Below are 141,663 nucleotides of genomic sequence, written 5' to 3'. Positions count from 1 at the left end.
GTGATGTCTCTTAATTCCTTGGCTCAAAACTGACAACTCTCTTTTCCCGGTCTACATTACGTTGTTTAAGGAAAGCCATATGGCCAAATCCAAAGGAGTAGGGAAGAATGCTTTACCTACTATGAGCCTTGCAAAGATGGGGAGGGAATGGAAGAACTGAGCAAATGATGTCATCTATCACACTTAAAAAGTTGATAAGAGCCAGGTGCAGTGGTGTTCACCTGTAATCCCAGTGGCTTGGGAGGCTGAGGCAGGAGGATCATGAGTTCAAAGCTATCTTCAGCAAGTTAGCGAGGTCCTAAGCAACTCAGCAAGAACCTGTCTCTAAATAAAATATAAAAAAGGGCTGGGGATGTGGCTTAGTGGTTAAGTGCTCCTGGATTCAATTCCCAGTACAAAAAAAAAAACAAAAAACCCCAAAACAAAAAAAAACCTATAAGAGTAAAATATTAGATATTAAAAAACAAATAATGCTGATTATTCTTCATGCCTCTCATAAATAAAAGATTTTTGCCTATAGTATAGTTGTAAATATTGAAATTATTTATTTATTTTGTAGGATCAAATGCAATATCATGTGAATTTAATATTTATCTCAGTGTTTTTATAGCAGGTTTGCAAAATTACTCGTGATACAGAAATTTAAAAGAGATTTAGTTTCTTTATTTTGTCTATGCTGATTTAGTCTTGTGTGGGAAAAAAATAAAATAAAACCAAACAAATTCTACTTAATTTGGTTTAAAATGTATTCTGATCCAGTTATTTAATCTTTAGGGAATTCTCAAGTTCTGAAACTTGTCACATTTCACCCTCATGGCTTCTTGCCTGAAATTACAGGGCAGGTGGATAGTTTACTATATTCTTTGGGTGTAGGGTTAGGTGAAGGCTGCCTATGGCCTTGTCCTTATCACCAAGTGTACATGGATTGGGTTGGTTGAACCAGGTTTTGCCTACAGATTTCAGCGGCTGTTAAAGTTATCTGTTTTGTTCCTGGTTCGATCAATACCTACCCTCAGTTCTTTCTGCTGTAGACACTTCCAGGTCTCTCTCCTGACCAGCCCCTGGTTAGGCTGTCCATCCTGTATATTTCTGGTATAACAAGGTCCAGAGGAAGTGTCTGGCTCCCAGCTCTGCATCCAGCTTACATGGATGATAAGGTAGGCTTTGGAATGCAAATTGTTCTCTCTATCTTTCAGGAACCTCAGTGCCATTCTCCTAATTATGTTAGAACATCTCTTTCTGAGGTGAAAAGCATAGCTCTCCCAGCATAGCTGTCCCAGAATCCCAAACAGGTATTCCCTTGGAATGTGAATTTCTTATCCTCCACATTTTCCTTCTTCTGTTTTCTTCTCACCATCCCATGAAACTTAAGAGGAGGTTTCCTTTTACTTTTCCTCTTGTTTTCACCTCAGAGTAGGAAGTTTCATCCCATAGTGTTATAGGAAAAAGAAGAAAAACTCAAAGATTTGGTTTTCTTGTTCTTGCTCCTAACATGTTAAGTGGGAGCCCAAGAGATGTAAACTATTTTGACAGGTGTCTCATTGCAAAGTCTTAGTTCACACGTCAGAAGTTGAATCTTATTTATTTCATTCCCAATTACCACCCTGCTCCCAACATGCCCAGATGGGATGCTTTGAGGAGAAGCATGTGGATTTTTCAAAATACTGCTGCTATCTAACCAAAGAGGTAAAAGACTTCTAAAATAAAAACCATAGACAATTGAAGAAATTAAAGAAGACACAAGAAGCTGGAAAGACCTCCTGTGCTCATGGATAGGAAGAATTAATTTTGTTGCAATGGCCATACTACCAAAACCAACATACAGATTCAATGCCATCCCCATAAAAATACTGATGACATTCATGTAACTAGGAAAAAAGCCCTAAAATTCATTTAGAAAATTAAAAGACCCAGAGTAGCCAAAGCAATTCTAAGACAAAAAAGTAATGCTGGAGGCATCACAACACCTGACTTCAAATTATATCATAGAACTATTGTAACAAAAACTGCATGGTAGCAGCATAAAAACAAAAACTTAGACAAATGGCACATAATAGAAGACATGGGAAAAAACCCTACTCATCTGCAACCATCTGATCCTTAACAAAGTGGCCAAAAACATACATTGGAGAAAAAATAATCTTTTAATCAATGGTGCTGGGGAAACTGGTTATTCATTTCTGGAAGAATGAAATTAGACCCTTATTTATCTCTCACTCTGAACAAAAGTCAACTAAAATGGATCAAAGACTCAGGAATTAGACCAGAAACTATGCAACTGCTAGAAGAAAACATAGGGTCAACACTCCAGCATATAGGCACAAGCAATGACTTTCTCAACAAGATCCCTAAAGCTCAGGAAATAATGCCAAGAGTTAATAAATGAGATGGCATCAAATTAAAAAGCTTCTGCACAGCAAAGGAAACAATAATGTAAAGAGAGAAAAATAAATTAAAAAGAGAGAACCTACAGAATGGGAGAAAGTTTTTGATAGCTATTCTTCTGACAGAGGATTAATATTTAAAATATATAAAGAACTCAAAAAATTTAACACCAAAACCCCCAAATAACCCTATTAATAAATGGGTAAATGAATTAAACAGACACTTCTCAAAATAAGAAATACAAATGGCCGACAAATACATGAAAAAAAATGTTCAACATCATTAGCAATTAGGAAAATGCAAATCAAAACTACACTGAGATTTCATCTCACACTAGTCAGAATGGCAGACATTAAGAATACAAATAATAATAAATGCTGGAGAGGATGTGGAGAAAAAGAAACACTTTTACACTGTTGATGGGATTGTAAATTAGTACAACCACTATGGAAATCAGTATGGAGGCTCCTCAAAACACTAGGCATGAAACTATCATATGACCCAGCTATACCACTCCTTAGTATTTATTCTGACAAATTAAAGTCATCACACTATAGAGATAGCAGCACTATTCACAATAGTGAATATTCACACTATTCACAGCACTATTCACAATAGGCAAATAAGGAACCAGCCTAGATATCCATCAACCCATGGATGAATAAAGAAAATGTGATCTGTACACACAATGGAGTTTGATTCAGCCATAAAGTAAAATGGAATTATGCCATTTTCAGGAAAATGGATGGAACTTGAGAGTGTTTTTAGTTAAATAAAATAAACCACACTCAGAAGGTCAAAGGTCATATGTGGAAGCTAGAGAGGAAAAAGAAAATAAAAGTTGGTGGGGGGGGATCACATGAAATGCAAAGGAAGATCAATGGAAGAGAGGAAAGGAGCTAGGAAGTGGGAGGAAGGGAGGGAGGGGAGAAGTGCTGAGGAAGGATATGTCCAAATTATATTGTTATATTGTGTGCATGTACTAATATGTAACAAGTCCCACCATATGTACAACTATAATGCACCAATAAAAAATATGGAGGAAAATAAAACCCAAAAGACTGCTGCTGTCACATTGACACTTTCAACTGGTTAAGGCTCAAGCTGAACAGTATTTTGAAAAATTATGTTTTCACTTTTGGGTCAATAACTTTTAGGCAACATGGTGGAGAGCAATCTAGGACATGTGTGACCTGAGGTTGATATGCACTTGAAAACAGTTATTAAATGTAAGTTTGTACATATTTTGGGGATTGAGGGGCAGTCCAGGAGTGATGAAAATTATCCAAGAATAGGAAAGATAAATAAAATGTGCCATCTCCAAATTACCTTTTGTTACTTCCTTATAGGTCCTAAGAGTCCTTGTCATGTTTATTACTAATCTTTGATCAAGAGAAGTCTTGTTTGCATTGCCATCCTCCTGCATTGACCTTTCTCTGGGCCCAGATCCTAGGATATACAACTTTAGGATAAGATGCTGCTCTGTGAACTTCAGCATCTCAGAAAGAAACCCACCTCTTCTCTTGGTTGGCAGCTGTCTGGGAAGATTAGGACATTTATTACGTGTGTTACTCTAACAGGAATCATAACTCACAACATTAATGTTATTCTTGCTATTCAGGGCTCTCAAGAAATGGAAACCACCTCCTACATGCCATTTATTTTATACGATCCTATCCAGCAGAGAGTTTTGTAGAATTTCCTGCAGGAGATTTCAAACAAATTTCCAACTCTTTCAGAATTTGCCAAAGTCTAGGAGGCAAACTGACTTCAACAATTAAAAGCAAAGGCTGTACCTACTGTTTTGGTTCTCTGACTGTGCTGGAACATGGGGCTGTCAGAGATACCTTGAGAACAAGACACCTCGATAGCATCATGTTATCAAAGTGACAATCTGAGAGTTACCATTGCCTTGGTGGAAGATAGTGTCTCTCTCCTCTGTCTCCCTGAAACTTTACAATCCTTTTAAAACTCAGAATCATACTGATGTAAACTTTACAGGAAAATTCAGATTCTTAGATTGATTATCCAGGCAAGAGGAGAGCTGCATATATTTAATAACCATTCTAGACAAAGGGAGAGACAAAGTTCTAAGGACCCTATGGTATTTCTCACTTCTTTCTACAGTCTTAGCTCAGTTAGCATAAACACGAGGCCCCTGAGACTGAGGGTCTGTGTTCAGACTTCTGCAGTGCAGTCAGCTTGGATACTGCATGGCCTTTGAGCATCCTAACCTCATTGAGCTGCTCCTCGTCACAAGGAGGAAATAAGTGACTCTCATTCAGCTGTCTCACAGCTCAGGTCTAACTGGTCTCTTAGACAGATCCTTTCTGCTCTTATCAACCTAGAAGATCCTAATTGTATCATGGCCTCAGGGACTAAGCATTTTCAGTTTTTGCTGCAAATCTTGTCAGATTCGACTACCATTTATAGCTCATCAAATGAAATATTTTGTTATACCTGGACAGAGCGGTCCCTATGAAGCTTCAATCCCAGGCACCAAATTTGGGTGAATTCAAAGATATCTAGAGACCAGGAAGGGGATCAAGAATGTTAAAAACGTTTAATATATAAAATAGTGATCTTCTTCAATTAGATGGGAAGCAAATACAGCTCCTAAAACGGCCATTTAAGAATCTCTGGGAGAAGATTCATTTAAAACATTTACTTTATATTGTAATATACTTTGGGAATGGGATTTTCACATAAGTTTTTCTGTTATCTCAGAGTTTTGGCAGAGGCTTTAAAGGGCAAAAATAATACAATAGATGGCAATAATTCTCATGTCCTAAAGAAAAGGCTAAGCCACCTTGGGCTGGCCCATTGTATTGGCCTGTGACCCACTCTCAGGTTATCTCAGAGAATGGGAACACTCATGTTAAAGAGACATGAAAGAGGTACAGTTTGCTTCCTACAAGAAGGGAGGATGCAGAGGCAAGAGACTTCATCTATTTAACTTCATTAACTTTATTTAGCCAGATAAATAGGCCTTAATAGACCCATTTGGAGAACTTAACATATGTACCGGGGTGGAAGGAACACCAAGTTTGACATCTGATTCACACCTGGAAAGTCTGAAGTTGAGAGGCTGTGCCTGCTGATGCTTCCTGGTACCTAGGTGTAAACCCCTTCCCCCTACTCCCTTTCTTTCAGTAGTGTCTCCTACATGTGTTAGGGATTTTGCATTTGTTGTTGTGGAATCTGAAAAAGATTCAATATTTGACATGAGGGATAATGAAGTGCAGATTTGGGGTAGCTTAAGAAGACACAGGTAACTAGAGTGGAGGGGACCTTGTGTTCACAATTCACTGATGTCTTGGAGAAGCCCTCAAACTTCCCTTGGCCAGGAAAGTTGAAGATTTGTGGGGATGGAAATGCCTCCAGTCATAATGAAGCTGTATGTAAGGTGAAGAATTTGAACAAGATTATTTCTAAATTGGCAGGGGAGGAGGAAATACAGGAGGGAGGAGAGAAAGAGAAAAGAGACCAAGTGAGGAGACATAAAAGGAAGGAAATCCATTTATCAAGTCTAGGTTGACTGTGTCTTTGTTACCTGGTCAATCTCAATTTAAACAATAACTTATATTGTCAGTGAATCAAACTCGTACTTTGTGCCTGAGTCTGCATAATCAAATGAGAAATCAAGTAAGAGATTTTTTTATGTTTATATTTGATTCTTGCAACACATGCTACCAGATAAGTATTGCATTCCTCATTTGAAAAATTTCAAAAACAAAGCTCAGAAATAGTAAATAATTTGCACAAGATTCCCTGCTGCTAAGTGGCAGAACAAACATTCAAGTCCCAAAAGCTCCTCTTCTTTTCCTTCTTCTTCTTCCTTTTTTTTGGGGGGGGGAGGGGTGTGGTGCTGGTGGTTGAACCCAGGTTCAACCACATGCCAGACAAGTGTTCTGCCACTGAGCTACCCTCTGAGCCCCTTTTCCTTTTTCATCCTAGTGAATGAGTAAAGTTTTTATAAATAACAACACGATGTTAATGTGACCAGTTATGATTCATTCCCAGGTACAGAATCTATTTTCCCTAAGCTACTGTTGCCTGCTACTTGAACAAACTTGGCCTTCTAATAACACTGATGAGGGAAGAATTGCCATGGCAGGCACAGTGTCTGCTGCACAAGTCTGTGTCAAAGGTCCAAGTAGAGGCCTGCCTGAGCTGGCTGCAAAACTGACTCACTGCTTTGATGGAGAAGATCCTCCTTCATCACCAAGGCCCCCGTCATTCCCGCCCCAAGCCTTAGTGGAAAGAGTTGAGTTTAAAAGTTTTTGACTTTTCACTTGTGAAAAATAACTACCATTCTTTGGTATACAGTGTTGTGAAATAAACTATATTATTACTCCAAATTCATATGACTTTGCTTCAAATGTTTTTGAAGGCAGAATAAGTCCTCTTTCACAGAGCTGGAAATGTGTCTTTGAAAATAGCACACAAATATATAACCCAAACTGGCAAATACTCTCATCATCATGTTTTATATTCCTGATGTAGTAGTGACAGAGTAATATAATAATTGTAATAATGATGATACTGGCCATAATGAGAGCTATCATTTGGTGAGTGCTGCCAGCCAATGGGTGAGACTATTTACATGCACATGTTTTTAATGCTTGTAACAATGACATGACATAGAATTGAATATGTCCATTTCACAGAAGAGGGAACTGAAAAAGAGGTTGTGGACTGGCCCGATTTTACACAGCTGGGAGCTGGGCTTTGCCTCTTTTGCCTTACTCAGGAGGGAGGAGCTGAATGACTGTGGTGTCCTGCTTCCAGGAGGGTTATGACCTCCTCTCCCACTAGTCAGAAGGGGGCAAGAAGGGGGAGGGGAGATGTTTTCTAATGGCTGAAAGTTATCACCACGGGAAAGTCATTCAAAATTCATTTCTACGAGTAGAAATTTTGAGTTACAATTTTATACAAGTAGTATTGTATTATCAAGGCTGTCTGGGGTCACTCCCCAACTTTATCACTTGCTGGTGACAGGATCTCAGGAAAATTATTTCAGCTGACCCTACCTCAGTGTCCTCATGTGTAAAATAGGGATAATAATAGTAACTACTTGACAGAGCAACTGTGACAATTAAGTTAGTTAATGGATATAAAGCATCTGTAACAGTGGCTGACAATTCATGGGTCATTGAGAGGATGTGGAAATAATGTGGGCTTCAAGTCATAAGGGTTTCAGTTGGAGTCCTGACTCTGCTCTTTACCAGCTGTGAGATCTGGGCCAAAATGCTAGAGTCTCTGTGCCTAATATATAGCTTATATTAATGAATGGGTTTTCAATATGGCCTGTTTTAATATTACATCTGGAACACTGTCTTCATCTCTAATCATTTCCTCCTATTGATAGGTCTGATTGGTATCTAGTGACTTAATCAAATTAAAGGCTGGGGATGATTCAGTGGTAGAGCACTTGTCTAGTGTGTGTGAGGGCCTAGGTTTGACTGCCAACAACACACACACACACACACACACACACAAAACAATCAAGTTGTTGCTGCTTTGAGTCTAACAACTCAGTCTCCTATAGTCGAAAGATAACTAGACCTCATACAGTATCTCAAATTAATATATGGCCAAAAGAGTGTTATAAGTAAAACATAATACAAAAAGAAGGGGGAAATACTAGGAAAGGTGATAGCAATACTTCAGTAGATATTTCATTCTATGACTTCCTTTGGTGCTGGAATTTGGACATCTGAGTAGGAGGCAAAGATGTGACTATTCACTTTTTTGCTGCTCCTTATGATCCCGTGAAGCAGAGGTGCAGGTGCTGTGGTACACTTGGGCAATCTTCTGAGTGTCCTCAGTTTTTCTTCTACCAAGATGTTTCTTCCTCCCTATCTTCAATATGAATATCAGCATAATTTCTTTTTTGAGAGAGGGTCTGGCTCTGTTGCCCAGGCTGGTCTCAAACTCCTAGGCTCAAGAGATTCTCCTGCCTCAGCCTTCTGAGTAGCTGGAATCACAGGTACCTGCTATTGCACCCTATCTATGGTTCTTTGGGCCCTTCTTTTGGCTGAACACTGCAGAAGAGGAAAAACCTGACAAATGAATTTATCCAAAAGTGTCTTTGATGTATTTAATGACAATTTACAATGAAGTATCAAAACAATCACAACTTACAGAGTAAGGTACAAATATACATCTCTAATAAGACTTTAGGCAGGTAGAGATTTTAGGCTAGGAGACTCTCCAAAGCTCCTCACAGCTCTTGCTATCTGCTTTCTTGGTCAAGAAGGTCCCACAAGTTCTGGTGGATTAGGCTTTAGTGGGCAGTATGTACCTACTTATGCCCTGGGCAAGTGAAGTGCAAGGTAGGAAGGCAGTAAGGGTATGAAGATTCACTTTCTTTGGTTTTATGTCTTCATTTGGGGCAGGATGTTTTCCATAGAAACAACTTAAGCACATGTAGTAACATCTAATTGGATCACTATCTTTTCTCCTAAGTCATGGCTAAAATCTTATCTTACATTTTTTTTCCTGATAGTTAATGTTAAGCCTGCTGGGTCATGCTCAGTAGCAAAAGCAGAAAATTTTTATTTTGTGACATTTTTATTTCATCAGGCCCAAACTCCCAAAAAACTCAGGTCAAAAGTTAATTGTTGCCCTGAAATTGCACAAGCCATTACCTAAACGTCCACTTTTTTTTGAGCTTTTTATGGGGGCATTCTAAAAATATTTCAGCATTGGTAGGCAGCAGGAGGTTCAGAGGAAGCCTTGTAAAGATCATGATTTGTTAGACCGCCATTCTGCTTTCTGGGATGAAATGGTAATCAATTTTAAAGCGTATGACTTTTTTTTTAACAATTGAGTTGAAAAAAACTAAAAGCAATTTTCAGTTTTTCACAAGGATCCAGGGAGTAAAACTCTGTACCACACTATTAAACATTTCTTGGCAGCTTCCTGGATATGCCTGACAGCTCTTGGCAGAAGCTGTAATAGAATCGTTCTTCTTCCCTCTGTCACCCTAGCAATTCACAGTTGATTTCTAGTACTTTCTGGGAAAGGCAATTTTCAGTCCTAAGGGATATCCAAATGAAAAGCAGTGTTTAATTTCATCAAACAAAGGATTAAGTAAAAAGTATTTTTCTCCTTTGGGCTCCTACAAGCCCTCTGTCAGAGAGACTTGATCACATGAGCACTTTAGGAAGTAAACTTCTATCATAGATGATGTACCATTTAAAATTGTAACATTTGAAGGTAACCTGTTCAATGCATTCCTTAAGGGCTGACATGCATTTTTTTAAAAGAAATATAACAAATAGATCTAAAAACATATTTATTAGAATAGAAGTGTTTTTTCCCTCTTAATAGTTTTCTTTTTGGTTGGTGGGGGCAGACTTTGGTTTACAGAAAAGTTGAGCAGAAAGTACAGAGAGTTTCTATGAACTTCCACTTCTCCAGATTCCTCCTTCCCTCTTCCCTACAGTTTCCCCTACTATTAGCATCTTTTATTAGTGGTACATTTGTTACAGTTGAGCCAATATTGATACATTATCATTAAAGTCCATAGTTTACTTTAGTGTTCACTCTTTGTGTTACATATAACATTTGATAAGACACATACCCATCATTTTAATATTGGACAGAACAGGTTCACTGCCCCAAAAATCCCTATCCATCTCTCTCCTTGAACCCTTTCTTCTGTCTTCATAGCTTTGCCTTTTCCAGAATATCATATAGCTGGAATCAATGTGTATGCTTTTCAGACTAGCTTTTTTTTTCATTTAGCAATATGCATTTAAGGTTCATCTATGTCTTCTTGTGACTTGATAGTTTATTGCTTTTTGTTGCTGAATACTATTTCATCGTGCAGGTATTCCACAGTTTGTATTTTAATTCAACTATTAGAGGTTGCTTTGGAGTATTATTGAGTTTTTGAATAAAGCAGATATAAACCTTTTATGCAGGTTTTTGTGTGGACACAAGTTTTCAGCTCATTTGAGTACATACCAAGGAACATGACTGCTTGATCATATGGTAAGATGTGTTTGATTTTCTAAGAAACTGTCAAGTTGTATTCTGAAGTAGCTGTAGCATTTTGCATCCCTGCCAGTAATGAATGAGAGTTCCTATGCTCAACACCCTTATTAGCGTTTGGTGTCATCTGGGGTTTTGGACTTTAGCCACTCTGATAGGTGTACTGAGGTTTCTCATTGTCTAAATTTGCTCACATACCTTTTAAAGTGTCTTAAAACAAACTTCTATCTTCTGGATCTGGGGTCCTTGATCTTGAGTTGAGAAACAGAATTCAGGACTTTCATGAAATTGTATGTAAGATTATGTGCAATTTTCTGGGAGACGGGACTTATTTTTTAATATTTATTTTTTAGTTGTAGTTGGACACAATACCTTTATTTTATTATTTTTACTTTTTTATTATTTTTACTTTTATGTGGTGCTGAGGATTGAACCCAGGGCCTTACACATGCTAGGTGAGCGATCTACCACTGAGCCACAACCCCAGCCCCCGACTTATTTTTATTATTAGAAATTTTAAAGAGTTTATCAACCACAAAAATGAAGAGTTCTGTTTAACATCATTTTATTATTATTTTAAATTTTAAATTACTCCTAACAGAATTGATCCAATTTAGAGCTCGTACTTTTAAAAAAGTTAAATTATAGTCAATGACATTTATGGTCATTCGACATACTTTTGGAACATTTTTAAATGGAGATACACAGCTCAAGAACACAGGATTTCTGTTTTCAAGAAATGTAGAACAGTGTACCTCCTGTTAACAGTAACATAAAGAGAAAACAAAGGCTGCCTGCATTCTGAAATTTCCTCTGGGTGTTCAGTCCTGGTTGGGCCAGTAGATGTCATCATAGTGTAGGCTAGCTAACCTGATCCACTAACCTAAGGCATGGAATTCAGCAATCTCTCTTTGTCTCTCATACAGATTAGAAGGACACCATGCAAATATCTTTTCTTGCACAGATTCAGAGTTGCCAGAAGCATAAAGTTGTAGTTACTTTAAAAGTTAAAGGAGATTTTGAAGCCTAATTAAAATATTTCTGAAAAGAATATGCATAGTCAACAGTATTATAATTCAATACATAGTATAGCTGGCAATTTGAGACTTCAAAGTTTTCAACATGATATTGAAGTAATTGAAGCCTCCACATTGAAACAGACTCCATCTACACATTAATTATATTTAATAAAATCTGGATTTTCTTCTGTAAAACCCAAAGACAAATTGAATACCTCAAGTAAAAGAGTTAAGTTTTAGCCTTTATAACATCTATGCTGCTTCAGAGAGCATTCTTTAACAAAAAGAATTTTTTTTTTTTCAGCACTAGAGAACTCAGGGCCACTTTATCACTAAGCTACCCCCCTCTCCTCCTCTTTTTTTTTTTTTTTCAAACGAGTTCTCTGAAGTTGCCTGGGCTGGCCTTGATTTTGGGATCTTCCTTCCTCAGCCTCCCAATCAGTTGGGTTTACAGATATGTGCCACTGTGCCCAGCAATAAGAAAAACTTGGTACAAGGAAAAGATGAACTAAAAATTAAGAGCTTCAATTTAATTTTTAAAGTGCTCATTTGTTAATTAAATAAATTATGCTAACACACCAAATTTCCTAAGTTTGTACTAACATTGGGAATACAAAGATAAATATGTTATATGTCCTGTTCATAAGGAGATCATATATCTAGTGAGTGTGCATTTTTTAAAAACAAAAATTAGAATAGCGATTATATAAACAGACTCACTTGGATTTTATATGTGTCTTTAACTAGTCCAAAGCCACTAAAAAACTAAGAAAATACAGCAATATACATAATGCGAGGCTTAGGATTTCTTCTTTAATAATAAGGAGCTGGTATCCTATATCCAGTCATTCCATCATTGGGGAAATCTAGTTTATGGCTTAACATCTATGTCCTAGAGAGTCTCTATCAATGCAAATTTCTCTTAATATAGCAAGTCATTGTGAAGTGGTCTTTTGTTTTTAAATATTCATCAAGTAAGTGGGTGAAAATTTAAAAGCTATCTGATTTGTGCAGGGAAGGTTGGCATGGGAAAATTCAGCATTATCTTAATATTAACACTAGCCAAAACCATAATAAGAAAAGAAAATTATAGACCAACATCCTCACAAATAAATCTCCTGAAATTCCAAGCAAAATACTAGCAAATCAGATTCAGGATTATCTAAAAAAATAATAAAGCATCATGACCAAGTGGGATTCATTCCAGGAAGGCAAAGTTGCTCAATAGTTGTACCTAAATATATATAATTCACCATATGAGTAGACCAAAGAAGGAAAATGATATGATCATTTCAATAGATGCAAAAAGCTAACAAAATTTAATCTTCATTTACAATAAAAACTCTTAAGTAGACAAAACAAAGAAGGAAATGTCCTCAACTTAATAAAGGATATCTATGAAAAACCTATAGCTAACATGTAGCTAATACCATACTTAAAAGTTGTCTTTGTTAGTTTAGGTTGCTATAACCGAACACCATAGACTTTGTGGCACACACAACAGACATTTGTTTCTCAGGATTTTAGAGTAAGGGAGATCCAAGATCAAGTTGCTGGCAGATGTGATGTTTGGCAAAGGCCCTCTTTCTGGTTTGCAGATGGCTAAGGTCAGGACAAGGAAAGTTATCCATGTTCCTCAATGCTGTAATCTTCCTGGAAGTCATAGTGCAATAAAAAAAAGGCAAAAAAAATTTAAAAGGAAGAAACAAAAGTATTTCTACTTCCAGGTAATATGGCTTTCTGCATAGAAAATACCAAAGAATGTAAAAAAAAAAAAAAAAGATACTGGAACTAATAAGTGAGCAAGCAATAATATACATAAAAATTGTATTTCTATTAGCAAGGAATAATTGAAAATTGAAATAAAAATGTCACTTTACAATAGCACTAAAAGCATTAACTTCTCAGTATAACAGAATATGTGTAAGTTTTATATGCTGAAAATTAGAAAACTTTGGCAATGGAATCAAAATCTCTAAAGAAATATGTTCATTGATTTGAATATTCAGAATTATTATGGTGGCAATTATTTCCAAATTGATTATAGATTCAGTGCAATTCCTAATGAAAATCCTAGCAGACTTTATCTTAGAAACCAGCAGCTGTATCCTAAATTTACAACTATATCCTAAATTTACATAGAAAAGAAGAATCAAAACTGTTCTCCGAAGGAATTGCTAAAACAAATGAATGGTGAAAAGTTTGAAGACTTACACTGCTACCTATTTTAAAAACTTACAAGTACAGTAATCAAGATATTGTAATAAGATATAAATCAACAGAATAAACTAGAGCAGAATTTGTGAAACTATGGTTTGCAGGACTAATCTGACCTGTTGTCTGTTTTTGTAAATAAAGTTTTGTTGAAATGTAGCCATGCTCATCTGTTGTCCTATAATGGCAAAATAGGATATTTGTGAAAGAGACAGGATGGCCTTGAAGCCTAAGGTCTATCTTATTTGTTTCTTTATGGGAGAAGTTGACCAACCCTCAAAACAGGAGCCGGACATAGAACAACACTTATATAGCCAATTGGTTTTTGACAAACATACTGAGATAATTCAATGGAGAAAAAGTGGACTTAAACAAACGCTGCTAGAACAATTGGATATATGTGTGCAAAAATTAGAACCTTGATTCATTTCCCCATATTGTATTAAAAACTTAACTCAGAATGTATCACAGTCCTAAATGTAAAACTATAAAACTGGTAGAAGAAAACAGCTGAAAATCTTTGCAACTTTGGGTTAGACAAAAATTTATTAGCACACACAAAAAAGTACCAACCTTCAGAAAAGAAAAAGTTGACATATCAGACTTAACCAAAATTAAAATAGTCTATTTTTCAAAAGACTATGAGAAAAGCAGTATGGGGATTCTTCAGAAAACTGGGAATGGAATCACCATTTGACCCAGCTATCCCACTCCTTGGTTTATACTCAAAAGACTTAAAATCAGCATACTATAGTAACACAGTTACATCAATGTTTATGGTAGCTCAATTCACAATAGCTAGACTATGGAACCAACCTAGGTGAATGGATAAAGAAAATGTGGTATATAAACTCAATGGGATATTACTCAGCTTTAAAGAAGAGTGAAATTATGGTGTTTTCCAGTTAATGGTTGGAGTTGGAAAATATCATGCTAAGTGAAATAAGCCAATCCCACAAAACCAAAGGCCGAATGCTTTCTCTAATATGTGGATGCTAATTCACAATAAGGTGGGGGAGAGGGCACTAGGGAAGAATAGCATTACCTTAGATTAGGTTGAGGGAAGACCCAAAAAAACAGGGAAGTCCATTTAAAAATTCATAAAATATTTTATGGACAAGAGATAGGGATGGAGCAAAAACAACGAAAGTCATTTGTCACTAGGGAAATGCAAATTAAAGACACAATGAGAGGTTACTGCACATCTATTAGTGCTGGTGAGGATGCTGTGCCACTGGAACCTTTAAACCTTTTGGGGTGGTAGGTAACAGTGCAGCCACTTTCTTTTCTTTTCTATTTTCCCTTTCTTCATTTTTTTCCCCTTGTACTTGAAATTGAACTTGGTGCCTCACACATGGTAGGAGAGTGCTCTACCACTGAGCTACATAAAACTCCATCCCTTTTTTTTCTTTTTCTTTTAAATTTGTTTTAGTTAGTTATATGTGACAGTAGAATGCATTTTGACACATCATATATACATGGCCCCCAGCTCTTTTTATTTTTATTTTGAGTCAAAATAACGCTATTTTACTAAGTTGCCCAGGCTGGGCTGGAAATTGAAATTCTCCTGCCTCAGCTGCTTGAGTAGCTGGTATTGAAGGCGTGTTCATTGTGCCCCCTGGCTGGTGCAGCTACTTTAAAAATGGTGCGACAGCTTCTGATAAAGTTAAAAATACATGTATTATATGACTCAACTCATCTTCAAGGATTTTACCCCAAAGAAATGAAAATATATATCCACACAACACCCTGCACGTAAGTGTTTGTAACAGCTTTATTCATAACCACCAAAATAATGCAAACAACTCAAACTTTCATCAACTTGTGAAGGTATAAATAAAGCATTGCACATCCATGCTGTGGTATATTACATACAATGAAATCCTACATAGTACAATGCTATTCAGGAACAAAAAGGACAAATCTAAATGCATATGCTAATGGAAACAAACTGTCTATAAGGCCACATATGCTATATGCTTTAATTTATATGACATTCTGAAAAAGTTAAAACCATAGGGAGCACCATAGGCTTGGGGATAACCTCAAAGGGGCTTGTGGGAACTTCAGGGGGATGGTAGAAATATTCTACATCTTAATTTTGGTGGTGGTTATGTGTTCATTTTTATGTGGTGCTGCAGGTTGAACCTAGGGCCTCATGAGTGCAAGGCAAGTGCTCTACCACTGAACTACAACCCTAGCCCCAACTCTGTAAATTTTATCTCAATGAACCTGACTGTTAAAAATGGCCTAATGAGAGAAAGATCTGAGTAAAAGTTTAAAAGCTGGCTGACATACTGGAAGAAACCCAGAATTCAATCTAGAAATTTAATTTTAGAAGAAATCCACAAGCTTGTATCAACATTTTTATGCTTAAAAAAATTAGATCTGTGAGGTCTCAGAGTCAGGCCTGAAGGAGATAAGGATATTATCTGTTTAGAAGCTAATTGGAAGATGAGCCACGAATGAAATGGAATAGAAGGACATTTTAAGCAAAAGAAACTATTTAAGGTAAAAATAAACAAGTCAAGATTTTTGTTTTCCAGGAAAGCTCATAGGCTAGTATGGTAGTGTGCATGTGTGCGTGTGTGTGTTTTCTTGCGCATGTGTGTACATATACACATATTACTAAATGTTATTGGATTTTTTTTTTGGTGTTTCTGTGGCACTGGGGATTGAACTTATGGGAATTCTACCACGGAGATGCCTCCCCAGACTTTTTATTTATTTTTTTATTTTGAGTCAGGGTCTTGTCGAGTTGCTGAAGTTGACCTTGAACTTGCTATTCTCCTGACTCAGCCTCCCTAGTTGCTGGGATTACAGGCACAGGCTACCATGTCCAGCAATACTATAAGGTTTTAAAAAAGAGGCATATGCATGTGCATGCAAGTTGCACAGAGAACAGAGGATGAAGTTGAAGAGGAGATGTAGTTAGATAAGAGGATGAGGAAAAATCATAAGGTCTTCTTATGCCATGCTAAGGAATTTGGACTTCTTCTGTAGATGGTTGGAAGTAACTGGAATATTTTATTCAGAATAATTATATAATATGATATGTGTGTTAAAATGATTATTTTGCCAGCATGCTGGAGTATTTTTTAAAATAAGAAAATACTAGAAAGGGAACCAGTATAGTGATTACTGCTGAAATTGAGGTGTGGGTTGTTGAACACCTGTCCTAAGGCAATGACTGTGTAAGTATAGATTAATGGATATTTACAAAAGAGATTTGAGAGATGAAACTGATGGACTTGATAATCAATTGAAAGTATGTACGGAGAGACCTGGTAAGGGAAGTATGGGGATTGACCATATCTACCAGAGTTCTGGTTTGGATGATTGGATGGAAAAGTCATTAACCGAGTTATTATAGGAGATTCTAAACACAGATGTCTAATAAGCATTCATTTTCACACAAGAGACTTAAAAACAGCACAAATTTAAATTAGAGAAAAATGTCAATTAAAAAAAAAAAACAAAAAACCTTTGGATCCTATTCTCTCCCCCAGGCAAGGACGTATTTCTTTGCTATTTTCATTCAAATACTAAAAGGAATGAAATCTGAGACCTTGCAGACCATGTCCAATTTATGCCTGAACTGTGTCACTAGAGATACAATGGTTACCTTAGAAATGAGTTAAGTAGAAAGTTGTTTCCTTTGTGTTTTGAATAATTGTCTTGTTGCCTGGGCAGAAAAATTCTAACCTCAGGCTCTCAGTGAAAAGGTACCACCTCTTCTTCTTTGTTAGTTTACTTCATTCTGCTTTGAGATTTCCATTGAAATCTTAAGACATGTTGTTCCAAGTCTGTTTCAAACACCTACATGGTTAATGACTTCTACCTCTGTAACAATAGCTGCTGAATGTCTACTACGCTAGCTGTAGAGCTGATTTCTTTTAATTTTGAACTTTCTTATAAAGTATAAATTAGTCTCATTTCTTTGAAGATAAAGAAGTAAAAGTTCTATAAGCTTAAGAATCTTAGGCAAGATTTTAACTAGGGAGTGAAATGAAACAGATATTGGTACTCGGGTCTATCTGATTCCAAAGACTTCAAAATTTCCATATATCTTCATGATTAGAGCCACACACACACAAACACACACCCCAAAAAACCCAAACAAACAAAAAACAACCAATCAACTAAACAAACAAACAAAAAAAAACCCAACAAAAACCAAAAGTTTTTAATGAAAAATTTGAAACATAGTAGAACAGGGAATAGTAAGTAATAGATAATATATGTGCATTATATTATAATAAGCCTCCAAGTAGTTTTCTGATTCTCTAATTATTAACTAAGTCTTGTGTCATCTTTGCCCACCTATTTCTTCACTCCACTCTGCCCCCCCTAACATGGAATTATTTGTAATAAATTCCAGACATCGTGTCATTTCATTTGTAAATATTTTTGAAGGTAGTTTTTATACAATTTAAAATAATTTTAGTGACTTGAAAAATGCATATCAATTTAATACCAAGTGAAATAAAGTATATAAGAAACAAGAATTGTACTTGTAATATTTACAGCATAATTATACATAGGTTTGTGAGCTGAACATAAATAAAGCAAAATGTTCTCATTGTTGATCACAGCTGATTTTTTCCCCATAATTATCATTTTTCCAAAATGCAGATATTATCTTTTTAATGATGAATGTTCCAAAATCAAAATTATAGATATCCCAAGGAAAGTTATAGATATTATCCCAAGGAATGTATATATTGGGTTCAATTTGGAAGAAAAATCTATACATCAAAACCTTAACTTGTCAAACTACAAAGCTGACTCTAATTATATAAACTGTGATTTTTGGGTAGATTTTTAAACCTGTTAAATATGATTCCATTTGGAAAACATTTGAAAAAAGTGTGCCCTATAGAATATTTGAAATTTTAGGTATTTCAATCATTCAGTCAAATAATATTGCAAAGAATATTTAAGATACTTGAAAAAGTAGTCTTCTGAAATTTGCACACTTTTTTTTTGTCCTTGGAGCCTGCAATTCTTTGACTCCCTATGCATGCAGCAACAAAAACCATTGAATAAGCAGGTAGTTTGTAGGCATTATTAAAAACTAAAATTAGCTGTAGTAATGTGCTGTCTGACCAGGACTCTCAGATATCAGTGGAAAGAAATCATGGGGTACACTGTCAATTACTTGCAAGATCTGCCATTGCTGCCAAGTTTCTCTTCTTTAAATCAGAAAAAAGATTAAATGCACTGGATTTTCAAATAATTCTCCTAGAAAATGTAGTTACTATCTAGGAGTGAATAATTAGCAAACTGTGCTTTTAGACCCAACCCTAGGATGAGAAATTTCATGGTAGAGGTGATTATTTTGGCAAAGGTGAAGTTTTCTTGATATATGCCCATTGTCTCTTATCTCTTCAAATTCCAGGATGCTTTCATTTGTTCTAGAAAGGTGGTCAGGGATAGCTTATAGATAGAAAGACCCAGAAAATCCAGGTTTCTATAGTTTTCTTGCATCACATCCCTATATAAATTCCACAGAGCAGGATCCAGGCATTCACATTCTTCTTGAGAGAACTGCATGGCCACATCCCTGAATGTCAGCAATTACATTTTCTGGCTTTCAGGGTGCACTGCAGTGTTCCTACAGATCTTTCAACACTTGCTAACTGGGCCTTTGAGCTTATGAGAAGGACCCTAGAGACAGATTTCAAGAATGCAGTCTCCAGAGATAAAGCCTGTATCAGATTGTCTTATATGCACTTTTAAAGGATAAATATTCTAAACAAAAAAACAAGAAGCTAACTAATCACGATACTACCATTACACCAGTAGAAAAAGAGAATAAGCTACACATGGCTTATTGCAGGCCTGTAATCCCAGCAACTCAGGAGTCTGAGGCAGGAGGGTTACAAGTTGAAGGCCAGCCTGGGAAATTTAGCAAGACCCTTAGTAACTTTGTGAAACTCTGTTCCAAAATATAAAGATAAATAAATAAAAATAACTGGGGGTATAGCTCAGTGGTAAAGTACCTCTGGGTTCAATCCCTAGTACTGGGGGAAGAAAAAGTAGGAATAAATTTTCTAATATTATCAAATATACAGTCAGCATTAATCTTTTCTTGATTGTCTTATACATTCTTTTTTGCAATTGGTTATTTGAATGAGGATGATTGGGCTAATTTTTACTTAAGGCTCATTGTTTAAATTTGTTTAAGCTTCACTTCATTATGATCTATCATCCTATCCACAAGCACAAGTCCTAGGAATTACTCAAGGACAAATTGCAAATAAACTAATGATCAGTAAGTGATCTGTGGATTTATACCTCCAAGATAGATCTGGGTAGAGATTCATTTACTGGCAAATGCCATAGATCTGGGTAGACTGCCAGAAGTCATCTGTAGGACATCACCCTTCACTTGGGTGCCTTAACCAATGCTAAATGTCACCATGCTTGACCACCTGTGACAAATCAGACTATCTTGGCTTCCTCTGCTAACTGCTTCAATAAGCCAAAGAATAAAATGAGCAAAAAATTTGAATGTGGACCTATACAGTTAAAATGTCACATGATAGGAAATATAAAAACTTTATATATATATAAATATAAAAACTTTATATATATATGTATAAAGTTTTTATTTGTTCTTTTTAGTAATACATGACTGTAGAATATATTTTGACCTATTATACATACATGTGGCTGAACATGACGTGGAGTTACACAGATTGTGATTCATATATGAACATAGGAAAGTTACATCTGATTCATTCTACTTTCTTTCCTATTCCCATACTCCCTCCCTTCCCTTAATTCTCCTTTGTTTAATACAATGAACTTCTACCCTTCCCTCCCCACCCCCTTATTGTGTGTTAGTATCCACCTATCAGAGAGAACATTCAGATTTTAGTTTGGGGGGACTGGCTTATTTCACTTAGCATGATAGTTTCCAGTTCCATTCATTTACTGGCAAATGCCATAATTTCATTCTTCACTATGGTTGAGTAATATTCCACTGTGTACACACACTACATTTTCTTTATCTATTTATGTGTTGGAAGGCACCTAGGTTGTTTCCATAGTTTAGCTATTGTGAATTGTGCTGCTATAAACATTGATGTGGCCGCATCACTATATTATGCTGATTTTAAGTCCTTTAGATATATACTGAAGAGTGGGATATCTGGGTCAAATGGTGGTTCCATTCCCAGTTTTCTGAGGGATCTCTATACTGCTTTCCAGGGGGGTTGCACCAATCTGCAGTCCCACCAGCAATGTATGAGTGTACTTTTTTCCCTACATCCTCACCAACATTTATTGTTACTTGTATTCTTGATAATTGCCATTCTCACTGGAGTGTGACATGAAATCTCAGTGTAGTTTTAATTTGCATTTCTGTAATTGCTAGAGATGTTGAAAATTTTTTCATATATTTGTTGACCAATCATATTTCTTCTTCTGTGAAATGTCTATTTAGTTTTTCTGCCCATTATTGATTGGGTTATTTGTTTTTATGGTGTTAAATTTTTTGAGTTCTTTATATATCCTGGAGATTAATCTCTATTTGAGGTATGGGTAGCAAGTATTTTCTCCCATTCTGTAGGTTTGTGAAATATTTTATTGAGTATATTTTATTGTGCAGGGTTTCTAGTTGTGAGTTCTTTTTAACTTTTGTTTATCATGGGAGTTTTTATTTCTTCATCAATCCAGAAACTTAATTTTTCTGGGTATAGTATTCTTGGCTGGCATCCATTTTCTTTGGGAGCTTGATATATATCATTCCAAGACCTCCTAGCTTTGAGGGTCTAGGCTGAGAAATCAGCTGAGATCCAGATTAGTTCCCTCTAAATGTTATCTTTCATTTTTCTCTGGAAGTCTTTAAAATTCTATCCTTGTTCTGTATGTTAGGCATTTTCATAATGATGTGCCATGGGTGGGTCTTTGTAAATCTTGGGTCCTGTAAGCCTCTTGTATTTGATTTTCCATTTCATTCTCTAGGCTTTAGAAATTTTCTGATATTATTTCACAGAAAACTTGGGCATTCCTTCCTTTTGTATCTCCAAGCTTTCATCTATCCCAATAAATCTTAATTGGTTTTTTCAGGTTATCCCATTTTTTGGAAGTTCTGTTGATTTTCTCTTAACATCTTTTCTGTATGGTAAACTCTGTTTTCAAGATTACATATTTAGTCTTCTGCCTGAAACTCTGTCCTCCAAGTGGTCTAATCTGTTAGTGATGTTTTCATTAGTTTTTAGTTTGGTTTATTGACTCTTTAATTTTGAGGATTTTTGCATGACTTTTTCCCCCAGAATCTTTATTTCTTTATCGAAGTGATCTTTAACTTCCTGTATTTTCTGTATTTTCTCTCTGATCTCACTCCTTAAATCGTTCTTTATCTCATAGATCAGTTTAACTATGTACGTTCTAAACTTCTTCTCTGATATTTCTTCCACTGAGGTGTTGATAGATCCTATTCTTGAAGTATCTTGGTTTGTTTGGGGTAATTTTTTCCAAACCTTGCTTTTTCATATTGTTTGTGTATCTACCCATTGAACACTATGGATCTGAAGCAGTAGAGATTATACCCTGTGAACTTATAGTGTCCCTGAATGTTTCCAGTACCTTACCATTTGGGGGTAGACAAATATTTACAACAACCAATGCAAACACTATCCAGCACTAGAACAAATAGTTCCTGCTATGATGTCTACATTGTTGTCACAATAAACAGAAATGTTACGATCAGTTATTGCCTACAATAAAAACCATAAGTTTGCAAAAGGATTTATAATTTCAAACGGTGGACAGGAAGAGAACAGAGGTGATGTAGGATACAATGATTGTGAAGGAGGAGGAGAGAGGATAGAAGTAAAAAATTAAAGGAAGAGTGAAAGAGAGAACAATAGAGATTGGCTGTTAGTGGAAGAAAAGAGAAAAAAATCAAGGAAAACAGATAAGTGAGAGAAAAATATATAAAAGTAAAAATATTAAAAATAAAAAATAAAATAAAAATAAAGAAAACAAAACTGCAATATACTAACAAAACATCTAGTTCTCAAAAAACTGATCAATGAAAAACACTGGCTTCAAAAATGTTAGAAATGAGAAAATAACAATAATGAATATGTACAAATATCCATGAACCATTAAGGTCACAATTAAACAAACAAAAATTTTTAAAAAAAGGAAAGAAAAAAAAGATCTTAATGAAAAGTTAAAGAATTGTTTCTGTTGGAGTTCAAAAGATTCTCATCTTTCCTTCTCAGCAGTTTAAGAGGGGTTGTCTGGAGTATGATGCTGGCTCCACGCTCAGGGTGGGGTTCCTAGAGTGGGAGAGGTAATTCCATAGGTGGAACTCCTGCAGGCAGGGTTTAGGCTTAATTGGGCTCCAGGCCCTTTGGTAAATGTCATTTGGTCTGGAAATTTTAAATCAGTGCACCTCTAGGGCCCAACAGTTGCTGGTCCATGCTGGAAGACTGCAACCTGGGATATCCCCCTGGGTTCCACTTGTGTAGTAAAGGAGCCAATTCTTAGTCCACTTTGTCACCTTGCTGAGAAGCTGCCCAGCCGCCCTCTTGGTTTCATGCCATAGCCAAGAAAATGACCTTCTCTTTTTTGCCATCTTGAAAACCTATCAGAACTGTATGTGTTTAGTTAATACCTAGATATCAGAATCCATTATCAAGATTTTGAAGTAGGTATGATTGTCTCTAAGGTCCTTCCTCTCCTTTTCCTTCTTTCCCAGCTCCCTGATTGCGAGAGACTGGGGTCCATATTTTTGTGTCTTTCTAGAGACCCTTACTAAAGTACTGATTTCAGCCTGGTCTGATCTCAAATTTATCTGTTCTCCCAAATAGCTCACTTTTTTTAAAAAAATCTCATTCTCCAAACAAAACTCTTTCCCCTTGGGTTAGGCTAACAGTGGAAAGCTAGTGGGCTGTGGAGTCAGAAAGGTATGGGGCAAAGCCCCATTTCCACCACTATGTGACCTGGGTGGAGTTGGCTAACTTCTCTGAGCATCGGTTTATGTCATTGTAAAATAACAAAATTAATCACTGGATTGCCTAAAAGCATGCGGGCATTTCTGCACCCTGCACTTTTCAGATGGCATCTTCCTCCAAGTTCTCTTTTGTATGATGAATCACAATGATCAGTGTATGTCTTTGTGATTCAGTACCAAGCCTGAAGAGGACTCGAGTGGAGACTCAAGGTGGCAACAGAGAGGAACCGCTGCCAACTAGCCTTTCTTTGTTTTGTTTTAAAAAAAAACCAAGATTCGTATGCCACCTGCCCACAACTCCATCCCTAGATGATCAAAGCAAAATGGCTGAGTTTTTCCACATACCACTTTCAGGACAATGATTGCCTTCTCATAGTGGGTATTCCTTCTCAGATCCTTTGGGATGTTCCCTGAGACCCAGTTTGGAGGCAGAGGGACAGTGGGTACGAGGAAGAAGCGTCTACCATTGATTTCGCTTCATTCTTAGACCCATTAGAAAAGGCTCTGCATACCGCTATCCCTACCAGGGGTTAAAGGAGAGCAATCTTCCCAATGTCCAGTCACTGGTGTTTCATAGTGCGTCATGGTCAAGGGGAGATAGATCCAGGATTTTCTGGGTGGGATTGATTGTTTCATGACTTCAGTAGATTATTCTGGAGGCCTTCATGTCACCTGTGTAATGAGCGTTCCCTTAGCAGTCACTCTGGGAGACAATGAAGTTCCCTAGTGTTTAAAAGGCAGATTTTTAAAATGAGGCTGTGGGAAGCCCCTGGGTTCCAATGGTGATGGAGGAGGAACAGCAACATAGGACAGGCATGAGCCCTCCCCTCTCCTGTCCAACGCTGACAGTTCTCTTTTGTTCAGTGTCCTTGGTTAAAATCAGAAGGAAATTTCATTTGGAAAGAGAACAAAGAGCCTTGCTATTAAATATCTGCGCACATATGCACGTGCGCTCATACGCGCACACACACACCAACAAATAACTGTCTTGGTTTTTCTGCTCAAGGGTAAGTTAAAGAGAGATCTGGGTGTCAGGCTGTACAGAATGTGCCTATACCACAGAATTAGATGGAAAAGTATATTGCTAGAAGTATTTAATACCTTCCCAGTGAAGTTAAAAATACATGTGTTCAGTGAGTGCAGTGGTGCATGCCTATAATCCCCAAGGCCCAGGAGGCTCAGACAGGAGGATAACAAGTTTGAGGCCAGGCTTCACAAATTAGTGAGACTCTGTCTTAAAATAAAAATAAAAAGCCTGGGGATATATCTCAGTGGTAGAATGCCCCTAAGTTCCCAGTACCATAAATTCCACTCCCCACAAAAACCAAAAACAATCATGTTTAAGTGTCATTGGTAGAATCTTTGGGATGAATGATTCTCAACCCTGCCTGTACCTTATAGTCACCTGGGGAACTTTAAAAAATACTGGTGCTCCTGGCCTTCACCCCACACAAGGATCGTTGGTATTAAACCAGTTCTTGTTCTAGTAACCAAAAACATGTATTTATACAGTAGAGTTAGAATAATTACACATTATGCACATAAACATATATAAAGTAAGTATATGTAAACTTACAGGAAAATTTGGCACAATTATAGGTTTGAATGATTAGGAATGACTACCAGTAGTGATATTTTGGGATATTTTCTCAATTTTATATTCTCCTTTCTTATGAAGACAAAATAAATGGCTGTTGGACTTCTTGGCATTGTGTTAAAGAGATCATAAAATTTTGTTTTATAATTTTGGGTTTTATGTATCAATCAGAGGGAAGTGGTATACATTCATCTTCATTATCTATTACTGCCTCTTGATTACAATAAAAGGGCATTTTAGAGGGTTATTTCTAGTTAAATTATTTGATGTCAAGCATTTACTTCAAAATCTGACTATAATGGGTATTGGTCATGGTCTTGGAAAACATCTAGTCATCAATGACCACTTTGCTCAAATAATGTTGCAAAAAAGCATAAGCATTAAGTAACTTCAGAAGCCATTTGTGGTAAATTTACTACAAAGTAAATTTACTTCAAGTGTCTGTTATTCACAACCAGTGGAGCATTAAAATTTAAAGCAAACATAAGGCGCTTCTTACTTTTCAAGCATTTGAAATGAATGTTTCCTAATTTACGACTTCTCGCCGTTAAAAATAATATGATGATAATGCTATAACATAAATGTCTTAAACAATCCTCCAAAACCATAGAAGCAAACCATGAAATATGTACAACTCATACCCTTCTGAGTTCACAGGGCAAAATTCTTTCCTCCTTGATGTGATTGCTCAAAGTGAATGTTCTTTCTTGGGAAACATGGTCTTCATTGTTATGAGGTAAATAGCTTTCTCTAAACCCTATGGGTGCTGCCCACGCCTCCAGAAGGGCCTGTGAAAGGAAAGAGCAGACTTCATACCCCATAGAGATTATGTTATTTTGAGATTAACACAGGTTAAGAGGGGATACTTCCAAAATTTGAAAATATTATTTGGTATTCGAATGTACGCCTTGCATATCCCACTTGAAGAACAGTAAGAGAAGAGATGGTTGAGAGAGTGGACAGACAAGGGGAGATGGAGGGGAGGTGTGGGGGCTTTTCTTGTCTGTACAGGGCCCTCTGTCTGGGTTTTTATGTCTAGAAAAGTTTTAGGCAATAAGTCACAGGCAGAATTTTTCCATTTCTGGTGGTACTTAGTAAGGTCACTTATGAATGGAAATATTTATTTTGGGAAATAAAAAAATAAATGTTCCAAAATAATCCCCCTTCATTCAGCAGAAAACATTTCCCACAGGGCAACAGCCAAGGGAGGAAATGAATACTTACTGAATACCTACTATAGCCCAGGCACTGAGCTAAGTATTTTTATATGTATTATTTCATCTAGTCTGTCTGTCTGTCTATCTATCTATGTATCTAGCCTCTTTTAATTCTTACAAATACTATGTAAAATGTTATTTTTTAATTGAAAATTAAAGTTGCAGAGAAGCTAAATAACTTTTATCCAATCATTTATCAGGGGAGTGGTGAAACCAAGATTAAAATCATAGCTAAAATTCAAAGTCTACATTTTTTTCATTATACCACACTGCCTCTGTGTTAAAAGGTATAATGAGCTAGTCCTAAAAGATAGCAAATGAATGACAGAATCACAGAGAGTTTGGTAGGGGTTGGGGGAGGGTGGGAAAGTGCAGCATAGTGGCTAAGCAAATCAATTTGTGGTGTCAGACAGACCTGAATCCCAGATTATTCCCTCAGTAGACCACTGAGTTTGGGCAAGTTACATACTTCAAGGGACTATTTCAAGTATTAAATGAGCGAGTGATAGGTGAAATCCTTGGTGATCCATGTACATAGTAAGTGCTTAATAAATGCTGGCTACAATCATTTTTGTCCTTAGGAATTTAAAGACCAACACTCTTACATGGGATCCGGAGAGTCTAAGTGAACTTCTCAAGGACACGGGGTTAATCAGTGATAGAACTGAAATTGGAACTCAGCTCTCACTGTATATTCTCACTATCTTTCCAAGACATTGTACTATACGAGAGAGTTTGAGGTTTTCATCTTCATGGTACCATGTTTTGCAACCCCCAATGAAATGGAAAATTGGAAACTGTTCTTGAAAATTCCAAGATTTGGACACTGAAAGAAGGGCATAACTTGTCCTTCTTTCTTTCTAACAGAATCTAATTTGTTCCACATATCCACCCTTTCCCCATCTCTAGGGGTGAATTCTAATTAGTTTAAAACAGTGCTCCTGAAACTTTAGAATACATGGAGGATTTGTTAAAACTCAGATTGCTGGACCCCACCCCCAGCATTTCCAATTCAGTAGATCTGAAGTGGGGCCCAAGAACTTGCATTCCCAGCAGCTTTTTGGCAGCTTAAACTGATGGTCTATGGGCCACATTTTGAGAATCCTGGTTTTAAGACCACCAATGTCATTCCCCTGTTCTAGGGATGGGCCTGTGTGGTCAGTTGGTTCAATTAGATTAAAGGCAAGGATTCACTGTAGTTGGTTGGAGGATTTACTCTGTCCTAGAGCAGATGAATAATAAATGATGTTGCTCTACAATTTGCTGGTGGCAGTCTTATCCCCATGAAGAGTGAAACCAGCCTCAGTAGCCAGTGCTATAGATGGCAGAATAGAGAGATGGACAGTGCCCAAGCCTTTGATGGCATCACTGAGTCATGGAATCAGCCAAGCCTGAGGCTGATCTTCCTCTGTACTTCCCAGCATGCCACATTGTGCAAATGTCCTTGTTGTTTGGCTAATTCAAATCAGAGCTTCTGTTATGTTGGTCATATTTAACTACTTAAAGTCAAATCAATTCCTAAGACTCAGTCAAATGAAAATACATGTATTCAAAACAATCATTTTAATTTAGTGCTAGCTTTTCCTCTTGTTAATAACGGGAGACTTTATCTTTCATTAATGAGATACATAAATACATAAATACACATTTATTTCTGAGCTTTAAATCACATAAAGTGCTAAAAAAAAAAACATGACCCTATTCTTAATGCTTTCTTGCTATACTGTGGGCAGGAAAAAGAATTCTCTTTCAAAAGATTCAGTGTGATTAGTTAGTAGATGTTGGTGAGAAACATACTCCAGTACATTACTAAATTAGGAAACACTTGAAATTCTCAGACAAGATACGTTCCTTCTAAGGAAGTTGGTCCACATAATCTTAACGAGTGCCAGTTAGTTAGAGCTTCTGTTCTGTTTTATGAGTCCAGGTAGGGGCAGAAGTGAAAATAAATTACTTTGACTCTTTCATGCTTTTATATTGTTCCCATAAATAACTGCGACTCTGATAAGGATATTAAAGAGAAAGAGGCAAACTCTCAAATAGCATATTAGATCTGCCTCCTAGCACCACAGAATTGGAAGATATATATTATTTACTCAGTTCATTTCTTACTTGTAGAAACACGCTATTCATTGTTTATGACCACAAGCAGACAATATTTTGCTTGTGATTTGGATACAGTTTCATGTAGGCTTCTCTGTGTGAAAGGTCATCTTATTGTGAGATATGTTTGATTCTCTTTTAGAAAAATGTGTGTTACCTTAGGACAGAGTCTAAGTCTTAAGTCATTTGGAAGGAGACCAATAATAACATGTTTTTAAGTTTTTCTGTGTCCCCCAAACCAAAGACTAGGCTGACTAGCAATAATCACATTGTTCCCACTTCACTCTGTTCCAGACCCTCCACTAAGTGCTTCAGAGTGGTTTTCATTTCATTCCATCAGTAATTCATTCAATGAACATTTGAGGAACACCTAACGCTTGTCAGTGTGGTACAGCAGAACATTTTCTGCTAAGGTGTTCATCAGGATGAAAAAGAACAGCAGTCTGGGATTCCAAGGCAAGATCCACTTTGCTCAGGAAACAGAAGATGGGGACAAGAGAAATCATGTTTTTCCCTGAGTTTCTGTTGCCACTCTGGTATGTGTTTCTCAAATTGTGTTCCTTGAAATTGCAACCAGATAGTGACAATAGGTGATCTTTGAAAAGCTTTTGTGCCGAATATTTTGAGGGGGGACATGGGAATTCAACCATTAAAAAGGCTTTATGACTATAGGAGCTTTTACTATGCTTTGGGGGCTAAGAGGAGTCACATTTGGCTGATCTGTGCTATTTTTTCTTTTTAAAAAATTTTTGTTTTTCAGTCCTACTTCTAGTTCGAAGCTCTCTACTGCTCTGAAAGCTCCAGGTTTCGTGTCTCCACAAGTGCAAACTCCCCATTTGTCCCAATCTTCTGCAACTTCAACATTTCTAGTTCTTGTGTATTTTTTCAATGCTTCTAGTTCTCAATGGCCTCATAGACATTTTTAGTCAAATTTAGGGTATCTGTGACAGACATTCAGTTTCTCAAATCCCTCAGTTGCTGGATGAGGTGGTGACCTCCATCTGAAACGACTGGGCGGGCCGGCTGGGGGATGGGGAGCCAGAGGGCATAAAGAGGAAGGTTGTAACCAAGAATGGAGAATGTAAATTTCAGTAAGGAAATGAAAACTTGGCACAGCCCTTCTGAAAAACTGCCAACACCCGACTGAAACCCAAATGTATTCAAATTAAAGTCATGGATCATGTCTATCTCGGGATGCAAAATGAAAGGGAAAACTTGGAAACTGCCTGCTGAATCTGGCTCCATTTCGGAGTCAGTCCAATAACTCTGATAGGAAGAGGTGTGCAGAGGGAGGAAAGGGGCCATTTGTGTTAGTCAGATAACGGAAGCAGTTCTCTTTCTGGATTTCTTTTGTGTGAAGTTTGTTGCATGGCAAGAAGTCCAATTGGAAAACAAAAGTCGAAGTGATTAAAAAAGAAGAAAGCTCTTTGATTCTCTCTCTGTCTCTCTCTCTCTCTGTGTCTTTCTCTCTCTTCTCCAAGTAAATAAAATCCACAAGATCGCATCTCTTTTTGGAAACCAGGAAAAGAGTGAAAGCCTCAGCATGTACATGTATGAAGTCATGGGCCATAATTCATAATTTCCTTTTCAAAGAGAAAGTTTTTATATCCAAGTCCTGATAGGAAATCAAGTTCCCTATTCAAAATAGTTCCACTGCAGAGTTTTTGTAAAAAAAAATAATTTTGTATCTGATTAATGTATAATAATTGTACATATTTATGGGGTACAATGTAATCCATTGATACATGTACACAACGTATAGTGATCAAACCAGGGTAATTAGAATAATTCCTTATTTTAAATCTCATTTCTTTGTGGTAAAAACATTCAAAATCCTCTTCTACCTATATTGAAATACACCATATATTGTTGACAATAGTCACCCTACTGTCTAATAGAAAACCAGAACTCATTACTCTTATGCAATCATACTGTCATACTCATCAATCAATCTGTTCCCATTCTCCTCTCCTCTCTCCTCTCCAGCCTCTGATAACCAATTTAACTACTCTCAATTTCTATGGGATCAACTTTTTTAGATTCCATATGTAAGTGGATGAATCATGCAGTATTTGTTTTTCTGTGTTGGGTTTATTTCACATAATACCCTCCAGTTTCATTCGTATGGTTGCAAATAACAAGATTACATCCTTTTAAAAGGCTGTATAGTATTCCATTGTGTGTGTGTGTACACACACATTTTATTTATTCACTCACCTGTTGATAAACACTTAGGTTGATTTCATATTTAGACTATTTACAGAGATGAAGGCATGGTTAGGGGAGTCAGCAACAATGCTGAGGTACTCAAGGATAAGCAGCAGTGGGAGACTGTTATTGCTGGTAGGCAGAGATGGCAAGGGGAGAAAAGGGAAAAGGTCGCAGTTTGCTCCATAGAAGTTGGACTTGCAGATGCAGGACACCAAAGCAAAAAGAAGCAGAGGAGAAATACCTTGCTGTATTAGCTTATTTGCACCACGGTAACAGAATATCACAGAGTGGGTAATTTACAATGAACAGATGTATTGGCTCACCGTTGGTGGAGGCTGAGAAGTTCAATATCAAAGTGGCAACAGATTTGGTGACTTAGATTTCAAGATGATGTCTTGAATGGTGTGTCAAAAGCATTGGCAAAAGGCCCAAGGGCAGAGAGAGAAGGCAAGAAAGACCTCATGACTTGAGTATGATCAAATGAATTTTGGAGGGGAGAAACATTGAAACCCTAACTCCTGCTCTCTCACCCTCTCCTCCAACCCTTAGTTCTCCTGCAGATGTCTCCATTGGCCAGATACAGGCAGATGCAGACAGAAGGGAACTAGGAGATGCAGAGCAAGGAGAACCTTTTAGGGACAGAAGAAGGCAGGATCTGAGGAGGAAATGGAGCATCTCCAGACCTCCTTTGCCATACTTCCAACCTCAGGGAAAAACTTTGAGCAAAGCTACTGTGTGTCAATTAAGGAAATATTTAACTTTCAGATCAGAGTTCAAGCCCCTCATTTCACAGGTGAGAAAACTGAGAACACGAGTGACTTGTCCAAGGTCACCCATCTTTCATGAGAAATGTGAGCTTTCAGCTTTTAGTTCATTCCACTCCCCGCTTGGTGTCTTTTACAACCTTTCTGGTCCTAGTAATTATTTAACTTTTGATTCCAAATTCAGTTACCGAGATCTCCTCTGTCTCCCAGGGAAGGAAAAAGAGATGAAGAGCTCTCTCCAGGGAGATGTACACCCCTGGCACGGGCCTAGCCATCTGAATAAGGAGGGCGTTCTCAGTTCTTACAAACAAAATGAGGTATAAATTGCACAGAAATTAAAATGTGCCCACTATGGCTTGGAGATGATCTAATTGTTTCCTTCGCCCACCCCAGAGATTCTGTTGTAGAGACTTGGTCCTCATGGTGGTGCTCCTGGGAGATGGTAGGACTTATTTTTTTGGTTCCAGGGATTGAACCCAAAGGCACTTAACCACTGAGACATACCCTCAGCCCTGTTTTTTTAAAGAATTCTTAAATTTTGATTCAGGATCTCTCTAAGTTGCTTAGGGTCTCACTAAGTCGCTGATGCTGGCTTTGAACTGAGATTCTCCTGTCTCACAAGTTGCAGGGATTACAGGTGTGAGCCACCACACCCACTGAGATAGTAGAACTTTTAAGAAATGGGTCCTAGTGAGAAGTCCTCAGGTCACTGGATAGTGTGGCAGTTCTTGCATTACCACTTGGCAGTTCTTGTGAGAGAGTAGGTAGAAAAGGAGCAAGCCTTGTGTTGCTCTATTCTCTGTCCCTCTTTCTTGTTCCTGCACCTACTCCCACCATTGATATCTATGCCATGAGATGATGCAGCCAAGTCAACCCTAACTTTAAAACTTGCATATACCATTTGGACTTTGACCCTCCAAAACTGTGAGCTAAATAAACCTCTTCTTCATAAGCAGCCTGCTCCAGGTATTTCATTCTCGTGACACAAAGCTGACTAATACAATGCCTATATTATAGCCCAGCTGTGTCTGTTTGGGCCAGCTGGATGGATCTGAAGAACTGGCTCACCAGGTGAGGTCAACCTGATCTGTCCAAGTGCACCCCAGGTGTGCTGTGTGGCAATCTGAGTGGGGGATGAAGAGGCCAAAATGCTATTTCTCTTAAGTTCAGTGGTGGCTTTGGCTGCCCAAGGAACTCAGGGTTCTTTAGGTGGCAAGGCTGGCTTTAGGGAAAATTTGTAGGTGACCTCATGCTTCCATGTCCTTCCACAATTCCCCCTTCCCTTCCAGCTAGTTCCTGGCTCGCCCTGGAGCTTCTCTCTTTGCTCCTTGAATGTAGCCCCCTATTTTAGGCTCTTCTTGGTCTCTCTACTCATTAGAGGCCTATCTGTCCTTTAGGGTTTCCCTTTCAGTGAGATTTCAGCTAACTAAAGTGTGCCTGTTTATGGTTGTTATTTGATTTGTAATTCCCAAGTTGTCTCCCAATGTTCTTATTCCAGGCCACTCTCTACACATTTATAGTATCTCAGTATAATCAGTAGACCCTGCATGGGTTATTCATACACTTCAGTCATCCTGCAAAAGAAGCAGCAAGGGCAGGTCCAGCCAGTGCCACCTCTTGGCTGGGATTCATAGGAGGGTAATTCAGAGACCCTTTATCTAAAATAGAAAGAGCCTCTCATCAACATTGGGCAAAATTCTGTCGGTAGGTAGAATTTGAAGGGAAGGTAACCTGTCTTTGGCCTTCAAAGTACATCATGTTACCAGAGGTTCACCCACGTTTTAAGACAGCCTATTTTCTCTGAGTCATTCAGGGAAAGATTTTCCTGGGAAAGTTTTATTTCACAATACCATCTAATACCAGTTCACCTTTTTCTTGCTTATGAGGACTGGCATTATCTGGATCAGTATTAATTATCATCCTATTTATATGACTGATAGGTTAAATTATTTAGTTTTAGAAACTGTCATCAACTCTTTTCAGGCTGTAAAGTTTGAAAATCCATCCTCAGTGTTCACTCTCCACATTCAATCTTATTCCTACCCCTTTGTTCCTACCTGTGCTGGAACATTCTTCACCCAGAAGTTCTCCTTTCACAATGTCAATGATAACATATCTTAGAGATAAACCAGCAGGCCTGGCCAGAGACTACCCAGTCCAGAAAAATTCTCTCAGTACCATCTTTAGGCCCAATCCATGGAGGCATTGAATATGTAGAGGCATCGAACACAAGTAGACTCTGACTCACAGGCAGGAACTTAATAAATGACTGTTAATTCCAAATCTAAATGTGGCTGAGCAGTGATTTGTAATGAAGCAGACATGTGGAGATGCTTTAAAATGGCAGAGCACGAAAAGGTTTGCATTAGTCAACAGGGAAATGCAAATTAAAACCACAATGAGATAGAGCTACACACCCACCAGAATAGCTAGAAGTTAAAACATTGATAATTCAAATATTGGCAAAGATTTGGAGCAACTGGAATTCTATATTCCACTAGTGGGTGTATAAGAGACACAATTACTTTGGAAAATGATTTGACATGTGCTGATCCTAACCAGGCAATTTACTTTGGAAAATGATTTGACACTAAAGGAGAACATGTGCTGATCCTAACCAGGCAATTTCACTCCCGGACAAATATAACAGGAGTACATATTTATGTGCCCAAAGAGACAGGTACCAGAATTCTCCCAGAGGCATTCTTTGTTAAAGCCCCCTCATGATTGAAACAACCCAACTGTCCATCAGCTATGAAATCATCAAATAAATCACAGTGTATTCATACCATGCAACAATGAAAATGAACAAATCAAATTTACAAGAAACATAGACTCTGCAAACATAATATTAGAAGAAAAAAGCCAGACAGGAAAAGTACCTATTCTATTTGATTACACTTAATGAAAATTAATAGGCATAAATATACTAAAGCATTGGAAGTCAGAACAGGTTATCTTTGGGGAGAAGAGTAGGAGTGGTGGTTGGGAGTAGGCTTCTAGATTGAGCCATTATTGTTTTTCTTGACCTGGTCATAGTGTGTGCCTTGTGACAATACATTGAGCTAATCATATTTTTTGTGTTCTTTATTTTTCTATATATTTATTGTACAATAGTCCCCTACTTAGCCAAGGTTTTGCTTTCTACCATTTCAGTTACCTATGGTCAACAGCTGTTTGAAAATATTAAATGGAAGTTTCCATAAATAAATAGCTCATAAGTGTAAATTTTTTCTGAGTAGCATGATAAAAACCTCATGCTGTCTTGCTTCTTCCTGCCCAGGATATGACTCATCCCTTTGTCCAGTGTCTCCACACCATATATACTACCTGCCTATGAGTAACTTCGCAGCCATCTCAGTTGTCAGACCATTGTAGTATTGCAGTGCTTGTGCTCAAACAATCCTTATTTTATTTAATAGGGCCCCAAGGTACAAGTAGAATGTTGCTAGCAATTTTATTACAGCATGTTATAATTGTTCAGTTTTATTGTTAGTTATCATTGTTAATCTATGTCTAATTTATAAATTAAACTTTCTCACAAGTATGTAGGTGTAGGGAAAAACAGCATGTATAAAGTTGGCCATTATACTCAGTTTCAGGCACCTCTGCAAGTCTTGGAATAAATCCTTTGCCATGAATGGGGAAGTATACTTCACGTACTTTGATTTTATAAGGTTACAATTGAAGAACTGATAGGACTGGCCCAGGTCTATACAGCTCACCTCTCCTTGATCTTTATTTTGTCTAATTTCCTTCAACAACTATCTTGACTCTTCTCAGCCCCAGTTAGTGTTGTCTGCCCATGGTCTCCAGAGCTTGAGTCCTCCCTATGTACTGAGATATCTACGTTCCTTTCTCTACTCTTCCCATTTACTTTCCTGAAACCCCACTCCTTCTTAAGGACTTACCACTTAATCTTTGCTTAGTTTTTGATGGCTGTGTGACTTCTCCTCCTCAGCTTTGAAAAAAATCCTCAAGAGAGACGTTAAGGGTTAGTACCGTGTCTAGCCCATAGGTAGAGGTTTTGTGGATGGTATTCTTTAAATGACACAGAGCAGTTGCCCTGAACATGTCTGTGCTAAGGTCAACACAGGAGATGAAAGGATGTGTGATTTGGCTTGTCAGCATTATGACAGACTGTCTCGATGATGAGCTGGGCCACTTCCCAGTGGTGGTGGAATTGATGGAAGCCAGGCTTGTTCTTACTGAGTGGTGGTGTGCTCACTCACTGGCACTTTTTTTTTATTGGCATAAATACCAGGGTGTGGTGATGATGACTAAGTAGATGAGACCAAAATGGAAAAAATGCAAGTATTATTCATTTGCTGGACTTCCTTAGCCCTTAGAGATCAGAGACAGTGGGCTGCAGAACTGTTTGAGGGTGTGCCTCTTCTTGCCATTCCTTTCATCCCTCTTCATGCCTCGAGGTCTCAGGCTCATCCACCCCTTCATTCAGTGCTTGAGCTTGTTGAATTGACTTGGCAGTCCAGTGCCAAGGGCAAGGGAACAAAGGAAGTGTGTGGCCGGGTGCTGCTTCTGCTCTTGGGCACAGAGGTCAACACAAGAGATAGGATTTTGGAAACATTCAAAGTGACACACAATGAGATATTAAACTGAACACAACTTTAAATGCATTGCTCTAATGAATACAGAAAGTTGTCAGAAAGGGGAAATGCCATGTTTTCCAACACTTGGCCTTGGGACTTGGGGATAGGCATGCAAACCTGAAAAAAATTCATAAACTAAACTGAGACAGAGGAAGAATGCTACCAGCATTTCATGTGTTCCTTTAACTCGTGTTTCTGAAGTTCCTTTATGGCCTAAGCATTTTACTATTGCAGAGGACCCAAAGATGACAAACCACAGTCAATTTCCTCTGGGGGAGTCACTGTTTATCATATTTACCAACATATTTCCTCTGTGTTATTTTTTGTTCTCTGGGTCCTCATTTGGCAGAGAAAATCTATATAAAAGTTCATACTTCTATACTCTCTGGTGAGGTCTTCTGCTTGTCAGCAACAAGAGGAGCTTTTCTCTAGGATTTATGAGTACATTTAATTTTTTAAAATAAAATAATGCATTGGTTTAAAGTGAAAGGAATAATGTTTAATTAAGATTCACTTAGGCAGAATTAACAATAAGCAATGTACAGTCTTTTCATCTTAAAAATAATGTGTATTGCTTTTTATTTGGTTATAAAACTAACATTTATTGTAGTACATTTGGTAAATTAAAAACATGCATGAAAAAGAACGTAAAATTCTTATGTGATTTCTCGATGCTTATCTATTGCTGACATGTCCTCCTGACATAAACATTTATGAAATTGTGACTATGGCATGCACGTAGTTCTGTATCCATCTTTTTCATCTAATGTGATAAAAGAAATGTCTTTTTCCTGTATCATAAAATATTCTTCAAAAATATGATTTATAAGATGTGTGATATTTCTCTCTCAATAAAAATTCTTCTAGCAGGCATTGGCTAATAAAATGTCTTAGAAGATATATGTGGATATTTTTCATTTCCAATCACTTGAGGTAGCAGTTAGTCATTGGATTCTCCACCCCTATCTGTATAGCTCGCTTATAAAAATGAGCCAGGCTGGCTCAGCTATTAAAAGACAAGAAGAAGACAACTTTTTTCCTCCTTAAAATACCTACTATGAAGTTTTAATTTATGAGTCTTTTTTAAGATATGAAGAATATTTTCTTCTTTCCAGAAATGCTATTCCTAGAAGAACCCATTACCAACCTTGAAGAGTAAAGTTCTCTTTGCAAAATGAAATTGGTCCAGCTTCTTTCACTTTATCCAACTAAGGAAATGGAGGGAAAAAAATGCAGTTTCTCTTCTTATATCCTCACAATAGGAATCACTTCTATGATCCCCAAAAGTGTGAGAATTTTTCCCCATCAGCAAGCAATCAAGAAATCCTGCAGCAGGCACCAGCTGGGTTTCTTCTAATTCAATATAGTTCTGTCACTATCTGGAAATAGCGTGGATCCCACAGGTTGAGCACTCAGACACTAGTCACAAGTCAGAGCCTCCAGAATTTCTGAAAGTCTGGCTACCAATTGGGGCTTCCATGACCCCTATCTTTTGTCTTTGTTTATTTCCTGAAATGGCCCACCCAACTCCTCAGGGAAATGCTATTTAGGTTTGCTGGCTTGCCAAGAATATTTTAAAGGATACAAATAAACAGCCAGATGAACAGATATATAGGGTGAAGTCCAGAAGGGTCTCCAGTGCAGGAGCTCTGTCCCCATTCAGTGGGGTAGCACCACCTTCCGGCACCTGGATGAATTCCTAATCACCTGTGAGCCTCTATGTGTTCAGCTCTCCAGATCTCTGAAACCTGTCCCTTTGAGTTTTTATGGGGACTTCATTGCATAAGTATGATTGAAGCACGGACAATCATTAGATATGTGATTAATCAAAAGGGCATGATCCAATGCTAACAGACTGAATGGGGAAGCCCGGGGAAGCCCGGCAAAGCCTGTCTGTTCAGATTCTTTTCAGCTTCTCTGTGCAGCATTCCTTCTGCCTCGGTGTAAGGAAGGACCCCTTCTGAAATGGTGGTCTTATAATCTACCATCAGACGAGGTAGGTCAAAGAACTTCTTTATAGGTAGCTCCAAGACTAAAAGGCAGGGGACGATTAGAGTATGTTTCTAATTTCTTTGGCCTCCCTCAGGGAGAAAGAGGAGCAGGTGAAAGGAGGCCCGGAGAAGGTCGAAGGGCCTACATCCGAGGCCTAGAGTGTCCAACATTACAGCAAAAGATCATCTTTCAACTTTATCCCTCTGAAGCTGTTCTAAGGCTGCCTCGGGAACCAAAGACTAGTGACCAGATAAATACTTTAACCTACTTGTTCTAGTCACTTAGAAAATAACAAAGGCTATGGGAGTTATGAGTCAGGAATTTGGATGAAAACCAAAATATGTATCATAGCATCACAGTCCACAATTCTGGAAATCCATTTAGTGTTTTATGCAGGGTAAAAGTTATGACAATTCACTTAGAATACCATATTCTCTTAGGATACCTTTAGGTGAGGGAGATGGGAATCTTATGGGATTCTGGGAACAGTAGCAACTAGACCTCACAGATGTGGAAACTGGGGCACTCCAGTGTGGCTTCAGGAAATGGATTATCTCGTTGTTCCCTTAACAACAGGACTTCCCTACCCTACTTTGTGATTGTCACCTGTTCTATGCTATCTCTACTTATATTGGACCTTTGTTGTCAATCACTTTGCTCTTCACTGTGTATGTCTCTTCTCTACCTAATGGTTTCAGTTTACTCATTACTCATCCCACTTATGGCTTCTCAAATCTGCTTTCTAATGCCTTTTTAGCTTCACTATGTGATTGATTTTCTCTTCCCATTTCCAGTTCACATTCTTAAATGACATTGGGTGTAAGTAGTCACTGCCATCACTGTTTGGTTAGAGTTTTTGTATCAGGTTGCTTAAAGCTTGACTGCCCCCAGGTTACATGGTTCTATGAAGGGGGTTGTATGGTACAGATCAGGGTTCATGCTGCTTGTCACCTCAATTGGGGGCTCTGGCCAGGGTAGTTTCCTTAGAAAGGACCTCTGACACAGCAAGTCCTTCAGTGACCCTTGGGATGCACATGCTCTCTCCCTCCCTCTCTCTCTCATTTTCTTATAACATAATATAAAAACATTAAAGTAAAATATTAACACTTTTTTTTACATCTTTTTCAAGACAAAAATCTCTTGTTTTATTTAAAAGTCATGTTACTTGTTAGGGTCTGTAAACAAGTCAGGATGGCGCCTGGCATTTTGCCAGAGGGAGTGGTTTATGAAGTAACGCCAGCGAGCCATTAAGTGTGGAGATTCCTTATTGGTTGACTGCTGTATCTAGTTTATGTTAATTAAGATAAGCTGTGTATAATGTATATATACCCCTCCTGTCCTACAATAAACGGCTCCCACTCCTGCTGTATCAATCTACACAAGTTGTTCGTCACCCCCCCCCCCCCTCGGTTATTTTGCTGCAGCTGGACTGCGGCAGTTACTTAGCTGACTTTATCAGAAATGTATTTGAGCTATTTTTTTTCCTTAAAGTCCCTGAAATTTAATATTGTAAGGACAATGTTTAGGCTTTATAATATTCACAGGCCTTTTCAAAAACTTATTTTAAAGAAGGTAAATGTATTTTAATAGCTAATGTAGAATTGTGCTTCCAGATATCAGAGACTAGCAAAGATGGATAGGAAGGGTCTAGAATATGCTGCCTATAATAAAGTAGGTTAAAAGCATTTCCCTTTTAAAACAGAATGTTCTCTTAGGCGTTTTCCTGGTGTTTTGCTACTAAAATATAAATGGTTATGTGTAACAGTTAACTGCAGACTGTTATTGTTGGAAATTATTTTTATATGCACAAACTCTGGTGGAGAGTGACACTTGTACTTTGGTTTTACTTTGACTTAGAGGAAGTCTTAGATTGACTTTTATATTACCTTACCACTGTAAAACGGGAAGTGAAGTTAGGCAATAACTGCTTCCTGTCTTTTGGCAGGAAGAAAACAAATTATATAAAAATATGCATAAGCAGATTTCAGTTTCTTTTCTTTTTTTATTTTAGTTGTACACAACACAATACCTTTATTTTATTTATGTGGTGCTCAGGATCGAACCCAGTGCCTCACACATGCAAGGAAAGCACTCTATCGCTGAGCCACAACCTAGCCCCTGCAGGTTTCAGTTTCTGTCTACTCAATCCAACCTATGTACAATCCTGATTCAGCATAATTAAAATATTACAATGCCACCCCCCTGATCTCAACCCTGGGTGATTTTCTAACCACTTGGGAAGCTTTAAGAAAAGTTTCTGTATTCAAACTCCATTCCCAAATTTTCTGATTTACTTGGAATGGGGGTGTGGTTTGGGCATTAATATTTTTAGAAGTATCTTAAGTGATTCTAATGAGCAGACAAGAAGCCACGCGGCACAAAGAGAATATTTTCCTTCTGAACATTCATTCTGTCTTCAAGGTTCTCTATTATCTACTTACAGTCAAGCTTGCCAGGCTCTCTCTGGCCCCAATTTCCTCTGACACCCTCTGAACCTTTTGCTTTCCCTCTTCCTTTTATTAATTTCTTAGTCATTCTATAAATTTCCTCCTCTCACATTTTTTTTTCTGATTCAAATTCCTCTCATTTTTGAAGACCCAGCTCAGGTTATCAATACCTCCTTTATGAAACCTTCCCTGACCACCCTTGATGGGATGGGTGTGACTGGAAGACTTGATCTGCCCCTAGAAAATCACTTGAACCCCTGTCTTGTGTCATTTCTTCTGTTGCATTAAATGATGAATCTTTGCTTAACTTTTCACCCGTTTTTTTTATCCAGCCATCTACACTGTAAGCATCTAGCATTCATTTGCATCCTTGACAAATCAAATGCCTTGCAGAGCAAAGGAAGTCAATATTTTCTCCTACCTTCTATTCCCAATTCTGCAGGTGTGGTTCAGGTCTTCAGCTGCTGCAATTCTGCCCTGTTCCTAACCAGCTTTCCTGCCACCAGACTCCTTGACTCTTGAAATCCAGCTAACACATCAGTGGTCCACATGGCCAATGGCCAGTAAAAGCTGATTGAATGAGAGAGAGAGAGAGAGAGAGAGAGAATGTGCACACGCACATTTATGTGCACTTCTTTCCTTACTCTTATTTTTCTCCTCATTTTATGATCTAGTTGATCCTTTGGCTTTCCTTCTCTATCTGGTACCTTACTCCTTATTCCCCAGGACTTCTTGGATTTCACTGGAAGTATTTTCTAAGAAGTTAGGGCATAATATACTCTCTGAAATATCCTGTCCATATTGCTTTAGGTAAATACTCCCACCTATCAGGTTCTGGCTCAGGAGATCTAAATGTTCATTATAAGCCTCCAACAGTACCCTGGTCTGATCTATTAAGATTCCTTTCAAAGGGAACAGATACTCTATATACTGTTATTTAGTCTCACCCTTTAAAAGAAATCTGATTATGTTGGTTACATGATTAAAAACTTCTGTTGGTTCTTTATTGCCTTTAGAATAAAATCTAAACTTGAGCTGTCCAACAGGGAGTTACTAAAAGTAAAATTAAAACTTGAGTTCCTTGGTCATGCATTATTTGAAGTGCCCCATAGCCATATGTGTCTAGTGTCTACCATTTTAGACAACAAAAATAGAGGACATTTTTGACATTGCAGAAAGCACATTTGGATAGAGCTGTTCTAAATACCTTATACCAGCCCATGAGGCTTTTCACAGTTTCATCTCAATCTTTTGCTTTAGCCCAATTTTTGACTATTTCTCATCTTTTAGCCTCATCTATTTCCTCAACGTTCCCCAACTACTTTGTGCCTTTCCACAGTTCTGCGACTTTGAACATGGTGTTCCCTTTTTCTAAAATGACTGCTATGTTTCTTTTCTGGCAAACTCCTGTTTATCTTTTAAGCTCCAACTCAAACATCATCTTCCTTTTGAAGATTTCTGATTTTCTAAAACCCAATCGTTTCTTGTCCTGAATTCTTTTTGCTCATGAACCTGGCTCTGGTGTCCTTATGATTATATTCTGTGTTATTTTCTTATAAATCTGGCTATGCCCTTGGAGAGGGGATTCTTACTATTTTAGCAATCTGCTCTAATGATTACCTGAAAATGCTTGCTTGATACCCTTTTGATACCCAGACATATTTTAATTAATTTATTTTAATTTTATATATATATATATATATATATATATATATATATATATATATATATATATATATATGACAGCAGAGTGAATTTTGGTTCATTGTACACAACTACACACAACTTTTCATTTCTCTGGTTGTACACGATGTAGCTTCACACCATATGTGCAGTCATACATGTACCTAGGGTAATGAATGATGCCCATCTCATTTCCCCATCTTTCCTGCCCCCATACACCCTTCCCTCCCCTCCCTCTTGTTATTTATGTGTTTGGCATGTTTGAAAAGATCACTGAGTGCTTTTGAAGAAATCCTTCCCATTTCTAGTGTAAAGCTAGAATGACTTCCTGTCTTCCAGGTTGGAGGTCTGTTTTTCCTTCTAATTAATCTAGATTGGACTAGAGAGGGATGTGGCAAGGTAAAAAATGGTGGAACTATATGCAGGAATTGGTTCAGATGTGGTCAGGTTTCCAGTCCTTATACACCATATTTAGTGCAGTGTCTTGGGGGAAGCTAGGGGAGGTAAGATAGAGAAAATAAAAACAGTCCATGGAAACAATTTAGGGAAATATACTGGAATTTTCTTCAGGCTGAGGCCAAACACAATGATATAAGAAGTGGGGGAGAGTTTTAAATTAGCATTTTGCAAAAAACGAACCTTTTTTCCCCTAAGGGGATCCGATAAGATTTTGATAAATTCTTGTGTGTTGAATTACTGGAAAGTAAATCCTCTTGACTATTAAATTAAAATATCAATTTGTTTTTCTTATCTGATTACAGTTCACATCAACTGGTGAGGCTTATTTTCTGTGAGAAGACCATAAACCCCAAGGGCTCAGAGTTTAAGAGACCTTCACTGATCGCTATCTCCTAGCGGCCACCGCAAACCCTACAGTCAATCATCTCCCCCAAGTGCCCCGGTCACGCCCATTGCTCAGACCACGCCCACTCAAGCCGCCCTCCCTCCCACCTGATGGCCCCGCCCCAAGCCCAGCAGCGGAAGACTCCCATTGGTGGAGAAGTTGTTCTGGTCCCACCCTGGAGGACGGCGATAGGTTGAACTGGTGTGGGGAGGTGGTGGTTGGCTGCTTGGGGACGGGTCCCTAGTAGTGCCTGTCAGAGTGGCTGGCGGCAGTGGCGGCTCTCGGGGCTGGGTTGTCAGTCAGTGAGAGGAGGGGGAAGATGGCTCTCCCGGACCCGTTCTGCTAGGAGGAAGGGGGGCAGGTGGTGCTGCTACTCTGGAGAAAGCAGAGCAGCCGCCGCCGTTGTCGCTGCGAGCCGCACAAGTCGAGGTTCTGTAGCTGGAGCTCTGGAAGCTGCTCTGGTGAGTCTGGCCGAGCGACCCACGCCGGGGCCCCAGGGCGGCCGGCGACCGATAACTTTTTTGTCAGGGAGGAGCCGGGGCGAGGCGGCGGCGGGGAGGGCACAGGGCTTTGTCCCCAGGGCCGCGGTTTCGTTGGGGGTAACGGCTTCGCGCGAGGCTCGGTGGGTGAGCGCGAGGCGACGCTGGGCGCTGGGGGCGTCCGGGAAGGATGGGTGGGCTGCGGCCGGCCGCTGCTTGCCCCGAAGTTGGGTGCAGCCCGCCCGAAGCCTGGCAGACTGCAGCTTTGTGCGCGCGAACTCGAGTATCTTTCCTTCCTAGCAGGGAGCGGTCCAGCCTCCGGGCGTGACTCGGGTGCCGCAGCCCCCCGGCCCCCTCTGCAGAGTCGGCCTAAAGTGGGAGCCCCCTTGCCTCTTTTTCACAGCAGGAGATGCTCCCGCCTTTCCTATCCCTCCCACGCTGTCTCTGCACTCTGGGGAGGCCACCGCTATTCGGCCAGTCTGGTTGCCAAAATGGTCACTGTAGACCCCGCTCCTGTTTGAAAGCAGCGTTCTCCTCTCGATCTTTGGTCCCATGCAAGGCAGAAAGGTTCAGAAAGCAACCACATTTCCTTCCTTGGTTATTTATGTACGAAAATCTCTTCAGCCCTTGCCCTCTTCATTCCATGAGTTATTTCTCTTCCGAGTTATTTCTCTTCGAGAATCGTCGGGTTTTAGCTGAAAATTGTTGCATTAAAAGACCCCAAGTTTTGCACGCTACAGCAAACTAGATAGCCACCCTTCAGCGTGCACGTGTGTGCTTTGTACCTTCAGAATTTAGACATTCCTGAAAGATTTTAATTTGCCCTCTTGGTTTGGTGCTGCACAGAATCGGTTCTCTGATAAATACGCTATCACACGCCTAGCAGCGGCTCCACTCTTCAGGTAGGGGGAGTGTGTTGCACTGGCAGCTACTACTTATCTCAGAGACTGCACTACTACAGGCAGAAGGGCCAAGGGGTCCTTTTGCAAATTATTTGTCCTTTGGATTACACAGTAGCTTTTAGAGCAGGTATGCTAACTCTTTGGTTCATGGAATACTTTACAGTTTGAGGTTTTAAAAATTTTGTCTACTTTAAGGCATAAGGATTTGTGTAACCTTGAGTCAATGTGGTAGTTCTGGGAGGTTTGTTTTCCATAAGAACATTCTACATCCAAAGTCATCATTTATAAGTATTTCCCCCCCCTCCCTATAGGTCAATACATTTTAAGGTTTAAAAATGAATATTAGTACTCCTGAATTTCAGGCAAGAATGAAAAATATATCCTTAGGATCTGCTTGATCAAGAGTGATTTCAGTCAGATATTCAAATCATAAACGGACAAGGGGGAAAACCATCACATAGTTAGAAAACACATTTAGACTTGGCTCATTTTATCCTTATTTGATTTATTAAAATTATTACCATAGAGGGACTAGAAGATCCCTGAACAGTACCTTGGTGTGGATACATGATGAGAGATGGGCTAGGCCTGTGTGATGTCCCTGATGTGCTTTGTTGTTGTTGTTGTTGTTGTATTTCTGTTTTATAAAATCTGCTCTTGGTTGTGGTTTTTAGAGGTGTGGTTTTGACAATAAATTGAAATACATTTCAGTCAACTCTGTTTTTCAACATTCTATTTCCTAATATTTATTTTATAGTGAATCCTAAAAAAAATCTTTAAAATTTTTTAGTATTCAAGACATTTTGTATAATTAAATTATGTCAAAATAAATTTACTTTGCATTACTCCAAGCTGAATAGTTACTAGGAGTACAGAGATGAATGTCATAGTTCTTGTCCTCATGGAATTTACTGTCTAATGTATAAGATATTAGTAATATTACAGTAGAGCAACATTTATAATACCATGTAATAACTATGAATAGAGGTTGCCTGGTGTAGTAAGGGAGCTTGTGTAGAAGATGGCCAACTCACTTTGGTTGTAGGTGAAGTTGGAAACATGCAGCTCAGTTTTGATCATGAGAGGTGAGTAACTAGCTTTCAAAGAAGTATAATGAGTGAGAAGGCAAGGAGGTATGAAAAACCTTGGCAGTTAGATAAGTCATTGATGGTGACAGGTCAATGTCAATTAACATTGTTGACAAAGTCAATAACATTGATATTGACATGGCTTGATGAAGGGGTAGTAAGCAAATGGCAGAAGATAAGGTAGTGAGGGTGGTAGAGGGTCAGGCCAGGGCATTCTACTCTTAGCTAAAGAGACTGGCTTGAAAGTGATGAATGAGAAATTCTTTATTAGATTTGTATTTTATACCCTCACTCTGGCTTAGTGAGGTAGAATCTAATAGGAAGAAAAGGGGAGGAATAAAGACTATGAGGATTTGAACTGGTTTCATTGATAGGAAATGAGGAGCACATACATTGAAGAAAGATGATAGATTCTATTTTTTTTTTTTTTTTTTTTTACTTTGAGGAAGCAGTGAGTGGATCAGGCAGATAAAGATGTAGAGAGATGTTTAGGTCTATGGATGTGGAATTTATAAAGGGAATCAGGATTGGAGAGAAGATTTGGGGTTGAATTGAAGCTGTATTGATTTGGTTTTGTAGAAATGACTCAGGGAAAGCCTTCAGCATGATAAAAATAGCAGCCAGAGCACATACTCTGATAGATAGCAGAAACAAGTAGAATAGTCTGAAAGAAATAGAGGAGTGGTAGTTAGAAAAATAGGAGGAGCAGCAGGAGAGATGCTCAGGGTAGAGATATTTTCAAATGGAGTAGGAACAAGTCAATAATTTTAAATGCTGTGAAGTGGTGTATAAGAAGAGGACCCAGTGACCAGTGACTTTGTCAGGAGTTCAGAAGTAACTTCTGCAAGTACATGTTAGCTGAGAGGTGGTTGGTTCAGAAACCAAGCTTCAGAAGGTTGAAAAAGAATGGATAGTGACAAAGTGGATGTGTTTGAGGCTTTTCAGGAAGAATAAAGTGAAGAAAGGAGAAAATAATAGCTGTAGAGCAGTGGTTTTTGAAATTGACTACACATTTGTCATCTTCCTCCCCACCCTCCAGTTCTGGGGATTGAACTCAGGGGTGCTATACTACTGAGCTATATCCCTAGCCCTCTTTTATGTTATCTTGAGATAGGGTCTTGTTGAGTTGTCCAGGCTGGCCTCACACTTTTGCAATCCTCCTGACTCAGACTCTCAAATTGTGGGATTATAGGCATGTATAGCCATGCCTGGCAATATCCTGGGATTTTGAGAATTTTGATTGCCAGAAGGAGTCTTATACCTTCCACTGAGATCAAGATAGGACCCAGACATTGGTATTTATTTAAACAAGAGCTTTTTGAAGTAAATTGGTATATAATAAACTACACATATTTAAGCTATGCAATTTAATGCTTGACACATTTACAACTGTAAAACTATAATCACTATCACAATAATGAACATATCCATCACCTTCCTAAGTTTGCTCATATGCCTTCATAATCTTTCCCTCTCATCCAAGGAAGCCAGTGATCCACTTCCTGTCAGATTACTTGCATTTTTTTAAAAAAAGTTCCCTAGATAATTTCAATCTGCAGACATGGTTGAAAACTACTGCCTAAGAACAGAGGTTGAAGGAAGGTTATATTTATTTGTTTACACACATAAGAAAAGTCAAAGTAGAGACTAGAAGGTAAGAGATGCAGGCAAGTTGAGATGATTATTGGAACTAAGTCCTTGAGGAAATAGAAATGGAAGGAATTCAGAGCCTTGGCCAGTAAGAAATTCTGGAAAAAACATCTCTAACAACAACAACAACAAAAAAATTGTGTTAAAGATAGTATATTCCTTTATTACCAGCATTGTTGTTGTATAGTGTCAATATTGGGTCTATGTAGTATTTCTCAGGTACTCAAAAATATTTGAGAGCATCTTAATATTGTCAAAATGGATACACTTAGAAAAGCCCCTTGCATGAAGCCTGAGACCCCTGGCACTACTGTGGAATGCTTTGTCTTTTTTTTTTTTTTTTTTTTTTGGAGGAGAGCAGATGGAATCAACAGTTTGTCAATTGCTTATTACTGAGAATCAAGTACTGCCAGAGTCTTTTTGGCCTTCTCTTAGGCTGCATATCTGCCCAGAGGAAAGGGAACATTTCACACTTGACAATTTCCTGTTTAAAGCATCTTTACTCAAAAGAAATCCTGTGTGCTTGCCCTTTGGATATTGCCTTATAAATCATTGGAGAGAAAATTATTCCTCTGTCTCCAAAATGAGACAGAGAAGAGTTGAGATTAGTTGTCAAAGACCCTCGTTCTTCACCTGAGGAAGATAATACATAAGTTTCCCCACCACTTTCATTTTCTTTTTACAATTTCAGGATTTGGATATCGAGGTCCAGAGCTTGTTCCTCACTCTTGAATCTTATCTTTTGCAGGGGAATGAGAATAGTATGGCTAATATCTGAATATTATTTGGCATTGTATTTGATTATAAGTAAAGTTGGAGTGAAGTATTTTGTCTGATTGTCTTCTAGAACTCTGAAAATTTCTTTCATAGTGATTAAAATGTAGCTTAAAACAATGGAAGAATCAATGTTAGCATGATTTTAGATATAATTGTCCCTATGGTCACAAGAATATCATAAATGTTCTATATTTTCCTAATTACTAATGTCATTGTAGGACAAGGACAATGATAAATGATAATATTATTATGCATTCATGAATTTTCTAAATGATAAGTAAATATTTATTTAATATTTTCCAAATGATAAGTAATGTTTATCATTTACCTGCCATCATCCAGAGATACTTATTATTAATATCCTTATAGGTCTTTTGGAATGGGTATTTACATTAAAAAAAAAAAAAAACCACAATCTGCTATCTGTACAATCAGAAAAATGAGAATTTATACCCCAATTGATTCAAATGTATAAATTGCCAAGATCATTGTAATGTCATGTGTAGCTAATAAAAAATAAATAAATAAATAAATAAAAATGTTTTTTATGTGCTGCTTTTTCACCAGCTTATGTTCCCTTAACAGGTTGTGAATGCTTACTCACGTCAATAAAATATTATTTTTTACAACATAACATTAATTTAAAATGTGTGTATAATATTCCAGCATATGGATTTACCATAGTTTGTCTAATTACCATATTAATTTTTGCAAATTTATGCTCTTTCCAATAATTCTGAATGAAGAGATAGTAGTTAGCTAACCATTACCCATGTAATGGGTTTTGTAATAACTCATTTATTCCATTTATAAATGATTATCATTTGGTCTTCTTGTCAACAATAAATTCTTTTGTTGCATTGATCAGAACTTCTAGAATACCATTAAATTATAGTAATAAATAGTGAGCATTGTTGGCTCATTTCTCATTTAAATGAGAATTACTTTAGGGTTTCACAGTTGTGAATTCAAAATTTTTATTTATGGCACGTTGAGAAAATACTCTTCTGTCCCCCTCCCTTCCCGTTTCTGGAACCGAGATAGATGTTAAATTTGATCAAACTCTCTCACACTACATTGAGATGATAATGTGGTTTTGTTCTTTTACCTATTGGTTAATGAGTTGTATTAGAAAATTTTCAATATATTTCACCAAATTAGGATAAAGGTCACTTGATAATATCTTGTCTTTTAAAAGTAATGCTATATTTGATTTGCTGTATGAGAGTGATATAGTAAATATCCTTCATATTTTACTTTTAACATTTTGGTTTTTGAATATGCTAGGTTTGGCGGGGAGAGAAAGCTATCCATCTTTTCTGTATCCTCTGGCAATTAATCAATTAATCTCTTCCTTGGAAGGATTGAAGTAGTTTACCTGTAAAATTATCTAGGTCTTTAATATACTTTATTGAATTCTAATATGTGGTTAAGTACTATAGAATATTTTGCATAATTAATTTCATTTAATTATTTAATTTTATGAAGTAAGAATTATTATTCTTATTGTACAGATTAAGTCTTGTTCAAATCAACACCTTGTTAGTGGTAGAGTACAGACAATTTAAACTCAATTTCTATATGATGCCATTCTATTTGAAAATCAATTTCTTTAATTTTTTTCTATGACACTTCTCTCACTTCTTATACTTGATAAGTAAATTTAATTATTTATTTGAGCATTTTAAAGTTTTTCTTTTGCACAATTTGTTTCAAATTTTGGTAACCCCATTATAATTATTACTAGTCAGTTCTGTGATGAATTCACATCTGCTATTTTAATAAATATAGCCTAATAAAGTTAAAGTAAATGACCCTGGAGTGGAGTGGGGTGAGATGGAGAAACTTAAAATTGATATTTGCATAATATACTTAATTCACATTTCAACTTGAAGGTCTTCAAGATTAATTTGCATTCCTGAATCCTGTTTGTATGTTGTAAAGAATGTTATGTTAAATGTATCATATAGAAGAGATAGAGGAGTTTTGGAAACATAGTATTTTTTTTTAATTGTAGTTCAAACATTTATTGTTTTTGATTCTTGTAACAGGGTAGCATTTAGTAACTGGTAAGTAATATTTGTTTGGTGTGCATTTTTGAACAAAAAGCCTTTTGGTTAGCTGATGAACATAAGTTTCTTTCTCCTATATGTGCATAAGGATTCATTCAGTCATTGTACTTGACTTAATGAAAATATTATATGTGATTTCTAAAACTGTACTATGCAAATTATTTTAGTTTTCGGCTATGGAAAGATATACATTTACTTTTGTATAGAGTGATATATAGGCTTGGAAATTTAAGAGAATAATGTAAGCCTTAAAAGTGCTTAAATTGGGCAACATTTACAAACTCTATTTTTTTCTAATTGAACTCTTTTGTCTTTTCACTTTTAAAATATACATTGTTTAATTAATTCATTTAGGGTCCTGGGTCTAATCAATACATAAACAGTACTCCCATCTCCTTCCATTGGAGATATAAAAAGTTGTCCTTTTGGCCTCTTGGAACTTTCTGGACATATCTATTCCTGTTTGATCTGAATTTCAAAGTTTCTGCTGATTTTTTTAGTCAATGGATATTATTGTGGCAGAGACACAACACAGTGCCTAACGCAGTGCATACTTGAGTAGTTGAGAAGAGGAAGGGACCATTTTGTGAAATTAGGAAACTTCAAGTGGGTCCTGGTAAGGAAATGGAGAGGATGGTAAAGTAGTTTAGAAATGGGGGACAGAGAATGGCTATAGTAGTTTAGAAATGAGAGACCATATGCTTTCTGTTTATTGAATGTTGTAAGAGGAATATAAGGTATGATGTTGTAAGAGGATATAAAGTATAAGGAATATAAGGTAAGGCATCATCAACTAGAATGTGCAAATCAAACAGACTGTTAAAGAAGTGTTCAAAATTTGGGAAATGGTTACATGGGTGATGGAACAAGAAGATTGAAGTAAGTGAAGTCAAGAAGCAGAGTTTCAGCAGGGAAGACACTTGTTACAAAGTTAAAGAGAAAGAATGAGCATTGAGAAAGAGCTGATAGATTTGTTTATAAGGTCATGGAGAATATATGATGAAAATCCAGTTTATGTTATAAAGTACATTAAGGAATAGGTTGATGGTGAGCCATTGGAGATAAAGGGTTAATCAGTGAAGAATAAAGGTACTGGAATCTGATGAAACCCCCCTCTTGGACCCCTCTTTTTGGAACTGTAATCTCCTGAAATAAATTCTCAGTTGTCCAAATGATAAATACTCTGTTAGTGATAATTTGAGCTATCTTTTGTTAAATATCTACTATATGCTGGTGCTTTATTTGTATTATTTTTAATCCCTAAAACATTTTCATTTGGTATAAGTTACCCTCCACCTTTCATAGTTGAGGAAGAAGAGACTCAGAAAGTTAAGTAACTTGCTGAGGTGTCATTTTTTTTTGTCTCTGAAGTTGGCATTAATTTTGTTATGCCATGTGCTTTCTGTTTATTGAATGTTGTAAGAGGAATATAAGGTATGACGCCTCTTCTTACAGGAAAGAATGGGAAAAATTTCAAGTATGCTTGCGATAATTTGTGTTAACTGTATTTTTTAATTTAAATTGTTTTATAAAAGGAATCCTATTAATAACCTTTTGTATATACTAATATCTAATTTTTAATAATTGCTGTTATTTTTAGATAAAATGTTCTTTAATACTTTTTTTACTTATAATAATGATAATAAGGTTGAAAGGAAAGAAAGGATAGGTCAAGAAAGAATATATAAATAAGAATGAAACTTGTTTTCACCATGAGAGATATAAATATATTGTAGAATTTCTCATAAAAAAGGTCAGCCTCTTCATGACAGTCTTATTGAGTTGGTCACAAGATAGTAATCAGAGGATATATTCTTCATATCACCAGATTATAAAGCTCCAGAGAGTTTATTGTAATATAAGGTGAAGTATTGAATTTTGATTCCATCAATCTGGAATGAATTACTAGTAGAAGGGTCCAAGCAAATGTTTGGGGTTTTTTTTTTTTTTTTTTTTTTTTTTTTGGAATAAACCCTTTCTTCAGAAGCAATGCATAATGGAAAAAGAAATGCTTAAAATACTTTAGGGATCTAAACATTCTTATAGCACTTTTACATACTTTGGGAGGAACCAAGATAGAATTTTTTTTTTGCCATACCAATTTTAGTTTCATATTCAGCTATAAAGCAATGTATAGTGTACATTTGTTATATTAGTATAAGACTTGATATTATTGAAAAATAATTTTATTATTCAGTCTTTGCTAAAACAAATCAGCTTCTATCCCAGGTAATACAAACAAGGGTGATTATACTGAACTATTTATTTCTGCTTTGCTTACTGTGATCTTTTTAAACCAAGAAAAACAACTACATGAATAAGATCCACTAAGTTTCTGGTTGGGAAGAATCAAATAGAATTTTGCATAGTCAAGATTTGTTGCTTTTATTCTGATGCCCTCTCAGGAGACTTTACTACCATCAACCACATTTTCTTGCATTTTCTCCTTGCACCTCCCTCTTTGCCCCCCATTTTCTATTGAACATCTGGGTCTCAACTGGCAGACTTCTTTAATGGTTGAGAGTCTCATTCCAGCTTATTAAAGGCAATGACTCATGCTAAAACATCAACCCACAAGTTAATTGGAATTTGGTTCTCTTGACATTTCTCTCTTCCTTTGTCCCCAACATTGCAGTAGGGAAAACTGCTACTTAGAACGCAAAAAGCTTTAAGGAATTAAAGTAGAGCTGTGCTTTGGAAAGTGTATTTCTGTATACTTTTATGTTTGAGGAAGAGAGAGTAAAGAGGGGATTTACCCTCTTTAAAAGCAAAATGATAGCAAAATAATTGAAACATAATATTTGTTTTGTGTTTTCTTTTATGTTCCTCCTCATTTTCCTCAGAGCATTTATTTTTATTATTTTACTTTATTGCTTATACCTTGATTTATCTTGATTTATTTCAAAAAAGATTCAGGGGTGCTTCCTTCTCCTGTGTTTTAGGTTTACTTGTCCCCTTTAATAGACCATGAATCCCTTAAGTCAGCTACTATGTCATATTCATTTTGTAAACCTAGCATCAAGGGCAGAGTAGACATGTTAGTAGCTTATGAATAAGTGGTTGATATTTAAGCATGTTTAGTACAAGTAAAAAAGAGCCAGATTCATGGCTGGGTCCTAGGTGATCGTATCATTGGTGCTTGTATGGGTTGTGTCCCCTTCAAAATAAATGTGTTGGGAGTCCTAACCCCTAGTACCTCATACCATAACTCTGTTTGGAAGTAGGGTCTTTACAGAGGTAATGAAGTTAAAATGAGGGCTTTAGGGTGGTCCCTAATCCAAAATGACTGGTGTCCTTAAAAGAACAGGACATTTAGGAAAGACAGAGGAAGACAGGGTGAAGTCATGGGGGGAAAGATAGCCAAGCATAAGCCAAGGAGAAAGGCCTGAAACAGATCCTTTTCTCATAGCTCTTAGAAGGAATCTACCTTGCTGACATCTCCTGGCCTCCAGAACTATGAGAACATCAATTTCTGTGCTTCATCCACTCTGTCTGTGGTACTTTCTTATTGCAGCCCTAGCAAACTAATGTAGATGGCTTGTATGCTTGGATGTAGCAAAACCTCAAATACCCTTAATTTGCCTATTCCCAAATAACAGATTGCTAAACTTAATGCCAAAACCTCAAGACTTTTTACTATTTCCCCTGGGAGAGAGAGAAATTTGGATAGTTTAATGGAGACAGTAATAATTACTTTCCTCCTTTCAAATTTCTCCCAATACAGTGGCAAGCAGCTGGTTAATATTTAGTTTTATTGGATTTATTTGGTTTGGCAAGGCCAAAGTATTTATGGGAATTTAAGTTTTTTTTTTTAAGTATAGCAAAATTTATTAGAAGAGAAAGAAGATAGGGAAAAATGCTCACAAGGAAGAGAATGGGTTGTTTTCTTAAGTGTTCAAGAACCTCTGCTAATAGACTTGGTTGCTTTTTCAAAGTAGAAAATGGAAGAAGATTGAGTAAAATATTTTAAATATGATGTTAATTTATGCTTATTGCTTATGCATAATATTAGTAACATTGTTCTGTCTGCAGTATAGTGAAACAGGGGTAAAGGAGTACCTTTGGGGCTCATACACATTACTTTGGTAATTGCCACACCCTGTAATCATCAGCCAGTCATACTGAGTTGCTATGGACATTTTCAAAATTTTTTCATTACATGCTAAGTATGTATGCAATTTTTACCCTTTATTTCTCCTTGACATTTAAAAATTGAGTCATATATCAAATAGTGCTGTATTTAGTCATTTCTTTTATAGTGTTTTGAGATACTTTGCTGAAAGAGATAGTTTTGAATATATGCGAAAAATAAAACAGTTGTTCTTTCATTATTTGGAGGTAGTTTACTAGAGTTCTGAAAGTAGGGTAAACTTAATTAACTAGATAGTGGGATAAAAGTCTAGTCCGGGGGTGGGTGGGGATATGTTTGTCATAAAGCAAAGAAAAATAGACAAGAGAGCTCCAATTTATAAAGATGTGAGAATTTTTGTCTAATTTTGGCATTTAAACTTCAGTCAAACTTGTATGTGTTTGGAGCATCCTTGCTACTGGTAAGTGGGCACTATGGTAAATAACAGTGATATACTTTTCTTCCTTTCTCTCTTCTCTTGCTCTCTACTTTCTTTCTTGGGATTGAATTTAGGGCCTCATATATGCTGAGCACATGCTACCACTGAGCAATACCCCATTCCCATACTAGTATAATTTTTTAAAAATCCCATTTCTTTTCCTTCATTCCAACTGAGGAAAATACTAAAACCAAGAATTTCCTCAAAATGAGAGGCAAACAAGTGACAGTACTGGATCTAACTGTGAAGATTTTAATTCAGTACCCTATTATGTTCTTTCTATAGACTCTGTAGTTTGCAGTCTAACTGCCATCAGTATGCCCAGTATGCCATTTATGTATTTCTTTTGGTACCAGGGATTGAACCCAAGTCCACTAAACCACTGAACCATATCTCTAGCCCTTTTTGTTTGTTAGTTTTTTTAATTTGGAGACAGGGTGTCTCTAAGTTGCTTAGGGCCTCACTAAGTTGTTGAGGCTGACTTTGAACTTGTAATCCTCCCGCTCAGCCTCTTGAGCTGCTAGGATTATATTCACGTGCCACAGTGCTTTGCTATACATATTTTTGCTATATATATTTCATTCGTGTGTGTGTTTGTGTGCATGTATATATTCAATCAAAACAAAATAATCATATTAGTTTAAATTCCAAAGCAATTGTGAGAATCTAAATGTCTTATATTAAGACACGATATTAAAGAAATTTGCAAAAATGTGAAATAATGCTACTCATCTCAATAATTTTTGTTGTTTAGGAAATCATTATTTTTAAATAACAATGTTATTTGTGTTGACACATAATACATTTATCATTGTTATTTTTAAATGAATTTATATTTAAAACTTTGCCTTTAAAAATTCCAAATATGATAAAACTTAGTAAGTATAACTATCATAACCAAAAGCTCTTCAAAATTCTCAATAATTTTATTTTTACTTTTTTAATTTGTTCTTATTAGTTATATATGACAGTAGAAAGCATTTTGACACATATACATAAATGGAGTATAATTTCTCATTCTTCTGGTTGTATATGATGTATACACTGGTCGTGTAGTCATATATGTACCTAAGGTATTAATGTCCAATTCATTCTACTATTCTTCCTACCCATCTTCATTTTCCTTTGCCTAATTCAAAGTACTTCCATTCTTCTCTAACCATCCCCTCCCCTTATTGTGAATTAGCATTTGCCTATCAGAGAAAACATTCAGCCTTTGATTTTTGGGGGGGATTTGCTTATTTCACTTAGCATGATATTCTCCAGTTCCATCCATTTACTGGCAAATGCCATAATTTCATTCTTCTTTAAGGCTGAGTAATATTCCATTGTGTATATATACCACATTTTCTTTATCCATTTGTTGGGAGCTACTTGTTGGAGTTACGTATGGACTGTTGTGCATTGTAGCCTAATGAATAGGGAATTCTGGTGTCAGGGAACTTCTAGTAGACATTTCCTCTGTGGAAGACTGCCCAGACACATTGTGAACCCTATTCAAGCTTTGCCACATCCCACACAGCACTGGAGATGGGATTGACCTGCTAAGATGCCAATCAACCTGCTGACTGCAAGATGTCAGGAAGTAAGACTCCATCCCTGAAACCTTACCCCTACCTTTGATGTACTCCCTTAAATAAACCAAGGGAGCCATTTTCTAATTGTCTAGCTCCAGATCCTATGTGGACTGGACCTATCAGGGGGTCCAGCTCCTTAAAACTATTCTTTCCGACTCTTTGTTTTTTGTTCTTCACTAATTATTCTAGACTTTAATTTCTCAGGAGGTTTATTCCTCTGAGCAGGCAAGAATTCCCTAGCAGAGATGTTGGTCACCCTGTGATATCCATTCATCTGTTGAAGGGCACCTAGATTGGTTCCATAGTTTAGCTATTTGTGAGTTGAGCTGCTATAAAAACTGATATGGCTGTGTCATTGTAGTATGCTGATTGTAGGTCCTTTGGGTATAAACTGATGCTTTCAATAATTTTTAAGAGTAAAGTTTTGAGAATTGCTATTTTTGTAGCATAGAAAAATATTCAAAATAATGCACAACTAACTTTTTTTTTCTAAAGTACATGATAGCAACAGTGAGAAGGTTGAACATTTCTTTCAATTACATGGTAAAGATTTAAGTATAGCAATTAAAAAAGAACTCTGATGACCAAAAATATTAGAGGATATAGAAGATATGTATTCTACCAAAGTGATCAGTTTTTTGTTTGCTTTATTTTTTTTCTCAACAGAAATTTTGCGATTGTTTTATAGTTGCATAGTTAAGCAGAACCTGCATTTAAATTCTACATTAATGATTTTGTGTAGTTCTTATAATTTTATCATGACACTAACACTTGTAATTATTCATCTGGAAAATGTAGGGTGCTACCTTGTTTCATTTTTCTCCTCATTTATTCCATTCTCTTCTTTTGCCATCTGGATTATATGCTCCTTAAGGACATAGACCATGTTTTACTGTTCTTTTGCCATTTGTGCGAAGTAATAGAATCACTTTGCATTATACTCTCTAAGCACTCAATGGCTTATTGAATTATTAATGTTTCAGTTTAAATAGATAGGAGTATTGACTTTTGTGTACATAAAAATGTTGAATGCATTATATCTTAACATGACCTCCCAGTCTATGTCTGTTTTTGCCTAGTTCTATTCTCCTTTGTTTCCACCTATCGAGCCTATAGTCTAATAAATAGTATGAACTTGAAGGATAGAAAACAAATGTGTCAACTTGAGATCTTGGTCTATATGTTAAAAGCATTCCTTATCCCTATGCTATTTACCATGCAATTGTACAATAATCATGTCAATAAATGCTGTTGAGATAATTTTTAAAGTTCAAATTTTTGTAGCAATCTCAAATCTGTCATCATAGACTTTATAATGTATGTATTAGTTGTCAGGGTTAAATGGACTTTGACTTACGGAGGCAATACTTGAATCATTTAATATAGCTATCCTTGTATTTTGTAAAAGATGATAGAAACATTTTGGAAAATATTATTTCAGTCAATAATTGCTCTTACAGATTTCTACCTACTACATTTAAAATAATTCACTTGTGATATTTAATGAAGTGCCTAAATGAATAGATTCTAGAATTTCTAAAAATGATAATGGAAGATTTTCTAAGTCAAGGTTATCTACATCCATCAATAAATCTTTAAACCATCAGATGATGCTATTGTGGCTCACAGATGCAGTGCCATAGTTCTCTCCTGACAAGTTTGCCTTGGCAACCCATATAACTCATTGGTATGAGCTGAGTTTTTCCTGGGTAGTCTGTAAAAAGCAGAGGAGAAAAAGGAAGCCAGAATGGGAAGCACATAGAAGTTGGAATGACCTAGTGTATTTTGAAGATTATGATAAGTGAAATTTGGATTATGGCCATGTTACAGGGCAAGTTTGCAGTGAAAGATCTCATTGATCTTGATGATATATTCAGGATAAGAGTGGTGTTTCAGGAAGATTAGTATGGTAGTAACATGCCTAGTGTACTGCAGAAGGGAGGCAACCAGAAACAGGAGTGCTGTGTGAGCAGCCTATGCAGAAGCAGTAAGAGCCCAAACTCAGGGTGTTGCTGTGGAGATGGAGACTAGATGGTAAATTTGACAGGCATTATGAAAAATGAAATTTATTCCCTTATTCAACAACTATTTATTAGATACTATATGCATTTATGCTAATAATATTTGAACTAACTTGGCCTGTAATTGTTATATAATTTTATTTTAAAAACTTTGATTTCAAAAAATGTATTATATACACTGGTGGCGAAGTTCTTAATATTTTCTGGGAATTTGTGATGTTAAAAATAATGAATGTTGAGAACCTTTCTTAAATGAAAAGCAAACATTTTCCCCTTAATTTTCCTAACTGTTCTATGGTTTATTTGATTAACAAGTTGAAAGGCAGCTACTTAATCACGTATGTAAGAAATCCTTTGGCAAGAAAATGGACCAGAGGGCTTTATTTTTAAAGACAGCTTATATCTATATTCTTGAATGATTATGAATGTTCTAGAAGTGCATAATAAAAGCCATTTCTCTTCACTCGTGCAATGAAATTATCACTTTATATTATAGTTTTAAACATTTGTAAATGTGATTTTTATATCAAGCATGCTAGAGAAGGTTGTTTGTTTAAAGGAAACTGAAAAGTACTTTAAGTTCAAGGTCATTTCTTTGGTTAAAGCCAATGATACAAAATATGTATGAATCCAAAATATGTAAAAACCACATTAGAATATTTTTATAAGTAATATTGGCTAATGTATAATAGTTTTCATGTTGGAATAAAGGCAAAAGGGCAGAGTGAGGCAATGGAAGTATGTTCAATTATTCATCATTTTACAAGTAATTGATGCCTTGGTTTGTTGATGAGAAAGTTAAATGTGAAAAATTTACCATTAATGGCATTGTCTTCAGTTACAATAAGCAGAAATACTTTTTTCTTACCTTTATAATTGCAAATAAATTGCCCACATCATTGTTTTTATATTCTCTCCATTAGATCCTAATGAAAACCTGGCTTTTGATGATTCTACTTCATTGAAATTATTTTGCTTTCTTCATTGTCTTCCTGGACAATCATATTCTTTGTGGTAATTGATTTTTATACATATTTACTATTTCCTCATTGGTAAATCTCCTATTATATATTTCAGAGATTTCTATCTTAAGGCTGAATCTGGAACCTTTCTCTGCATAGACCCCTATTTCTTTCCCATACTAAACATTAAGATTTGGATTTTTATCATGGATAGTTACTTAGTGTGGGCCCCCCTATGCCTAGACTATGTCTACTTTGGGAATCTTTATTTATTGTTATTGCACTAACTATTACTTATATTGGTATGACTTTACAACATGTCACTGGAATTTCTTTAGTTTTTCTCTAGTATGAATTTCCCGGATTCTAAAACAACTTTTACTGCATGTTATAATATCAACAACTGTGTTGGCATTTCTTTGCTGTGACAAAATATCTGAGTAAAATAACTTAAAGGAGGAAAAGATTTATTTTGGCTCATGGTTTCAGAGGTTTCAGTCCATGGTCAGCTGGCTCCATTGTTTCTGGGTCAGTGAGTATATCATGGTGGTGGAAGGGCAGGGCAGAGGAAAGCTGCTCAGCTCATGGCAGCCAGGAAGCACATGGAGAAGGAGAGAGAAGGGACGAGGGACCAGAGTCCCTACGGGCATGCCTGCAAGGAACATTCCCTTTAACTAGGTCTCATCTCCTAAAGTTTCTACTGCCTTCCATTAATGCCATCAAATTACAAATCACTGAATGGGCTAATCCATTGATGAGGTCAGAGCCCTTGTGATTTAATCATTTCCAAAAAATCCTGAACATTGCTGCATGGGGGACCAAGCCTTTAAAAACAAGAGGTTTTGGGGGAACATTTGAGATCCAAACTATTAACAACTACTTTGAAGAGTTAAGTAATGAGGTAAATGTGGTGTTTAAAACTCAGAAGCTAGACATGGTGCATGCCTGTAATCCCAGCTAGTGAGGAGGATGGCAAGTTTGAGACCAGTCCAGGCAACTTAGTGAGACCCTGACTCAAAATAAAAACAATATCATTGTCTTCCTGGAGATGGAGATGTATCTCAGTAGAACACTTGCTTAGTATGCGTGAGGCCCTGGGTTCAAACTAGTAAAGATCTATAATTTTGTTCACTTATTCATTCTCTGGACAATGTTTATGATTCTGTTATATGTAAACCAATTTAACAAGGTTTCATTATAACAGGTGTTAAAAAATTGATTGGTGGGCTGGGGATGTGGCTCAAGCGGTAGCGCGCTTGCCTGGCATGCATGCGGCCCGGGTTCGATCCTCAGCACCACGTACAAAGATGTTGTGTCCGCCGAAAACTAAAAAATAAATATTAAAAAAAAAATTCTTAAAAAAAAAAAAAATTGATTGGTTAAATACATGACAAGAGTAGCCTTATTTGAAAGGAGTTTTTACAAAAATGGTCTTCTTGTTTTGCTGATTCCAAGCCTAGTATGAACACTTTCTGTGATACTTGATTGCTAAGGAAGGTTATACAATTTTAGGTTTTCTTGATAGACGTGTTATAGCCTGATAGCTTGTTAGATTTCTTCTGAGCTGTTACATTTGCACTAGATGCTAGATATGTTTACCTTTTCTGCTCATATAAAGACTCTTCTAAATAAAACTGTATCTACATGATCCTGTACTTTTGTTCTCAAATGTTGGCCCAAGGGGAGACATCTATTTCAAGGACAGGCCATCTCTGGACTGGCCAGTTTTAGTCACACTCAAAATAAAGAACTGGCCAAATCAGAGATTTATATAAAGAATTTGGAGTTGGGAAATTGAGAAATACAGGTTTGCTGCAGAGGAGAATGTGGGCCTGGAACAGAAAAAAGGTCATGATAGGATTAGAATAACCACCATGGGCCATAGGAAAGTGTCTTATAGTCAGCTTTTTTCACCACTGTGACTAAAAGATCTGACAAGAACATTTAGAGAAAGAAAAGTTTATTTTGAGGCTCAGAGTTTCAGAGATCTTAGTCTATCTGCCAACTCCATTTCTCCAGGCCCATGATGAGGCAGATTATCAGGCAAAGAGTGTTAGAGGAAACCAGCTTTGGACATGGCAGGAGAGAGGAAGAGAAAGAGGGAGACACACCCTTCCATGACCCACCTCCTCCAGCCACACCCTACTTGCCTACCTATTAGTTACAGTTAATCCCTATTAGGGGATTAATTCACTGATGGGTTATGTGGACCATAATCCAATCATTTCACCTCTAAACCTTCTTGCATTGTCTCACATATGAGCTTTAGGAGGACATGTATCTAAACCAAAAGAGCAGGGTAATTGAGAAACTAGTCAGCAAATAGAGAGTGTACCGAACAAAGCAGAGAAGTCACAATAAACTGGCTACCTTTAGAAAACAGATCCGGGTTGTAGTTTCTAGCTTTAGGTCCAGTTTCCTTAAGTCCTCATTATGCTACAATTTGTATCGTTAGATTTCTGCAGTTTTTAAAAATATATATACAATTATTCTCTCCCACTTTTTTTGAGCTAGCATTCAAATAGCCTTGACTAAAATCATATGCAATTTATTGACGAATTAGATTTCTCTGAGCTAAGAGGTTCCAGAATGGTGAGATGAGCACTTTTTTTTTAATTGATATTAGAATAATGCATGCCTGAGTGGTTCAGTAATTTCTTTAAAGCATTCTGTTCCATACCATAGTTTGTGATGGGCTTTATGACCTGTGGTTTCCTAATGGAGTGGAAATGTGTTTCTTAGTTTCATTGTACCAATTTTCTTGTTTCTATCTTATCCCTCCATTTTGTGGAATGGATGGCTTTGTAAACCCCCAAATTTAGGATTAATTTGAATTCATTTTACATAGAATTATGTTCTGGATTTTGCCATCAAATTAATAAAAATCATCCCTTGGGAAAATATCTACATTGTGGAAACAACCTATATGTTCATCTGATGCTTTGAGTCAGTATGAGTATTGGACAAATGAATTTTATGGTCTTCTACATATGTCCCTATCTATAACATTAAAGTACTGCATTGTCTGTAAAAATGTCTAATTGTAGCAAGTATTGCTTTACATTGCATATCTTAGTCAATTTGCTTTTGAATAATTTATTTTTATGTACGGTTGTAGGATAAGCAGGGACTTTAGAAATCTTCTAGTTTTCCCCCTAATTTTTATGAGTTTTTCTTAAACCTAGAAAGAGAAAAAAACAATCTATCATTTTGAAAATGTTATTTTCTCTCAATAGCCCATCTTACACTGAAGTTCTCAGTGATAAGGATTATTGATTATTAATTATTCTATCAAACCTGAATTCCTTATTGTATTTACATTTTAAAAGGTTTTAAAAATATTAATTATATTGAAAATTTAAAGATCTAATACCAGAAAGCAGAAAAATCCAGATGAAACAATTTTTCTTAACTGAAAATTTAAATAAAATCATTTGACATTTCAGGAAGATTGTATTCTAGGGAGCTAGCATCAAGATATATATGTATTTAGATTATTTATGCTTAATAAAAAGCTTTTATATAATATCGTGGCAATTGTGATTGCTTCCTCCACTGATTAAGTATAACACTTATGACAAGATGATTATTAGCCAGTGAGTTTTCTTTTGTTCTGTGGCCATGGTTCTCTAAACTTTTAATTCTAGCCAACTGTTTCATAATGTCTGTCATTATTGACAATAGGGATCAAGCAAAAAAGTACACATGAGAAGAATGTAATCACCTTTATTGGACAATTTAGGAATTATGTCGTGTTTACAAAGGGTTTTATTACAAGTTTTCAGAGAAAAGTCTAACTCCTTGATGGGAGGGACCATCTCTTTGATCAACCTAATGCTCTCCATTAGGAGTTACCGTAATGCTTTGCACTAAGCCGATCTGTCCAAATATTTGGTTAAGATAGTTCTGTTGCTGCCTAATAAACTATCCTGAAACTTAGTGGCTTCAAATAGCAACTATTTATTATCTCTTAAAAATATGAGGCTGACTAAATTTAGCTGGGCAGATATTCTGCTTATTGGTAGCAGAAACTACAATCATCTATCTGGAGGTTTGACTCGGCTGGGAGGTCTAAGATGTTTCAGTCCCATGGGCGGCATGTAGTGCTGTTCTCAGCTGGCAGTTCAGCAGGCACCTCAGCTGTTTTCCCTGCAAGCTTCTGTGGTGGTTTGGGCTTCATACAGTGTGCCCACTGGATTCCCAGAGGGATACATGCATGAAGGTGGAAGCTGCAGATTTCTTAAGGCCTGGCCTCAAAGGTTTTCTGGCACTGTGTTCATTATGTTCTTGTGGGAAATTAGTTAATTAGTTAAGAGGATCCATCTAGATATCAACATGGTTATTGAAAAATACTTCTTTCTAAACTCCTATTAGAGTTCAAATCAGATATTCTTCTGAAGTTCTAGAAGATTTGAGAAGAACAGGAAGATGGAAATAAGAAGAGGGATTGTTATCTTTCCTTCTATTACTCTAGCTTTCCCAACAGAAAAACACTGGGCTAGTTGTCATAGTACACTGAAATCCCAATGTGATCTTATCCATGGGTTGTGCAAAAGATGATTTAGTCAAAGAATGTTTCCCTGAGTAAAAACTTATGTTCACTTTTTGATAGCCAGATACTTGTTTTTTTTTTTAATTCAGAGGAGAAAAGACCTATGCAATGGGCTTTGGGAAAGACTCCCTACACCTCTCTTACTAGCCCTGTAAATTATATTGCATCTCCCTGTGCCTTGAGCAGAAGCTTTATTTGCTCAAGGGCACAGGCCTGCCATGAGGCATTCAACAACCCCTCATTTCAAGAAATAGCACAGATTCCTTGTTCCTTCATGAATTCCTGCTTCTTCATAGGACTCTTTAGTTGATCTGTCTGTTTCTAAACAACAACAACTACAACAACAAATACCTAAGATGGTATCAATATTGTTCTGTAACATAATTTGGACATTTCTTTCTCTTCTGTTTTCCTGAACTTCACCTGAGAATTTTATTAATCTGACAGCACTTAATTTAAACACTTCAATGGCTTTATTGCATAGGACAGAAATTTTAAACTTCGTGATATGTCATAATCTGTGTATAGAAATTTGGTTATTCTAAATTTATAGAAGGTTGATTTTCATAATACACAAGGCAAATGGATACAATTTTTTGTTGTAGTTTATAGTTAATATCACACAATAAAGAAGATAATGTAAAATAATAGTAGAAATTAGGAAATTTCTAGTTTACAGTTCAGATTTTTCTTTTTGTATTTTTTCCTCAATTGGGTAATAGTAAAACAATTTAATGTTTTGTGTCTCTGATGACAACACTGGAAGATGAAATCTGGTAGTTATTATTAGAGTTAAGATTTAAGAATATAGTACAAAAATTGAAGAATAAGATATTTGATTAAAATGGTTTTATTATATATTACATATAAAAATTAATTTTGTACAGATTAATTCTGCTTGTGAAGTACTGCATACAACCTCAGTAAACTTTCTAATACAATTTTAAATATTCTTCTCTTGAACATATTTGAGAAAAATAGGAAGTTTTGCTATACAGCAGGAAGATTCTTTTTAAATTTTATTCCTTTTACCTTAGAGAAGAATATATATATATATGTTTTTTAAAGATGTGAGAATATGTTTTGAATATTACTTGATGTATCTATTTAGGTTTATACAACCAACAGAGTTATATAATCAAGGCTTTGCCATAATGTTAATAAGTTACATATTAGGTATAAAATATAGGGCTGGGTTAGTAACTGTAGAAAGACTCTTGCTGCCTGCTGGTAGAGAGAAACAGTTTTTAAATCATTGTTTCTATTTTGTAGTCACTTTATTTTTTGTTCTACCTAGTTTTTAGTGATGCCTGTAGTTATAACTGTTACTCATTTTGGAGCCCAGGGCAAATGGAAAGTTTTTGTTTTTTTTTTTTCCTAAATACAGTGTGGTGAGGACAAAGAAAAGTATCAGTCAACAAACAAACAGTGTTGACTTTTTTATCTTCTATTTCTTTAATACTTACCTATCCACATAATCCTCTTTTTCACAAAATGAATAATTTTTAAATACCATTTTTAATATTTATATGCTTTATCTTCTTTTTAAGATATTTTCATTTTCATGAAGTTAAAAGAAACTTGTCACCTGAAAGAATTTAAAAAGTTTTACCTTATGCAGATTTGGGGGAGGGGTATTCAGTTTTATTAAAGTATAATTAACAAATAAAATTGGCACATATTTATGGTATGCAATGTAATATTTTAATATGAGTATACATTGTTCAATGATTAAATAAATCTAATTATCCATCTCCTAAGATACTTATTTTTTGTGGGGGGTGGGGTGGGAGAGCTTTTAAGGTTTAGTCTTTTGGACTGGGATTATGGCCCAGTGGTAGAGCACTTACCTATCATGTGTGAGGCACTGGGTTAGATTCTCAGCACCACATACAAATAAATAAAGGTCCATTGACAACTAAAAAAAAATTATGTATATATATTTATGTATGTGTGTATACACACACACACACACACACACATATAAAGATTTTGTCTTTTGGCAAATTTTCACATATATTAGATTTCTAGAACTATTTATCCTGTCTAGCTTAAACTTGGTACCCCTTGGCTAACATATCTCCTCTACCCTCAATCCCTGGAAACCATTCTACTCTTAGTTTCTACTGCTCAGAGTTGACCTTTTTAGACTCCATATATAAATGAGATCATGCAGTATTTATCTTTCAGTGCCTGGCTCCTTTCACTTAGCATAACATCCTCCAGGAGCTGGCTTAACTTGGTAATTTAAAATTATATGTTGTCATTTGAAATTTTTAATTCTTATAATTTATGACACAGTAAATATCAATAGCTATTAACCTACATATGTAAAAAGTATTTTGGGGATTTCAATAATTTTTATTTTATTTCAAATAACTAGAATTATAGAAAAGCTGCAAGGAGAATATCTTTATACCCTATACCTCTTTTTGTCCCACAATGTTGTCATCTTACATTACCAATGTACATTGTCCTTCTATTACGTGGCTTTTAACTAAATTCTAGGCTTTATTAGTATCTCACCATTGTGTTCATCATTATCCTTTTTTTTTTTTTTTTTTTTTTTTTGGCCAGAATCTAATCTAAGATACCATATTGCATTTAGTTTCATCATTAGTCTCTTTTGGTCTCATTTTAGTTTTTAGTTTCTCATTCTTTCTTGTTTTTCATGACCTTAGTTTTGAGGAGCTCTGGTCAGTTATTTTGTAGAATATTCTTCATAATGAGTTTCCTCTAGTGTCTGTCACATAGTTATATTGGGTTTATGGAGTTTTAGAAAGACTATCACAGAGCAAGGTGCCCTTCTCATCACATCAAATCATACATGATATTCACTTGGCATCATAGCTGATGTTAACCATGGTCAACCCAGTGTTCTCCACTATACTGTTATCATTTCACCCTTTCCATACTCTTTTCTTTAGAAGTGAATCACTGTTTCCAGCCTACCCTTAGAGGCGAGACAGGTACTAAGCTCTTTCTCCTGGAGGGAAAAGGGTCTACATTTGTTATTGGGACTTTTTTTGAAAGAAGGGTTTATCTCTTATTTATTTAATAATTGATTTATATCAGTGTTTTATTCAGCTTTTTCACTGTTCTGACTAAAGGATCTGATCAGCACAACCGTAGGGGAGGAAAAGTTTATTTGAAGGCTCATGATTTCAGAGGTCTTAGTCCAGAGAAGGCCAGCTCCATTCCTCAGGGCTTGAGGTGAAGCTGAACATCATGGCAGAGTGTGTGGCAGAGGGAAGCGGGTCACATTATGGTGGTTAAGAATCCTAGAGGGGCTGGGGGTGTGGCTCAAGCGGTAGCGCACTTGCCTGGCATGCGAGCGGCCTGGGTTCGATCCTCAGCACCACATACAAACAAAGATGTGTCCGCCAAAAAAACTAAAAAATAAATATTAAAATTCTCTCTCTAAAAAAAAAAAAGCCTAGAGAGACTCCAGCTCCAGAAACAAAATATATACCCCATAGCCACACTTCCTCCAGTCACACCCCACCTGCATCTAGTTACCACTCTGTTAATCCCATCAGCGATTAATTCACTGATTGGGTTAAAGTCTTATAATCCAATCGTTTCTCCTCTGAAACTTCTTACATTATTTCACACGTGAGCTTTTGGGAGATCCCTCATATCCAAACCATAACAATTAGTGGGGTCTTGTATATATTTATTTTATACTTTGAATTATATATAAGGACTACACTTTTGTTTTATTTTGACCATTAGGTGTTATATATCAGGACTATACTTTTGTTTTATTTTGACCATTAGGTGTTTGTTAAGGTTACATTGACATTTAAGAGCATAAAGTGCCCATGACCATGTTTGAGAACAGCTCAATGATCATAAAGTTAAGTAGTTCAGACAAGGAGGAAGACAATATTGCTGAAGTAGTTAAAAATCATGGGGGTGAGGAAAAAAATCACCAAGAATTTAAGTAGGAGTGGTTTGACAGGGTGATAGTGAGCCCAGAGCTCAGCTCATCTGGAAATGGAGGGAGGGATGGAAGAGGGCAGAGCATGGGTGTGGGTTGAAAACTACCCATTTCGAAGTAGTGTTGGTTAGATGGTTCAGTGGGAGAGAAGGAAAATGACCTGGAGTGATAACATGGAGGAAGGAGGATACCTGCTTTACCTTCAGGCCCAGTGATTTCTTCCAGGGCAGTGTGAGGAAAAGGAGTCACTTTGAGAAATTTGCATGCAGGGAAAGCAGTGTCTGCTGGTCAGTTGCAGAGGGTACAGTAGAGGGATTTCTTCTTCAGAATTAGGATAGGTAGGATAGGAGATAGGATTAGGATAGGTAGAGGATGTGCAAAGAGTTATGAAGATTTGTGTATAGGAGATAAGGATAGCCTGGGAGTTTGTAGCTTTTTGTGGTGCTGATACCAACAAGGATGAAGGGAATAATGACTTTAGTCCCATTGGACCTAAGGCGGAGAGGAATGGTAAGACCAAAAGTTTCTGTTTGGAAGTCATTTCCTTAACTCCTTTTTGAGTTCTGCAAAAAGAGACAAAGAGATACAGGGAAGGACAGGTTTCTTTCTTTTTTTTTTTTTTTTTCCCTGAGCTCATCAATACTAACCAAGTGAATATTCATGTGAGTTCAGTTATACAAGGAGCTCTCCCATTTGATCTCAGATGGAAAATAAGATGTCTGGGGCTGACTGTTGTTACTAAAGTATAATATTCATGTAGAAAAATGCACAGATCATAAGTGTTAGTCTTGGTAAATTTTCATCAAATGCACACACCTGTGTAACCAGCTCCTAGATGATGAAACACAATGTTTCCATAACCTCAAGAGCAACCACTCCCCCAACTTCTAACTTAATTAATTTTACCTGTTTCTTGAAGTTCATATAATGGAATTATAGAGTATGTACTCTTTTATCTGCCTTCTTTTGCCCAATATCATGGCATGGTTGTAGTTTTAATTTATTTATTCATAGAGATATATTTTGTTGTGTGAAATACTCTGTGTGCTATACCAAACTTTATCCATTCTACTTTTGATGGACATTTGTTCCTAGTTTGGGCTATTTGAAAAATTGCTGTTCTGATGAACATTCCTGAACATATGTATATGTCCATGTTTCTATTGGGTTAATTTTTATGGATGAAATTGTTGAGTGCATAGAATGTGCATGTGTTCAAGTTTAGAGGATATACATTGCTAAAGAGTCTTCCAAGATATCATACCAGCTTATATTCACACTAGTTCTATGTGAATATTATGATTGCTCCCAACTTTACAATACTTGGTATTATCTTTCATTCAGCCATACTTTGGAGTGTGTGTGTGTGTGTGTGTATGTGTGTATGTGCGCTAGTGTGCGTGCAGTATATTTCATTCTACATTTCAGTTGATACTTTCCTGATGACTAACAAAGTTGAGCATCATTCCTGTGTCAAATTTCCACTTGGTTAAGGGATGATCTTGTTTTTCCTATTGGGTTGTCTGCCTTTAATTTATAAGAGTTCTTCATTTGTTCTGGATATAAGACTTTTATCATCTATATATGAATGTAATTCTTCCCATTCCGTGACTTTGCCTTTTCATTCCTGTAGCAGTACCTTTTGATGAATAGAGCTTTTTACTGTTAATGAAATTCAATTTATTCTCTCACCCCCATGATTAGTGCTTTTGTGCCTCTTGTTTAAGAAATCTTTCCCTACATTAAGGTTATGAAATTACTCTCTTAATGTTTTCTTTTGAAAACTTTATGTTTTACCATTCATAATCAGATGATTCCACTGGAACTGTTTTTTGTATATGGTATGAGCCAGGGGATCATAGTTCTCTTTTCCCTCCTCATGTTGGCCTGGTCCTGTTTATTATAGAAGACAATCTTTTCCTTGAAGAATTCAGTGTCACTTTTGCCATAAATCAGGTGACCATGTATGTGCAGGTCTGTTTCTGTTCTATTCCTTGTTAGTTTTTCTACCCTTATGACAATATCATTTTATAATTTTAGTATAGTTTTGGTAAGTTTCATAGTAAGCCTTACTATCTAGAAGTATAGCTCCATCACTGTTGAACAAAGATGCCTTACTTGGCAACTTTGCATATTCCTACTGATTCTTTTAAAAATTACCCTTAATTTTTTTAAAAAATTATTTTTTAGTTGTAGTTGGACACAATACCTTTATTTTATTTATTTATTTTTATGTGGTGCGGAGGATTGAACCCAAGGCCTCACACATGCTAGGCGAGTGCTTTATTGCTGAGCCTCAGCCCCAGCCCTGAGCCACAACCCAGCCCTTGCCTTAATTTTAACTAGAAAGTTATTTGGAACTTTTTTGGAAAATACATGCCGCATTCTTTGTAACTTGACATGGTATACTATTTGTGATGACTTTTTAATCCTAATTAAACAATAGAGTATATAAAGGAAAAGTTTTGTGTATTTATGTTTACTTTGCTTCATAAATATGCATAAAGGAGTAAAACTAAGTAGATACAGGGTAAAAGAAAACAAGTGTAATGATATAAAGTAAGGCAATAGAAAAGTTGATCTAGGCTTGCTTTTTATGTGAACAAAGTTAGGGCAGAAACTTTGGCTCCCAATTTTGTTAGAATTAGAGCAAAGCTAATCAGCTATGAGATTCAAAATACTCATAATACAAAACAGCCCAGTTATTTTAAAGGAGAGTTTTCCTGTACTGAAAACTGAGGATGTGAATTTTGTCCTTTGTTGGCTTTTAAGAGAGATAATGTGATCTAGCATGCTTTTGGTAACATTTAGGATAACATTCCAAAGCCAACTTTGTCCATACAGTTCTGACAAATCAATAATGTAATTAAATATGTGATTTTTCTGTTAGTATGACTCTATTGAAGGAAAAATGAGCTATTTTTTATTTTAAAAAATGAGATACATAAAACTCAAGTCATCATGAATGAATGAATAGAGTATATTCATCTGCAAGAATCTCTGTTTTTCATTAAGATAGCTCCGTATACTTTGATGAGCAGCGTAGCAAAGATTATGTGAGTTTGTAATGTTCTTTAATAATAATACTGCCTGTAATAATACTCTATTGCCAGGCCCTGTAATAAGTGCTTTTATCTTCATTTTAAAATTTAATCCTCACAGTAATCCCTTGAAAATGGGTTCTATGGTTATTACTTTTTCACTGATGAAAAGTTAGTCAAATATCCTGCCCAAAGTTTATCCTACAAATAAGCAATAGAACAATCAAGATTCAGTTTTTGGCAGTTCTGCCTCAGGTTCTGCTACATTGTAACATTGATGAAAGTGAAGAAAGCTACTCCAGTATTTGTGCAGAGTCAAGGGGTCAGGAAGTTTAGACAGAGCTAAAGTTTTCCCTTAGGAAACAGTTTCTAAGTATACTTCCATACAGATAGATGGTTGAAGGAAAATAGATTGTACTTTTAACAAAAATTTTGCTTGAAATAAAAATATTATTCAGAGCATGGCAGCACATGCTTAAAACCCCAGTATCTTAGGAGGCTGAGGCAGGAGGATCATCAAATTGAAAGCCAGCCTTGACAACCATCTCTCAAAATAAAAAATATAAAGGTTTGGGGGAATGTTGTGGCTCAGTGGTTAAGAACCCTTGGGATCAATCCCTGGTTACCCCCCCCCCCCGAAAAAATTACACATTTCCTTTAGCTTGCTTGTTGTTGTTTTCCCTTCTTACTTATGTAAAGCCCAATCTTCTGAATAAGTACTGTTGAATAGGGTTAGTATTTTGGATATTGTCACTTTTTTTAATGAATATTAAGGTATTAAGGAACTGAATGTCTTGTCTAGGTAGTTGCTGCTGTGAAGAACTGAAAAATAAGCAAATTAAATTACTTTAATTCTTTCTATAGATTCAATCTTGGGTGTATTCTTAATTTTTCACAGTTTTGAAATATTTTCCACAATTTTAAGACAAATGATCTTTTTTGAAATTATTTAATGGAAACTAGAGAAAAAATTTCAGTATGTTTTGCAGCTGGCATTCCTGAAAGCTGAATCAATTGCACAGCCAATTTCATCATGTTATGATATTTATACTTTTGTCAAAATACTTGCATTTTAAGTCTTGTTTATGCACATTGGTTTTGAAATGAATGTAGTAATTTATGTTTGGATGATTTTAATTTCACAAATGGCCTTAACATTATAGGATTACCTCTATGCATAGTAATCTGAATAAAAAATATTCAAATTTTAACATTTTTCTATGTTGATTTTCAGGTTGAAGGTTTGGAACAGATGTGGAAAGATGTTTACTTCAGAGAAAGGGGTTGTGGAGGAATGGTTGTCAGAGTTTAAGGTAATATTTACTGTTAATCTAAAAATTATATTCCAGAGAAGTTTTCAGTGACTTTTTAAATTGTATATGACTGAAAAGAAATAGCTGAGGGACAAGCATGTTAATAATATCTTAATAGAGAACTATTTACACATGGTAATCTTTTTTCTAGAAAATTAATTTCTGTTTTCTCCTGAGTGGTGATGCAGAGTTTATCCATTGATTTGCTTGCGTATTTCCTCCCTTCACAGCAGCTCCACTAAGAATGGTTATGAATGTTGATGTGACTCTCCAGTGACCATCAATGATTCATTGTCAAAATGTTTCTCCCAGTCACGGGGGAGAGCAGTGGCACCAGGCATGATCAACAATGGGGAGAAGATGGGAAAGTACTTGCCCAGCTTTCTACCAATGGATCTTTCTCTAGTTGGCTAACCCAGTGGTTATTTAAGAAGTATATAATCTTTATTAGTTGGTGAAGGACATAAATCTCATGTTTGCTTGTCTCATGAATTCTTTTTAATCACAACTAAAATTGTGTTCCCTAAACCAGCTAATTCCTTTTTTCTATCCTTATACAACACCAAAATTGTGTGAGCTTCATGATCATAAACCACAGAAGCAAAAGGTTTGGGCTGAAATTGTCACTTTGATTTTGTTCAACCCATCACTTCCAAAACCTTAGGGAGAAACTTATAGTCTGACATTATCAGGTTTATTGACTTGTTGCAGTGAGGGAGATTGCACAAGAAAGGACATTTCCTCAAATAAAGGAAAAGATAAACAGTATAAAAGGGAGGGTAGAATATAGGTGATATTTAAATAAAGCTGTCTGTATTTTGATAAACTCAAAACAAAGCAGAGCTGTTTGTAATGGGCACATTGGTGTGGACTTCAAAGTGGATCCAGGATCTTGCAGTCTAGAAAACTACAACAGTAACGTGGATTTGGACTGTTGTATTCAGAAACCCTTTATCTGAAGCTCTGCACCTGCATTGGAAATCAAGGTTGATTCTCTGTGTCAAAGTGACTTATGTCCTCCAGACAAGAGTGGGATGTTTCATTGTTACTGACATATGTTTAAATAACAAAGTTTTTGATAATCTCTTTTGGACAACAAGGATTTTCAGGGAGTAAGAATTCAGTAATCATTCAAAAAAGGAGGTTGTTGTGACACTTTTCAATTGCAGTGTGACCTTGGGAGAAGCAATGTATCCTATTCATTTTGCAGCTGGCCTTATCTGTCTCTTATCTAATCCTGTTGAGTGTCTGGGTAGATTTTTACTTTCTCAGCTTTTATAGTCATGAATTGAGCATCCTTCTATATGGATCCCTTGTCATCATGAAGTGTTACAGAATGTTATAAAAGTGTGCAGTATATAGTGCTTTATATAATTTTTAATAATTTGATTAAATTTTGTATGTGCTTTTTTCTGCTAAGTTTTGTCTTAGTAATAAGCATTCAAGATGTTTTTAAGCTTTTTCTTTTCTACTTTAAAAGTGTTGACTATGATTTGATGTGTAGTATCATGATTTTTTTTTTCCTTTTTTTGGGGGGGCAGGTCAATGGAAATTGTCAAGTTTGACAGTTGAGTACCATTTCTTCTAGGGCATACTTATATTTATAATAGTGAAATCAAGCTTGCAAAAGCAAATAGCCATTTATCCATTCTTTGTGATGGGGGTTGTAGAAAGAGGACCTACTAAAGTGTGGATCATATAGGAAAGATCAACTCTACAGGCAAACAATTGAAAATTATGACTTTTTCCCTTCCCTGCCCATCTGTTTGTTCTCTCTTTCCTCCTCCTGATTTGGTATGTAAATACCTAGGAACTTCAATAGGGAGGACTAAGGGGGGCGGCAGGGCAGCAGTATAGGCAGTGATATGCCCTAGTGTCTGAAGAAGTGGGTGGTTAGGGCAAAGGGTTGCAGAGGTACAAGAGCCAGCTAGAGAATTTGCACTGGTAGATTGGTTACATTGAGTAAATAAGTTAATTGAGAAAGTAAGTATATATATTGAGGATAATGGGAGTTATGTTTCTGTCTTAGGAATTACAAAAATGGAATGGGTTCTAAATATATGATACATATATATGTTTATACTTATATGAACACATATTTCCCAGCACTGTTCTCAGAGAGGACCTAGAAGTAATGGCATCCCAGTAGCACCAAATAAACCAGGTTTTATTTTCTAAATACCATCTTCCACTAAAAGAAGCCAAAGTGTGAATAGCTGAAAGTACTATCTAAGTAGTAGTTTTATCAATAAGACATATGTTATCTGATTGTTGAGATGGGCAAAAGGTGTGACTTGTGCAGTTGAAGGGGAGAAATAAAGAATGTCCATGTGCTTCTGCCCTTTTCAATGCTTTACTCATTCAAATCATTCAATACAATTTCACTCTATGGGTTCTTAATCAAGAAAATGGCAATTCTTAATGCTAGGCACTGCAATAGACATAGTCAATTCATAGCAAACAATTCTAGATTGATTCTAAGCACTGCAAACACACTTAATCATGACAGGCTCATGACAGACATTCCCTCTGCATGCTAAGCTCAAGTCACATCAAAAGTCTCAAGCCTTAGGCTCTAAGTCCAGCAGATACACCCTCACTTAGATCATGGTGGTCAGATCAGGACAGGCAGGCTTCTCCTGGGGTGGAGCTGATGGCTGGTTGAAGAGAGGGTCTTAGGGAGAAGTCGCATTTCTCACCAGGGTCAAGATATGGTTGTAGAGTTTGAGAATGGTGAGGAAGATACAGAGGATCAGGCAAGTGATGAGAAGAGTTGGGATGTCAGTCCAGGTCCTCATCAGGCTCTCCAGCGTGAGGGCATCAGCTTCAGCTGTCTGAATGTCTGTTCATTTGCTCCATCATTTATACGAAATTTCAGGGCTTCTGACCACCCTTTCAATCCCTATCAGCTGCTACCAGATTTCTCAGTCATTATCCTGAGGATAAAGCGTCTGGCCTGGTGGTCCCCACCCTGATTTTCTTGCTTTCTCACTCTTATCAGGGAGATCCAGGGCAACTTGCCAGAGACTTCATTCTGAGTTTGTATCAGGGTGGGGAGAAGTGACTTGTTTGTGCCTGAGGGCCATACTGGAGGGCTCAATAGGTGCCAGGTGAGATGGCAGGTTTCAAACTGGAGTTTTAAAATGGAGTTGCTTAGGCTAAAACCTAAGGCCATTCTTACGCTGGGTAGCAATATTTTCTTAAATTTTAAAATTAATTTAATGTAAAGTTAAGGAAAATTTTCCATTGGGAGGAGAGAGTGAAATCATAGGCCACCTGGAATAAAAAATAATACAATTTATTTTCTCCCTACCCTCCATATTAAATTTACCTAGTTTCCAATAAATTTGTTAGCACAAATGTTTAAATTATCTTCAAGTCTTTATGTCAGCCAGTTTAAGGAAAGATATTTCCTATTCCTTGACTAATTTGATAGGCATTCCTGAAAATGATTTTGAGTGTTATTCTGAATTATGTTAATGTGTGTTGAATTCAGCTCTGTGTTTTGATAAAAAGAACAAGATTGTCAGGCTAAACCAGCATACCAGAGGTAATAGAAGGTAGAAAATTGCTTGGGAACAAATCTGCAAAGTACTTTTAAAATTAGAGTAACTTGTCTTTTGAAATGGTTTGTGTTATTAAATTGCATATTTTAGTTAAAATACTTAAGAAGGAAGGTTTTGAGGGTACATACTTATTTTTAGAGAAATCTCAGTTTGGTTGTTTAATAATAACCATGGCATTAATAAGGCCCAAATCATTGTGATTTATTAAGTAGACCTAGAGTCATATACCCTTTGATCTAATCCTAATTCTCCTACTAGGTGGTTTTATGACATTGGAAAAATCATATAACTTCTCCACATCTCAGTGTCTTCAGAAAATTTGAAGTAGTTGCTCTGTGAAGATGATTTTAGTTCTATGTTCTTCCATGATGTCAATTTGAACTCCTAACCTCAAAACCTGACTCAACAGACTCTGAAATGCAGAGACAGCAATTTGCTTTGTGCAAATCTTTTGTTTAAAAATCTTAAAAATGAAAGAAACATTTTTTTTCCTTTGGAAAAGCTATCCAATCTCTTATTAGTATTTTCATTATAAACAATTAAGTGAAACTTGGATTTTTCATTTTAAGATTTCATGAATGGTTTAATTTCTATCTTTCCAAAGATTCATTTATACAATATTACCTTGCAAATTATATTATGTTTTTCTCAAAATAGCTAACAGATTTCCAGACTCCATTTTTTTTCCTGATAGTCACTAAATCTCAGTATATTACTCAAAATCCAGTTTTAAGTGTGATGTTGTTGATCAAGGTTGTTTTATTTAGTGGTTCTTTACCCATCTGTCCATCTTCATTAATTCTCTTCCACCCAACCCATATTATTTCCTTACATTTTTGAAAAACCATCTGCCAAATGATACTTCAGTATGAAGCATCTGTCTTCTTCAAATTTTGCCAAGAATAATTTCAACATAATTTCCCATTATTACTTTTCATCTTCATTTGAAACATGAGAAACCTTACTAGTACTTAAGAAAACCAGTACATTATAACTAGTATGCTACCAGAAAATTTAAATGTTTTTTGTAACAGTACTTATATTCATCTGTTTCTTTCAGATCTTAAGTTTTTCAAAGCATCCCTTGTAAACATAGCAGTTATATCCCACTGCTTTTACAGACATTCATAAAATGAAATAATGACAGAATTGTGAATAACATATAATAGTTTTGCACTAAATTTTAAGATAGCCTTTCTCATTCAACTGTAGTAGCCCCAGTTCAAGGTATTTCCCAGATCTTGACTTTTCAGAAAAAAAAAGTTGTTTTTTTTTTTTTCTTCCTTTGGCTGTTTCACAGAAAAGATTATACTCTGTGAAGCTAAATTGATACATACACTGAGGATTATAATTTGTGTTTTTAGTGACTGTTCCAATTTTAGCCTAGATAGTATAGATAATATTATAATAATCTTTCTATTCAATAGCAATTTTAAAATATTTGTATTTTTAATTCATTTATTTTTAAACTTTATAGACATAATTATACTAGAAATATATGTAACTAGGTATGTATATTAGGCATTTATATAATGTTTTCATATAGACTATATCTATTTTATACTTATAATTTAGGCTTGTAGGTTTCTATTCAGGGATTAGAAATCTGCTGTATATTTGACCATTACTCCCTTTTATATAAATTTCCCCAGTGTGAAGTTACTCTTAATCAAATTACGGAAATGAAATGTTACCTGGATATCTTTTGTTACTTGCTTTTGAAATATTGAAGAATGCCCTAATCTCTTCTTTATGTAAGCAGTACACTGAAAGTATTTTCTTCCTCTAGAAAATGGTGGAAGGTTCCCAAATAGTTCACATTAACTTACCATTCTGGTAAACAAAATTCTCTCATTAGATTAAAACAAAACTATCCACTTTTGTATCCTAAGGTGAAATATGACTTCTTTTGAAAGAACCATCTGAAGGGTAAACAGTGACAGCTTCTATTTCTTATTCTGTTTCTTTGTAATATGTTCCCTCAGCAAAGATTTGAGTATGGGGCTTTGTGCTGAGTGACATGAATGGGAAACACGATAAGAGTGTTCTTTCCCTCAAGGAGCTCACAATAAAGTAGAAATGAATCAAGTATCCTAATTATGAGAATGTCGGTGGTTTAATTTTCTACCCCTGTTTATGCACACAAATACCTATATCACATACCACAATCCATGTTAAATCATGAAATGCAAGGTTATGAGATATGTAAGAAATAGTGTATATCTTGGAGTGACAGGAATATCTTGAGACATGGTATCCACTGAATAAGCATCGATTGAGTGATTGATCAATTGAAGAAGAAAAGTCATTTGGTAGAGGAAAAATAACAATGCTACGGAAGGGGGTATGCTCTAGAAGCATATGTTTTTGTCATTGTTATAATGAGTTGTTTCCCCTCCCTTTCTTTCTTTCTTTCCTTTTCCTTATTGCTATTTTACCCAAAGTTTTATGACTTCTTACTGAATTTTGTCTCTTTCCATTCCTCTCTGGTCTTGGTGTCCTGTGTGGGTGGGTAGGTCTGGCAAGCTGTGATTGGTTGTCCACACTTTTAATGACATTTTAGTTTGCTGTGGGTATGGATATGTTTTTCTCCAGTTCTGAAAAGTCTTAAATTTTCTTCCCAAATCCAGAAAGTAGATCAGCTCAATAATCTCAACATGTAACTCAGTAGTTACTTGGATCAGGTGATCTGTGGCTTTTAGGTGGAAATGTTATCAAATCCTTATATAACATGAAACAGGATCAACATAGTTAATGAAACTATAATTTATACAGTGCTACAAAAATATATCTATAGCTTTAAACCCAGTTTGTTTTCTCATTTCTAACCCCAAACTGTAATTAAAGATGAAGGTTTGGTATTAATTTATGTTTCTGTTGATAAGAGAATAAAATACATTTTTATTTTATTTGTTGAGATATAATCCACACCATATAAAATTCACTATTTTAAGGTGAATACAATGGTTTTTAGTACATCCACAATGTTGCAACCAACACCAGCATCTAATTCAGGACATTCCCATCCCCCCAAAGAAACTCAGTGCCTATTAGTGACTTCCAGTCACCGCCCCCACCAACTGCTCCAGTTTCTGGCAACAGCTAATCTATTTTTTTTTTTTTTTGCTTATTTTGGAATTTCATAAAAATAAAGTGAATTTTTTTTTTAAATTTGTTTAGACACTGCCAGAAACATCTTTACCAAATTATGCCACAAATTTGAAAGACAAGAGTTCTTTAGTTTCATCACTCTATAAAGTCATCCAGGAGCCACAAAGTGAGGTAAGTACTCTTACGGTTTATTATGCTAGTACCATTCTGTTGATCGATTGCTGATTTTTTACTGTGAAGTATCTCTGTACTCTTGAAAACTCTAGGTAGCTACATACATTTTATTCATTTAGAAAATATCTGTGCCCATCATAAGGTGTCTGCTCTGCTGTTCAATAGAGAATCACAAGATCAATAACACATGATCTTTATCCTAACAGAGAAAATGAGGAGGAAATAAGTAAATGTGTTTTCAAGGCAATGCTTAATTGAGTCTATGGGCACTATGGTTTGCTTGTTTGTCCCCTCCAAATCTAAATGCCACTGTAACAAGTCTTAAGTGTTGGGACCTTGAAGGGGTGATTAGGCCATGAGGACTCCATCCTTGTGGGTGGGATTGGTGCTGTTATAAAAGGGCCAATTGGGCACCCTCTTGCTCTTCTGCCTTCTGCTGTTGGATGATGCAGCAAGAAGCCCCTTAAGCTTGGATTTCCTAGCCCAGAGAACTATGAGGGAATTAATTTCTATTTATTATAAATTATCCAGCCTGTAATGTTCTGTTATAGCAGCAACACAAGATAGACTAAGAGTGTGGATAAGGACAGGTTTTCCAGGAGGCAAAGCAAATAACATTCCAAGAGAGGCCTGAGAATGTACAAGGTGTTATAAGGACAAGTAGTTTGGATAGACTGGAGCCTTTTCCCTTTCTCCTCTTTTTCTTTTTGTCAGGAAGCCAGTTTATTTGAAGGTGATAATCTATACTACAGATTCTGATGTTTATAAATCCTGCTACTCACAGGAGAAATAGAAAAGGATTGAAAATGGCATGAAAAATAAAAAGGCATGGCACTTGGTAAAAGGCAAATAGGCTAATGCAATAGTTGACAAGAAGAGGGTCCAACTGGTAGAACTGAAGCTGAAAGGATAGCCATAGGGCTTAACCAGGATGAGCCTTGACTTCTATCTTAAGCAGTTTAGACTCCCCCCTCACTGGCCGGTATTGGAGAATGGGAAAAGTATAAGCAGGAAGACAGGGGGCTGTCTATAACAAACAATGGCCTAGCAGGGAGCTATTAAGAACCTGAACCTGGATAGGGCTGGGTGGTGGTGGAGAGAAGTGGGGTACAGAAGAGGGATCTGCACAATTTCTTTTGTTCGTAAGTTTGGCAAATGAGGTGATAGTCTCTAACACCACTAATCTCATTATTCAGTGGTAAAGAGACATAGGCTTGAGTCTAGTCTTCAGTGGATCCATGTATCCTTAGAGTGAAACTACCCAACCCAGGATTTTTGTTATTTGAGTAGTTAATCTCTTTTGGTGGTAGTGTAGAATAGCCCAGCTTCTATTTATTGTACTATAAAATACATTCATTATACATTTTAAATGCTACAGGGATTATATTGACAAGCCAACAAACTTTAACTGGAATAAAAATTAACAATCGCATTGGATTTATTTCCTCCTCTTCTCCAAAGCAAAGCTTCTTAATTTGTATAGAATGTATAGATAGCCTGCTTCTTATTATTTATTTATTTATTTGATTTGTTAAGATGGGGTACCATTATGTTGCCCAGGCTGGTCATGAACTCCTGGACTCAAGTGATCCTCCTGGGGCTGGGGTTGTAGCTCAGTGGTGAAGTGCTTGTCTTGCACTTATGAGGCATTGGGTTCCATCCTCAGCATGACATAGAAAGAAATAAAGGTATTCTGTTCATCTACAACTACAAAAAAAAAAAAAAGTGATCCTCCTGCCTCAGCCTCCCAAGAAGTTGGGATTATGAGTGCATGCTGCTGTACCCAGCTAGCCTGTTTTCTTGAAAGGTTTGCCTTAAAAGCAAAACCATTTTTTGGAACTGTTTTTGTTTTCCATGTTTGTTTCAGAATTACTTGACCTAATAAAGTATAGTATAGCTATATATTTTTTTTTTTGAACAAATTAAACTTGCTTGTCAGGTACTATTTATTATTTTGGAAGGCTTAAAAATTATTCCTCTTTTGAGATGTGTTTTAACCAGGCTACTTTGGAAAGAGTTCATAGGATAAATTTCTGATTTGGTATGTTAATTAGAGCATTTCTTTTATTAAGATAAATTTAGTGACTACAGCTCTAGTGATTCAGAGTAATATTTCTTAAATTATTGTAGTGAAAGACAATTTTTAAAAATTGTTTCCAATTTGTCACAGACTAGTATTGTGCATAATGTGAGGCACAACTCACATCAGATGTGAGGCATCACACATATTTGGTTATCCCTAACTGACCTAAACTCTGGTAAGTCTGGTGATCACCACTCGGTTACTACAACAGTATAAAATTGCTTTAAGAATGTTTAAATGTTTCCTCTCAATTTCTGTGTTTTTGTTGTTGGGGACTGGTGACAGTTTGTGGATGGTCTAAGGGCCACACTTGGAGAAGCACTGGTTTCAGAAGTTTTATAAATGTTTTGTCTTGTGTTTTCATTCTGATTAATGTGGTGAGACAGTGTGTACTGTGTATTCTTAAAAAACAACTCAGCCTTTCAAGGCTTTTCCCCAGTCTTCTAAAATGTAACAGTGTGCTCTACTTTAACTTTGTTGCCTCCCTTTTGTTCTTTAGAATACTTTGTGTCTGAATTTGGAAATATTCCTGAAGAGTTCATATGACTGTCTCTTGGCATTTTTAAAATTTGGAACATTGATTTTGGTGTTAGTTGAAGTTCGGGAAATTTGGTATTTGTATTTTACTAATAGTATTTTTCTATTATTCAGTTTTATTCATTTAATCAATATTTATTGAACACATATGTCAGGAACCAGGTAGGAATATAGCAGAGAATAAAATAGACTATATTCTTCATCTTATATGTAGAACTTGTGTTCTAGTAGGTGGAATAGACATTAAACAAATGTATATTATAATAAATGCTATGACAAAGCGGAGAAGCTAAATAAAATGGAGTAGGGGACATATATATCAGGACTGAGGAGGTGATGGTCAAGTCAACATTTGAATCAGTTAGAGAAAAAAAGTGAGGGCAAGAGATTTCCAGGAGGGGAACAGTGGGCATGGGGCCCTAAGGTATGTGTGTTGTATTCAAGAAAAGTACAAAGAGACAGTTTGTATAGGCATACCTGCAGTTTGTTTGGATGGTGCTTTTTCATTAACTGTAATTTTAAGATAGATATGAAATTAGAGGATAACAAAGCTTAAGTCTTGTATGAAATCAACTGTTTTTTTTTTTTTTTCTTTTTTTTTTAAAGAGCCACATAGAGTCTCCTATGTTCTAGGAGTAGGAAACCCAGAGTGAGGGAGGTCAGGTCCCATTGACTGCTGGTACCAGAACAGTGCCTTCACAACTTCTCAGTATCTTTTTCCTACTCATATTCATCAGTAATTATTCAATTAAAATTTTCTTTAAACTTTATTCTTTGTTTGCTTAGTTAAGAGCCTTTTCCTAGGTTAGTGATTAGGGGACATTTTTGTGTCACATTTCTACCTTTAGAAATCTCTCTTAGGATACAGACTTCTAATTGATGAATGGATTGTTGTAGAAGTTCATTTGAGCTTAGTTTAGAACTTAGGAAGTATGTTAAAATGGAGAGAATAATAGTGATTGGGTTCTTGTTAGACTCATAAAAGCCCACCTAACTCATGAAAATATACTTGTGGTATGGTTCTTTCTTACTAGTACTTAAAACCCCAATTGCCATATATGGCAATTTTCCATGAGAAAATACATTAAAGAATTCAACCCAGACACTAAGAGCACAGCATGTTCTAATGCTCCATGGCTTGCCTCAAATATATTCAAGTTAGGTGTGTCAAACACTGCCTGTATTTCCCACAATGTATTTTATTTTATTCTTTTATGACATATTAAAGGTGTGGTTGTAAAGGAGTCAAAAGACCTAATTCCTTTCTGGCCCTTGTAAGCTGTGTGATATTGTTCATGGTGGATAGCCTCTTTGTATCAATTTCATTATGTGGAAAGTGTAGATAGTGCTATTCTACCTGTAGTAACGTGGAAATTGACCAGATTCATATGTGGGAAGTTGTTTGCAAGCTGTAAAATATTGAACAGATGTTGATATTTATCTGTACTGATTTCAAATGGGTAATTTCTTTTAATCTTTTTGCAACATAAATTCTACCTCCCTTTGAATCCACCTTCATTTTGTTCTGCTTTCATTAAGCAAAAACCCATTTAATTTGGGATTTGGAACTGTTTATAAAGCCTTTGAGTATGTTTTGATTAAAATTGATTTTATGTTCAAGTAGATTGTCTTGAATAAATTTTCCAATTTGCAAACACTTATTAGACTTATCAAGTTTTATGAAATGATTTAATCAAAGTTTGCCCAGGGATTTAGAAATGAGGGATATTATAAGATTATTTTGGCTGGTCTATAAAGGAAAAATTTTTAAAACTCTTCCAAAAGCTAGACCTTCCTCTAAAAGTCTTTTTTCCTGGCACCTCTAATCCCATTCTTCCAATTTCCTACCCTGAAACCTTTTCTTGCCATCTATGGATGAAGTACTTTGCCTCCTGCCTTTAAATTTCCTATTATCTTCCATGGATAGAATGGATATCAGTTGTCCTGCAAAGACCATTAGAGATTGGAAAAACTATTCTTTATGGAAGAATAAGTGTTAGAAGTTAGATAATTTTTCAGGAGAGACTTTATTGATATAGTCAGTGTTTATTAAACTTGTACAAATAATATTTGACTTTATATTATTTATATACTTATATGAAATAAAAATGTCTACTGTAAGTTGGTTTCTGCTCATTAAAATTATTGGTAATGGAAAATTTGTTTAGTAAATTTATTCAAATCTGTTCCCTGTCAGTGAAATATAATTTATTGAAAAATACAATAAACTGATAGTTTCCTTGAAACATGAGTACCTTTGTTAATCTCTTTGCATATTTGATTATGATTTGTGTGTGATCATTGTTTAGGCTTTAAGACAACACTTACCTAAGTGGTTCTCTTATCTTGCCTTTTGGCTGTTTTTTAAAAAGAGTATGATAAAGATGCAGTCAATTCTACTAACTTGATAAAATTGGTAGCATGAGGGAAAGGAAGATGTTATAAATGACTATGAACTATGTCTAAAACAAAATTACAGCAATGTTTAGATTATCCAGGGACAATTAACCATGGTTGCAATAAGAATCTAGATTTAGGCACTCTGTAACTATTTAGCCTCTCTACACTCCAGTCATTGCTGTCACATGCTGCCTAATTATAAGCTCAGGGGTGATGTGTGACAGTAACTGCCCAGGATTTCCATTTCAATTTCTCTACCCTATAACTATATATATATGTATATATATGTATAGGTATATATATATATACACACACACACAAGTAATTTATTAAGAAAAAATGCGTTAAGGAAGAAACTTCCTATAACTTAGCTATTATAAGACATTCAAAGACATGTTTTAAATAACAGTATTACCTCAGAGTTACAGAATATGTCAAAGATAACATGTGTCCATAATACTTGCATGGCATTTTTGTCCTTTTACCAGAATTCAAAAGGTTTATTAATAGCTTAGCAGTGAATACTTTGCTTAAAAAGTTAAAACATTTGGATATTTCTGTTGTTATTGATCTGAGAAAACTTTTTATATTTTATATGATAGTGTCATTCAAACAGAGTTCAGTTCTTGAACTAACATTTCTTCTTTCTTCCAGTTGCTAGAACCTGTCTGCCACCAGCTCTTTGAATTCTATCGAAGTGGAGAGGAACAGTTGCTTCGATTTACACTGCAGTTTCTCCCAGAACTGATTTGGTGCTACCTTGCAGTCTCAGCTAGCAGAAATGTGCATAGCAGTGGATGTATTGAAGCTCTTCTTCTAGGGGTTTACAATTTGGTTTGTATTTAATGTATTAACAAATGCTTTTTTTGGCAAAATCAAGTACATAATTTTGCAACTACTTTTTGTTTTAATAAAGCTAGTACTATTTTTATGTATTCTCCCCAGAATAACTTTTTATGGAAATTGGGAACTCTACAGTCACACATATAATTATTTAAATATACCTTTATGAATTGTTTGAAAGCTGAAAAGCATATGATTTCAAAATTTTTATAGTGGTATCTGCAAAATATTAATATTATATAAAATTTTAAATAAAAACAATTTAAATGTTTATAGGCTGCTTCTCAAAAAATTTAGAAAAGATTTAGTCTAATATTCACCAGTCATAGTTCCATAAAATCTGTGCTATCTCCAGAGTTTACATCTTTGTTTTACATGTATTTTGCATTATTAGTAGTTTGTGTGTTAATTATGATGATAAACTTAATGGCTTGTACTTTTTGTATGGAAAGGAATTTTAAGATTCTTTTCTTGACATATTTTATGTTTAAATCATTAATTAATTTAGAAACTGTAGCTTATTGCATGAAAAATATCAATGATTATTAAGATAGTATATCTATATCTCAGTTATCCTAGAAAGTATGTATTACCTTTATTTTAGAATTTTTTTTTTTTCCCAGGGCTGGGAATTAAACCTAAGGCTTTATACATGTGAGGCAAACATTCACTGAGCTATACCCCAGCCCTATTTTTTACTTTAAATGTAGAAGAATGTACTTTTAAATGACTGTTATTTATGAATAATTGATAATGGATTGTCATTGTCTAAGAGTTTGAAGAATTTAAAATTTTCTACTCAGTTTTTTAAAAAATAGTTTAGCCTAACAATATAAATTTAGTTTTAAGATTTGTGTGTATAAAAGCAAATATTTTAAGGCATTTGTCTTTCACTTTTGTAGGAAATAGTTGACAAACAGGGACATAGCAAAGTATTGAGTTTTACGATTCCATCTTTATCCAAACCATCTGTATATCATGAAGTAAGTGACATTTTATCAAAATAAGCTTATTGGGTCCTAAGCTTTGATATGGTCAGAAACTAGATTATAGTTTCATATGCAAAAATATTGATAAATTTTAATGTCTAAAAAATTATAAAGCACCAAGTGTTACTATTTCCAATATGAAATGGAAAATCAAAATCATTAAGCATTGATCTAAAATCAGATACTCAGCGATCTATTAATAGTATTATTTTTGAAATACTTGCTATTTTTTATAGGTAAGACTAGTCTAAAATTTTTTGTACATGGTAATTGTATATTTTCATGGTAGAATATTTGGAATTTATGCTATTTTTTATTTGTCATTTGTGATTTGGTTTTTAATTTTTATTAAATCTTTGAGCAGAAAATTTGGTAGGCAGTTTGAATGAATATTGTTAAGATTTATGCTTCTAGTAGCCATTCTTGGTATGGTATATATTCTAAACATCACATTTTCAACAGAATAGCTGTTTTCTCCTTTGTTCAAATGTCTTTTCTTTAGCCTTCCAGTATTGGGTCCATGGCTCTGACCGAGAGTGCACTCTCCCAACATGGTTTATCAAAAGTCGTGTACAGTGGACCTCATCCTCAAAGGGAGATGCTGACAGCACAGAATAGGTATGCTGTGGAGCCAAAACTTCTTATCCTACCACAATAATTTTTCAAAAAATGATTTCAGTAAATTTTTGAATACTGTTTAATGAAGTTATATGTAGTAACTTATTTGAATATTGAGTCATTTTGTAGAAGAGAAAAACATCTAGATTTGTCATTGCACCCTGCTTCAAATGTCATCTGGAACATTGAGTTTTTAAAATGTTGTGTATGGCTGTTATCTCTTGGAAAGTCTTTTTTCCTTTTAGCTCTTATTGTTACTGATATGCTTATGTTGTATAAATCTGTTCTCTAATATAATAGCTCACCTAAGATGCCCTCTTCCCTGTTATGGTTGACTTTTTAGAATTCTAAAGATGTGTTAGCATTCCTTTGTCTCCTCCTTAGGTTTGAAGTGTTGACATTCCTTTTGCTGTGTTACAACGCTGCCTTAACCTATATGCCCAGTGTTTCTCTTCAATCACTGTGTCAAATTTGTTCAAGGTAAACTGAAATTTAAATGTTTTAATATTGGAATATCTTAATCTAGGATTATTAGTTTGTTACATACCTCAGTTATTTTTGTTTTTATGTAACTGTTTGTTTAAAATTTTAAGTAAGGTCCTATGGAGCTCAGTCTATGGAATACATAGAAAGCTCCCTCTAAGTGATAGCCACAAAAAGCATAATGGAGACTGTCAAGCTAGATCACATTTAAATGAAATATTTAATCAAAAAGGGATTATGCTGCATGTCTGAAAGGGTAGAATGCCTGAGACCTTACCATTTTTGAAATGTGGTTGGGCTTTTTGTTGTGTTGTTTGCTATTATTTATTTATGTTAATAAATATTTTTGGGTATATTATGCAAACATTAAAAACTCCTTCCCTTATCAACAAGTATTTAATAGTATTCAAATATTTAATAGCATATATAATATGATGGCAACCATATATACTATAAGGTATATTATTATTTTTGTACCTGTGGAATATGACAAGGACATTAACAATGGTTGTCTCTCATTTGTGGAATTATGATTTATTTGAAGGTTTGGGAAGTCTTTTTTCCTTTTCCTTTTTATTGTTACTGATAAGCTTATATAACATAAGTCTGTTCTATAACATAATAGCTCACCTATAGATGCCTTCTATTATCTCCTCTGTGATTTTTCCATGATTCTCTACTTCTCTGTGATGAACATATTACCTTTAAATAAAATAAAATAAAAATGAAACAAAAAAGAGAAATTATTGCTTTTGATAGCCCAAATAAACTTAAGGAAATTGTAGAAAACAATTTGTATTTGGGGAAATTTTGAGAACATAAAACTTAGCCAGAGGGAGAATATTGAGCAATACTTAGAAATAAAATCAATTAAAATAAAATAAACAAAAAAAGCAGAACTTGGTCATGCAAGATCAGCTGAGGAAGGAGTTAAAAAGACAAGGGGCTTGTTAGAGAAGTGAAAAGAGTCTTTCAGATAATTTCTGAATTACTTGAAAGATAATGCCAGTGTCATCTCTTTCACTTATGGAACCTTTCTGATATATTCCTTGCTTTAAATCTTCTAAACTGAGGTGCCTGGCTTGAGTTCCACAGATCTACAAACATTTCAAAGAGGTGAAGCATGTAGGTTATCTACATGGTGTTACCAACTTTTTATTTTGCTAAGTTTTTGTAAGTATCTAACATCAACATTATTTATGATTTATCAAAAGGGAGACTTGTGTGTGTGTGTGTGCGCACCACACACACTGAGGATGAAACCTAGGGCCTTGAGCTATATCTCCCAAGGGAGACTACTTTTAAAATCAAAAAGGGAAAAAATTGGAAGGGAAGAACAACAATTCATAAATGAAAAGTGGGTTAAGTTTAGCTTTCCTTGTTTCTGATTTCACTGTGGTCCAGTGAATACTTTGTTATGTACTAAAATGTGTATAAGGACCAACACTTCAGAAATACTAGTTTAAGTAGAAACTTGATATAGCAGAATTTGAAACATACTACACCATCCAGGTCTTGATCTGAAACTTTGAAGCAATGTGTCAGATGATAGGACCCAAGAATATGTTATGTGCACACACGTATGTATATGTGTGTATGTGTGTGTGTGTGTACATGTGTTTGTTTACGTGTAATATGTAAATTTGAAGCTCCATAGATGTTCGAATACTGCCCTAATAAGAACCATTGTTGATGTTTCCCCAAAACTACTGATGGAAAAGTTAGGAAAGAATATGTGTGGCTTGTTTTGTCCTCTGTAACTCTAATGCATTGCCTTCTAATAGAATTACTTTTACATTATAGGTAGACAATTGATAATTATGGGTAGACAATTGACATTTTTACCTAATCAGGGAACTGAGTAACACTTCAATGAAGAATGCAAGTAAAGGTCTGTTTTGAAAGCAGAGAAACATAGATTGGCCTATGTTTCTCTAGCTGTAGGATTTTGGCCAAGGAAGATTTTAGTAGGAATGTATTAGATGAATTTATACCCCAAGAGAAATTATTTCTATGTTCACCAGCTGTAAAGGAAATGTGGGTGGGGGAAGAAATCTGAGTACTTCAAAAGATTTAAATTACACTAACTCTTAAGCCATTATTTAAGAGGAACTCCATCAAACTGTCATTCCTATTTTTTTTTTTTTTAGTTTTTTAGGTTTTAATTTCTATTTTAGGTTCCCTATTGCTCTATTCTCAATGGTGACATCCAGTTATTCATTAACTCCTGGCTCCCTTAATCAATTATGATACATTCTAATTTAGAAACTTTGTAGGTTTTGAAGATGAGTCAGAAATAATTAGAAAACACTTGTATTTAGTCAAACTAAGCCGATTCATATCTATGGAAAGAAAGTTGTTGACAAAACTTCAGTAAGTTATGAATGATGACAGTAGTTATGAGTTTCATGATGCTGCTGGGGATGGTATAGGGTTTCCAGAGGTTAAAGTGATCCCTTGGTTGTGGGGCAAATCTAGTCCTTTGGCCATGTGATGGTTGTTTTAGATTCCTTGTTGAAAGAATCTAAGACTGATTTTTCCATTGCTTGTTATTTTATTTGGAAACCTTTTTCTAACCTATCTAAATCTTGTCCATCCTTCCTAGTCCAATCAAAATAACCTTTCCTCCAACTATTTGATCATAGTTTTAGTGTGTGGCTTTCACTTATGGGAAGTAACAGAAGATGCAGTCTTTATTAATCTCCTAATTTGGGAGAACAAAAGGCCAAGGGGGGAAAAAAGCACTCATTACTGATTAGGCAATTCCTCCATTTTCTCTTTTCTCCCTAAATTATCCTTCTTCTGCTTTCCTAGGCTTCTGTTCTTCTCCCTACTTCTTTTTTTTTTTTTTTAATATTTATTTTTTAGTATTTGGCGGACACAACATCTTCTAAATAACCTCACTGGAATGGGGCTTCTGATTGCCTTAGAACTTATGATGCAGAAGTTTTTTAACAGCAATCTCAAAAGTTTACCTTAAGAATGAGACAAGTGTCTCTCAATGGAGAATGAGAGTCACAGCCAGGTTTTCCTCACTTACAAATTGATTCTCAGATCTTCTCCCACAAATGTATTGGCATAATACTTATCAAAAGGGATTTTATTTTAACATAGTTTAAGAATTTGACAGACATCTATAACCATAGAGTAAACTGAACACAGAATAGAGATGATACCACTTAGTTACCCTTTGTCAAGGTTGGACTTTTGTGTTTTGGATTTTACAGGAAAATCAGAGGACTTCAGGGAAAAGCCCTGGTGAACTGAAACATCAGTATTTCTGTATCAGTTTTATTTTTGTTTTGCATTTTATTTAAATACAGTGAAGGGTATATGAGAAATGAATATCTTTGGATAGAGAGATCAGATAATGCAAGAGTGATTCAGAGAATTCTCAAGTACTAAAAGAGATGGAGAAAAGAGATCCTGCTATTAGTTAAGATGCAGCTAGATTTCCGATCTCAGCTCAATGTTGCTTCCTTGGAAAGTCCTTCCAGGACCATCTTTTCTAAAGTACTACTTTTCCCACTCTACAGTAATATTTAAAACAAAAACAAAAACAAAAAAAACTTCTCTGGGCATAGTGGAGCATGTCTATAATCTCAGCTACTTGGGAGGCCAGCCTCAGCAACTTAGTGAGACTGTGTCTCAAAATAAAAAAATAAAAAGGACTAGGGATGTAGCTCAGTGGTACAACACTTGCTTAGTATGCACGAGGACCTGGGCTCAATACTCAGCACCATAAAGAAAAGAAAAAAAGAGGAGAAGAAAGAGAAAATATATCTGATCATGTTACTTCCTTGCTTAAAACAAACACCTTTATTTGCTTCCCATTTTCTATGTAATAAAACCTTACTCATTGTAAAACACCTCAGGATCTGACCTTGCTAGCTAGTTTCGTTATTTCTGAGCTAGTGTCCCAGCAGTCATCTGACTAGAATTTACCCGGGCTCCTCAATGTCATGCTGTTTATTTCTCGTCTGCCATTGCCCTTTCCTGTTCTCCAAATGGAAAATATCACTTTTTTTCTCAAGACTCAGGTCAAAGGGAACCCTTCTCTGAGAAGCCCTTTGTGACCATCTACTTCTTTCACCTGAGGTCCATTCTTTTCTCTTGCCAACTCTGGAACTTGTTCATTGCAGATATTTGCCTACTGCACATTCTCCATCATTCAATTGTGGATCTCTATGGGAACTACATCTTTCATCTGAATTACTAGTATCTGGCACAATATCAATTTCTAATAAGCATTTACTGAATAGATAAATGGATTAATTGAAAAATCCTATCCTTTCATACATTAGTTCTCTGTTATTTGCTACCACTCTGTGGTAAAGTAAGAAAGTAAAACTAAATTTGCTTCTTTAGATAACAAGAGTAAGATGAGTCTTTACTCTAGTTTGGGTATAATTTTTTTGTAACTTCAGACAAAATTAGTTTGTTTTATTTATTTCACATGAAGCTAAGTTTTCTATTTTCCCACTTACTTTTATTTATTTATTTATTTGTTTGTTTGTTTATTTATTTATTTTGGTGGTGGGAGTGGGGGTACTGGAGACTGAACTCAGGGGCGCTTAACCATTGAGCCATATCCCCAGACTTTTTAAATATTTTATTTGGCACCATGTCAGTCTTTCTCTTACTTTTTATTCTTAGTTCCAAATAACTCTGAGATCCTTTTAATATCAAATGTGTATGTATTTATTCTATAAAGTTGCTTTGGTTGGAAAACATTCCCAGGGAGATATTTTTGAAATGATCTGTGATACTTAGGCATTTTGAAGTGAAAGTATAGATTTATTGAATAGAGGGCTAAGTACTAAGTTCTAGGCAGTGAGCAGAGGAGAAAGTGGGTAACTGATTACAGTCTACTGGCTAGTACTATATTAATTAGTACTATATCAAACATTACACATTATGAGAAAGCAGCTGTTTTCTAGTAAATTTATTAAAAATAGAAATGTATAATTCTAAAAGAAGCTCATGTATATTGTAGAAAATTCAGAAAATAAATATAAACAAAGTAGAAAATAGATCTATAATTCCCACAGATCAGAGATAACTGTGACTGTGTATATGTTAGTTTTAGAACATACTAGACACTTCTTTGTTTATTACAAAGTGTGATCATTCAGATGTGTCGTTTTATACAGCTTTTTCCTGTCATTTAGACTTTCAAATTATCAAGTTTAATTGTATCATAACATGTTCTGAATAATATATCTGAAATTTATTATGGTATATTGCATGAGTTTTGAATCAAATTTATAGTAAATTTTTGATCCTGAAGTTGTATCAAGAACTTTGTCAGGAATTGACAGTCAAACAGTGAATGTATTGATGACAAGTTCTGTGTAATGTGTTTTGTTGTTGTCAAAAATCACTAATAATTGAATTGACCAAATTTATTAGACCAACCAGTAATGAATCTGGTTCACTTACTATGTATCAGCATTCCTCTAACTTTATAAATTTTTTCCAATCTAACTTATTCAGGAAAATGTTGCAAACAAATGTTCTGATTTTTTACTTTATAGATACCATGAGGTTTGTTATAAGAATATACCTAATTTATTGTTGTCTTAAAATGTTTAAAAATAAATTACTTAAACTTTTATGAATTTTACAAATGTATTTGTTTTTGTCTTTCTAGAATCTGTGTTTGTGGATATCCTCGACAACATTTAAGAAAATACAAGGGTGTAAGTAGCAGGATACCAGTTTCTTCAGGATTCATGGTGCAAATGTTAACAGGAATTTATTTTGCCTTGTAAGTTTATCTCATATACAAAGCAAACCTTTGATCTTTGGAAAATTTTATATTATTAATTTATTTTTACTATATTATAATCTCAATAGCATATTTTTACTATATTATTATAATATAGCATATTATACTATATTATTATTATTTCTTACTATATTATAGTCTCAATCAGCATATTTTTATGAAAGAATAAGAATCAATATCTTAATAATAGTTTTATTATTTAAAGCATATCTTTTAAAGCTCTGAAGAATTTTAAACCAACTAAAATATTTTGTCATTTTTCTTCCCTTTCTTTGCCTTTTCTTCCCTTCCCTTTCATTTCCTTTCCTTTTGAGATGAGGTCTTTCTATGTTGCACAAGCTGGCCTAGACTTTATGATCCTCTGTCTTCAGCCTCTAGAGTTTCTGGGATTACAGGCATATCCCACCACACCTGACTTAACTTTGCGTGTGTGGGTGGGGGAGTTCTCATTATGTTGCTCAGGCTGGACTTTAATTCCTGGTCTCCAGTGATTCTTCCACCTCAGCCTCTGGAGTATCTAGGATTATGAATACATCATTTTTCTTTAATTAAAGGACAGAATGAAAATGAATACCATAATATATCCATCATTCCTTTCTTCATTACTCTTTTTTTGCAATAAATTCCAAATTGGTTTTTCCCCCAATGAATGTCTTTTACTGTTTCCAGAAATTGTAACTCTTCTAAAGCATTTTAGAACCACTTTGGAAATAGTTTGCTACTAATTTACTATTAATTTCTTATATTGGTACAGTCTTACCTAATGACTTAGGTAGGGACTAGTTATTTCTTTGAACCATAATTTTTTCTTTGTAATTCTCCTATCATACATATCATACTATACTTTGGATTATATTCATTTGACACTTTAATTTTCCCCCATTGATTGTATGCTTCTTGGCTAAAGGCAGAATTATTGATCTTTGGACCAAATCTGACCTGCGGCTTGTTTTTGCAAAGTTTTACTGAAACACAGTCTTTCTCATTTGTTTACGTATCACCATGGCTGCTTTATTGCTGCACTGGCAGAGTTGATGAGTAGTTGTGAGAAGGACTATATGGCCCATAAGCCTGAAATATTTGTTTAGTCCTTTAAAAAGTTTTTGTTCCCTGTGTTGCATCATTCATATTGTCCTAGAGTTTTTTGATTCTCTGATTCATTTTGAGTAATTTCTGTTGATCTATCTTCTCATTAGCTTATTCTTTTATCAATTTGTAGACTTGAAATAACCTACTGTGAGGACACTGAAGGTGTTCTTCATCTCTGTTTCTGTTTTATTTCTAGCTTTTTCACTCAACTCTTAATAGTTCCCATCTTTGCTGAAATATCCATCTGTTTGTGCATGTTGTTAATTTTCCTGACAACTTCAATATCTAGATCATCTCTGAATTTGGGTCTACTAATGGATTTATTTATTGACAGGATTATTTTTAATCTTGCTTTTTGTATGCCTTGTAATTTTTGATTGTTTATGATGTTGTTCAGAGATAGAACAGTGGAGACTGAGGTAAATATTTATGCCTGAAATGGGCATGGTTCTTTTCTTTTAGGCTGCTGGTGGAGTTATTATGGGCAGGAGTGTGTGTGTGTGGCAGGGAGTTGGGTTTTGTTGTTGCTATGGTTACCTCCAGGGTACCACTTACTTCCCTTTCCTCTAGTTCTACCTGGTATTAGGGTGGGAGCTGGGTTGCTGGAGGGTTTTCTTCCATATTCCTGCTCCACTGTCAGCTTTCCTGAGTGCCTGTACCTCACAGAGGGTCTCTCTCTGTGTTCTTCCCCTCCTCTAGCAGTAGAGTGTTGCTGATTGTTTTTAGGTGTGCAGTAGCCTGTAGGTTTTGGTATGGGGGTGTTGGGTAGCAAACAGTGTCTTCTATTGTTCTGGTCCAGCCTCAGCTCTAAGCAGGCTTATTGCCCCTGAATTTCTCAGTGACTCTGCTCTTCTCTAGGTAAATGACCCCTAGTGATCTCACATAGAATGAGGTTTTAAAATTTCTTTTGCTTTCCTCAGAACCACAGTCTTTACCTATGCCCTAGAGTTAAAAGGTTTGCTGCTCTTTCCCCTAAAGCTTTAAAAATTTTTTTCCACACGAGAAAAGGGTCTGGCTAGGTCTTTGTGCCTTTCCCATATGAGTGGCCACTCAGGTCCTTCATCCCTGTACTACTCCAGGGCAGCTTTCACTGGTCCCCTGCCCTGTTTCCAGTGTTTCTTGTGAGCTTCTACATGAGCTCCTATGAGAGGTGTGTGGAGAAGAGCCTGAGAGGATAAAGGATTACCTTGTATGTGCTTCCCAGACATTCTACTCTCCCACTAGCCAGTGACTCATCCTTTTGGCACTTTGGCTCTAAGGAATTTATTAAGAGGTTTAGATGAATTCAATGCAAAATGCACTTATATTGGGGCCCACATTTTAGGGTTCTGGCTGTTTGGTTGCCTAGAACCTTAGCTCTTTGATGGATTCATGAAAAGTAATGATTTTGAAGACTGCCTGGATCTATCTTGTTTTTTAGGATGGAAGTAATTCTCTTTCCAGTTGTTTAGATATCATTCATGACTCTCTATTCTGTTGACAGATGACCAAGTCATTATATCTCTGTTTATCTCTATTATTTAACTGATGGTTAGGAAGGGTTTGGTACACCTTTGAAAATTATTCTTATGTATTACACACCCCAACATACACACACTTTTCCCCCTCATATTTCATACATCATGTGCACTAAAAAATAAGTACTCAGGACACTGAGTAGTGGTTGGTTCTCATTAAAAGCCACAGGAGTTACAGAATAATTTGACCATAAAGTGTTCTGAACATTATTCTAAGGTATATAATTTATTATGTTCTGGTTTGCTTTAAAAATATAAAATGCTTTGAAACTGCCTTAGCTTTTTTGATTTTGTTCTATAAATAGTCATGTTCTTTAGAGAAGAAATGTACATCTATAAAATTTTCTTTGCTATTAATAGGATTTCAGATACAATTGAAAGAAACTCAAAAGATTTGAAAATTCATTTTTAAGGAGAATAGAATGTTAAGCAATGTGCTAATGTGATCTGTTATTTTCCTCAGTAAATAGTTCTTCATTACATTTTGTTCAATAATATAAAATTAACTAAAAATAATAACACTTTATTTAATTTGCTTAATTTTGTAGATATAATGGAGAATGGGATCTAGCTCAAAAAGCATTGGATGATATTACATACAGAGCCCAGCTAGAATTATATCCAGAGCCATTGCTGGTAGGTGCCTCGCTTATTTATATATATTTTAAAATTTATGCTTTTTCAGTTTAGAATTATAAATTAAGAAGAAGTCATTCATAGTGCATTGATATGTCATTACTACTCAGTGATTCTGTTCTTGTTATATATAGGAAATTTTACACTTAAAGGGGTATGTTTACAATTTAAAAATTTCATTACATGAACTTCTTATGAGAATTTTTCCTTAGCATTTATGTTTAGGAACTTAACATAATGTTTTCCTTAAGGTACATTTGTTAATTAATGTAGACATTAGGAAGCTTGATTTAATGTTTTGAAATTTTTAACCTCATCACATACATATTGTTTTTAACTATAAATTTCCTTCTGAGCCTCTTACTCCTTATTCTAGAGGATTTATGTATTGTCTTATGGAATATTTTAGAGTGGTTTTTTAAAAATCCTATCCTGTTTTATCTCAGGGCAAAATAATACGTCTGTTAATGTCAATCTCAAACTGTATTATTCCTTCCTAGGTTGCTAATGCAATAAAGGCTTCATTGCCTCATGGTGCCATGAAATCTAGTAAGGAAGGTACACGGTGTATTCAAGTTGAAATCACACCAACTTCCTCTAGAATATCAAGAAATGCAGTAACCAGCATGTCAATAAGAGGTCATAGGTGGAAAAGACATGGTAAGAAATACATAACTCTTCCAATTAGAGCATCCATGGCTCTTTACATTCTGCTCTGCACTTATGGTGCTGGAACTTATAACTTTAGTAAATAGTGTCCTGGAAGAAGGGGCTACTGAGTCACTTTAATTCCTAATTTATCATCCAGCGGCAATAGACAAGGAAAATGGAGTCCCTTACGGTACACATATGAATGAAAATTTATTTAAAAGTTGTATTAGTTTTTAAGTTGAATTTCAATAGAACAGGAAAGTTAGAAAAATGCAGTTTCAATTATTCATGCATTTTGGTTTTCTATTCTTACTTTTAGATATTCTCTTAATAAATGCTTCTTATTTCTCAATGAACCCTTAGCAGGTAAATTTGCGTATAAAAGCAGAACAACTAACAAGGACTTTAAACATCTTGTCGGGACTTCCTGGTAAAGATGTATTGATGCAACCCTAGGCATTTCCAATTTTTTATGTTAATTTTCTTTCAAGATTGTTTGTGTTAATCTTTCTTCTTGTCTGCTTAATTTTATTATTTTAAAGTTTTACTGGAAGTTAATTTTATTCATGGTCTTAATACTTTCCCATTTTCCTCCTTTGTCTTTTATTTTTTTCCTTATTTAATTGCTTATTCTTTTTATAACTTTCCTCCTACCTAGAATTCATTGTAGTGGCAAGAATCAGTGCATGAAGAGGATTATTATTACCTTCCTCAGAAGGTGACCTTTGGATGAGAGGCAAGCAGCTACTTTTTTGCCCCAAGCAAAATGTGTATTGGGGATAAAACAAACTCCTGTCTCTGTTTTTCTACTATAAACTGAGGTGAAAATTGTAGCTCTTTTGGTATACTGTATTTAGTTCAGCTGCTCTATGGTCTCTATAGAGAAAAGGGAAAGTGAGAAGGAAGAGGTTATGTATGGTGGAGTAGAAAGCTGATGAGAACATTTGCCATTTTCTCCCTTAAACACTCTGGGGGATTGTGTGCAAAAAAGAATGATTATGAAATGATCTCATTTAACTAGTGATTATGTTTGCTCATTTTCTGTTTTTAAGTCAGTGTGACAATTTCTTAAAATCCAATAGGAAGGCATAAAAAGATGGCGATGTTTGCAATTATCAAATTATGGTACTATTTAAAACAATAAAAATTATGCTGTTGAATGAAACTATATTATAGGTAAAAGTAATTTAGTTAGATATGAGAGTCCTCCAATGGTCAAATTTTCTGTGATGGCATTAATGTATGAAAATAGGCACAGAAGCAACCAACTAGACCCTACAGGACACTATGGCCATACTTGGACCCAAAATACTGCTACAGAAAATGCAAGAATGAATTTTAATTTCTCTTTTACTTTCCCTTCTTGCTGTTTAGGTTGTCATTTGGGGAATTAGGGGGGGAAATGTATGTCCTATAGTTAAAAATGTGAAAAGTATCGAAGCTCTCTTGTGCATGTATGTGTGAGAGTGTGCGTATGTCCAAGTGTGTGTTTAACAGAAGGAGGTATTACACTGGATAAAATGGAAGCTGTTTTCCAGAAATACTTTGTAAGGAAAAAATTACCAAAATAAGAGAAAAGACTATTTAAATATATTGTCTATTAAGTTTTTACATATCCACTAGGTTCAATTTTGGCTGCCAGTTGAGGGGTTGTGCACTGTTTCAAGGCTGCAGCCTCACTAAAGTAGCCTTTCCCCCCTATACTTATTCAGACCTCTCAACTCTAACACTTGAGCAACTTCTGCTTATGATAGCAAAAAAGGTCATAGAAGAGAGTGAACTATGAAAAGCAGGTCATGTGCATGAGCAGATACAGAATATAGTTGAGCCTTATTTGCCACCTTCTGTAGTGTGAATTCTCTTCATCTGGTGGACTATATGGTATTCCTAGTCAAAGGTCCTTCTGTCTCTACAGATAGGTTGCATTCTCCTTTTATAAGGTTGTCTTAGCTTTCCTGCTATGTTAGTCTCGTTTCTGTTGCTATTACAAAATACCTGAAGCTGAGAACTTAAAAAGAAAGGAAATTTTTTTCGGCTCACAATTTTAGAGATTGAAAGTCCAAACAAAATCAGGCAGCATCATCTGTTTGGTGCACCCTCATCTGGCAAGGCCCCCCTTGGCTGGTTCACAACGTGGTCAATGAGAGGAAAAAGAAGTAGCTGCACACAGAAGAGGCCAACCATTGTGAGTGGTCTTACTTTATAGCAACCCACTCTATCAGGGTCCTATATCAATTAATTCCAAGGGTAGCATCCTCAGTAACCCAGATACCTGCCACTAGGTCTTACCTCTGAATGGTTCTGCCTTTCTCACAGTATCACACTGGGACTAAGCTTACAGCACATGGACCTTTGGGAAACACACTTAAGCCATGACACTTTCCTAAAGCAGTATTTCTCATGAAGTTACCATGTTTTGCTGAATTAAAGGCTTTTTTTTTTTTTTTTTTTTTTTTAATTTTCAATCCTCATGGTCTTTCTTCCTCTAAGGGTGTATTATTATTCTGAGCTCTCTGGCCAGCATGGAATTCCTGTGGGGAAGATAAATATCTTTTATATATCTCTTAAATATATAGATAGTTCTCAGATTATAAATCTTTAAATTTGGTTTTATTTATACATAAAATTATATTTGTAAGTAAATTATATATATATGTGTGTGTGTGTGTATATATATATATATATATATATATATATATATATATATATAAAACAACAAAATGTAATTAATACATTTCTTTAGAAATAGTGTTAAAAGACTTCCAGATTCCAGGATAACCCACAAGGGCCTTTTTATGCCACAATGTTTCTGAAGAATACAGTACTGTAAAATGTAAATTCAATTTGTGACCATTTGAAAACACATTTAGGATTCTTTTATTTATGGAGCCATAAATATGTTTCCCATTCCACCCATATCTCTCTGCTTGCCCCTCTTTCCTTTGTATCTGGGTAGAAGAGGGAAAAAGTGAGGCTCTGCCACTGAAGAAGCCAAGCAGGACTTTCTTTTTTCACTTGTTTCCTTTCCATTTCCTTTTATCATTATACACAATTAAACTAGACATCAGAAATTATTATACAGCAACAAATACATTAATTGTAACAATAAGCCACATTTATTCTTTTCTATTTTTAGTAACAGAAAACAAATTTTAATTATCTTTACAGCCAAAAATTACATTCTGGTGTTTTAAAAGTTATTTTTAATTACTATATCTTAAAAGATTTTTTAACTATTCTAGAATGTATTTCAGGATTCTCTGAAGCTCCACGCATCCATCCACTGTTTATGTTTTAGTGCAAAGTATCCTAATGAAAGGTAAAAAATTACTTTAGTCTTAACATTTTCACACATTTCAGACTATACATCCCTTGCTGCTGTTTTATTGTTGTTGTTAAATAATAACCCAAAGTTTCAGAATTGTATTCTGACCCATTCTATTATTTGCTTGACCCTGTATTTTATTTTATCATTAATAGACTTCATTTTTTTTTTAAGAGCAGTTGTAGGTTCACAGCAAAACTGAGTAGGAAGTACAGAGCATCCTCATCTCTACTCTGGCCCCCGACCCATGTAGCCTTCTCCACTACCAACATCCCACACTAGAGTGTATTCATAAGGTCCTATAATTCAAATTTTGATCAGACAGTGCATCCTTATTTTAATGGAATTTTTTTTTAAGTTTGGTTTCAATAGAGGTATTATTTTGGAGAATTATTTGACATTTAATAGCATGTTCACCTGATTATCACCACTTTTCACTTGATTATTTTAACATTGTACTGACATGGCTTAACTTAACATTTTGTGTGTTTCAAATTTTTTAAACATTGTATTTAATTCTTTGAAAAATTATATTGATTTTTATAAATCCATGTCAATGCATATGTTTGGAAACTAAAATTAGAATGTGTTATTGCTTTTGACTTTTAAAGAATATAACTTCATAAATAATAGCTTTATTTGCATAGTGGTAGTTTTCATTCAGTCTAGATGGTAGATAATTCAAGGCAAAGGTTTATTTTTCAAACCTAGATTTTTCAAGCCATCTACAAATTGTGGGCTATCTAGAAGTCATTATTGGAAAGTAAAATACAATTACAGGAAGATTAAAAATAGAGTAAACTTCAAAAAGTATTAAATAAAGGAAGAGAAAAATGAATAGATGATGATCACAATAACAAGAATCAAAATGAAAATTCCATTAAGAAAAATAAGCTAAAATTTAGTGAAGTAATATGTTAATTTTTTGTAATTTTTTAAAAAGTTAATCAAAAGGGGCAATTTTGCTTAAATATTTCCTTTAAAAATAAACACAATAGCTAAAATGGAAACAAAGTATTTCTTTATAATTAAGCTTTATTTTATAGTTTTTCTTAAATATTGTTTCTAAAGCTATCTTCATCATCTACCCCTGTAGCTGTAAGAGCCCCTTTTCTTGAACCTGAGTGGGTCTCTAGCATTGATTCTAGTATACAATATATTTTTATTTATTTCCATTGCTGCCCCTCCTCCAGAGCAAATTTCCTTGCTATTTTTTGTTTGCTTCCCCTGAGTCCCCCCACCATATGACTCATTATTCTACTTTTTAAAAAATTATCTATACTTGTTGTTGTTCCAACATAAGCATTTTTTCTTTCTTTTAAAATAGTTATTGAAATACCACTTATTCATTCTATTAACGTCCCCTGGTTTATTTATGGTTGCAAATAGTGAGTGCTCCTAATTTTTGCCAACTAATATTTTTAAAAAGGCTTAACCAGTAAAACCCCCATCTTTTTTACTACCTACCATTCTTTCCACTTGTGTATTTGTGAGATGATGAGAGAAGTAAGTGGAAAGTATTTAGTATACTTTAAAGCACCACATAAAGGCAATTGTTAATTAAGAACTATAATGAGTTTTATTACCTACACAGTAATTGTATCTGTGGTTTTTGTTGAATACTTTGCTGTTCAAATAGTTCTGTGATAGATTAGCTCTTTAATAAATTGGATACTTTGAGATAAACTTGTATAGTTTAAGAGTACTATAAAGCACAGAAGTATACATATGTTATGAAATCATAAAAATCATCTTAATGATTTTTGTAGTCCTGAAATATAGAATTCTATTATTTAACACTTAAGTCACTATTGCAGTCAGAATTTTAAAAATGTTATTTTAATACCTATTATCCTCACCTAATCTCAAGTTAATGTCAAAATAGAATTAGATTGAACTTGTGTTTCTCATTTATGTATAGTTATACCTTTGCAAACAGGTAGGTTGCAATAATAAAAATAATACTTACAAACTAGATACTTTGAATTTTGTCCTACTTTTGGTCCTCAGATATGTTAAGTAGTTTATTTTAATAACATTGTATTTAAATTATTTTGACTTGAAAAATCTAAGAGTATAAAATTTTAAGTAGTGAAAAAGAATTGAGGGCTGGGGTTGTGGCTCAGTTGGCAGAGTGCTTGCCTAGCACATGTGAGGCACTGGGTTTGATCCTAGGCACCACATATAAATAAAATAATTTGTGTCCATCTACTAGAAAATGTATTTAATGTAAATTGAAAATAAGATCGATCCCTCACCCCTCTTTCTTTGGTACTGGGGATTGAAAACAGGGGCATTTACCCATTGAGCCACATCTCTACCCTGTTTTTAGTTTGAGACAGAGTCTTGCTAACTTGCTTAGGCTCTCCCTAAATTGCTGAGGCTAGCCTTGAACTTGTGATTCTCCTGTGCCACTGGGATTAAGGTGTGTGCCACCATACCTGGCAAGAACTCTTATCTCTTTTAAATCTTCTAATTATTAATATAAAATAAATATCCTGAGAATTTTAGAATATATAATCATATGAAATGTTTAAATGAAAACTCAAACTAAATACAGTTTACATATATTGAATCCAAACAAAGTGCAGTTTCATCTTGTTACAACAATTTTATTACATTTTTGGTTTGTAAAACTGTTTCTATTTAATGAATGCCATAGCATTTAAATAAAGTTAAATTATTGTAACTAAGAGATTTGTGATTATAAAAGAAAGAAATCTGTGTTATTATTTTCTCAGTGGTTTAGTACTAATTTGTTATATGAGGGGGAAATAAGCAATAAAAAAAAGTACAATTCATGTTTGAAAATAATTTATTTAAATTTGGTTAGTGATATAGAAAATGTTAATGAATTTTTAATATAATAACATTTTTGAGGCATGAAACTAATTTATAACTATTAAACAAGTGTGAAAAATTATAAACATATTTCAGTAAAATATTTTAAAATAAATATTTATAAATATTCAAAATATTAAGATCATCTTTCTAGATACTGCAGAAAACAGACTGTCATAAATCCTCAGATGGAATATTTATTTTGCGAATCATGACTTTATGAGAAAAGTCTTAAATTGAGGAGAAATAAAATTCCTTAGAGTTAACAAAAGCATTGGAAAACAAAGAAATGGTAATGATTTTAAAAGTTTTAAAATTATTTTAAATTAATTAAATTGGTTTTAAAATTAAAAGTCACAAAACCTACTTTTGCTCCAAAGTGCATACTTTTAAGAAGTGGCTATTGGAATCACTTCTTTAGCTTCAATTAGAAGTTTATAATATACATGCTTTATTTTAGAAATTATTTATACTTAAGGAAAATTAGAAAATAAAACAATTTATGGCAGTTTTATAAAAAAGACAGTTTTTTGAGAAGCTCTATTTCTTCATTCTCAGATGCTATTTGAGGAACAAATTTTCCTTTCCCAATATAGATGATAAAACATTTGGGCCAAAAATTTCCTTCTGACTGAACTGGCATTTTTGATAGAAAACTTTATATTCATGGAGAGCAAAGAAAAATATTAGGAAATGTTAGATGATTCAACAAAAAAGGACATAGTAGCTAAAGAGCTAAAATGTTATGTTGTTGGTACATTTGACACATGTGAACATTAGGCTTAAGAGAGAAAAGACTGTAGAGAATTCTGTGTTATCCAATTTTTTAAGAGAACAAAAAATCTTATTCTATTTCCAGATATAATAAAGTTAAAAAAAAATCCGCACAGCAGCAAGACAGCTCAGAATTATTGGTCTTATGAGTCAAAAGCACTGGTTTGTAAATTACTGTGTTCTACGTTTTTACTAAGGAGGCCTTATATAATTCTTGCTATAGTTAAGGAAATTATTGTTTATTAATGAATATTGTGCCCCTTCACTTTTTTATGAGCATTTGCTGCACATTGCATACCAAGGAAGAAATTAGGCTTTATAGATAGCTTTGTAATAGGTATTGCTTATCTGTTATTGGTCTCTCAAGTCAAAAGGATTTTTAATAATCATAAAGCATTCACCTGGGCCAGCAGTGTTTGTATGCTGCAATTCTCAAAGTGTGTGTGTGTGTGTGTGTGTGAATGTGTGTTTTAACTTGAGACTTAATAAAGATGACAAAAGAAGTAATTGAGGGTGTTTGAATTCACCTCAATAAGGAGAATTCTATCATTTTCTATGTGCACAACAAAAGTGAAATATTTGACTGTTTTTTACTTGAGAAAACTGGAAATAGCTCCAATGAGTCTAAATAAATTATTCTGGTCCAGACTTTCTCTGTGTGCCCTAGGCTGATCTTTTCTTACCTAAAGAGCAGGATTTCTGTATCTAAGTCTTTGTTTCCATCCTTGCTCAGAGGGCAGCCCTTTAACTTCTTGATACTTACTCTTTCTGTGGCAGTTTACATTTTCTCTAATCTGCTTTGCAAATTACTGGCTGAGGTTGAACATTGCTACAATGTATCTCTTCTAACTTTGGGTATATTTTATGCTCAATATTTTGTGTTACACAGTATTATTTCTATTCATAAAAAATGCAAGTAGTTTATATTTGTGCTTGTCAATGATTGCCCATTTCACTCAGAATGAAATCCAGCCTTTATATTATGACATTTATGACCTACTACTCTGACCTTGTTTAAGACTACTTCACCCTGGTCCACTAGACTCTTTTCTTCTATCCCTTTAACATACTAAATCATTTCTCTCTTAAGTGCTTGATCTAGTTATTTGGGATATTTGAGCTAAAATTTGGATTATGAAATTGTGTCAGATTGCACTTTCCTGCAGATCATTATGTAGCCAGCATTACATCATTCAAATCTCAGCTTAAATATCCCTTTACAGAGAGTTTTTCCCAGACCACCCATCTAAAGTCTTTCTTCCTCACCATCCTGGTTATTTTCTTCATTGCACTTTCTGTCTCAATTCTCTTGTTTACTTAGTTCTTATATTGCAGCAAGGGCAAAGTCTTTGTCTGTCTTATTGGCTATTGTATCCACAGTACCTAAAACAATGTCTGACACAATCTAGATGTTCAATAAATTGTAGTTGAATGCATGGCTGTGTGAATGCATGATAAAAAATTTTATGACAGGGTAAAAGTAACTTGTTCCTTCTTATTGAAATATAGTGTAATAAAATGATAGTAAACTGGGTAAGGAGTTATTCATTTATTCCAGTGCTTAGAGTTTTTTTCCATATGTGTATGAATTTTTCATAATTGCACCCTATTTAAATATTTTTAATATTTTTCTTTTGTCCAGTTAATATTGTCAAGCATTTCCTCAAGTTTTCTTAGTGAATTTAGTTATTTTCACGACTAAATAATATCACATTGAGTTGATATTCTGTCAGTTACTTATCCATGTCCCTAATATATTAAATAATTTGTTTCTATTTTTTACATCTACAAATAACACTGCAAGGAACAGTGTTATAGATTTAAATGTAGATATTTTTCTTCCATTGGATGGAATAAATTGTAATTATAAAATGACCGGGTTGAAGAGTATGAATTTGTTCAGGCATCTTATGCCATTTAAAATGTCTATGTAATAAGTTGTAAAGGTATGTGTATGACTTTCTTTTGGAGTTTATTCTGAAATACTTTTCATAATTATGTCAAAAGTTGTATTATACAAACATTATAAGTATAATAAAAGCTTTGGCTTATTTTATTATTTTCATAAGTAAGTTTGTAAGTGACTCATATCGTAGTCAGTCTCTTTAGACTCACAAAGATGTGTAAATTCTATAAATATGCAAAGTGTTTCTTTATTAATATTGTCATCTTTAATAAAACAGGGTAGCCATACAATAAATTATAATAGCAAAAACTGGGGTTGTTTCACAAGTGACATATGGAATAGATACTTGGGATTATAAAATTCAATATTTAAGAGGAATCATAAATTTTTATGATCAATTTTAATGATATTTGCAATTTTTGTTTCTGTTTGTTTGCAATGCCAGTGATTAAGTCCCAGGTCTTGTGCATGGTAGGCAAAAACTCTACATTATGCTACATCCCCTTTTTAAACTTTAATTTTGATATTTACTTATTTATTTCAGTACTGGAGATTGAGTCCAGGGGTGTTGTAACACTAACACTACATCTCCAGTCATTTTTACTTTGTTTTTAAGACACAGTCTCCCTAAATTGCTTAGGCTGACCTCAAACTTGAGATCTTCTGCCTCAGCCTCCAAATCACTGGGATTACGTGTGTGCCACTCTGCCCATCTGCTGCACTTTTTTTTTTTTCAAAGTGAAGAAGAAATCATTTAGGGAGAAATTTTTTAGTGCTTTTGAGAACCAATTTAGAAATGTCTATTAAAAGTATTCTTTTCCAAATACAGAGAGAATTTACACTCATAGAGTTTACATAAATAAAAGTTCTCTAAGAAATTTCTCTTTAGATCTTTTTTGAACTTTTCAAATTATTGGAAATCAAATCTAAGTATTAACATTTTATAGATATGAATTAACCCTGACTCCTTTTGTATAGATTTTTTAAGTTCTGGGAAAACCAAATTCTATTTTTTAGTATTTATCTTCTCCTAAAACATCATTTATATAATTTTTTAAATGATTAATTACTCTTATTAGTTATGTATGTTATGTTTTGGAAAGCATTAAAAACAACTATACACTTTTTAAAAGATCTTTTTGATGTTACTATGCATTTTACTAGAATTTATATTTAGAAATAGCTGCTTCACTTTTCCAAAACAAAGAGCCTTTGCTGTTTTTTTGCCATCTAAAAATTCTCATTAGCATAATCTGTATATTACTTGACTGGATAAAAGGGAAAAAAATGCATTCCTAGGTTACACTTTTTGGGTCTTCTGCATGTTTTTCCACCTTGATTTACTCCAATAGTAATTTCACCTCATAACAGGAGATTCTTTCAATTCATCAAACATTCATTGAATGCCTAGTATATAGAAGCTTCTTTTCCAAATATTAGGTATGCAGTGGTGACCAGAAGAAAAGAATCTATCTAGTAAACAAGAACAATAAGTAATTATACATTAGAAAGTAATAAATACTAAGAAGCAAAATAGGTAAAGAGGGCATTTCAAATATAATATTGAAACTTTTGTGGAGTTGACCAGGGAAGCTTCACTGAAAAGTGTTCTGGGAAAAGACCTGAGGAATTAAGGAGCCACTTGGGGGATAGCACTCTCCTCCTGGAGGACAGCCAAGAGACCAGTAAGAAAGTGGAGGCTGATGGGGGATCGGGTCACAGAGTTGGATACAGGAAGAAATCACCAGATTAGTTAACGAGCAAGATCAAGTAACAAATGTTTGTTTGTGTTACATAAGTACCTTTCTTAGTGTGTAATTTTCCTGAGAATTATGTTTCTGTTATTTCTTGTTCTGTATAGAATTACATGCTTTTCTTTTTATGACTTTAATAAGCAGTTTTAGAAAATCTCCCATTATCACCATTTTTTACTGTTAGCATACATCAGTTAGTCAAAGATTTGTTCTTGTAGGAAAACATATGATCTCGTTTTTCTCTATGCCATTTAATTTCATGTTTCTAAAAAAATTATAATTATTTATAAGTATATAATTTATAACTATATAAGTATAATTTCTCCTCAGACTGAAGATCTTTACCACTATCCTGATAAATGTGATTAATAATTCAATTGCCTAGTGCTGCTTTATATAATATTTTTTCATTTTCTAGTTTTTCTTGCAAATTTTCACCATTGAAGCATATTTACATTATTAACTTTCATTCATATATATATATATATATATATATATATATATATATATATATCCATATCCCATAACTAAAAAACAAAACAAACAAAAAACCTAACTTTGGGAGTTACGACTTTCTTTCAGTATTTATTTGGTCTAGCCCTGTGTTCAGCCAAAGTAAAATAATTTGCTGTCTATGAAATGACCAGGAATCTAAGCAAATAACTTAAACATAATTGGGAGATGTCAGAGGATATTTAACTCAAATTGACTCTAATGAATTGAGGAGTTAGAATTTCTAGTATATTAAAATGGACATTTGAAGTCAAAATATTTCACAATTTAGCTTCCCCACTGAATAGTTGTGTAGCTTTATGTGAACTTCAGTTTCCTTTTCTGTAAATGGGAATCAAGCGGCCTACCTCAGAGGCTCACCAACATATTGTTTTGAGAATATCATGAATATCATTGAATAATCTATATGAATACTCAATAAAAAACCTATTTAGTGCCATTTAGTGTTCTCTATTGTATAAGGCTGCCTGTGTGTGTCTTTTAATTTTGTTACATTTTAATATTTGTAAGCTTTTTTTTTTTTGTCCGTATAATTTCCAACCATTTATGATTTTCTTTTGGGACTGAAGGTCCCTTTAATGGTCTTTTCTGAAATGGATTCTACAAAGTAAATGGACAAGTCTTGGCTGTTGCCCAACAGCACCATGGTGACTTTCCTCTCAGCTCCAGTGACCTCTGGTATTTACCTCAGTAAGACTTTGAAGACAGCTGTTAGCAATGGGAAATGGGTTTGGTTAGATTTTTTAGTCTCATTAAACCTTTAGTACAGGGCATCCAGGAGCAGCTGGCCACTACTGCTTCACCCAGTCTTTAGCCTATCTAGGAACTTGAAATTTCATTTACGGATTCTTTGGTCGAAAGTGTGTGAGGCCACTTAAGTTAAGGGGAACTACTCAAAGCAGCACATTGGCTCACAGGCTCAGGGCCGGTCTGGGGGTCGGGCACACTTCCAGGAGTGCGTACTGCTGTGGGGCAGAGTGTGCAGGACCCCCACATCAACTTCTAAGTTTTCCCAATTTGAAAGAATCAGAACAGAGCAGTGCTTCCCAAACTTTTCTTCATATTAGTCACCTGGTAGCTTTTAAGACCCCTAATATCAGGTCCTCACACTAATGGTGAATCAGAATGTCTAGGGGTAGGAGGAGGTAGGCATCCATAGTTTTTACAGATGCCCCAGTGATACCACTATGCAGCAAACTTAGGCAATGAAACTGTGTGGCTCTAGTCTAAGTTCTTTACTTCCTGATACTGTTTCTCAGCCTTTTGCACCATTAGTGAAAAATATTTGAAAATAGAAGGTAATGTTCCTCAGGCAGATTTGTGTCTACAATTTTAATGAGTATATATTGTTTCATGTAGTCTTGTGTTGTTTTGAACTGGACTATTCTAGATCTCTTTATGTTATTTTCCCCTCCATTTGCTAGATAGTTACTTAACAGCTTTGAATAGAACTGTGACTTTGTGATTTAAGACACAGAATAAAATCACATCTACAGATATTAACTAGTTAGGGGTTTTGTTCCTTTGTTTCTATTATAATGGCTATTTTCAGAAGAAAGAACTGACAGCCAATTGTTTTGTTCAAATCAATTTTTATTTTTCTCCAGGATAGTAGTGAAGTGTAACAAGCTGGCCTGAATTTATGGAATCAGTATGAGTCTGATGAAACTGACTGCTTAATTCTCTCACAGCCAAATTCATGTTTATGGTGGGTGTGTGAGACAAAAACTATATCTGTGGCATTGCTAACCATGGTATCATAAATGAAAAATCACTTTCCCAAATGGCTTATTAAATCAGTCTCAGTATAGTCTAATAAAAAATAGAATTTTAAGGGTACAGAATAGAATTTCGAAGTGGCTTCATTCCTGATGTTAAGAGCTAGGGTTTTGCTTGTACATTCTTGAGCATTTGCCTAAGGCTTGACATAAGTTCATGTGGTCACAGTATTATCTTAAAACAATAGAAATTCTGTTTTGATTTACAAACAATTTGTTTCATATTCCATGTAAAATATTTGTGTGAAAAATGCAGAACATGAACTGATGCTCTGTGAATTTTTTTGTCATTGTAAAATTAAAGAAAATGACCCTGTTGTCTCCGGTGCTGTCAGAGTATTGTAAACTATGAAAATTTCTATGGTGTAAATATTTGGCTTAATTCATAACATTCAGTTGTCCAGTTTTTGTTTTGGGTCTTTTGTTTTTCTTGTTTTGCATTTTTATTTTGTTTTGTTTTCAGCCATTATTTTGTCTTATCATCTTCAATTCTAGAGCAACCTGACAACAATAATGATACTACTGAATTGGGCATCCTTGTCATTCCTGAGATTAGTGTCACAAATGTGTCCGGAGAGAGAACCGGAAATGGGGAAAAAGGCAGAACACTAGGAGAGATTGATGCTCAGCATATGCAGGGTGTGCAGGAAACAGCCACAGATCCTAGAACTGAGAGCAAAGGCTTGCCAGAGATCAGGAGACAAAAATCTGTAAGAAAAATGATGGAGGATGGAATAAACTCACCTGGCAGAGTGCAGTTTTAGCAGAGCACTTTATAGCTGCACTCCAAGGTATCTCAAGGCAAAGGGACACTGATGCATGTTAAACAACAGCTGCACAGTCACAAAATTTTTGCATGTCATCTAATAATCAAATTGCATGACCTATGCATCACACTCTTTCAATGACTCTTAATGCTCTTTGGAATGGTAATACCTATGTTGTCTCTTGAGTAAAATGTTATGAAAGCTGAGACAGAAAATTGCTTCCAAAGTAATTTTCTGGTTGCGTTTTGGTATCTAAAATTAGTTATCCATTTTTGTATTTTTGTCATATTTGATATGAAGGACAATGTACATAGAATATTAAGAAGTTTTGAGCTTGTGATATTTATAGTCATTTTTTTAATTTGATAAAACAATCTGGAATGGAGAATTCAGCCTTCTAAAAAAGCACTTTAAAACATTCTAATACTATTTTTTTTTTAATGTTTCTTGATGTAAGAGCTTTGCTTTTATACTGTTTTGCTACTGGGGAGAATTTACCCCTACTTTTAATGTGTGGTAAATTTTCTAATTGTTTCTGATCTTTTGCATGCATAATAGGAGAACTCTCTCTAAAAACATAGTGGGTTATTGTTATGGCATGCTTTTTGTTTAATACATTCTAAATAGCTGTCATTTAATTCCAATAAACTATTTTTTGTCATTTTTATAGAATAGCTGTTTTGATTTATCCTTTGATTTTTTTTTCTATAATCTGTTGCTTTGTGAAATTATGATGAAGTTTAATTGATTTCAGTATGATCAATTGATTTGGTATTAATCTTTTTAAAAGAATTGCTTGAGATACTTAATGTTAATTAATCTTTGTCATTTCTTTGTTTAGGAAATACAGAATTAACAGGTCAAGAAGAACTGATGGAGATATCTGAAGTTGACGAGGGATTTTATTCCAGGGCTGCGTCTAGTACCAGCCAGTCGGGTTTATCAAACAGTAGTCAAAATTGTAGTAACAAGACAAGTGTAGGAAAGAACCAGAGACGGTCAGGAGGAAGCAAAACTGGAGGAAAAGAAAAAGAAACTCCAGGGGAATCTTGCAAAGATCACTTTGCTCGAAAACAAACTCAGAGAGCCCAAAGTGAGAATCTTGAGCTTCTCTCTTTGAAGAGACTAACTTTAACCACCAGCCAGTCCCTGCCTAAGCCTAGTAGCCATAGTTTGGCTAAGACTGCTGCGACTGTTTTTAGTAAATCCTTTGAACAAGTCAGTGGGGTCACAGTTCCGCATAACCCACCCTCTGTCGTGGGTCTCGGGACTGGGACAGATGCCAATAGGTTTTCTGCTTGTAGTCTCCAAGATGAAAGGCTCGCTTACATTTCAGAAAGGACTGACCTTCCGCTGAAGTATCAAGCAGGTCCACAGAGACCTCCTAGTATTAGCATTACTCTGTCCACAGATTAATCTGTAATGTTTTTCTCCTATAACCAGTGCACCTAAAATACGACCTTGCTTCTTTATGAAAATGCCCAGGTCTATTCCTGATGGGAGCCCCATGTCTTAAATTCTGAAGGCTCCCCTGACTATATGAAGGAGACAATGTCTAGGTTGCAGTAAGTTGAAATACAATTTTGTTATTTCTTGATATTTGGTCTCTCCCCGCACCCCACCTCGCTGCCCATTCCTGTTTTCTTTTGATTCTGTTTTGTTTTAATCTTATTTGTTACTGTTGCCCTGAGATTGTCAGTGTAACAGTAAGTTTTGGCAGGTTGTCTGATCAAGTTGGTTACATCTCATGTGAGGTTGTGAGTTGGTTTTTAATGCCTCCTATTTTCGTAACTGTGTTTGCCCTTCAGAGTCAAAGGGGGTCTCATGTAAGGGAACTGTGTCATAAAGAATGGGGCAGAGGAGCAAGTCCACGATTTGCACAGCTGGTCTTTCAGCAAGCCACGCTGACAAGCAGGCATGTGAGAAAACAAAAGGGATGAGTATGAAAAGTGCCTGATAAGAAATATTTGTCGCCAGATCATCTTGAAGATTAGAACAGTTTGTTCAAAGCACTGGAAAATGCCTGACAACTCAGTACTTTGAGATGATTATGTGATTCCAGAGATGGGTAGGGGCATTTCTCTTGGTATGTTTGGAACATTTTTATGTCAAAACTCAGATTGCTGGTAGAAAATGTTGTTTGAAGTGTTTGATCTGAACTTGGCAGGTGAAAAAATCTCTTGTCAATTTGAAGGTGTGATAGGCCATAAAGCTGATTGACCCTGCTTCTGGACTTTGGACATCCTAGTTAGTGTGGATCCCTTTAACTTACAGCACACATCACTGAAGACATCCTGGAAATCACTGTAAATCTTGCAACACAATTCTCAAGAAACCAGCATCGACGCTGTGATATTGAATTGCAAATGAAGGAAATTAGATACATTTTTTCATCTGTAAAATGACATGAAAAAAATAAAGATAGTGAAATATGAACAAAGGACATTTACATGTAAGCTAATTTTGGTTTTCTTATGGTTGTATTCTTAAATTTAAAATATGAAGAGTGAAATGTGTTTCTTGTTTGTGAACAGGCCTGTTTTCAATGTTCTTGTTATGATATAGAAACAAGAGTCAATTCAGTTGCCCCCAATCAAAAGACAAAAATAAGAACGGCAACAAAGGTAGAAGCTGAACAATTTTTTAGGTAGCAATTGGGAACTAGGTGACCTCTAGATGGACATAAAAAATTTTTGTTGTTTTCTAGTGGTGGTCAGTTCAGCTCTGGTTGAGGTCCCCTGTAAAGCAAGAACTAATTTAGAGTGAGAGAAAGGAAGAAGGGCTGCAGATTAAAGGAGGTGACTGGGGAAGAGGGCCTGGGAAGCTGTCCACCTCTTGAGCTGCTTTACTTGTTGTATGCAGTGGTGTCCTTCCTCATGGTCCCTAGCTCTGGTCTCTTCTCACAAAGAGAGCATGCTAATGCTTTCCTCTTCTTCCTGCTTCTGTACAACTCAAACACATGAAAAACTCGATGTGTTGAAATGTGCTAAAGCATTTACACTCCAAATACAGCTTGACTATAACTTCTTTGCCTATCAGTTTAAACCTAATTCTTCAAAAGGCATGAATTAGTTTTTAACCATTATCCTTGAGTACAGTGTAGTTTAACACAACTGTATTTGATATTTTTACTTCCAGCAATAAAATGGAATAATATTGATTGTCATGAAGTATAGTCAAAAACTGTAGGGAAACCAGACAGTGAAAGTTGACTGTATTAATTTTAATAGTAATTCTGTGTACAATGTAAAATATTTGTAAAATGTCACTGTAAACTTACTATTGTCTTTTTGTAACTCCTTAACAAAAAAATTTCCCCTAGGCATAGTTACTAACAGTATTGAAAACATTAAGAACTAATTTTAAAGACTGACCTTTTAAGCAATTTGAGGTGCTTAGAAAACAGAATAAGTTTGCAGAAACATTATCTGTCACAAATGCAAGATCAAATCTTGAAGTTGTAGTACTGTAAAGAAACCTCATTTGGGTTTTATTCTTGGCTTTTGCTACTCAAGTGGTTCAAAGACTAGTAAGTAGGATTGGTGTCACCTGGCATCTTGTTAAAAATGCAGAATTTCAGGTCCAGACCTAGTGAATCAAATCATCATTTTAACAGGATCCCCAAGTGACTTTATGCACATTAGTATTTGAAAAGAGAGTATCAGAGTTCAAACAAATTAGTTGTCGAATATGTTGGATTTTCAGTGGCCTCACAACCGTAGACAAAACATACTAGATAGTAGATCATTATAATTGTCATTGTTTTTGACAACTAATTAACTTTTTAATAACATTGATGCATGACTTCTTAAGTCTTCTAATTCTAAATTCCTAATGATTCTCATTAATTTTTGTGATACAAATGTAACTTTTAGTATTTTTATTAACCACAAATGAAATCAGCTATAGATGCTTCCAAGTTCAAGTACAAAAGGGTATCCTTTTAAACAATGCACAACAAATTTGCATGTGTATATACTTTTAAAATTTTTTTTTCTGAAAGCTTACTCATTGAATGAGTGATTCTGAATTTTTGCTCCAAGTGATTTGTACCAACTGATTTTCTGCAGTGTGGAATCATGTTAATAAATTTTTTTTTGGTAATACCTTTGATACTATTTCCAAATAAGGATATACCCTGAAAGTTTTTCTAATAATTATGAAAATTGAATAATATTAACTGTGGCAACAATTGTTATTATGCTTACTACTCTTTTTCTACTCACCTTTCAAATTTGAAAGGTGGTAGCTTTGGTAGGTTACTTTCCTATAAAGATGCTAACAGACCTCTTGTGTATCCAGAATAATAACCAAAAGGATTCCACACAGAACTGGGGTCTCACACTCAGTTCCAAGGATCTAAGCAAAACATGCAGCTCCACTGCACATTTTAAAACTCCAGAGATTCTTGACATCACTCAGTCTCTCACTCTTGAAACCCAGCTGGTGCAGTGGTCTGGCTACACTGGACCGAGCACAAGCCTCTTGGAATCCAAGCAGGAGAGAAAAAAAGTACACTTTTCAAGGGAATATCCCAGAGTACCCAGGGCAGGTGTCTTTCTTTTTCTTCCTGAAGCCACAGGAAAGCACCCTGGAGTCTTTTGTATATCACTGTGGAACTCTTTAAGACAAGTTTTGCAGACTTGTAGAGTGGAAATTCTTAGTCCTTCAATGATGACTAAAGTTTGTTTTGAAAAAGCAATGTATTTCATTGCTCTTTTCAATTGTGAAGCAGCTGTTCAGCAAATATTGCTCATTTTTTTAAAAAGTTGACTTAAGGGGAAATGTATATTTTAAACCAAAATAGATCAACATAATCCCAGTTTTAAGGGATTTTTGCCTATTTTGGAAAAATAAAACAAAAAAAGTTTAAACTGTTAAGTTATGGAGGAAAAAAAGGCACTCACCTAATTTTAAACAAGTACTTAAAATAAGGCAGTTTAATATTTGAGTCTATAGGCACAATAAATCTATATTAAAGGAAAGCACATCAAGGAAATATATACAGTGAATAATGTAATTAGAGGATATATTTTTAAAAACCCATTTAGAAAGACAAATGATTGGATGGATACTTAAATTAAACATTGTAGATAAAAATTAATGTATAATAATGTTTTCCCAATCTTTGAATGAAAACTTAAAACTCTGTAGTCCTTTAATTAGCATGAAAGTGTACTTTTAGATTTGTTTCTAGTGGAATTGTACTTAATACTTTGATTCATTCAGACTTACATTTAATATTGTTAACTTCTTCATCAGAGAGTATAAATATGTTGTCTTCTGTACTTTATAACTTGTGCATGTCTGAAGAGACTGGCAGTGAACACTTTTGTTGATGTTTTCGTGTTTTGATAGTAGAATTCTAGAGTACCTGTGTCTGAATATGAAGCTTTTACTGGAAAACACAAGATCCTATTTCACAGATTGTTGCTTTTGTCATCAGGACCTGAGAGTATATTTTTCATCTTTACTTCAAATCATGTAGTGATACTGATCTCTTCCTAGCAAGCATAACTGTTTCTAATTGTATTCCTGGAGTTTACATTCCTAAAGAACAAACATGATTCTGGATATTTTTATGTGCTCTATACCTTTTTAAGGCTATGGAAATAAACTGGAGTTTAGTTTTTTTTTTTAAGTTTTGTATGTTTGTGTAAATGTTCTCCATATGTAGTACTTTATACAGCAAGTGTTGCCTCTTGTTTTATTGAAATAAAAACTGAAAAAATATTTTTCCAGATCATTTTATTCATTAAAAAATATATAAATTTTCAAACATCATGATATGGAAAAAGTAAAAGAGGAAGACTTAGGTGAGTTGAGCCATTGAGAGCTGTAGGGGTAAGCCAGAGGACAATGATATCTCATTCCTGCTTTTGTGCTTGACATGGCCTAGGGATGAGAAGTGCAGGAAGTCCATTAGTATCTATCCAAAGAAGAAGTGCTTCATGGGTCATGTGGCAATGGTTGATTATTTGTTATACCAGAAGCACAAGCAAGTTTAGGTTATTCTTTTTTGTAATTTGAATATGAGTTTACCTTTTGAATACAGAGATTATGTAGGGAATTATGCTAGGTACTTTAGACACTGATTGAGTTGGGTTGATGCCAGCTTTAGTGTATTATTTTAGGGTAAAATTTTAGAATTTCATTCTTTGGCTTTAGGAAATCTCAAAGGCATTACATGAAGTATGTACTTCACAACAAAAGCCTCTTAGAAACTTGCAAAAAATTCTGGTGTATAATTAACTGTGTATTTGGATAATTCCATTTCATATAAGGAACTAAGTACTTTAGGAAAGATTTCCTGAGCTGCTTTTAGGGGAGGACTTGTAGAGAACCAGAGCCAGAATCCAATTTCATGGGCAGTGTGGTAGCCTATGATATATGACTAAATAGTTGACTCACCTAATAGAATCTGACTTGTTAACATCAACATACTTATAATTACGAAGAAAGATTACAATTTTAGTTATTTGATAATTTCCCTTGCATTATTAATGTGGCAGTAGTAACAGCTAATATTTGTAACTAAGATGATTACCTCATTTCTTACTCAAAACAATCATTTTATGAGTGGAAGCCCCATTTCACAAAAGAGGAAACTGAAGCTCTCAAAAGGGTAGGTGGGGTGGCTGAGATTATAGCTCAGGGGTAGAGCACTTGCTTAGCATGTGTGAGGCACTGCATTTGATCCTTAGCACCACATAAAAATAAATAAAATGAAGGTATTTTGTCCATCTACAACTAAAAAGATGTAAATATTAAAAAAGAATGGGTAGGTGACTTGCCCAAGGACATCTCATTGATGAATGGTAAAGCCAGACTTCGAACATAGGTCTTAGAACTCTCACTTTTATATCACTTTGTAAAAGAAAATGCTAAGTAAGTGCTACCTAGTGAAATTCATTCATCTAGTCTTTTTATAGGGCTAAGTTTTAAAATAAAATAAAAGTTCCTAAAATGAAATTATGATATGTTTTGTAAAACTTGAGATAATTATTTCCATGGTAAACCGAATTCTGGTGATTCTGATACTAAAGATATGGTAAAATCAAATTTAAATATGCTTTTTTTAATCTGTTAGATTGATAAAGATGAAAAAGGCTGATACTAGTATTAGTATAAGTATGGAAGAAGTCATTACTTTGAGACAGTTAGGACTGCAAATTGGTACAAACTGAATTACTGGGCAATTCAGCAGGCAGGATCTATCAGTCTTTAAAATGCATCATATACCCTCTGACCTAGCAATCCTACTCTCCTATGTTTATTCCATTTTCCATATTCTGCATAAAATTTAGCTTAATATATAAACATAAGCATGCAAGGTAGTCATTGTGCATTGCTTGTAATAGAAAAAAGAGAGAAAGAGAGAAAAGAATAACAAAACAAAAAAACCACTCACAGCAAGGCTGGGGCTGTAGCTCAGTGGCAGAGCATTTGCTTAGCACATGCGAGGCACTGGGTTTAATCTTCAGCACCACATAAAAAAATAAATAAAGGTATTGTGCCCATCTACAACATATATCCCCCACAGCAATCTAAACATTCATTAATTGAGAAATGGATAAATCATAGTGTGTGTGTGTATATGAATATGATACAGCCATTTAAAAAATGCAAATCTATATGTGATGATTTAGACAAATTATATAATATGTTCTGGAAAAAGCATGCCATGGAAAATGTATTATAAAATGTTGCATATATTTTAAATATATATAAATATATGTGTATGTAGTATGACCTTACTTTCATTGTAAGTGAGTTGAATAGTTAAGGTGGGTGTGTATATATGTGTAATATACATGTGTTTACAGCTATATGGGGAGGAGAACATTTATTTCTCAAAGGGAGGTATAAATGCAGTTTACATTTGTGAAAAACAGGTTTTTTTAATATGTAGATTCTTAGGTCTTATGCTAATTCCCCTGAATCAGAATCACTGTGCATGAAACTTGTAAACCTATATTCCCAACAAGTTCCTCAGTTTGATACTTATGAACTCAGACTTGGTATAGTAGTTGACAGCAATGATTTGGTTATCTGATAATGGATTTTAGCTAGAAAGGACTTATCGAAAGGGTCTTGTCTTTTAAATGGGGCTTCTCTAATATAAAGCCAACTAACACTGATTAACATCAACATAGACTAGTTAGTGAAAGATGAATTGACCTGGCATAGAAACCTGGTTTTTCTGTACAAGAGTATGTACAAATTAACATGAGCAATTCTTTAAAAAAACTGTTATTGTCTAACTTCCCAAAATATTATTAGATAATTTGTTATTAAAGAAAAACCAAAGGAATAAAACTCTGCTGAAAAAATACAATGTGCCACCTTGATATGCTTAGCTGTGTTTCAGATCTGGGAAGTGAGATATTTGTAGGACTCTGGGATCTGTGCACAGATGGCATCTCTGTCTAGGAAGGGAAGTTTAGGAATGGTGGTCACAGTAAGCGAGGCTCTTCAAAAGTCTTAATATATCAACATGTTTAAGAAGCAATTATTGTTTCCAACCTGTCAGAATCCCCTTATACAAACAAAAATTTAGAGCCCATTCTTGTTTTTGTTTGTTTACAATCTTCTCTTTCCTGGGCACAGATTTTCTGGAATAAGCAACTAAATTTCATGGACATAGGTGGGCTGCAGTCTAAGCCAGGATGACACTGATGGGTTCAGTTCTCTTTTTCATCTCTCCCTATTCAAAGACAGTAAGTCAAATGTATAGCATATAGTGACCCTGTAGTGACCCTTCAGAGTTGTACTGAAGATCTTGTAGATTTCTTCTGAAGCTTCTTGGCTCCTACAGCACTGGGTCACACTTCTTCTGTGCTCTAATACAAATATTGATCATATCGTATTATGATTATCTTCTTATATGTTTGTCTCCCTCACTGGACCATAACTCTGTGGGACTTTAATGTGATACCTAGTGCATGCTAGTGAATAAAGACTTGTTTTATTAAACAGACAGTGAATCTAATCCAGGAAAGTGGTGGTAGTGTATGAGAGACTGTTTTGAGAGAAGTTTGCAAAACTCTGACACTCCAATGTACATCTTCCTGGAGATGAAGGTTGTAAAGTTTGACTACTTTGATTATTTTAAATGTGCCTGCATAAAAATTTTTTGAGAAGTACATTATAATACATCATATTTCTTTTTACTTAGAGAAATGGATGAAGTTTTCCTGGGCTCATCTATGACATTTACTTTTTCTTACTTTCTGCCATATTATTCCCTCCTGTGTACTCTGTGGTTCATATGAATGATGTCTAGACTCATCCAACAACAAAGTAGGCAAGACCTCACTTCAGTGCTATGAATTCTCGCTTTTATCTCACTTGCTTCCTTTTGAAGAAACTACAAGTTTATTTGATGGTTGTATTGTAGGCATACACCTACTCATGAAGGCCTACAGTACATTTACCTTAGAATTTGTAAAGTTCCTCAGTCAGCCACGGGTTTCCACTTTAGTCTTGTCCATTATTTTCTGCCAATATTTTCTTCTCTCATGTCTCTTGAAATGAGACAACCCCTCACCAAAATAACATGGTACCACTTTCTCTTCTAATTCCACAGTAGTTCAAAATCTTGTTCAAGTGTTTATTCTTTTTTTTTTTTTTTTTTTTTTGTCCCAGGGATTGAACCCAGGGGTGATTAATCACTAAGCCACATCCCCAGCCCTTTTTTATATTTTGTTAGAGACGAGGTCTCACTGAGTTGCTTTAGGGCCTTGCTCAGTTGCTGTGTCTGGATTTGAACTTGTCATCCTCCTGCCTCAGCCTCCTGAGCTGCTGGTATTACAGCCACTGCTCCCCAGCTGAATGTTTATTCTTTCAAGTCTTTTAATTCATTTACATTAACCAAGTTAAATTTGATGAAGCAGGGACATGCCTGAAAGGAGAAAAAAAGCAAGCAACAAAAGCTATGAATTATATGTGCATTAGGAATAGTAAACTTGCCAGTTCGCTGAAGAGAAAAAAATTAAGCCTGCTTATACATGCAGCAGAACTTACACTGTACACTGTTACTAGCTAGAAGTAGACTGTGGTATTACAATCCCATCAAATAATTCTTGAGGACAGCAAGGAAAATAATTATTTCCAGTGGGAATAAATCTGAGCAGTCTTTCTTGCTGCTTTTCATGGAAGGGGAGATATCACAAGAATATGCCATTTACACCCACCCAGGTGGCTGGGGACATGGAATTATTAGGATTGGAGGGTGAGTGATAAAATCTGGGTGCTAAATATATGGTTGGAGCCAGAAGTGGTGACATATGCCTATAATCCCAGAGACTCAGGAGGCTGAGGAAATAGGATTGTAAGGTCAATGCCAGACTGGACAAATTAGTGAGACCCCCTCTCGAAAATAAAAAATAAAAAGGGCCAGGGTGTAACTTAGTGTAGAGCACCCCTAGATTCACCCCCCAGTACCATTAAAAAAGAAGGAAGGAAAAATAAAAAAATTATGGATAGACTTCTTAAAATGGATTTTGATCATAACAATAATTGTTTCCCACATAAATACTAAGCAAAGGTCCTATTGTGAAGGAGGCGCTAGATAACCAGGATGCTAGGGTGACTCTGAGGATGTCAGTAGAGCTCTTTGGTATCCTATCCTTGTTCAACTAGTCTGTATTCAAGTGTCTATATTGCAAGGATCTTGGCTCTACACAGATTTCAACAAGATCGACCTCCATTCACCAAGGCTACTCTGAATTGGCCATGAGCCCAATTTTCCAGGAGTACTGACCAATCGTAAGATGAGCCCCAAGGTGACCGGAGAGCTCCTTAATGAAAGATTGATTTGATCAAATCTCCTCTTCTTGGAGAGGCAGCTGTTTGTCTTCTTGGAATTGATCCCCGTAAATCCCAGAGTGACAGGCTTCTAAGGGTTATACTAAGAGCCCTATCACCATCGTGAGTTCCTCAAAATATTGCTTCTGAAAACCTTCAAGCATAAGAAGTCAAGTAGAGGTAGAAATCCACTTCCAGAAATGTTATTTTTCCATTGGCAATTAGATAATCTGAACAATTCTTTTTCTAAACATGAAAATCTAAAGAGACAAGACCAGCATTGGCACAACTTATTTCCTGGAGAAGCAGTACTTAAGGAGATAAAGAATGCTTTGGAGGAGGACAAAGCTGGATGTCAATGCCAGCCAGTCAGGGAGAGGACTGGAAAACTGCTATGCTTTGGCCGTACGATGTGCCTCCATGGGAATAAAAGTGAACTGAAAGTACAACTCTCTCACAGATACGTGGACAAGGAATTCAGCACAGCCTCAAATCATCCCAATTCTTGAAACTGTGTGAAAGTAATCCTCTAGGTGCCTGTTAATAAACAAATATTCCATGGAGGGGGAAAAGTCCCATCATCTTAAGCCCCAAGTTCTACAATTTCTCAAATATAATGTTCAGCAGAGAATAAAATATAGCCAGATGCTTCCTTAGCAGAGTGACACTCAGTATCAACTAGCAACGTTAGGTAAAATTACTTAATATCCGTTTAAAACCATTGAAGAACTTTCAGCCAAACCAGAACTCTAGGAGCCAAAATCTCAGAAAACATGCCAAAAGAGTTAATGTGGTAGGCTGAGACACTATCCTTAGCTCTTCTTAGAAGGTTGGGCTTTGGTTTATGTCTGGGAAGTTGAATTACAGGAATGGTCACACCATTCCCCAAGTAATAAGGTGGTTTTTGCTGTATAAACTGTTCATACAAACAACATGGTCTGTACTGAATACTTAGTTTCCTTCTGGGAGTCTGAAATCATGATATGTGCTAGGTGGCAAGAGGCAGGGGGCAGGTGTGGGGGCGGGGGTGTCTATGCCCAGATCTCAATATACAGTTTGGGCAATAAGTCTCTAATGAACATCCCTAGCAGACAAAATGTTAACCATACCACAATATAGTATTGGAGGAATTAGTCTCATGCTGCATGATTGCATGGGAAAAGGACTATTGGAATCTTGTGCCCAGTTTCCTCTGGATTTCACCCCATGCACCTTTGCTGGTTTTACTGTGTATTGTTTTTCTGTAATAAATGATAGCCATGAATACAATTGTCTGTTGAGCCTGGGGTAGCAGTGAGGTCTTAAGGACTCTCAATACAGAAGATAACAGGAGAAAGGAGCAGATAGCCTATGGCTACTTTTTCCTTTACAGAATTGGCCAGTTTGGGGCACAAATTTGGGCACAAAAAATATTTTAGTTACTGCTAAGAATCAGAGAAGGAAATAAATTATGGCAACCATGCACTGGACTGGAGAGGTAAAAGTTAAGAGCCACTAAGCCAACTAGCACTGGGAGAGCAAGGGTCCCAATTAGGCCAGAGTCCCAGAGAAGTGATTCTGACACTCTGCCTGTTCCCTGCTTGAGTATTTGCAGAATCCTTGGATTGCTCAGATCAGAAAGATTAAAACAACAAAACAACAAAACCAGCAACAAACAAAAAGAAAGAAAAGGAAGACAAAAACCTTATGAAAGCCATAGCATAGGTTTTGGAAGATTGTATTAATTGCATCATGGTATTAATCAGGCAAAAATTGTCTCTGGGGACCCCTCGAGAGAAAGGCCCTTGGACACATCCAGGAATCTCAATTATGAACTCTGGAGAGGGGCTGGAGTGCAGCTCAGTGGTAGAATGCTTGCTTAACATATACAAGGTCCTGATTTCAATTCCCAGCACCACAAATCAAAAACAAAACAAACAACCCAGAACTCTGGAGAGCTTAGAAACACAGGAGAATCAGAGTAAATTAAACCTTATTAAAATAGCAACCTGGTTCAAGTCACCTGAATTATTGATTGAACTAATGTGATCTACCTGCTACTATTCTGTTTTCTACTAGGAAATAGGGTGATCCCTCTCTGAAGGAAGATATCATTCAAAGACTCTACAAAGTGTCATATACAATTTCTAGCATTAAAAAAAAATTCCCAAGAATGCTAAAAGAAAAAGAGATAAACTAACAAACAAACAAAACTTCCAGATCTATGGATGATACAGTTACTAGAACTATCAGAGATAGACTTAAAAATGATTAATAAGTCAAGATGGAGAATTTCATAAGAGCCTGAATCTAGTTTTTAAAAAATCAGCTAGAAATTCTAGAATTGAAAAATGTAAGACCTAAAATTAAGAACTCAATAAACATTTAAATAGTTTGGAAAAAGAATAAAATACAAGTAAGAGAGATTGTTAGACTGGGTTTAAAAAAAATCAAACTATATGATGACTACAGGAGATATGCTTCAGATTCAAAGACACAGACACAGGTTGAAAATTTAAAAATGTATCCAAAAAGAAGGCCTAGGTGTATAGCTCAGTAGTGGAATGCATGCCTAGCACAGGTAAAGACCTAGGTTCAAATCCCAGCACCATACTACACACACACACACACACACACACACACACACAAAATGCAAACAGCAACCCAAAGGGACTCAGTGTGGCTATACTAATATCAGATCATTATACTTCCAAATAAAAAATTGTTACTAGCCTCAAAATACTTAAAGAAAAATTGACAGAACAAATAAACAATTCAATGATAATAGAGTTCTTACCCTACTTTCAATAATATAATAAGTAGGTAGAAGATAAACAAAAATGTATTCCAGTAACTCAGGGTTGGGGTATTAGTTTCCTAGAGCTGTTGTTAACAGACGAGCACAAAACAATAGAACTAATTTTCTCACATTTTTTGAGATTGTCTGAAATTATGGTGGCAGCAGGATCATGCAACTTCTGAAGGCTCTTAAATCCTTCCATGCTTCTTCCTAACCTCTAGTGTTGCCTGCAGGTTTTGGCTTGTTGCCACATCACTGCAATTTCTGCTTCTGTCATCAATGGCTTTCCTCTTTAGTGTCCTTGCATGCCCTTATAATAACCCCAGCCAAGGATTTAGCATCCACTCTAACCCAGTATGGCTCCAGCTTGACCAACTACATCTGCAAAGACCCTACTTCCAAATAAAGGGACATTCTGAGGTTCCAGGTGGACATTAAATTTTTTCAGGGTGTGGGGGGGGGGTGCTTACTATTCAACCTGATACAGTTTTTATGTGGGTGTCTTAAATAAGACTTTATTTGTTTGTTTACTTTGGTTATGTCTTACAATGGGTTGATCCTTTATCATTATAAAATGTCACTCTTTATTTTAATAATTTTTTGTTGTAAAGTCTGTTTTGTCTGCTTGAACATAGCCGTTGCAGCTTTCTCATGTTTGCTGTTTGCATAACATATCTTTACCAATACTTCATTTTTCAACCTATTTTTATTTTAATTTTTTTTTGGTCTTTGAATCTAAAATGTGTATTCTGTAAACATCATATAGTTGGATCTTGTTTCTTATTACCATTTTGTTACTTTTCATTTGTTCTTGTGGGTTTGGGTCACTAGCTGGTGTCATTTCCTTAATCCCATTCTTTACTCCAGGCCATCTTCGCTTGCTATCATTGCCTAGCATACTGTATTTCTATTTGGTATAGACACAATAATGTACACACGTGGCCATATACACATGGGTAGCTTCATATGCTTACTTTGTAAATCAGCTAAATGAACAAAAATGAAAGAAGAAATAATTGCTTATACTTCAGTCTATTTCTACCTCTTTACCCATAATTTTTGTGTCACTATGTGGACTCAAACTTCCTTTTAGGTTTACTTTCTTTTAGCTTGAAGAACTTCCTATGATACTTCATTTTGTTTTTTTGTTTTAAGAGACAGGGTCTCACTATGTTGCCCAGGCTGACCTTGAACTCCTGAGCTCAAGAAATCCTCTTGCCTCAGCCTCGAGAGTACCTGGGATTCTAGGTATGCTCCACTGCACCTGAATTCCTTTAGTATTTCTTGTAATGTATGCCTGCAAAGCAATGAATTCTTATAAGTTTTGTTTATTTTGGGAATATTTTTATTTTCATTTCCATTTTTGAAAGATAATGGTACTTCATATAAAATCCTTGGTTGCATTTTTAATATGCCTCTGGCTGTCACTTTTTCTGCTGAAAAGTGACCTATTAATCTTTTTTTAATTTTTTTTTACTTGTAGATAGACACAATATCTTTATTTTTATTTATTTATTTTTATGTGGTGCTGAGGATCGAACCCAGGGCCTCACACATACAAGGCAAGTGCTCTACCACTGAGCTACAATCCCAGCCCTGACCTATCAGTCTAATTGGGGATTTCTTTTATATGATGCTTTTCTCTTGCTGCTTTTAAGATTTTCTTTTTCATCCTGTGTGTTAGCATTTTTACTATCAAGTTTATATCTCTTTTCATCTGTCCTCCTTGGGTTTCATCAAATTTCTTGAATGTGTAAATTAACATTTTCTCAATATATTTGAGAAATGTGATCAATTATTTCTTCATCCCCCCATTATGTATATATTAGCACACTTGAAGGTATTCCATTTTTCTCTGAGACTTCTTATTTTTTTATTCTGTTTTTTTCTCTGTTTTGATCTCATAATCTCTGTCAATTCACCTTTAAGTTTGCAGATTCTTTCTTCTGCCACTTCAAATCTAGTTAAGCCCCTCTAATGAATTTTCATTTCAGTTATTCTACTTTTCAGCTCCAGAATTTCCATTTGGCTCATTATTATAATTCCTCTTTATTGATGTGAATGTCCCTATTTGATGGGACATTTTCATCATAACTTCCCTTGTTTAATTTAATTTAATTTTTTGTAGTATCAGAGTTTTAACCCAGGGGTGCTCTATCACTGAGCTGCTACATACCAGCCCTTTTAGTTTTTTGTTTTTGTTTTTGTTTTTTGAGATAGGGGCTTACTAAGTTGATGAGACTGACCTTGAATTGGTGTTCCTACTGCCTCAGCCTTCTGAGTCTCTGGGAATATAGGCATGTGCCACCACACCTGGCCTTCCATTATGCCTTTATGCATCATTTCCTTGGGTCCTTTTACACATATGTAATGGCTACTTTGAAGTTTTTGTTAAATCTGGCATCTGGTTCCTCTCACGTGTAATTTCTTTTGTTCCCACATATGACTCAGACTTCCCTGTTTCTTTGCGTATCTTACAATTTTTGTTAAAAATTTAACAATATGTTATTGTGGCTATGGATATTGATTTTCTTTCTCTCAGGAGCCTTTTTGCTTGCATTTTTTTATACCATTTTACTAAAGACTATTTTCTCTCCTATGTGGAAGGCACTTCCTTGAGCTTACACAGAGTCCCATTGGGATTTTAGCAGAGTTTTTCTTTGACTATCTTTTCCCCTAGTCTAAATTGCCTGATTTGGTAGCACAACCAACTGCTAGGCTTCATGAATTACCAGCCTATCCCTATTGTTTTCAACAATAACCTAGGGCATAAATTGCTCTGAAGTCTGACCCAATTAAATTCAGGCAGGGGTAGTTTTGGAGTTCAGTCTTGAGGTTTGTTCTGACCCCAGGAGGGCACTGTTAGTTGTCAGTATAGCTGGTTCTCCTTGGTGGGCTGCCTGACCTATGGTTTAGCTGTTGCCCTTCATTAAAAGGAGCTATTATTTTCTAAAGTATCTTTAAGCTTGAACTTGCTCTGGTTCAAATAAAATCAGTTACTTTGGAGAAATTATGAAACATTCTTTTCTTATGAACTACCTCTTCTCCTGGGAAACATCTCTGAAGCACTGTGGGTGGGGCAATAGCTTCTCCTCTTCTTGGCTGCCCTCTCTATCCATGGAAGCTCTACTCTTTGAATAAACTGAAGTGAGAATAATTGGGGTCCCAGTGTTCTTGGCCTGCTGCTCCTGAGGCAGAGCCTCCATCCTTCAAGTGAGTGCTGGGTGGGAGTTCCCATACTTTTGGTTGCACTGTTCAGGAACTTTTCCTCTTGCACTTGGAGTTGAAAGGTGTGAGAAATAGTAGGGGGAAAGGAGCTCTACCTTCTTGGCCATATCCACCTAGATCAGCTGAGCTGCAGGGTATAAAGAAAAAAGAGGGACATGACTCAACTCCCACATACTCTTATTGTTCTGAGTTTTGGTATGGTTAGGACAATTTTCAAAGACTTTAAAATATTAAAAAAAAAAACTTTTTTAAACTAAGCTCGTAAGCTGGGGAGTGGGTCCTCAGAGCTCCTCAGGTTGTCATCCCAGAAGTGGAATCTAAAATTTAAAAGATAAACTGCCATCAACATTGGCCTTGAAAATGTCCACGGGCCTCCTGTGAACCCAGTGAATGTACTGTTATGATAAATATCACGAGCCAATCTTCAAATATAATTGTTTCTTCTACCTCACTGATTCTTCTTTTTTGAAAAAAGGATGGCGATGTTACTTTGCTAAGCTGAGGCTGCATAACCAGAAATATTTAGTTCCAGTGCACTTCTCCAGTATAGTACTTGGATTAAAAACATTTCAAGGAAGTTTGATTTGAGTGTAGATATGAGAACAATAAATGATGGTATCTCAGACAGTTGTAGGAATGAATTATCTTGCTGCCAAAGACGTTTACTTCCAAAATATAAAGATTAAGCTGGGTGTGGAGGTGCACACCTATAATCCCAGTTACTGGAGAGCCTGAGACAGGTGGATGGGAAATTCAAGGCCAGCCTGAGCAACTTAGCAAGACACTGTCTCAAAAAAAAGAAAAAATAAATAAATTAGTTAATTAAATTAAATAAACATTAAAAAACTGATTATCAAATGGAAAAACAAAATGATAATTTAGTACCAGGACAATTGCTTCTCATTAACAATAAACAAATGAGTCATAACAAAACCAACCTGCACAATATCACTCATTTACAAGGTCCTGTTTTCCTAACCATTCTAAGGTTAAGGGCCTCTGAGCAGCCATCAAATTTATGGTAATCATTAATATCCAGTTTCAGTAATTATTTTCAAATGCTTTCATACGAAGCAAAAGGTCATAACGGCCATCCTTCCTGCTCCTGAAATCAAAACAAACACTTTATATAGTTATTACTTTAGACTTGTCTTGAAATGTTATCAGTTGTATACTTCATTTAGATTAAACCAAGTTCTCAAAATGTGGAAGTCCAAAAAGATAAGCCATAATCAAGCAGCTACTTTAACATAATAAAACATAAACATTAACATGCAATAATAAGAGCAACATAATTTCTGTGAACTTCTGCATGTTCTTTTTTTTTTTTTTTTGAGTGAACGTACTTAAAAAGAAATATTTTCGAAATACTTTCTAACAGCAATTAAAGAAGAAGTTAACTAAATTTAGTTGGCCAGAAAAAAAGGAGGGGAAATGTAATGATATATTTTATTGCCAAAAGTAATTGGATTGCTAAAAATAAATCTGCTTATGAGTTAAAATGTTAAAATTTACCTATTTCAGTAACACTTTACACATTATATTTTAGCTTCCCTAACCTTGTTTCTTTGGTAAATTATTTTTATTGTAGCTGTCTACCCTCATTTTTCATATTAAAATAAAGCTGGATTTTTCAAGTTATAAGTGATAATTAATAATAAATGTTAAATAGACATTTCTTGGCATTCCTTGTGGATGCTTATTAATAGCCTTACATTTTTGTCATTGGGTTGCACTTCATTTGTGCATATTTTCTAATCTGTTTTTTTTTCTTTATTTTAAATACTCATTTCCATAGCTAATTCATTCAATCCCTACATGTACTAAAGACTTACTCCGCAGGAAGCCCTCTGTTGGGTACTGGGAAGAACATGGTTTTGCAGGGTGACCTGACAGAACTCTAGAAGCATCATGGGGGTGGTATGGGAATGACTAATTTTGACTGAAAGAGAGATGTATTGGGAAATCACAAAGGAGGTGCTCTTAAACCATCTTAAATATAAGAACAGGAGTTTTCCAGGGCACTCGGGGAGAGGAGGGTCATAGGGACAGGAATATTAAGCTGAGGAAAGCCCTAGAAGAATGAAAGACATTGAGATGTTCAGCACATTACAAGAATGCAGTTAGGTAGGTAAAACCTCTAGGTTCAGTAATTTGCTAGAAGATCCCCAGAGTTCACCGGAAGGTGTTACACTCACAGTTATGGTTCAAGGATACAGATTAAAATCAGCTAGTGAAAAAGATGTTTGGGGCAGAGTCTGGGAAGAGTCCATATGTGACATCTTTCATTGTCCCCTCCCAGTGTAGTCATGGATGGAGCTAACTTCTCCCAGCAATGATGTGAGACAGTATGCATGGAGTATTGTCTACGAGGAAAGCTCACCCCAACTTTAGCGCGCAGTGTGTTTATTAAAGTCAGACACATAGATATGGTTCACTGTCCATATGGCTGACTTTTATTCTCCAGCCCCTATGGCGGTTACTGATACTTCATGGTCCAAAGGCCCCACCATAAATCACATTATCAGGCAAGATATTCCAAGGGCTCAGAGATCACCTTCCATGAGCTGGGGGCCAAGACCAGGCTTCTCTTTGGGTAAGATAAATTCTTTACCACATAAGGTTTAAGGAGTCCATTCTGACTGCAGTGTTACATAACACTTGAAAGGTGATCAGGCCAGGTGGTGAATCACTGATGTGACAGATGGAGGAGAGGTGAATCTCACGAACAAAACACATAAATTAAAGGCGAGCTTCCTAAATTGAGTGAATAATGGATGTGGGAGCAAAATGGGAACCATGGACTTCAGGACTCTTATTATCTAATGAATGGAAGAGCACTGAAGTCTGTGCAAAAGAAATTTGTCAAATAGACCTTTCTACCACTCCATTGTATGAAACTGACTTCCTTATGCATTTCTCAATTTTTTTTATCATGTAAGCTATTTTTTAAGTTTTAGGTTATTAAAAATAAATTATAGATTCAGAAAATTGGGGTGTCAAGAGAGATCTTAAAGCTCCTGTAAGTCCACTTTTTGTTTAAGGGTAGATTTCAGAGCCGGGCACAGTGGCACACATCTGTAATCCCACTTACTCAGGAAGCTGAAGCAGGATCTTCACAAGTTCAAGGCTAGCCTGGGCAACTTAGGCCATCTAAGGGTTTCATCCTCAGTATGCCCACTGCCCCCATCCCCCCCCCACCAAAAAAAGAGAAAGGAGGGAGTGGAATGTACGAATCTGCCTTTTAATAGGCACATCCTGGATCTATCTATCAGTCCTTCAAAATATTTTGCACACTTGTGATAGAGTTTCTTTAGATAAACCCCAGGAAAACACTTGGTTTACTGAAGTGTCTGATACCCAGAAGGCTCTCAATAGGTTTTTTTTTTTTTTGCATAGTTGTTGACTTTGATATCCTAATAGAGCTCCTAGAGTCAAGGGTCTAGCTGGAGGGGCTGAAGGATTTTGTGTTGAAGTCACTTGGAGAGTTAGGTAAAGTGTCAGCCTCACACAGCCTCTGGCTAGATGTTACCAGGTGCCAATACTTCTTTGCTTTATTCCTACCTTTGTTTTGTAATCCAAGTTTACTTTTAAAAATACGGACATGTCTTAGCTGCTCTAAACAAGGAGAAAAGCAAAGTTTCCATACCTCTCCTGGACACCCCCATTCTTTGGTGAGAGCCTGAACTAGCCTGGGCCATTTGTTTGACTTGCACACTAAAAGTGAGAAAACTTGTCTTTAGCCCAACCCATTACGTAGAGTTGGAGCAACAAAACCAAGAACAGTTAAATAACTTGTCCAGGGTTGTGTTAATTCTTCTGACACACTGACTAAAATCCCTAACAGGAATGATCAAGTTAAAGGTCATTGGTTCGTATATGTTTCATCGCTAGATAAATTTTCTGAATGATAGAATAAATTTGTGGCTGAAAGCCTGCATCTGTTACCTCTCACACCCTCCAGCTCCTACCAAGTTGTGCTTCTAATCTTAAGCTTAATTTGTTTTCAATTTTAAATTTAATAGATGTGTAATTGTGCCCTAGATTGTCTTTTTTTCTTTATCTTTTTTTGGTACTGGGGCATTTACCACTGAGCTACATCTCTAGTCTTTTTATTTTTCATTTTGAGACAGGGTCTTGCTAAGTTGTTGCCACTGGCTTCAAACGTGCAATCTTCCTTCCTCAGATTCCTGAGTCATTAGGATTACAGATGTATGCCACTGAACCGTGCTAGAAACTGAGCAAGTTTATTAATTTTTCATTTTGATAATTTGATTTCTGTAAGTCTATACGTGTAAAGTGTTTGTCCACATAGACTATAAAGCAAGTAGAACCAGACACTAATCTTATGCACTTGAAATTCTTATTTATCAACAGCTCATTACATGTTTCTGTCCCTTTAATTGCTTTTCCTTTAATATTTTAAACAAGTCAAAATATTTAAACATGGACTACAGTTTATCATGCATCATTCCTCCATGACTGAGGTAAATATATACCAGTCCATTTTTTCCTAGTTTTTAGAATAGTTTTTCAAGTTACCTTTTTGGAATTACTGGCAAATCTAATCCACCAGATTTTAATTATTAAAATATCTCCCATCCTTCCTCTTGAATTATTCCTGCCTCCCACTACTTCTTTGTTTACATCTGGATGTGAATTTTCCTTTTCTTGGATAAGGAGTTGGTGAGGATGAAACATTAATTGATGTGTGGGGCCAGGGAGTACCAACCAAGTCCATGGGATGGGGGGGTGCCAGCATTAAGATGCTACTATTATTACTATAACTGTCATCATCATCACTGTGTGGTAGTCTTGCTTACTGATCTTTCCTGAAAAACTACACTATAAACTTGTTAAGAGGTGGGCTGGAGACTGCAACTCATATTTAATATGCTGTAATAGTGAACATGTTAATATTTTCCCTAGGTTTCTTCCACAAGAACAAGGCATGTGTCTTCATGAATTTATTTTATCCTTCTATTAGAATTTTGCATTTTCCTGTAAATAAATATCTTCTATTAAATTGTGAAATTAGCCTGGGGAAGTGGCCCATGCCTATAATCCCAGTGGCTGAGGGGGTTGAGGCAAGAGGATCACAAGTTCAAAGCCAGCCTCAGGAACTTAGTGAGGCCCTGAGCAACTTAGCAAGACAGTTTTTCAAAATAAAAAATAAAAAAGGCTGGGGATGTAGCCCAATAGTTGAGTGTCCCTGGGTTCAATCCCTGATACAAAAGAAAAAAATATTGTGAAATTATCAATCATGTTAAAGAAGTCCTCTAAAATTAATATATTTCATTTTTATTAAACCATTTGTATAGGCATTAAATATTTAATATTCTGTTTAAAAAACCAGAATGTGCAATGCCACATAAAAATGCATCTGCATCTGAGGAAAAATAGAAAAGAATTGTATTCAAATAAAGATTTATGAGATTATAGTACTTTTCTCCTTTCTGGGAAAGTTTCTTTAATTATATTATCAAATTCTTAAGAGAAGAAATAAAGTATTTTGGTGATTTTTAGAAAAATTTTTTTAACATGTGACTTATACCCTTTTCCTCTTGAAAACACAATGCCTTGTGCTCTTTTTTACCTTTCTTTCCAGAATTAGGACTAGGAGCCTCAAAGGCCAAAAAAATACAGTCTCTTTTGTTGTTGTTGTTGTTGTTTTTAATTTGTTTTAATTAGTTACACATGAAAGTACAATGACCTTGACATATCATACATTTGAATCAGATGGGATATAATTTCTCATTTTTCTGAGTGAACAGGTTGCAGAATCATATTGGTCATGCAGTATAGTCTTAAATACTAAGTTTTTTTGTAGGATTTGATAACTTTTACATTTTATATTTTATTAGTCTTACCATATTATTTATTTTCTTTTGTTTTAGCAGCTTTAATATTGTATTTAAGCACTTTTATAAATGCCTACTCCTAGGTAGAAAAAAAAAAGCTTTAGGATATAAGAACATTATAATCCCTTAACTTTTTGTAATAAAAATTTTCAAACATTATGGAAATGTGAACTTGTAGTAGTTCTTCCTTTATCCTTTGGCTTTCTCTCATCAAAGTCATGCTATTAAAAATTGTCTCTCAGGTAAAGCACTAGGGCATGATATTGGCCAAATTATACTATTATATTATGTGTATGTATGAATACCTTACAAGGAAGCCCATCATTATGTAAAATTATAAAGTACTAATAAAAAATATGGCAAAAGCTTTTTAAAAATGTCTACCCACATTGCCAGATATTCTCTAGGAGGGAAAAATTAGGAACTACTGTTCATAAGGGATATTGATATGTCTGTTTTGATATGTCTTTTTGTAATGTTTTTATAAGAGTTTGATAGAAAGTAGTCTTATAACATGAGTGGTTGGTGTTTCCTACTGCTTTATTTTCTAAAACATTTCACATGAGATCAAAGTTATTCCTTCCTGAGTTGTTTGATAAAATTTACCAGTGAAAACAAGTAGCCTGGAGTGTACTTTGTGGGAAAGTCACTGATAACAAATTCAATTTCTCCGTTAACAGAAAAACTATGGCTACTCAGATTTTCTGTTGCTTCTTGGGTCAATTTTGGTAAGCTATGTTTTTCTAGGACTTTGTTCATGTCACTTAGATTGTCAAATTTGTTGTCATGAAGTTTTTCATATATTCTCCTATGGCCATTTTAATTGCTGTTGTATCTATAGTAATAATTCATATCTCTCTTTTATTCTCCATATAGTTTATTTGGGTTCTCTCACTTTTTCCTTGATCACTCTACCAGGAATTTGTCAATTTTGAGTTGTTTCCAGTTTGAGGCAATTAAAATAAAGCTGCTGTGACATTTGTGTGCCAGCTTTTATGTGGACATATATTTTCATTTGTCTTCAGTATATGCCTAGGAGTGAACTTCCTAGGTGATATGGTAACACTGTGCTCACCCTTTCAGGACTCACTGAACTGTTTTTCACAGCTATGGTGCCATTTTGCATTTCCTCCAGTAGGGTAAGGGGCTACAATTCTTTCATCTGCTTCTTAGCACTTGTCAACACTGTTTTTCACTCTAGCTATCCTACTGTGCCTAAAATGGTATCTTACTGTACTTTGGTTTGCATTTCCCTACTGACCAATGATATTTAATATCTTTGAATTTGCTTATTGGCCATTTGTATATTTTCTTTGACTGTTGAAATCCATTTTATTATTTTTTTTCACTTATGGTTCATTCTTCTTTAAGACACTTTGTTTATCCCAAGGTCACAAAGATTTTCTTCCATGGTTTCTTCAAGAAATTTTAGAGTTACAGGTTTAAAGTTATCTGATATACAGTTGATTTCATTTTTGTGCATGATTTGAAAAAAAGGGCCAGTGTTCATTTTCCCTCACAGAGATATCCAAATTGTTCAATCACCATTTATTGAAAAAAAATTCAGTTTCCTTAGCAATTAAAAAAATTAATTGACCATATAAATGGTCTCTTTCTGGATTATCTATTCCATTCTATTGGTCTATATATCTATTTTGTTGTTGTTGCCAATACTAAACTGAAGCTCAGGATTCTCAACCTCAGCAGTCTTTAAATTTTTTACTTCAGTAATTTTTTGTTCTTGATATTTTCAAAGAACTAACTTTGGGTTTTATTGATTTTTCTCTATTATCTGTCTCATTGCCTTTTTTTTTCTGACTTCTGTTCTAATTAATTTTATTTCCTACGTCCTGCTTACTTTACTGTTTTTTTTTCAATTTAAAGTAGAATGTTTGACCATTGCTTTAGAACTTCAAAAATTCTTTTCCAGTACAAGCAATTAAAGCTATACATTTTTCTCTAAGCCCCACTTGACCTGCTTCCCATATATTTTTATGTCTCAGATTTTTGCCATTCATTTCAAAATAATTTCTAAATTCCCTCCCAATTGCGTCTTTGCATGTGACTTGTTTAGAAATGTGTTACTTATTTTCAAATATTTGCGCTTTTGTAAATGTCTTATTTTTATTTATTTCTAATTTAATTCTACTTGGGTCAGATAATGTACTCTGTATGCTGTCAATTCATTGAGATTTGTATTATAGTTCAGCATGTGGTCTATTTTGGTGAATGTGTACTTGAAGAGGATATCTATCCTGCAGTTGTTGGAGGTAATATTATATAAATTTTGATTATATCAAGATAGTTTATAGAATTACTATTCCTGATTTTTTTGTCTAGTTACTCTGTAGATTGCTTTTTTTAAAAAAAGTATATTAAAATCTCTTACTAAAATAGTGAAATGAGATCTTTCATTCTGTCAAAATCTTTTTTCCCTATATTTCTTTCTTTTTTTTTCTTTTGTTTTAATCATGATAGCAGAATGCCCCCCAATTCGTTGTACACAAATGGAGCACAATTTTTCACTTCTCTAGTTGTACACAAAGTAGAGTCACACCATTCGTGCAATTATGCATGTACCTAGGGTAATAATGTCTGTCTCATTCCACCATCTTTCCTACCCTGAAGTCTCTTCCCCTCCCCTCCTTTGCCCAATCAAAAGTTTCTTCATTCATCCCATGCCCCCCTCCCCCACATTATGGATCAGCATCCACTTACCAGAGAAAACATTCAGTCTTTGGTTTTTGGATTGGCTTTCTTCGCTTACTTAGCATGATATCCTCCAACTCCATCCATTTACCTGCAAATGTCATAATTTTATTCTTTTTGTAATTTTATTCTTTATGTATTTGAAGATTCTGTTATTATGTTCATACACATTTGTAATTGCTATATCTTTCAGATGGATAGCCCCCCTTTGTCCTTAGAACTTGTTCCCTTCTATCTCTAGTAGTATTTTTTTTTTGTCTTTATTAATCTGCTAATATAGCCTTTCCAGCCTTCTTGGGCTTACTGATTTTTCAAAATGCCTCCTTGGTGGTTAGGTATTCAACATGAGTTTTGGGAGTTTTGGTAACACAAACATTCAGTCTATAGCAATGCCCCTGTGATTCATATTTGAAATGAGTTTCTGTAGACAACATATAGTTAGGTCATGTTTTTAGAATTTGTCTTCTAATTAGTGGGTTTGCAACATTTACATTTAATGCAATTATGGAAAAATTGGGACTTAAGTCTTTTATTGTATTTTTGTTTTCTTCTAGTGCCCTGTTTCATTTATTTTATTTTTCTGTCTTCTTCAGGGTTACTTACTCATTTTTAAAAATTCACTGTATATCTTTTTTATTCCACACACTTTCAAACCTATTTGGGTCTTCTTATTTAAAGTACATCTTTTATAGAGAATATATAGTTGGGTCTTGCTTTTCATCCACTCTGATAGTCTTTACCTTTTTAATGATATATTTTGATCACTAACATTTAATGTAATTATTGATATACTTGGGTTTAGAACTATCATTTCATCATTTTATCATCTGTACTCTCCAGGTTTTTGTTCTTCTGTTTCCTTTTTTTGACCTTATTGCGCTTTTTTTTGGTGTGTGTGTGGGGGGTACTGGGGATTGAAGCCAAGGACACTTTACCACTGAACTACATCCCAGTTATCTTTTAAATCAAATTTTTATTTTGAGAAGGGGCTTCACTGAGTTGCTGGGGCTAACCTCAAAATTGAGATCCTTCTTCCTCTACCTCCCAAGTTGCTGGGATTACAGGTGTGTGGCACTGCACCAGGCCTGCACCTTACTGCTTTTTAAACAATTTTCTTATTATTTCATTTTAATGTATCTGCTGAACTTTTAGTTATACCTCTTTTTCTTATATTTTAGTGGTTATTCTAGAAATTACAATATATACCCCTAAGCAGAGCTGCCTTTTTAGTACAATGCATCAAAAGCTGTCTTAGAGGCCTGTCTATTTACATATCATTGGCTACACTGGATCTCTTCACTACCCTATACTGGAATTGGAGGAGGAATCCAACTGCATTGAAATAGAAGGATCTCTTTCTGTTATTGAACTAATTGGTATTTGCACGCAAAAAAGGAGACTGAAAACTGGATAAATAACAATCATTGTCTACGGAAGTTAAGTCATCTCCCCTTCCCTTTGGTACTGGGGATTGAAGCCCGTGGTGCTCTACCACTGAGCAACATACCCAGCGTTTTTTGTTTTTTTGTTTTGGGATAGGACCTCACTAAATTGCTGAGCCTGGCCTTGGATCCTCTGCCTAAGCCTCCCAAATTGCTAGGATTACAGGTGTATGCCACCACTCCCAGCCCACAGTAATTAATCTTATTGAATGTATTTAGCCAGCCACATTTTTAACCTCAGCACATTTTAGCATCATTCTTTATTCTTGTTAATTCATTTTAATAATTTATTTCATTAACTAAGGAACATTTCTCCCCTTCAAAGAATTACACAAAGTCCTTTACTGTGTGTTGCTCCTATGCTTCTTATTTCCATTTTGTTACTTATTTAGGCTAGGGGTGTCCTTTAGAATAACTGTGAGTTGGTGCAAAACTGCCACATGGTAGTAATACTTAATAGCTATTAGTGAGTAAATAATAAATGAATATATAAAATAGCCATTTTGTGACTACAAAAATGAAATTTTGTAAAGAATCAGCTCAAGCTTATCCTAGATCAGATTTCTGTTAATGAGATTATTTTGCCATAAAGGAGACAACCATAATTAAAACAACAACAAAAGAAAAAGCCTTAATTTGTGCCATTGGGCTGTTTCCTTTATCATTTTTAAAAGAAGGTACATGTTATAAACAATGTCACTTGTAATTTTGTTTTTGAAAGTCTAAATGATATTTTGAGTAATTTTGACTTAATATATTTCAGTAGAATATGAATATGCTTGGGAAAATATCCTTCTTGAGCAGAAAAAGATTTGGTATTTGCAAAGTTTAATTAAATATAAGATGTTTGGTTTGTGAAAACCAGGCCTATCATCTTGAAAGTAAATTTCCTACTTTCTTCTCTAACAAGGACTTATAGCTCTTTATTACTGATGATTGAATTATAAATTCTCTAGGGAAGATACTGTATTTTCTGTCTCATTAGCAGCTTATATGTGCAGACTTGTATGTTAATTATGATGATGATTTATACTTGCGTAAGTGTATGTGCACATCTTATTGAATTTCTTTAACCTTCCAGGAAGATAGTAAGGGAAAATGGCCACATTTTATGCATGAGGAAGCTAAGATTTGGCTACAATAAACAAAATTATCTCAGTTCTCAAGATTTGTGCTTGTTAGGTTTGAGGCTGGGACCTAATCCTCAACTCAATGCTCTTCCGTCCGGTTCCCCCAGGCTGCACAACCCCCTAGATTGGGCCAGGTACAACCTGCATGGAGACTTTCCTGCCACACAAGTTTCCCTAAGGGGCAGCATGGGAAGTTTGGGTGTCAAAATTATTTGTAGTGCAGGACTGTCTCATTCAGCATCCCCAGATCTCACCCACTAAGTACCAGAAGTACCCCTATTATGTGACATCCAGAAATGGCCCCCATGGTCAGATGCCCCCTGGAGGCAGTGCTGCTATCAGTATTCTCCACCATGATGCCTCTGGGTCATAAATGGCTGATTTACAACCACAATGACTAAAACAGCATTTTGAACATTTTTAACAAAACACAACCTTCCTGCATGCAAGGCTGCTCTGGGACTCTTGAGGAAACCTATAGCGGGGAGGAAAGAGTATTGGAATTCCCCCAAGCAGTAGAAGTGCCAAAAGCTTAGAAAAGCAGCTACAGTTGGGTAGAAGAATCCCCTCAAAACCATGAGCAGTAACAGTGCTCACGTGGAGCCCTTATTCTGTACCAGGCACTGTATTAAGCCACTGACACATAACATAGCATTTAATTCTCAGGGCAGCACTTTGTAGTTGTTGCTCTCACGACCCTCACAGATGAGTAAACTACCATCATGCCTTGCGCTGGCCCTTACCATAACATGGAAACAGAAAGGAGCGCTGGTCCCTCTGCTTCCATGCATTTATACTCTCACATCCACTCTCCACAAAATCAACCGGACCTGTTTTTATAAAATGAAATCAGATCACATCATGCCTCTGCTAAAATTCTTCAATTGCTTCATGTCGCTGAGTAAATTTCCAAGTCCCACAGTGGCCCATAAGGCACATGTGCCCTGGCTCCATGAGCCTCCCTTACCTGGCCTTCTTCCACCCTGCCTCACACCCACTTCACACCGACCACGGCAGTTCATTGACCATTCTCAGCACAAGCCAAGCTTGTTCCCACCTTGACGTCTGTCCCTCCCCCAGATATGACTCACTCCTTTACCTCCTTTATTCTTTCATCCAACCTGATCGCCTGGAGAGTTTTTCTTGCCCCAAACACCTTCCTTCTATACCCCCTGCCCTTTGCCCTACTTTTTTTTTTTTTTTGGGGGTGGGGCACCTGACACTACGGTGAATGCTTCTTTTCCCTACATTCATGGTTTCTCCTTCCAAAAGAACGTGTTTTCAATGGCATCTTGACCACCACCCCCCCATGCCTTAGAAAACTGCTTGGCACATAGTAGTCCAATGAACACTCATTTGAAGATGTGTGACTTAGAGAAGTGAAGTCATTTGCCCTCTATTCAAAGCTAATAAGGGGTGGATTTATACTCTGAACTCCCAGCCCTCCCCTGGCTCCCTTAGGAAGAGAAATAGACAAACAAACAAAACAGATGACAGAAAGACATACGATTGGAGAAGGGAATGATGGGAAAGCCTTTTCTCTGCTAGAAAGATGCTCAGTGGGACTTCTATTTTGTATTGTTTGTTTTTTTTTCAATCCATGCAGTAACCGAAGAGAATTGTATAAAAGGTGAAACTAGCAGACACTTCAGCAATATGGGAATCTGTAGGTAATTTGGATCCAAAATCCACTTGTGTTTCCAGGGTTTACAGTTGCTAGTTGTCATATGAAAGCACTTCATGAACTTGGTGTGCCCTGTTCTCTCAGAACAGCTCTGTAGTGGACTAACTCAAGGTTAAGCCAGAATTGCAGTCTGTCCAATAAAATTTGCTTTGTTCTTTTGTTTTAGAGTCTGATTCAATGTTTCATTTTTCCTTTTCTAGTTTTTGGCTTTGTATTTTTTATCTCTTTCTCCTTCTGTACCATAACTCCTAAGGAGCCTAGCTAGCTGTGTGTTGAATACTTAAACATTATTTTTTAAAATAATTTTGCAATTTTAAAAAATGGCTTATCTTTTTGGCTAGGCGGAAGCAAGGGAAATCGACAGAATAGATCCTCAAGTGATATGGACACAGTTTCTTGCTGGAATTTGCAAAGTCGATTTAAATCCGATCTTAGTTTTCAGAAGATTGTTTTTAAAATATAGAAATTCAAGAAGACAGCCTTTGGGAATGCAAATTTTGAAGAACTTGGAATCTTTTCATTCAAATACATTAACCACAGAGATCATCTAGCTGGATCTCAGTGTGAACAACACAAGGAGATCATCATAATAAAAACAGCTTCCCCACCTTGCTGGTGTTTGGTGCTGTCTTTGCTCTACATCAGTTTTTGCATGTTATTGGTTATAAAAATAGCAGGGTATATAAGAGATCTGAAGGGTAGAAAATTCAATTATGACAACTAGCTAAGAAGCAATGAATGTCACATTGAAATTTTTGCTGAAAGTGAAGTGTGATGATTTACAGTATGAAAATGATGCTTCCAAAAATTTTCAAGGTTCTTTGTCTCACTGTTGGGGGCAAAATAAGGTTTATATGACCAAAAAAAAAAAAAAAATTAGAATACCTGAAAGTCACATAGTGATTGACACAAAAATTCAAAGCATCTCACAGGCGGGAAAAGGGTGTTAGGATGACTTTTGACATGAGGTAGCCTGCAGGCCGGTGGAATTCAGGGGTCTGAGGCTCCCATAGGGATGACCCAGCAGTTTCAGCACGTGGTCCTTTTCCCATGACATTGTGTGTAGCTTTCAGATTTCTGTAATTTTTGCAAAATCTCTGGAGAGTTTTCTGTAGGACAGCAATACATGTAAGTACCTAAAACAGAACTAAACCTGAACAGAGCCTGATCCGTGGGAAAGGTTACATTTTGCTGAAGACCACTGACCTTGATTTCTGCAAGCTTTAAACTGTGTGATTAGGGAGGTGGGAGATGGTGGTGGGAGGTGAGGGAAGGGAAGAATCACGTAGCATGCCCCCCTCCCCCCCCCATGGATTTACCTCTGGCATTTATTTAAAAAGGAGTAGGGCTTTTTCAGTGCTGTCTTTACTCTAAATCTGATGCAGGCAGGTGGGGAGCCTAAGGTGGCTAAGGATTGACTTTCTGGCTGGGAGTGTCTGTACTCTGTCCTTCACTCTGCAGACCAGGCTGATCCTGAGAGTGAATTAGGAAGTAAGTTTCAAAGCCTCTCCATCTTGGGCCTCTGGGAACACATCTAGGAGGGTAGGCCTGGGGTTAAGGTTGTGAACAAATCTCATAAATATGAGGTGTGGGGTGGAGGCATAGGATGTAGCTTCCCTGAGGACTGGGCACCAAGGTGTGGGTGAAGGCAAACCATGCTGTAAACTCCCGAAGTCTTTACAAGGGACTGCAGTTCAGAGGGTGAAGGGAGGAAGGAGGGAGGAGGTTGCTGGGTCCCCTTTCCACCTCATGTGGCACTGAAATGCTCACATTCAACCCCTTCTGCTGTCCCCCTCCCCCATTCAATCATATCACTGATCACCCTGCCTAATGCTCCCTAGTTTCCTGTTTGTTGGTAATAGGA

At 35.6% G+C, this 141,663-nt stretch overlaps 1 protein-coding gene across 3 annotated transcripts; it reads left to right on the top strand.

The window, feature by feature from the left end:
* The first annotated feature begins 43,323 nt into the window (after window positions 1–43,323).
* Hycc1 (hyccin PI4KA lipid kinase complex subunit 1) lies at window positions 43,324–115,890 on the top strand. Of its 3 annotated transcripts, XM_071613733.1 has the most exons (12): window positions 43,324–43,527; window positions 71,933–72,011; window positions 78,758–78,859; window positions 84,537–84,716; window positions 85,628–85,708; window positions 86,217–86,332; window positions 86,717–86,812; window positions 92,469–92,585; window positions 95,761–95,848; window positions 96,349–96,508; window positions 109,886–110,181; window positions 110,999–111,075. In XM_071613733.1, the coding sequence occupies exons 2-11, from the start codon at window positions 71,961–71,963 to the stop codon at window positions 110,152–110,154; spliced, it is 1,260 nt and encodes a 419-aa protein (XP_071469834.1). In that variant the 5' UTR covers window positions 43,324–43,527; window positions 71,933–71,960; the 3' UTR covers window positions 110,155–110,181; window positions 110,999–111,075. The 3 variants fall into 3 exon arrangements, with proteins under 3 accessions (XP_071469834.1, XP_027788503.2, XP_071469830.1); XM_027932702.2 differs by lacking the exon at window positions 109,886–110,181 and having other exon boundaries at window positions 110,999–115,890; XM_071613729.1 differs by having other exon boundaries at window positions 109,886–111,092.
* The last annotated feature ends 25,773 nt before the right edge of the window (window positions 115,891–141,663 follow it).

The sequence above is a fragment of the Marmota flaviventris genome, chromosome 1 (genome assembly GCF_047511675.1).
Source record: "Marmota flaviventris isolate mMarFla1 chromosome 1, mMarFla1.hap1, whole genome shotgun sequence".
Taxonomy (NCBI): domain Eukaryota; kingdom Metazoa; phylum Chordata; class Mammalia; order Rodentia; family Sciuridae; genus Marmota; species Marmota flaviventris.
This window is presented reverse-complemented; position numbering and strand designations above follow the sequence as displayed.

What these genes read in the sequence shown, in the direction of transcription:
- Hycc1 (XM_027932702.2), top strand. Translation starts at nt 71,961, where the DNA reads ATGTTTACTTCAGAGAAAGGGGTTGTGGAGGAATGGTTGTCAGAGTTT. An exon ending in ATGCTGACAGCACAGAATAG is followed by an intron (nt 86,333 to 86,716) that starts GTATGCTGTGGA and finishes TCTCCTCCTTAG; the next exon opens with GTTTGAAGTGTTGACATTCC. An exon ending in TATATCCAGAGCCATTGCTG is followed by an intron (nt 95,849 to 96,348) that starts GTAGGTGCCTCG and finishes ATTCCTTCCTAG; the next exon opens with GTTGCTAATGCAATAAAGGC.